The 124933-nt window shown below is 52.5% G+C and overlaps 1 protein-coding gene across 6 annotated transcripts; it reads right to left on the bottom strand.

Annotated features, from left to right (window-relative positions):
* Positions 1-4813: 4813 nt before the first annotated feature.
* SYT7 (synaptotagmin 7) lies at positions 4814-95361 on the bottom strand. 6 transcript variants are annotated; one of them, XM_043971741.1, is made up of 13 exons: positions 94736-95361; positions 59892-59995; positions 51083-51162; positions 46422-46553; positions 45286-45510; positions 40673-41047; positions 32972-33094; positions 26101-26236; positions 19592-19862; positions 14670-14839; positions 13849-13963; positions 13046-13245; positions 4814-10862 (listed from the first exon to the last, which is right to left on the bottom strand). In XM_043971741.1, the coding sequence occupies exons 1-13, from the start codon at positions 94767-94769 to the stop codon at positions 10758-10760; spliced, it is 2070 nt and encodes a 689-aa protein (XP_043827676.1). In that variant the 5' UTR covers positions 94770-95361; the 3' UTR covers positions 4814-10757. The 6 variants fall into 6 exon arrangements, with proteins under 6 accessions (XP_043827676.1, XP_043827677.1, XP_043827679.1 ...); XM_043971742.1 differs by lacking the exon at positions 46422-46553; XM_043971744.1 differs by lacking the exon at positions 45286-45510 and having other exon boundaries at positions 94736-95360.
* Positions 95362-124933: the final 29572 nt, after the last annotated feature.

The following is a 124933-nucleotide window of genomic DNA, read 5'->3' as shown; positions in this document are numbered from 1 at the left end:
CTAACCCCGAGCTGCTTCTCTGGCACTCGGGTCTGGCGTCACCAACCCATAGCCCATGTCAAGATGGATGTTCCAGAGACATCTCTAATGCAACATACCAAAAACAGAATTCACGATCTTTGTCCTCAGAACCTCCCTTCCTCCAAACTCCCCATTTCTGTTGAGGGTTGTCCTAGGCAGGAAAACATAAGGGGTTCTCAGCTGGGGTACCCTCATGTTTTTCAGCATAAGCTGGGACCTTAGACGTTGAGGATGCACTGAAGGAGCAGAGGGGGAAAGGAGAGTCAAAGGAGCTTCTGCCTCACCTAAAAAGGAAGGTACCGGCAGCGAAGCCTCTGCCTGTGTCCCAGCTGCCAGCAGGCAGGGGATTGTGGGGAGACAGTTGCTTCTGGCAGCTTCCCTTGGCTTCCTATGGGTCCAGTCCTCAGCATCTGGAGATTGCTCACTGGAGTGGTTGGCTGTCCTTGGACCCATGTCCTTATCTAGGAATAAGGCCCTAGAGACAGAAGCAATGGTGTGGGGAGCTGGGAGGATGGGCAAGTCTGTGTTGGCAGAATCATGGCTAACATTTATAGAGTGCTGTAAGTTTTGCTAAGCACTTTAGAATATCTCATTTTAGCCTCACAACAACCTTAGGAGGTATTTTAAACCCCTTTTTAGTGCTGAGAAAACTGAGGTTAAGTGAGGGTCATACATTTCATAAGTGAGGCAGTTCAAGTCCAGTGCACTATCTTCTGTGCCACCTAGCTTCCTCTTAATGATTCTCCTCTTGAGGTCTGGGCCAACCAGATGGATCTTCTCCTGACTGGCCATATGACCTTGGGCGCATGCTCCAGTGTCTCTGAGGCTCTGTTTCCCCAACAATAAAACAGAGTTTAGACTCAATGACTCCAAGGTATTTTCTAGTTCTGAAATAGATTTATCATCTCTATGCATCTGCACATCCAGGGCCAGGCTCCCCCCTGAATCCAACATCACCAGCTACCCACTGGACATTTCAAACTGGATATCCTAGAGACATCACAAACTCAACATGTCTAAAACAGGCCTCACCATCTTTTCACTGGACCCATCCCTCTTCCAGACTTTCTAGTCAGGGTGATAACCTCAGGGTTACCCGACTCTTCACTCTCCCCTCTCCTACATGAGGTTGCCTACTCTTGTAATATCTGTGTCAACAATCTATCTTGTGCTGACTTCTCCGTTCATCTAGCTACTCACTACTTTCATTCCGACCCTCATCCCCTTTCCACGGGCTGTGGCAACATCATCGTCGTGAGCCTCCCTAACCTGACTCTCTCCCCACTCCAACCCATCTTCCGCTCAGCTGCCAAGGCGATTATTCTTTTTAAAAAAATTTTTTTAAAATTTTTTAAAATTATTTTTATTTTTGTGGGGCAATGAGGGTTAAGTGACTTGCCCAGGGTCACACAGCTAGTAAGTAAGTTACAAGTGTCTGAAGTCGGATTTGAACTCAGTTCCTCCTGAATCCAGGGCTGGTGCGTTATCCACTGCGCCACCTAGCTGCCCCCCAAGGCGATTATTCTTAAGCACAGTCTGACCCCATCATTTCCCTTACTTAATAAACTCCAGTGGTTCCTTTTGACTGGAGGAGTAAAGATCAAGTCCTTTCAGGGCCAATTCGTCCCCAACCTGTCTTTCTAGCTGCATTAGACCTTAGTCCCCTTCCCGCAAAGGTCCATTTGAACTGGGCTGGTCTCTCTTCCTCGGACACTGCCCTCCGTCCTGTGCCGTTGCCCCGCTCATCCTCCATGCCTGGCATGCACTCCCTCCTTACTTCCACCTCAGAGAGTCCCTCATTTCCTTTAAGACTCAGCTCAGACATTACCTTTTCACAGGTAACTTTTCCAACCATGAGCCTCCCCCCCCCCCAACTGCCCTGTGTATACCTGTGTGTCCTGCTCTCTACATTTCTCTATGCACGTCTTTTCCCCTGCACCCGCTCCCCAAAGTAAGCTCCCTGAGGCCAGGGGCCCTGGCCCGTGGTAAGGCTTCAGTCCATGCGTGGGTCCCCCCATTGCAAATACAACCCTCATTCCATTGTACAGGCCTGGTCTTCCTGAATATTCTAAGGTTCCTCCCAACTCCCAGGGCGCCTCCCAGCTCTGACCTTCCCGGTTCTCGGTTCTCAGGCCCCTCCTTGATCTAGCGGTACTCTCTGTTCCAGTAATGTTGGCCTACCAGCTATTTCCCAAACACATTTCTTGCCTCCATTCCCCCTCCCATGCCGGGAATGCCCTCCCTCACTTTTGCCCATCGGTCTTACTGTGTGTACCCCATCTCCCCGACTGACGCTCTACCCCATATTTGTGTTCTTGCAGTGTCCCCTCCCACTAATGTTCTTGGAGGACAGGGATCCTGTCAGTTTTTCAGCTTTGTCTCCCAGATGGAGCAGATGCTCCCCCCTCCCCCTCAAGCCTGGTGGCACCCTGGGCTATTCAAGGAGCTTAATAAATGTTTATTGAATATCACTGAGAATGTACCTCCTGGATACTTTCCTTGGGCAGAGAATGATCCCCCCATCTCTCCCTCCAGCCCCCATCCCAGGATTCTTTTGGGTCAGTAAAGACGTTTAGTTTATACCTGGGGCTGTGGGGAAGGGTAGCTGTGAGTAGTTCTCAGGCTGGCTGAGCTGGGGCGGGGGGACAGATTTTATGCCCCTTTTCTTGGCTCTCAAAGTCTGTGACTAGCTGGGTTTGGGGCGGGGGTGGGGTGCCTCCTGGTGATAGGATGTACCGGCTATTTGGGTGGTACCACAGTAGGGCTTTCTTTAGGGGGGACCCAGAGGGTTAGGAGTGGCCCTCTGCCTGCTCCCACCCACCCTGATAACACACCCCCTTGGGGTTATTGGGAAGGAAAGGGCAGGCTAGGATCAGGTCAGAAGCTCCATCTCCCCTTCCTTCCCTGCCTCCCCAGGTTAGCCCACCTGTCCCACAACCTGCTTCCCCAAGATGACCTGGGCACTTTTGGATCCATGGATTAACATTTATTCACGCACCTGCAGGTGCTGCACAGAACATTGAGTCAGACAGGGGTCCCTGCCCCTGGGGTTCACAATCTACACAAGACAGAGACACACAGGACACAGATGAAGGGGAAGGGATGGAGGCAGGGACATAGTGGAGAGGGACAGATGACTCCAGAGAGCCAACATCCAGGACACAGAGGTGGATTCAGTCCCATCCCCTTGATTTTGGGTGGGGGTTGGAGGAATTGGAATGGGGAATTGTCCGGGATAAGTTTCCAGAGATTAGGGAATATAGATAGAGGAAGGACATGAAGGAAGACAAGGGAAGGAAGGAGGAATAACCCGTGGGGGAAGCGAGCTGGGCCTGCAGAGTGGGATCGAGCACAAGGGAAGATTGGCTGCATGAAAACAGGAGATCCAAGTTCTAGGAGGGCACTGGCGACCGGGGCAGGGAAATCCCCCTGCCTTCAGATCCCATGATGGGTTCTGGACTCACTGAGGTGGAGCTTGGAGGGTTCAGAGCTGGGAAGGACCTCAGAACAGAAGGGGTGGGGTGGGGGGAAGGGCCTCCGAATCCCGCTGGTCCTACTCGCTCAGGCGACAGAAGCAGGACCTGGGGGCCCCCCAGGGAAAGCGTCTTGCCCAAGACCCCGCAGCCTTTAAGTGGCCAGGCCTGGCACCTCCAGGCCTTTGAATGGGCAATACCTGAGCACCAGAGCTGGGTGTTTTTTTTGTGGCGTTTTTCTATTTTCCATGGGAAAAACTCAAGGCCCTGGGCCTTCCCTCACTTTGCTCAGGGCTGAGCTATTTGGTGGCTGCCCCCCCTCCCCCCCCCCCCCCGCCCCGTGGCTCTTCCTGACTCAGTGAGAAGGGGGAGTCACGGGGGCGGGGCAGGAAGGGGGCACCAAGCTAGGTACCGCAGTGGGATGGACTTGGACTAGACAGTTCCCAAGGTCCCTTCTGCTGTTGCTTCCCTGACTAGGGGTCAGCTTCCAGAGAGAAAAACAATGAAGTCTGAAGGGACTTTTAAACCCAGCCTGTGTGCCGGCCAGGGACAAAACAAAAGGTGTTCGATTCCGGGGGAATCCATAATCAGGGCAGGGGGGAGAAGGAGGGTGGAGTGGGCAGAAAACTAGACTGGAATTTCCTTTTTGTGCTCGTGAGGAAAGCTGATTTAGCACCTTCTTCCTAGGAAACCCTGAGCACGGCTCAGACCTCAGTTCCTCCTTGGGAGGGACAGGGGCTGGGGTGCTTATTGCCCTTTTAGTGGTGGGGAACTGAGGCCCAGAGATTGGAAGTGACTTGCCTAAGGTCACACAGCCAGTGAGGGGGAGGAGTCAGGACTGGAACCCAGTTTTTGCAGGCTTGGGGCCAGTGCTCCTTCTCAGGCTGCTCCCCAGAGCTGGGGCAGAGGAGACAATGCTTGTTTGGCTATTGCTGTTTCTAAGGGGTTCGGGCCCAGCAGGCCCAGACCCCTGCCTAATTCCTCCTTCCTTTCCCCCAACATCTGGGGAAGAGGAGGTGGCTAGCTATAACCGAGCAGGGCCCTCCCCTTTAGGGTAGTTTGAGTGGAGACCACCATAAAATACCACCCCCTGCCCCTGTCCAGGCTGGTTGGCTCTGCCCCAGATGTGGATCAAGGGGGGGTGTCTGTCTCTGTTCTTCCTGGGATGGGGTGGGGGGGTGGAGAGGATAGTGGTGGACTAGGGCTGCAGGGAAATAGCAGGAGGTCCCAGGGTGCTAATAATCCCCCTTGGGGAGCCAGAAAATGGATCTTGGAGGATGCGCTAGGGCTGAGGCCAGAGACAAGATGTGTGTGGTGGAGGGAAGCCCCAGCCTGTCCCCCCATCTCCTTCACCTCCTTCTCCTGGGGGGAGTGCTAAGGAACGGCGGAGGAAGGAGTCAAGCCCCTACTTTTTCACTATCATTTATTAATCAGAAGGGCCCCACTCCACAAAAAGCAGGGGCCATTCCCACAAAAATATGAATCTGCAAAGAGGAAATCTCGCTGGCTTAGAGGGTGTGTGTGGTGGAAACATGTTTATGGTTTTTTTTCCCATTAGTTTTTCTTCCTTTCTCTTCGTTGAGAATGTTGAGGTTTGTGGTTTGGTTTTTTTTGTTGTTGTTTTGTTTTGTGGTGGTGATTTTTTTTCTTTTTTTCTTTTCTTTTTTTTTTTTTTAATAAAACACTTGCTGGAAGAGGGCTGAACAGAATAGAAACAGCAGAGTCCCCACCCCTGTGCCCCACTTGGGCTGGGGGTTGGAGGCCACCTGAGCCTTTAGGCTGTTGTCTCTCCTGTCCCCTCCCTCAGGTGTGTTGCTGGGTGAAGGGCTGGGGTTGGGGGGAGGTGGGCGGGGAGAAACTTTGTACAGCAGTTTACAGGAGGATGGTCACAAGAAAGAAGACATACCTGAAAAAGGTGATAGCTAAGAGCTCTAGCATCCCTAAAGAGACCACAGATGACTCTCCCATCCTAATGGGGACGGGAGGGACTCAGGGCACTGGGGCAGGGAGGGATAGGCTTTTATCCTTGACCTCAGCAATTTGAGGAGGCCCCCTTAGGAAGGGGAAAGTGGGCTTCACTCTCAGGGGAGACATAATAACACTTTGCCCTTGGGTAGCCCCTTCAAAATCCAAGGGCATCCAGGGCACCCCTAAACACAGGTCAGGCGACCACAACCTAACAACCTCCCCTGTGAGGTAGGTGAAGCATTCATTATTACCACCCTTTTACAAGTGGAGAAAATAAGCCACAGGGTATATGGCTGACTTTCCCAAGGTCCCTGGGGCGGTGATGGGGCTGCTTCTGCTGTGTCCTGTCACACCTACCTCTGACCAGCCCCTTCCACCATGACCCACTGGGCTTTCAGCCGGTTGGGCACCCACTGGTCTGAGGATGGGCTGGGTGCCCCATGCATGGTCTCATTAAGCAGCTACGCCTCAATCCTATGGAGACCAGAGGCGGGCCTTGGAGCAGGGAACTTTCCCCTTCACTCTTCCTTCTTTCCTTCCTCCCTCACTTGGCTGTAAGGGGCATGAAGTGCTTCAGCAAGGACAGGAAGGCTCAACAGTCCAGCCCAAGATGCAAGGTAAGGGGCCAGGTTTGGGAAGGACATGGGAATAGGAGGTAGAGGAAGCAGGGGGTTCCCATCCCGAATGTGCACCTGATCCATTTGGAAAAAAAGAAAAAGACACCACCCAGAGAGCATCTTTGCATCTGATTGGCTAAGAGCTGCATGGGCCAGGCACCGAAACAAAGAGATGCTGGCCATGTCCACTCTAATACGATTTGGTTTGACCCCAGCTGGGAATCGCTAGCTAAGAATGGCGAGATTGGGGGCTGGCTGACTGGCTGGTCCCTCCCCGCCCCACCACGAGGAGGGGGAGGAGGGAAGAAAGGGGGAGACACAAGAAACACCCAGAGGCAGAGAGCCAGAGCCCATCAACCCTTCTCCCTCCCTCCCTAAAACTGCTCCTCACCTCCTCCTCCCTCCCCAGACTACAGACTCCCAGACTCCCACCCATCAGGATTTAGAGCCAGCAGAGACCTTAGAGGCCAACTGCCCCAAACCCCTCATTTTACAGAGGAGGAAACTGAGGCTCCGAGAGGGGAAGAATCTCTCCTAATCGATCACACCACGTCATCCTCTTGCTCTTCTCTGAACTTCCTCACCCACAATCTCCCCTTCCCTGCTGTGCCTGGCTGTGGCCGGCTCTGCCTTCCACTCTTGCTTCCCTTGAGGGGCACCACCCATTCTGTTCCATTGCTCCCCTCCACACAAGCCCGAGCCTTTGTGCTGTTTATTGGATCACAGAATTTAGATCTGAAAGGGCCTGAGGGATCCCCTTCTAGACCACTCCCCACCCCCATTTCACCAATAAGGAAACAGATGAAGTAATCTGCCCAATGTCACACAGCTAGTTATGAACCAACAGAGCTGGGGAGAGAATTCAGATTGGAGGAGCCCAGATTTTTCATTCATTCATTCATTCATTCATTCATTCATTCATTCATTCATTCATTCATAGGATGAGAGAATCCTATATTGAGCACTGGGAGGGACCCTTAGGCCACCTTGCCCAATCCCTGTATTTTTCTGATCCAGAGAAATTAAGTGATTTGTCTAAGGTGACACAGAGTGAGAAGGAGAGAGGGCAGAGTCTTTAAGACCCAACAAGGCTGGGCCTCAGAGCTCCTGGGAGTTATTATCTGTGATGGAAAGTGGTTCAGCACTGAAGCCCACTGAGACAGGCTGGGGTAGTGGTAAGTATTTATTCGGTATGGAGCCTGAAAAAATGGATTCAGATCCTGCTCTGTCTCTAATTCAGGTGTAACCTCAGCAAACGACTTCTGCCTCATTGAGATACTCTATGTTCTAAGACCCCTCTCTGCTCAGAAGGTCCTGCTGGGTGCACCATTCAATGCTCCGAGTTCTAGGGTCTTTCCAGTCCTGCCATTCTCTGTTCTGTTGTCTCTCTGCACCTGCAAGCTAGGTGGCTGGACTGGATGCGTTCTCCTGCTTATCCCGACTCTAGGACTCTCTATTCTAAGCAGAGGGCAAACCCCAAGCCTCCTAGAAGACACCCCCGAATCCAAAGATGCCTGCCCCCTTCAGACCTAGGGGATGGGTCTCTGGGGATAACCTTTGGCCTCTCCTGGGGTGCCCGTTCCCCTTACTCCCACCCCACCCCACCCCACACATGGGAGGGCGTCTGCTTTGTCTTCTCCGTCCCAGGTCAACTTTTCTTCCAGAGCCTGGGCAGGGAGTCAGCCCATGATGTCTATTTGCCATCTGGTGGCCAGTGTTGTGAACTGCAGGCCCACACCTGCTCCTGGGGCACCGGCTTTGTGGGCCATCCAACCAGGCTGCTAGGGTGGGGATGAGCTGACTATCAGCTGGGATCACCCAGAAGTCGGCACGCAGTCAACAGCAGGGAGCAGGGTGGGGGGAGGGCAGAGCAACTAGCCACGACTCTATGGGTCTAGGCAGGGGCCATCTCAGGGACTCTTCCCATGCTCCCATCCCATCTCTCTTGGCAAGGAGTGGGCAGAGGAAAAGGGGCAAGGCCCTCCCTGAACCTCACTCATGCTGGTCTGTTGGGGGCTCAGAAACACTCTGGGGGTAAATTGGTGGTCACCCCAAGTTCCAGAATCCAGAACGAGGAGGGAGTGGTCCTAGCTGAATGGGGTCCTCCTCTGGGTTAGCAGAGTTGAATGGAGTGGCTGGGCTCAGGCAGGGAGAGGGAAGAGAGGCTGGGACATCATGGGCGTGCACCAGACAATCTCTGGGCTCTCTTATAGCTCGGACCTTGCAGGTTCCAAGGTCAGCTCAGACATATTATGCTCTGAGGACCCTTCTAGCTCCAACCTTTGATGATCTAATGTCTAACGGACACCGCATGTCCTGTACCCTAAACTCCCCCCTGGCTCTGACCTGCTGCACTTCTATTCTAAGACAAGGCCCTCCAGCCACAGTTCTGATGTTCCAGATTTTCCTTCGGCTCTGATGACAAGCCTTCCAAAGGCTATTCTAGCTCTGGGGATCTACCGTCTAAAGTAGATCCTATTCTCCAATGTGACATTCAAGGGTCCCTTCTAGTACTGCCCATCTGTGTGCTAACATTCCTTCCTACCACCGAAGGTGCCAACATTCCATGTCCTAAAGTTCCTTTTGCTCTTACGAATCTCCATTCAAAGTTCCAAGGGCTCGTGCAGAGCTCTCATAGGCTACATTTCAAAGGTCCTTCCGAATCCTAAAGTCCTTCCCTCTCAGCTCTGAGGTTACCTGCAATTCTGGCAGTCTGGGAGGGAGGTGAGGAGTTGGGGCGGCACCTGGGGAGGGTCTGGAAATGAGGAATAAAGGGTCTGAAGGAACGGGGGAATCTAGAAGGCTAGGAGAGGTACCTGACAGCGTCGGGGGGACCACTTTTCCAAGTGAGAACGAGGACGATGGGATCTTTGAAGCTGGAGGACAACGTGGGACCGCTTAGTGGGGAAAAGCTTCAGGGCTGGAACGAGGCCCACTTGGGCACTGCGCATCCATGCCAGGGGCAGTGGCTGGGCTCAGCCTACTTAACAATTCTCAGCAATGGGGTCATCCAGCAAGGGAGGTGGCCCTGGGGTCGTTCGGTCGACTATTTAATGAAAGAGCCTCTGAGGCTTAGCTCACACGGAGATGAGGTACTAAGTTGTCCATGGAGCACTTGAAGCCTTGAACTATGGTTTTAGGAAGTGATAAATATTGGCCTGGGCTTCTCTTGGGGAGAACGAGGGGCTGAGACATATAGAAGCAAAACAGAAGGGGGGAGTATGATGCAGGAGAACCAGGACTGGATTTGCACAAGTGAAAGAACTCGGGTTCATCTCTCAGCTCTGCTCCTGCCATCATCGACCTGACCCCTCCAGGCCTCAGTTTCCCAATTTCAACCATGAGAGGGTTGGACTAAGATGGCCTTAGAAGGGCCCTTTGAGCTCTAATGCCTATGATCCTACGCCTAGTTTTAGACTAAAAAATGCCACGTGCTCTATTTTCCACACATACAGAACGTCATACTTCACGTTTTAGAAGGGAAATGGGAGCCCATCTGTGCATGCTCTGCAGAAGCCCCGTTCCGTGGCAGGGAGAGCCAGAAACACACTTTGGAAAACCCAGGCCCTGGGTTCCTTCAGACACAGACCCTCCCCCCCCCCCCCCCCCCCGGGCTCAGACTCGGAGGCAGAGAGAACAGGAAACAGGTTCTCCTGGTTCTCAAGCCAGCGGGAGGCCCGTCTCTGAGTGGGAACCCCACTGGGCTCCGCCCTCCGAGGACGAGGTTCGTATTTGGGTTCTGCTACTTACGACTCTGGGCAAGTCTGGGAGTCTGTTTCCTTATTCGAAAAACGAGGGGCTTGGAAAACCACCTCCTCAGGCCCCTTCCAGCTTGGAATTCCAAGCTACGATGGGATAGTGTGTGTGGGGGGGACACAAAGGAGTCTCTCCTCCCTTCTCACCATCTTGTCTTTCGCCCCTCGAGCCTTCTCTCCACTCCCCCTTCCCCTCTCCAGCCATCTCCTCTTTCTTCCTTCTCCTTTCTCTGCACTCCTCACCCTTCCCAAACCCCCACCCTCAGCACAAGCTCAGGACCAGGCCAGCGAGTCATCTGGAGCCCCCGTGGGCTCCCCACATACTCGCACGCGCACACACAGACACGCAAATAGGTTGAACACAGCACAGGTACACAGGACCTCGGCTCCGAAGCCAGGCTATTTATACCCCCTTGGCACACAAGGGCCCCCAGGGGAGGAGGGCCATCCCAGCCAGGCCAATCGCTGTGGCCTCAGCATGCCCTTGCCCCCTTCCACCGGGGGCTGGCTGAGGCTGGGCCAGCCCACAGCTCCAGAGGCCACCTTAAAGAAAATGGCGGCCACATCAAGCTCCGCCAGGCGGGGCCTCTGGAGGGATCTCTCTGTCCTGCCGTCTGTCCATCTCTCTGTCCATCCATCTTTCTTGCTCTCTCTCTCTCCCCCCTCCTGTTTCTTTAGTGTCGGCGAGTTGAAGAAAAGGGGCAAGCAGGAAAATGGCTCCCAAAGGCCCCCCCAATGGGGGGGCTGGCGCTTCCTAGAAACATGGCCATACTGAGTCCTGGGCCCCCTCCCTGGCTGAGCCCATGGGGGTCCTTCCCCCCACCCAGCGGGGGCCACGCCCGGGGCATTGTGCATAAAGTGTGAAGGCGCGACCCCCAAACCATGGGCCCACAGCCCCACCCCCGGGCCTCCCCAGGCCCCACTCAGGCCTTCAGTTGGTGCCACTGAGCCACGGGCTGCCGAGGGCGGGCAATCATGTCTTTCCAGTGCTTCACCTCCCCAGGCCCGCTCTTCCAGGACAGGTAGATCTGGAGGGAGGAGAGCGAAAGGGGGTATCAGTCATTCAGTCATCAAGCATGGCAGCAGCGCTGCTGGGCGAGCCTCTAGTCAATCCTGGGGGATAGCAAATCCTTATGAAGGCATAAGTCCACAAAGTAAAAGCAAAGCTATTTCTGAAGGGAGGCACTGACTGCTGGGAGTGTTGGGGCTGTTGTATAGGGGAGGCTGTGGTGAGGACAGAGGGCATCCCAGACATGGGCACCAGCCTGGGCAAAGGCCTGGAAATGGGAGATGGACTGTTCGACAGGAATGGCAAGAAGCCCACTGGGGCCGATGGTCAAGTGTGTGAAGGGGAGGGATGCATACAAAAGCTGGGAAGAGAGGAAGGGGCCAGGTCACAAAGAGCTTCGAATGTCAAACTAGGGAGTTGATGGTTGAGTCTAGAAGCAAGACATTTAGGGCTGTGACGGTCAGAGCTAATTTTAGGAGGATCATGTGGGCAGCTGGATGTGTGGAGGGTGTACTGAAGGGGAAAGATGAAGGAGGGAGACGCATTGGGAAGTGCCAGGCTCTGACCCTCTGAGACGGTGACCTTTCTGAGCGGCCATATTTTAAATAGGGGGGAATAGTCTTTATGGGCGGGAATAAGAAAAAATGCTTTGAAAACCTTGTGTGCCTCTAGAAGTGTGAGGAATGACTGCCAAGATCATAGAATCACAGATTCTGAGCAGGGAGCTCAGCTGGCATCTGCCGGCCCTACCCCCTGGCTTGACGGATGAGGCCAGAGAGGCTCAAGTGACTTGTCCACAGTCACCCCTGCAGGGAGCTAGCTCGGGAGAAGCCAGGCATCCAGGAGAAAGGATGCTCCAGAGGGAGGCGACCTAACCAGGAGGGATCTTCATACAATGTAAAGGAAAGCAACAGAGAGAGGCTGCAGGGGTCTGCCCAAGGCAACGGTCAACCAAGGAGGAAAAGGGCTGCCCGTCCTCGGTGCAAAACAGGCCAGATGTTTCCAGGCAGGACTGTGACAATGCACATTTGCTCGGTTCTGATGATACGTTACAAAGAGCAGGGGTGGGAAGGAGCGGTAGAAGCAGCGCAGAAAAGGTGGGGAGGGGGCGGGGAACAATGAAATATCAATGAAACATTAAAAGGTGTGCAGAGTAGAGGTTCTGAGCGATGTGGGCGAGCAGGACCACGGGAATCCTCCCTCCCTCCCCTTCCTCCTTCCCCCTCTCCTTCCTTCCTTCCCTCTCCCTCCCTCCCTCCCCTCCTTCCTTCCTTCCTCCCTCCCCTCCTTCCTTCCTTCCCTCTCTCCTTCCTTCTTTCCTTCCATCCTTTCCTTCCCTCTCTCCTTCCTTCCTTCCCTCTCCCTCCCTCCTCCCTCTCTCCCTTCTTTCCTTCCCTCTCTCCTTCCTTCCTTCCCTCCCCCTCCCTCCTCCCTCCCTCCTTTCCTTCCTTCATTCCCTCTTTCCTTCCTCCCCTCCTTCCTTCCCTCTCCCTCCCTCTCTCCTTCCTTCCTTCCCTCTCCCTCCCTCTCTCCTTCCTTCCTTTCCTCTCCCTCCCTCTCTCCTTCCTTCCTTCCCTCTCCCTCCCTCCTCCCTCCCTCCCTCCCTCCCTTCCTTCCTTCTTTCCTTCCGTCCTTCTTTCCTTCCCTCTCTCCTTCCTTCCCTCCCTCCCTCTCTCCTTCTTTCCTTCCTTCCTTCCTTCCTTCCTTCCTTCCTTCCTTCCTTCCTTCCTTCCTTCCTTCCTTCCCTCCCTCTCTCCTTCCTTCCTTCCTTCCTTCCTTCCCTCTCCCTCCCTCCTCCCTCCCTTCCTTCTTTCCCTCTCTCCTTCCTTCTTTCCTTCCATCCTTCTTTCCTTCCCTCTCTCCTTCCTTCCTTCCCTCTCCCTCCCTCCTCCCTCCCTTCTTTCCTTCCTCCCTCCCTCCCCTCCTTCCTTCCTTCCTTCCCTCTCTTTCCTTCCCTCTCTCCTTCCTTCCTCCCCTCCTTCCTTCCTTCCTTCCCTCTCTCCTTCCTTCCTTCCCTCTCTCCCTCCTCCCTCCCTCTCTCCTTCCTCCTGCGTCACTGCCCTCATTTGTGCATATATTTAGCAAATATTGATTGAATTCCTACAGCCCACAGAGCCGTGGCTTAGGTGCTGCTCTCCCGCCCGCCCTCCCTTGGATGCTCCTGCCAGCGTCAGCAGGTTGCCCGGTGCCGGTGACACCCACCTTGCCGATGACGTCATTCCGGCTAAGCTTATCCTTGTCCATGACAGTGATGATGATTGTTGTCTCCCGAAGCTTCTCCGTGGGGATGTCAAAGATGAAGGACTCATTGAAGACAGGGTTCAGGTTCCTCTTCATGGTCACCGTCTTCTTCTTCTCCACTCGCTTGTCCTTGTACATCAACCACACCTTCACGTAGGGGTCTGTGGAGTGACAGGCGGGAGTCAGTGGGGGCAGGGCTTCTCTAGCCCGGACCCATCCCACCAAGGGAGGACTTGGAGGCGGCAGATGTGCAGAAAAGAGGGGCCATTTCTTTTGAGGGTACAGCATTCAAAGAGGGATCCATGAAAGGATAAAGGGGTCCTTGGGACGTATTAAGTTATAGAATGTCAGGTAGGAGAGGCCTTGGAACAGGGGATGTCAGAGCTGGGAGGGGCCTTGGAACAGGAGATGTCAGAGCTGGGAGGGGGCTTAGAACAGGGGATGTCAGAGCTGGGAGGGGCCTTGGAACAGGGGATGTCAGAGCTGGGAGGGGCCTTGGAACAGGGGATGTCAGAGCTGGGAGGGGCCTTGGAACAGGGGATGTCAGAGCTGGGAGGGGCCTTGGAACAGGGGATGTCAGAGCTGGGAGGGGCCTTAGGGAGCATTTGGTTCAATGACCTCATTTTACAGATGGGAAAACTTGGGTCTAGAAAGGGGTGATGACTGGCTCAGGGTCACCAAGACAGTTACCAGAATTAGGAGCAGACCCCAGGCCTCTTGACCCCCCCCTTGCATTCTCCCACTGCACCCAAAGCCCAGAGTACCAGATGTGCCCCCGATGTCCATGGCTTTGAGGTTCCGTGCTTTGATGATGTTCACGATGATGGAGTTGGCAGAGGGGTTATAGCACAAGGACAGGAGCAGTTCCCCTCGACTTCCCTGGAGAAGACAAAAGGAGGGGCTGGGCTGGGTCTGGCGGGGGACTTTCTTAGCTGGCTCTACCTCTAAGGGCCCCAGTGGAGACCACTGTGAGGAAGGCCTGCAGACCTGGTGGCAGAAACTCACAGCCCCAGCTCCTCACCCTGAGCTTGACCCACATATTCTCCGATTCCCACCTCGTTCCTGGGGCATCACAAGCTGCTTAGTTGTGGGCCATCGGGTGTCTCTTACAAGGTAGGGCTCCCCACTACCTGGGGGTGGTAATAATAACAACAACAACGATGATGATAATGATAGCATTTATATAGTGCCTTGTGGTTTGTGAAGCACTTCACAAATATCTCATTTTATCATCACAGCAATTCTGGGAGTTGGGTATAGATGAGGAAACAGGTCGACAGAGGTTAAGTGACTTGCCCAGGGTCTCCTAGCCAGGATGTATCTAAGGCAGAAACTAAATTTCGATCCCCCTGGCTCAGGGTCCAGCGCTCTGTGCATTTTGGCGCCTCTAATAACACCCTCGCGCTTCCTTCCCCCCCTCACCCCCCAACCATTGCACCTCCCCTGGATCACTGAGCCCAGCTCCGGGGAGGGCCCCCTGCCCACAGAATGAGGGGAAGCCTCCCTCTGTGGTGGGGGGTCCTTCCCTCGAGGCTGAGAGGCTAAGCCCCAAGCTCAGGGAGCGATAGGAAGGAAAGGGCCTTACGCTCCCGTCGCTACATGGCTTCAGCTCCTTCCAGAATGTCTGCATCTGGGTCAGGTCCACTTTGTTGAGAGGGATGGACACCTCCCCAATGGGGTCGTTACGACTGAAGCGGTCATAGTCCAGGACCTGGAGGTACAGCACCCGCTGCACTACCTTCTCATAGGGGAAGCCTGGGGGAGCAAGAGCAAAGTCAGGATTGTGGGCCCCAAGCCCCCATCCCAGACACTCTCCCTTCTGCAGATGGAAGAATTCCAGAGGAGGGCTCCCCCGCTGCGACACCTCTGCCCGGAGACTGCTCACCAAGGGCTCTGACCTCTGGGCACTCCCATTTTTAAGAACTGTGTGGTCCTGAATCTATTTCTTTTCGACTTCCACCCACTGCCTCTTTTCTCTTTTTCAGCCAAATGTCAAGAAGGGGTCTGCTTCCTCTCTTCTAAACCCTCTGCAGTCCTGCTGCTGACCTCATCACTCAACTGAAACTGTCTTCTCCAGTCCCCCCAGTGATCTCTTAGGCACCAAACCCAGTGGCATCCTCTCTGGCCCATCCCTTTGGACCTCTTTGCAGCCTGTGACCATCCTCTCCCCCTAAACACTCCACTCTGGGGTTTTGTGATGGTGTGTGCGCTCTCTCTCTCTCTCTCTCTCTCTCTCTCTCTCTCTCTCTCTCTCTCTCTCTCTCTCTCTCCCTCTCTCCCTCTCCCTCTCCCTCTCCCTCTCCCTCTCCTTCTCCCTCTCCCTCTCCCTCTCCCTCTCCCTCTCTCTCTCTCCCTCTCCCTCCCTCCCTCCCTCTCTCTCTGTCTCTCTGTCTCTGTCTCTTGCTCTCTGTCTCTGTCTCTCCCTCTCCCTCCCTCCCTCCCTCTCTCTCTGTCTCTCTGTCTGTCTCTTGCTCTCTGTCTCTCTCTCTCTGTCTCTGTCTCTCTCCCTCTCCCTCTCTCTCTCTCCCTCTCTCTTTCTCCCTCTCCCTCTCCCTCCCTCCCTCCCTCTCTCTCTGTCTCTGTCTCTTGCTCTCTGTCTCTGTCTCTGTCTCTGTCTCTCTCCCATCTCCCTCCCTCCCTGCCTCTGACCACTCTATATGGATGATTCCCAAATCCCCAACCTCTGCCCTGAGTTACAGCCCCACATCACCAATATTCCTCACTGGATATCCTGTCAACATCCCAGACTCAACCTGTCAGAACCGCCCCCCAACTTCCCTATTTCTTCCCCCCCCCATTTTTTAGGCAACCAGGGGTTAAGTGACTTGGCCAGGGTTACACACTAGTAAGTATCTGAGGTCAGATTTGAACTCAAGCCCTCCTGACTTCAGGGCAGATGTGAACTTCCCTGTTTCTGATGAAGGGTACACCATCCTTCCAGTTAGTTACCTAGATCCACAAATTCATTGTCCGCATCACCTCTTCCCATTCCCTCCACACACCAATCAGTTGCCCCATCTCACCCAGATGTTCACTTCTCCCCACCCTTACAGCCACCGCACTAGCTCTGGACCTCCCCACCTCCAGCCTGGGGTACTCCAACAGCCCCCTGGTGACCTCCCTGGCCCAGCCCTCTCCCTGTTCCATCTGTCCACTACACAGCTCCCCCCCACCCCGTGAATTTCCTAGAGGGTAGTTCTGACCATGCCACCCCCTGTGCAATAGACGTCACTCCATGCAATAGACGCCACTGGCTTCCAGCCTTCCCTCACATTGTAGGCTTCATACATGCCCGGGCCGTGCACTCCACCCAGCTTGCTTTTCCTCCTCTTCCTGGCCTCTGCAGGAGGCCTGTTCTGGTCCCACCAGGCACCACTCCCTTTCAGCCTCCCCACTGCTGCCAGCTATCTGTCGATATGTCCCCACGTGTGCATGGGGTCTCACTCATTAGAATGTAAGCTGCTGGAGGGCAGGGGCCCCTTTGCCTTTGTCTTTCTATCTCTGGCATCTAGCACAGTGCCTGACATACAGTAGGTGCCTAATAAATGCCAACGTCTCCGAGTTCTGCCCTCTGGGGCCAATGGGAGCGAATCTAAGCCAAGACACTGAGGGGCGTCTCCTTTATGGAGGGCTCCATAAATGACTCAGGATCTCAGAGCTGGGAGGGGCCTCCGACAAACCTGACAAGGGTCAGTCCCCTCCAGGGACGTGGAGCTCATCCCCTTTTTGGGGAGGAGGCTGCTCAGATCTGTCTCGCTTCCCTGCCCCCACCTTACCCCCTCTTTGCTCCTGGCTCTGAATGAAAGGAATCAGATCCTTTCATTACACGGCTTTGCTACCCTGGAGTCGGGGAAGCACGTGCGCCCCGAGCCCTGGTCTCCTCTCCCCTTTGTTTCCCTTCCCACTTAGCTGAGGCCTTTTCAAAACCCACAATAGGCTGGATGGTCTCCTAGATGCAGGGGAGGGGAGAGTGAAGAGTCAGGACACGCCGAGGAGAGAGCCAGATGAGGACACAGAACAGGGACCCAAGATGACGGGACCGAGGCCTCCTCTACTGACTCCCAATCCGGGAATCTCTGCTCTGCGCCCCCACAGCCTTCCTTGGGAGAGCGCCCAGAGTGTTGTGGGGAAGGAGGGAGAGGCTCCGCCCTTGTAGCAGCGGGAGCCAACAAGCAGCCCCCTATCCACCCTCCCCAAACTAGGCCAGGTGGGCGTAATGGGTGAATGGGCTGTGCCAACAGCAGCCCCGGCATTCCCCCTCCTCCCCTTCCCTGCCCGGGATCCTCCAGTCGAGTCCAACTTGAGGCCCAGAGACGTGCAGTCTGCCTAAGGTCACTCAGCTAGTGAGTGGCAACGGCAAGACTCGGCCCTCTCGGTCCAGTTGCCAGGGTGTGTCCTGAAGTCTCAACTCCCCAGCATGGGACCGTTTCTCTAGCTCCCCATACCTCTCCCCTGAGCTGTCCTTAACTGAATGAATGTGTCTTAAGACCGTGAGCCTAGGATGTATTTCACACTGCCTGCCCGGGGCTGCTTGTGCCAGCTCTCATCAATGCCTCCTCTCCCCCCAAGCCTGACTCAGGTCACAGGGGTGCTCTCTCTGGGCTCAGCACCAAGAGGTCCCAGAAGCCTCTGCCTGTGCTAGAGCAAAGGCCAGGCTCTTGAGGGGTCTTTAGGTGTGACTTGGGACCAAGTCTAGACTCCCTCCCTCAGACCAGCTCCAAAGCACACTGGCCTCTGCTGGGGGGCAGCTAGCCCAAAGTCAAAGGGGGATCTGACCTCTGCACTGGTCACACCCTCCACTAGTTCAGGGATCAATAACTAAGGCTGGATTCTAGCTCGTCCTCTTCCTCTAAGAGTCCCTGACCCCAGTTGCCAGGCAGCACCTCCTGGTCCCATCACCCAGTTCACCATCCAGTCTTTGCTGAGGGTTTCCAGGGTGGCTACATGTGTGGGGGGAGGGGAGGGCTCAAAGAATAACAATGACCTCCCTTCTATTGTCCCCTAAGGTTTTCAGGGTACTTTCAGCACATCCATTCCCCGCCCCCCATCTCTGTGCCTTGGAATTGACTCTCCCTCTTGTCCCAGCTCCATGGGTTGGAATCTCTTGCTTCCTTCAAGGCCTAACACAGGTGCCACCTACACCAGGAAGTCCTTCCTGCCCTTGAGGAAACATGGGCTACTCCTCCTTGCAGCATTTTGCATCTCCTTTGCCCTTAGGTCTTGTACAGCAGAGGGTCACACACTAATTGAAATGGGGGCCTCAAAACCGGATATCCCACGGGGGCCACAGATCCACATGACCCACGTTCTGTGGAATCTGTATATATCTTGTGAGATATTTCCCAATTACATTTGACTCTGGTTGGGGCCACACTTGGGAGGGCTGAGAATGCCCACAGGTCACACGAATGACACTTGGCCAGGTGGGATGGAATCCTCTCACTCTCCCTGGTATCAAACTTACAGATGAATATGCCTTCTCAACACCACCAGCCCCTGAAAAGTAGAGCCAGGGCCTTCTCTAGGCCCATGTCACTGGAGATGACACAAATCTAGGGCCCTCTACACAGTTGGCACTTGATGAATGAGGACTAACTGAAATCACCTGAAACATCTGAGCAGGGAGTGCAACCACGGCTGTACTGTACCCCAGTACAATCCTGGCACAGGGACTATCCATCTATCTAGTTCTCTGTCTCTGTCTGTCTCTCTGTCTGTCTGTCTCTCTCTCACCACATTATAAGCTCCATGATAACAGAGACCATGTCTTATTCATTCTTTATATCTCCCTGTTTACTATTATGTACATAGCTGGTGCTTAATAAATGGCTTATTTCCTTATTAGCCTGTGAGCTTCATGATCACATCATCTCAAACTCTAACACATACAGCAAGGAGTTCTGCACACAGTAGGTATTTAATAAATTGGGGGAGGTCTTCTTCCTTACTACATCATGAGCTTCCTGAGAGAAATGATCAATCACCTCATCAAATGCTGTGCTTTATCCAGCAAGGTGTTCTGCACACAGTAGGTATTTGCTAATTTTTTTGAGGGGGTCTTATCCTGTGTTATATCCAGCAAGCTGTTCTGCACACAAGAGGAGCTTAATAAATGGGTTTTCCCCTGTAGCAGACTATGAGCTTCATGAGTGGAGCTACTAGTTCTTTACAAACTTTGTAATCACCTGCCAAAGTAATCTGCAAACAGCAAGTGCTTAATATATGCTTTCCCCTTTCTTATCCCTTTCCCTTATCCCTTATTCCCATTCTTATCAGAGCTCTAAGAAGGAGCTTGCCTACACTCATCACAGTGTTCCATACACAGAAGGTACTTAGTCAGTGTTTCCGTTCAGATGGGAATCATTTCCCATCACACAGATTCCCATCTGAGGAAGCCGGTAAGTGTCTGGGCCCTCCTCCCTGTCACTTCCCAAAGGTGAAGGCTACTTTCCCGCCTCTCAGAAGGGGGCTGGGGGTGGGGTGGGGCAGGGGAGGGCGTGGCCTCACCTTCGAAGAGGAAGGTTTCGTTCCAGTGGGGGTTCAGGTTCTTCCTCTTGACCTTGGTCTCCAGCTTGTGCTTCTTGTCGGGGAGCAGGTAGATCTTGACGAAGGGGTCGCTGGTGCCGCTGAAGTCCTTGGCGGGCAGCTCCTGGGCTTTCATGATCTTCACGGTGAGGGTGGACTCTTGGAAGTTGTAGCCCACGCTGAACTGGATCCGGCCCAGGTTCTCCTGGCTGCAGCCTTCATGAGCCTCGTCATCCTCCGAGCCTGGGGACAGCTGGGGCAGGAGAGACAGACCCCCCCCAGGGGGCATCAGGGTGAGTCCCTGCCTACCCCGACTCCTCTCCTCTTTCTAGGGGAAGGTACCCGTGGCTTCCACTGTGGGGGCCAGGGCAGCAAACGGCAGGCATTTGGTAAGGACTTACAGACTTGATTTGACAAGGACCCTTCGAAGTATTATCCCCATTCTACAGATAAGGAGACTGAGGCTGGAGAAGCTGTGTTTCTGGCCCAGGCCAGAGCTTGGACCCTGGTCTCCTCACTCCAAGCCCGGGCCCTTCCCTCCTCCCCCAGAAGCCTCCAATGGGCAAAGGACTTGTGAAGTCAATTGGGGAATAAAGGCTGGAGTAGATCCCGCCATCTTGAGTCTCCCGATGCCAGATCCAGTTATGACAGCTGCTCCTCCTGGACTGGGAGTTGGGAGTGCCAAGTAAACAGCCCAACATGGTAGGCTCGGGTGGAGCCCGGGAGAGGAGACCAGCCGGGTCTCACTCGGGTAGGGACGACCTGAGGTGCTGACTGGGCCATGGGCTAGAGGCCTTCAGGGGACCCCAAGAGCAGGGGATCCTGGGAAAGCCTGTGGACCCCCCTCAGAATCATGTCTGCAAATGCCTAAGACACCCAGGATTACAAGTCAGCCAAGGCTGTCGGAATATGGGCATCCTGAGTTGCCTGTTGGGACCCAACAGAACAAGACTTGCCCCTTCTCCACGAGAGCCCTTCATGTCCCTGAAACTCCTAGCCCAGAGCCTGGCACATCGTAGGCTCTTGTTGATTCGATGGCCTTGGTAGCAGGTGGCAGAGTTGGGATCTCCTCCTCTTTTCCCTGATCCTGCCCCGCCCCCCCCAAATGACAGATCTCAGAGTGAGAAGCAGCTCAGAACCCATCCAGCCACCGAGTCCCTAAAACAGAAATGCCCTCTACAGCACCCCTGGGCATCTCGCCTCGTCTTGCATATTCCCAGCCCTGAGAGACGCGCGACCTTAGTCTCTGGCCCTAAACTGTCCCTTCGCTTCACCCGTCTCTCCTCATGTTCTGCTTCTCGCTCCTGCTTCATCCCCGTGGGGCCGAGCAGAATAAAGCGAATCCTGCTGCTAAGGGACCATCCTCGGATACTGGAACTTGGCAGTCCTGTTTTTCCCTCCCCACCCCCTTAAGCCTCTTCTTTTCCAGGCTAAACACTCCTCCCCCTCCCCCTCCTCCTGCTTCTGCTTTCCTCTCCCTCCCAGTTGTAGTCATTCGCATACGCTCCGGCTCATCAATGTACTTCCTAAAATAGGGCGCCCAGAGCCAAGGGCTCGGCTGCCCCTTTTTTGGTGCGTGCGTGCGGGGGTGGCGCCCGGCCAGGACCAGCGCCTTCAGAGCTCCTGGGCCTCTGAATGCACCACCACAGCCCCGAGCCCTAATTAACCAGATCTGGGATGGCACAGGAGAACTGTAACCATGGCAACCTGGTTGGGCAGCCCCCACTGGAGCCCCGGGGGGACAGGCAGCCTGAGACCCTTCTCCTTCAGAAGGCATCATCAAACAAATATCAAAGGCAACCTGTCCTCTCAACTCCATCTGAAGCGAGGCTGACCCTCGAGAGGGGGTGTGGCCAGGCTCCCCCCTCTTCGGCTCCAGCCCGGCAGCCTCACTTTCTGCGTCTGGCTTCTCAGAACTTGAAGCTAACACCGACATAGGAAGGGTTTTAGGTAGGTTATCTCACTGAAGCCTGGCCGAACCCCGAAAAGGCAGGTGCTGGGATTGTCCCCATTGGACAGAAACGCAGACGGGGCATGTCTGAGGCAGGAGGAGGCAAAGCCGGGGCTCCCTCTCTCCAAGACTAGCACAGCATCTGGGAGCAATCTTTAGAGATCGTCTGGGTTAGGGGTCCTTCATCTTTTTGGGGTCCTGCAGTCTGGGGAAGCCTTCCTCAGAATAACGTTTGTAAGTAAAATAAAATACGCAGGATGACAAAAGAAACCAATGACACTGAGATACGGGGGTCCAAATACTAAAGAAAACAACCCCCACCCCTCACAGGTTCGCAGACCTCAGGTCAGGAACCCTGATTTAGTCTAACCTCATACTAAAGAAGAGGAATCTGGTTCTGAGGTTTTGGAGAGAAGCAACTTTCGGGGACGGGGGAGGAATGTCACATTAGAAGTCAGGAGATCTGGACTTGAATCCTGGTTCCCATATTTAATTAGCTATAGGGTAATTTTCTTAGCCACCCGGTGCCTCAGTTTCCCCATCTGTAAAATCGGGGTGATAACACTTGTACTGTCTCTCATCACTGGGCTGCTGCCAAGAGAGTCCTTTGTAAGCTATCACAGTCACAGGCTTAGTAAATGTCTTAGGTACTAGAGCTGCAGGGGACCTTAGAAATAATCCAGTCCACCCATCTATAGATGGAGAAACTGAGGCCCAGAGATAAGGAAACGGAAGCACAAAGAGGTTAAGTGAATGACTTGACCAAGGTCACACACTCAATCCTGGACCTGTAGGATCACAGAACTTGGAGGCCAGAGTCCATTTTTGCAGATATGGAAACTGAGGCAGACAGAGGTTAAGGGACTTTCTCAGGGTCAGGCAACTAGTAAGTGTCTGAGGCAGGATTTGACTCTCAGTCCAGTGTCCTAGTCACAATGTCACTCTGCCTCTGGAGAGCTGGTAAGCAGCAAAGTCCTGATTTATACCTGGGTCCTCTGACTCTGACCGCTGAGCGGCAGATTGGAGCAATTATCCCTCTCCTGGTTGTTGCCTTGAACCTTGTTATTAGTGCTAATGACCTGGTCTATCTCTGGCTAATTCCACTCCGCTCTCCGGAAACCAGGAGCCAGGGAGCCGGGCCGGCCGACCCCCCTCCAGCTGCCTTTATCGCCTCCATTGGGTAGCTGCATGTCGGGGCTGGGCCTCCAAGAGCCCAGCCTTCTGGGAACCCTGCTATCAGCAGACGATTAAGAGGGCATTCAGGGATGTGTGGGGAGGGCGCAGCACGGCCCGGCTTACTAGGAAAGATCCTGGCAATTAGATCTGTCTGAGCAGACATAGAGATGAGGAGAGATCAGGAGACAAAGTCCCCGAGAGATACGGAATTCCAGACAGCCTTGGAATCGGGTTAGGCATCCGAAAGGATTCGCCAAATAGATGGAGATGGAGAAGCCAAGGGGGAAGGTGGGCACCCCAAAGCTCGACCTAGGAGTCAGGCTTGGGGAGCCTGGGAGGGAGAGGAGAGCAGGAACAAGAGACAACCCCAGTGGGGCTGCGTCTGATCTACAAAGACAAGAAAGACTGCCAAGGGCAGCAGGAGCCGAGGAGCCTAGACGTGGCCCTCTCTGGCTTCCGGGGCCACCTCCCTTCCATGCGGGGCTCAGGTCACGCATGAAGAGCCTCAGTTTCCCCCAGAGCCTCTGGCTGGCTGTCGAGGTTTCCAGAAATGGCCTTGGCCTTCCTTCCCCAAAAAGATTGTTGGAAAGGGAGGCTGCTGTGTCATTCTACCCAGGAACACCTGGGAAAATTCATGCTGGACTGGGAGGCTGGAAGACTTGAGTTCAAATGTGTCTTAGACGCTACCTGTGTGACCCTAGATATTCAGTTTCAGTTCCTTCACCTGTAAAATGATTATAATAATAGCACCTACCTCATAGGGATGTTGTGAAGATATAATGAGATTACATTTCTAAAGGCTTTGCAAACCTCATTATTCCTTCCCAGCACTTAAGTGACTTCCCCAATACCCTGGAAGAGGAATTCAGTTCAATCCCAGAATCATATTCTGCTCCCCCTTCCCCCCCCCATTTCATCTCTGCATAGACACACTTCACAGTGCAATGGCTACTGGGCTTGGAACTGCCCTGTTTCAGGTTTTTTTTTTTGTTTTGTTTTGGTTTGGTTTGTGTTTTTTTTGGTGAGGCATTTGGGGTTAAGTGACTTGCCCACGGTCACACAGCTAGTAAGTGTTAAGTGTCTGAGGTCGGATTTGAACTCAGGTCCTCCTGAGTCCAGGGCTGGTGCTCTATCCACTGCGCCACCTAGCTGCCCCTGTTTCAGGTATTTTGGAGCTCTGTGACCTCAAGAAAGTAATTTCCCCTTTCTCAGCCTCAGTTTTCCCAAGTGTAAAATGGGGGAAATAGTCATTATCACCCTGAACTCCCTACCTCTGATGATCAAGGCAAGAGAGTTTCATCAAGCCTAAAGCACCAGACAAATGTGAGCTAGGATTATGATGCCTGCCCCTGCAGGGGCCCCCATTTCTGGGGGTCTCTGGAGTCACAGGAGTTGATGAAAGAGGGCCCCGATGAACCATCATGGCACATTTATACCACCAGGGGGAGCCACGTGATACTACAGAGACCTCAGAATAGAGAACAGGGAAGGTCAGAGTTGAAAGAAACCTTAGAACTCCTCTGGTCTGGGGGCAGCTAGGAGCTGCTGCAGTGGATAAAGCACCAGCCCTGGATTCAGGAGGTCCTGTGTCCAAATCCGGCTTCAGACACTTGACACTTACTAGCTGTGTGACCCTAGACAAGTCACTTAACCCTCACTGCCCTGTGGGGGTGGGGGTGGGGGTGGGGAAGAACTCCTCTGGTCCAAACTTTGTATTTCCCACATGAGGAAACCAAGGCTCAAAGAGTGCTCCTTGCCTCAAATCACTTGGCTAACAATGTGGCGGAGCTAGGGTTTAAGGCCCTGTCCTGGCAACAGCACAGTGGAGAGAGTTGGATTTGGGAGCTGGAAGACCTGTGTTCAAATCTCAGATGTCCCGTGCTATCTGTGCAAACTTAGGAAGTCACTGCTCCTCTTTGGGCCTCAGTTTCTTCATCTGTAAAGTGATGGAGTCAGACTAGATGAACTTTGAGGTCCCACCCAGCTCTGGGGCAAGATTCTACTGTCTTCTGCTACCCAGTGCTTTCCCCACCATGGTAGGCCACAACCTCCCATCCCACAATGGCCCATTGCGGCATTCCTTTGGAGGTGTGGTTCAGTCAAAGCTGGACTCAGATCCCCCAGATGGGCTCATCTTAGGGAGAAGATCAGGTCAAATGGCCCCCAACTCTACGCTAGCTCAGCCTCAGGAGAGGTCAGGTACCTTAGGACCCCTCTCCCCAACAGTAGCACTTGGCTCCTCTTAGTTGTAAGAGGAAAGGACAACTACAAACAAAATGAGAGACCCAAGATGATCCTGGGTAACTGGGGGACTTTCTCTGACCTCAGTTCCTCCTACCTCATCAGCCTTTTCTGTGATAATGGGAATCTCTTCTCTTTGATCTTTGATTAAATGATTGATTTGAGAGAACTTTCGCACTCTCTGGTCTCATTTGATCTTCACAAGGACCCTGCTAGGTTGGAAGGGAGGGTAGGCACTATCATCTCTACTTGACAGAAGAGAAAACTGAGTCCCAGAGAGGTGGAGCAACTCACTCAATGCCACTCAGCTAGTTTGGTGGCACTGATGGGCCGAGAAGTCAAATCTCATCTAATCACTGAACAAATACCGGTTTAGCCTCTACTATAGGTAACTTCTGCCATCTCCTACCCATCCTCTCCAACCTTGACCACTGCCAGCCTTGTAAGGACCTATACAGCAGAACTAGAGCTGGAAAAGATCTGAGAAGGCATGGACCCAAACAGCCTCATTTTACATAGGAGGAAACTGAGACATAGAGAAATTAAATGACTTGCTCAAGATCAAGTGAGGCATAGTGGGCATAGCGCCAGACCCAAGAGTCAGGAAGACCTGAATTCAAATCCTACTCCAGACACTTGGTTGTTGTTAACTTCAGTCAAGTCAATCTCTCTCTGTCTCAGTTTCCTCATCTGTAGAATGGGAAGAGTCACAGCACCTACCTCAGAGGGCTTGTGGTGAGGGTCAGATAAGATGGTGTTTGTGAAGTGTGCTGCACACGGTAACTTGTCATACTCGCTGTCATGATTATCATGATTAGATTGGAGATTCTAACCCAGGACCTCTGACACCAAACCCAGCACTTTTCCCAGACTCCACACTGTCTCCCAAAGGATCGAGGGCACGCACGAAGTAGGTGCTTTCTACATGGTCCTTCAGCCTGTCTTTAGGACTTTCCCACAACTCAAGTGTCTGACTGATGGTACCCTGGGCCTTCTTTCCAGATACCCCAGTTCCCAACATCATGGAGCTGTCCTCTCTGACCTGCATTATAGTGAAGGGAGCGGGGTATGGCTCTCCTTCTGCCTTTTCACCTCCCAGACAGACCCACCCCGTCCTCCTCACCATGAGCATCTCGCTGGTGAGGGAGTTGACAAGGTCTGAGACAGAAGATCGAGGCTCGGTCCGGCGGTCAGACTCATCGTGGGGGGTTTGGCCCGGGACGGGAGTTGTATTCACTGCCTTCCCACCTGCTGGCAACCTATGGAAAAAGTCTGAATGAGCATCTGGCCAGAGGGTAACTGGGGCCAAGGAACCAGCTGGGCCCTCATGACCTGGGCCACAGTCCCCCACCCTTGATGGCTGTCCACTCAGGGGCAGCACCCTCAACCTCCTGGCGCTCGCTCTAGGCCTCTCTCACTGTCTCCTGACCAGGCGCCCATCCACGGGCCATCTGTATCCTCCTCACAGGCACCCACTGGCTTCCTGCCTGTCCCCACTCCACTGGGGTGAGTCTCACCTGTCACTTTGTCCCTTGGGCCTAAACCTGAAGGCTCAGTTAATCAGCTCCCTCTACTCTGTCCAATGGGCCACATGGATTCTTTGAGGACTCCTTAGAGATGGGCTGTCCCTGGCTTTATTTCTCCATCTCCCAGCTACTGTCCTCCCTAGCCCTTCCTTCTGGGAGTGTCCATGTTCTCCATGGCCTTCTCCTACAATAGAGGTGACCCTTCCCAAGCATGACCCACTTCCTTCCTTCTTCCCCCTCCCAGGACCCTCCCCATCCATTAGTTTCCCTGCCCCCCCCAGGTGACAGGAGGCCCAGCCGGGAGCTCCTGGGTCACATCTACACCTCATTACCCTCTACAAACAGGGCCCAACCGTCTGTCACTCAGAGGCCCCCACCTGTGTTTGCTCAGGCTTGAGGGAGGAGATTCAGATAGGACACAGCTGCCAGGGCATTAGGCTTGGCGCCGACACAGCCCTCCGGGGGCAGGGAAGGATGGACTGATGTTGTGGGAGTGAGGAGACTCTAATGTGCTGAGGAGACCCTTCCTCCCTCTCCCCCACCCCCACCCCCAACTGATGTAGCCATTGACTGAGTCAGGGATTCTACATTCCAGGGTCTCTTAACCCCTCCCTTGCTCCCCAGTGTGAAATACCCACACTCTTGTGAGGCTGTCTTGGGGATCAGAAAGCCCCTTTCTTGTTACCTCCCATCCATGGGAAAGGTGTCTCAAGGCAGATGCTCCTGGGGGTTCTACGAGAGGCCCCGAGTCTGGCTCGCCTGCCTCCTCAGGCCCCGTTGTTCTCCACCAGCCTAGGGCGGGGGAGACCACATCCTTTCGGGAGGCTCCCTGGCTACAACCGGGGAGGGGTTCTTACGGCCGCCTGGTGGCTGAACCTGGGCCCCCTTCACCCCTCAGAGGAGAGGGAAAGTGAATGGTTGGGGACCAGGCTGGAACATCCCAGGAAGAGGAGGTGGGAGCAGGCAGAGAGGACATTGGTGAAGGTGCAGAGGACACGCAGACCGGTAGCATGAAGCTGAGGACAAGCTTGAATAGAATGGCACTGAGAGCGCCCGGGCCATGGGTCCATCTCTGGAGACACACAGGACCGGACATAAGCCAGGGCACACCAGCAGAGACCAGCAGCAAGCACACACGGGGGGCCCGATCAGACATGCAGTCAGGCATGCCAAGGCCCGGGGAAGAAGACACCCCAGTCAGACAGTGGGAGGAAGGGGCCCACACACACACGCATGTACGCAGGCATAAACACATGTAAATACACCCCCTTCCCCCAGGACAGGCAGGGACTGGCAGGGGCCTTTGGCCTTCCCACCACAAGAGCAGCAATGGGTACACTTGGATTCGGAGAGGAAGGATACCCAGGGAAACCTGGGCACGTCGAGGTTTGTGTGTGGATTGGTACACACTGAAATAGGGCAGGGGGTGGGTTGGGGAAGCAAGGGAGGATCCGGGGCACACACACACACACACACACACACACACACACACACACCTGGTCTCTCTCAGCTCAGCAAACACAGCATGACAACCTACCTTCCAACCTCTTCTCCCAACCAGGACCCCTCCTCAGACTATGCCCACCCTGCTTCCAGTGCCCCTCCCGGAGAGGAGATGGACACACACACACACACACACACACACACACACACACACATGCACGCACACACAGGACATGTGCTCATGCAGACACAGGCACAGGGAGGAAGGAGAAGACTGAAATAGCTGGAGAGGTAAAGTCAGGTTAAAAATAGAGTGGGACAGGAGAGAGAGAGAGAAAGAGAGATATTGACGGCTGAAGGTATGGAAAAACGTGGAGGTCTTTTGGCAACACCAGAGCAGCAGCGCAGCTGCAAAGCAGCCTGGGAGAGAGAGAGATGGAGCCACGGAAGCTGCCCCGGTCACAGGACAGAGAGAGACAGAGACAGAGAGAGAGGTGGGGACAGAGAGAGAGAGAGAGAGAGAGAGAGAGAGAGAGAGAGAGAGAGAGAGAGAGAGAGAGAGAGAGGAGTCAGCGGAAAGGCCTCAGTCACTGGCTGAGGGTCGGTCCCCTGTGAGGAGCAGATGGGAAGGAGAAGAAAAGAGACAGAGAGAGGTTAGTCAGAGAAAAAGCAGGCACAAGACGTTTGGGGGCGGGGGGCCGCCAGGGTGGACAAGGTGGAGCGGCGATGGCCAGGAGGAGAGGCAGAGAGGAGGGTGGGAACACACACCGAGGGCAGGAGAAACATGGCAGAATCTTGAGCAAGGAGAGCGATGGGAGCAGCCCCCTCCCCCTTTCCCCCAAACAGGGGGTTATGGCTGAAACCATCTGGATCCCCAGGGGATGATCATGAAAAAGGCGGCTGAAGGGGCGTGGGGTTGAAATGGAGACCAAGAGATGGTGGGTGGAGTGAGTGGTGAGGCTGGAATGGGCACAGCCAGAGAGATGGGGGTGCAGAAGTCAGGAGATGGAGGGGGTTGGGGGCCCGGGGCAGGAATAGGGATGGGGTAAGGGCTAAGGACATTTTAAAGGCCATTAAAGTCTCCTGGAGCTCTGGTTTCGGGAAGGAAGGCTCCCCCAGAGTGAGGCTATTGGAGAGCACCAGGGTTGGTCACTGACCCCATCCAGAGACCTGGATGAAGACTTTGGGGGTCACTGGGTCCAGCCCCCTCATTTTGTGGAGAGTGGGCCAGCCCTTTCTCCCAAGCCAGCCCCACCATTCCCCCCGACTTCCTTTCCTCTGGTGTGACTGTCTTCCCTACCCCAGGCTACCCCAGGGGCTCTGGATTGAGGGTGGCAGGGACCCCAGGACAGCCCTCCTCCCACCCTCCCATGGCCCTCCTGGTCTCCAGGGAGATCGACTTTATGAGCCTGTTATCATCCCGAGCAGGTTAATTGTTTTCCCCAACAATGATGGGAGACAGATGCTGGGGCCCAGGCATCTGCGCAGGTGCCGCCCCACCCTGAGGGACAGAGACACCTGTCCCAAGAGCCCAGAGCTGGGCCAGATGGGAAGGAGGGGAACGAGGGAGCCCCCTGGGCTCTCAGATGCAGATCTCAAAGAGCCCTTGGGGACCATCCCGTGCGCCCTCCCTGGTCAGCACAATAGGCTTCCTCTGCAGCCCTGCTGACCTCACACTCAGGACAAGTTCTAAGTCCTCCTGGACTCTCAGCTTTCACTTCTGGAAAGTTCCGGACAATTACATTATTGGAGCTTTTCTTGGTGAGGACCAAAGGGAAGTTTTTCAGTCTCTTGTCTGGGCAGGACCTCAGAGGTCACTTAGGCCCAACGCCCTTATTTGTCATAAACTGGAGGCCGGGGAGTGATCACACAGAATCATATGGATTTAGGGCTGATGTGGGGGCTAGAAGTCTTTGGGTCCACTCCCCACCCATCAGCTTACACGTAAAGAAACTGAAGCCCCAAACCCAAGGGAGCTTTGGGTTCCCCAAATTCATGCATAGAGTGAGTGATAGAGCTAGGATTAGAACCCAGGCCCTCTGGTTCCAGTGCGGCATACTTTTCACCATACTGTGCAAAGTGCTTTGTGAGTCTTAAAAGTCCAAATGTAAGCCAGCATTTTACAGATTGGGAAACTGAGGCCCCCAAACGTCAAGGGTCACATGGGTCATAACAAAAGCAGCATTAGAACCCAGGTCAGCCCCATATCTAGTCTACCATCCTGCCTCTTATGGGGCTGTAGATTAAAAGGGAATGACCAGAGTGGAAGGGGCTTGAGACCCCATAGTTACCATCCCTGGTGTGCCACCCTCTGGGTCCTGATCTCACACAGGGAAAGGTGGAGCTCTCTGCCCACCTCCACCCCAACCCCAGTACTGCCCCAGGGGCATCAGGGCAGCTGATGCCCCTTGAGCTCATGCTCCAACCCTCCCCATAGGCTCAGAGGCCTAGCTTGGGGTCCATGGGGACAGAGGGAGGCAAGGAGCTGTTCTCCATGTTGAGGGCCTTTAAGGCAGCTTGGGTAGGTGGGCTGGTGGCAGCTCCAAATTGGGAGGAAGGCAATCCTTAATGTCTTCTGGCTCACCCCTTGGACCTGTCCTAAGGGCAGGAGCAGGGGCCTGTGGAGGACCCCAAAGGAAGGAGCAGAGATGAATGCCCACTGGAGGGGAATGGGGGGGTCACACTAGCCAGGTTGGGAGAAATGGGATGGAGGAGGATGGACACAGGGTGGCCTCCTAGGATCTCAGATTAGAACCGGAGGCAACCCTGGAGACCATCCAGGAGGTGGAGGGCTCTGACCCATGGTCTGCCTTTCCCAGTGTCTGGTGGAAAGGACAGGGGGCCGAGCTGATGTAAGGATCAGATGGGATGCGTTCGAGTATGGTGCGAAAGCCAAGTAACAGGAAGGTAAAAATAGGCTGTGGGTGAAGATGGTGCCAGCTAATTAGCACATGGGTAATGTGAAATCTTGTTTCCAGCCTACATCTGCTCCCTCACGCTTCACACCTTGTTTTTCCGCGGCTCCCGGAAGGGTTCCAGCCTTCTCTGCACCCCCCCTCCCCTCCCTGCCCCGATGGCTCTCTCACCTCCCGGTTCCAAGGCTCTAGCCGGGAAGGACAATGGGGCATCTCTGGCAGGGGCCACAGGAGGTGGGAGGGATGCCCATGGGCATGAGGGGAGCCAGGGTCCCGGAGTCTGGTCAGGCATGCTGGGATGGTGCCGAGGCATGCCAGGAACCCCTCCCTCCCCTGTCCCAGGCTCTGACTTGGCTCACCCCAGACATGCAGCCACTGCTGGGTGGGGGTGGCCCAGATGATGCAGCCTCCAGGTCTGGCAGGGAAGCCAGTGAGACAGCTTGTTTCCAGGGGAAACCAGGGGCCAGAAGCCTCAGCACCCCAGCTCGAGGGATCTGGAGCCCCGGGCCTGGCAGAGAGCAAGGTCCCCCTCCTTTCCCCCTCCACAAGGTCACACAGTCTCTTCCTATCCCTCAAGAACCTTTTCCTAAGCTTTATGGTCTCCCTTGGAAACAACCCCCATTCCCCACCTACTTGGTGTATGAGATGTGACAAGCTCTCAGTCCAGGGCCCCAGGCCCTGCATTTCTCATTAGTGTGACAAGAAATGGGATTAGCCAAGGTCACCAACACTCTGCTGAGGGCCTTCCTTATCTGAGAATCACAGACTGGTTGGAAAGGACTTTAACGATCTTAGCCTGACTCCCTCATTTTACAGAGGAGGAAATAGACCCAGGGCTGGCAAGCATACATTATATTCTCCCACTAGAATGTAGGCTCACTCAGGGCAGGGACTGCCTTTGTATCTGCCAGCCACAGGTAGGATGCTTGGCACGTAGTAGGCCCCTAAGGCTTGCTCCCTTCCTCATGGATAGATGTTGACGGAATTGAATGGGAGAAGGTTGTCTGGGGAAGAAGTGGCAAGAGATCTGATCTGAACTTGGAGCTGGCCCTTGACAAAGAATCCCACCATCTTTCCGCCAGGCCTTGTCCACGTCCCCGCTTCTGGTAAGAAGCTGGGCCCAGAAGCAAACCAGGTGGCTGAGCCTGGGCAGGGGAGGCCGGCCCCAGGCTTAGGGGGCCTTCGGACCTGGGCCTGGCTCTACTCCTGCACCTTGCCCCTCCTCTCTCCCAGACTCTGGCCCCCAGAGGCACTGGGTCCCAGATGCCCCTTGGACTGCTTTCCACAGGGTTCTCTGGGGATCCAGTGTGCAAAGCTCAGTTGTACCCTTCATACTTAGCCTCTAGCTATAACCATACTGACTAACCTCTGGACCCAGCCATGGCCTCTTTTCACAAGCCCTGCCTTGTCCTCACCCTGACCTGGGGCCTGGAACGGGCCATGGGTCCTGGGGCTCTGACCACTGGGATTCGTCCATCTCTACCCACCCTGGCTAGTCTTCCCCATTGCCTTTGGATCCCTCCTGACTGTAGTCTCTTCTTCTAGGCTTGGTTCCACCTTGGCGTTCCCCCGGAGTAGGAGGAGGGTGAAGCCCCCTGAACTCAGGGACCCCAGAGGCCAAAAGGAGGTTGGGGTGGGGGATGAGGGAGTTCAGGGTCCTATGCCCTTCCCTAGCATCTCCCTATCCCCCAACCACCAGAGAAACAGGGATTTCCAAGGAGTGGCAGGCAGAGATGAAAGATGTAGGCAGCAGGAGGGATATGGAAGGGGGCGGAGCTGGGGGTCGCTCCCTTCACAGAGGAGTGGGAGGCGGGGGCGGGGGGGGGAGCCTGGGGGAGCAGGTGTGATCCAGATTGGTCCCAGGATGGTCTGAGTGACCTCAGGCCCAAGAGAGCATCACCGGGGTGGTGATGAGATCGAAAGGCGTCTACCTGGGGTGGGGGGAGGGAGGGGCCTCCTCCACCCCCCTCCCCAAGCTGACAGTGGGAGACCCCAGCGGGTGGGGCCTCCTCCTCCTCTTCCTCCAGCCCTGGGCCGGGCTGGGGTCGGGGGACCCTCTCTGTGCCTCCTCCTCCTGCTGTGGCCGGAGAGGCCTCGCCTTTGCTCATACCTCTTGTCCCCCTGAGCGCTCTGGTTCTGTTGAGTTCCTGGGTTTTGCAGGTCAGGGATATTGGCAAAGTCATCCTGTTCCGAGAGCCCTAAGACCAAGGATAGCACCACCATCCGGCCTTCCCTGCCCAGGAGGGGGGCAGCCCGCCAGCCAGCCAGGCAGCGAGACGAGGAGGCCCCAGAGGCAGCGAGCGAGTGAGCAAGAAGGGGAAGGAAGGAGAGAAGGGAGAGAAAAGAGAGAGGAAAAGCATAAGAAACCAACTTTGGAGGGAGAAAACCCCACACCCAGCATTGTCAATAGCCGTGGGAGGAGAGAATGGGAGGGAGAGGAGAGGAGGTGTCCGTGGTCCTGCCCCAGGACCATCCTCATGGGGCAGAGGCCAAAGCTGCAGTCTGGGACGGGGTGGGGGGGGGAAGGGAGGAAGAGCACCCAGTGGGAGCTTTGGGGACCAGGGGACCATGGGGCCATTGGGCTTGGGAGTGATTCTGGCCTCTGGGCCTTGCTCAGGGTTTCTATTTGGGAAGCTGCCCCCTAGCTGGGGAGGGTTACAGCCCCTGAACGGTGGCCCAGGTGATAAGGGGACCAAAGAGGGCATCTAGTCCAGCCTGGACTCAAACTGCATCATCCTCTAGAACATACCTAACACACGGTCTTCCAGCTCATTTGAAGGACTCCAGTGAGGGGGGCAGGAATTGCACTTTTGGACAGTTTTCATTGCTAGGAATTAGGCTGAATTTGGCCTCTGTAACTTCCATCAGATCATATTTAAAGCTAGAGAGGACCTCGGAGGTCATGTAGTCCAATCCCTTCATTTTACAGAGAAGGAAACTGAGGCCCACACAGGCAGAACAATTTGCCCAAGGTTACACAGAGAGCCAGTATTCAAACTCAGGACTCAGGACGCCAACTCCAACATCTTTCCCCTGTACCACCATGTTGTCTCCTCCTCATTGCTTTGGCCTAGAGGACTAAGAAGAACAGGCCCAATTGATTCTTCTTCCATGGAACAGACCTTTTGGATACTTGAAGATAGAGAGAGATCACATCTTTTCCACTTTAGACTTAACATTCTTAGTTTCTTCATTCCATCCTCAAATAGCATGGTGTCCAGTGCCCTCAAAATCCTGGTCACCCTCCTATGTATTTATTCATTTGTTTTAATGTCCTAAGACCTGAACATGGTGCTTCAGATGTGATCCGCCTAGGGCAGCATGCAGGGGGATCATCAACTCAGTTTGCCAACTGACCAATTCGACTACTTGCTGAATCCAACTGAATTGGCTACAATTTCACTATGGAAGATAGTGTACTCATACATTATGACTGTGTATGTGTCTAGCTTTTTGTTTTATTTTGGTAATCGAAATACCACCTTCACTCCAGGCTTTGTGGCAATGCTCATGTAGTCTCTCTGAGCCACCACCAAGTAACTTGGGCTGGATGCGAGGAAAGACTGAGCATCAAATTGATTCTCCCTCTTTTTCTCTTTTTCCAGCCCCAGAGACACAAGATCCTCTGAGCTAAGCAACTTCTCCAGATCAGGACCATCCAGATGCTTCTTGTGTTAGATCCTTGAGATCTCCAGTTTGGCCGAGGGACTCCTCCAAAACAGACAGGAAATCTCTTCTAGCAAGATTCCACTCAATAACTTCTCTCCAAGAGGGAGATGAGTTAAAGGGACCCTTCACTAAAACATGGTCCAAGAAGGTCTTGGGCTGTGAAGGAGAAGACTTGGAGAGAGTGAAAGTTGTAACGGATGTAGGAAAGCAGGAAAGTCAGTGCTTGGCTCAGGAAGTCCTCAAAGGACGTCAGAAGAGAAAAGAGGACTGACAGGTCCAATGGATGATGTAGACAACAAGGCAATTTGGGAGGAAGGGAGTCATTGAAAGGTAGAAACAAAAACTAGGAAGGAGATGCAAAGCTATTGGAAGAAGGGAGAGCTCAAAGGTGATGTCGAGGCCTCTAGGAGCCTGATCAGATGCTGGCCAAGGAGCCCATAGGAGAAAGCTAGCAGCTACCTCTTCCAAAAATTGGCTAGGGTTGCTTTGTGGAAGACAAACAACCTTGTTGATCCTCTGAGAAGGCAAGGGATGGAGGGAGTCTAAAAGGAAATGAGCAAAAGGGGAAATGGGGAGGTGTCTTAGAAGGTGGATCTGGTGGGCATGAGGATGTGCGGGGGAAGGGAGACTTGTGTAGTGGAGCCAGCTCCAACACTGTGACCATGGACAAGAACTGGTTTCTTATCCATAAAAAGGGAGGTCACCTGTACTTGATACCTCAAAGAGTGGTTTAAAGCATTTTGTAAACCTCAGAGCACTAGTGCAGGGTTTCTTAACTTGACCTGAGAGTCAGTGAACTTGTTTTTTGCTTTTTTTGCAGGGCAATGAGGGTTAAGTGACTTACCCAAGGTCACAGAGCTAGTAAGTGTCAGGTGTCTGAGGCCGGATTTGAACTCAGCTACTCCTGAATCCAGGGCCAGTGTTTTATCCACTAGGCCACCTAGCTGCCCCCTGAACTTGTTTTTAAAATATTTTGATGACAATATTTCCTTTCTTTCTTCTTTTTGGTGAGGCAATTGGGGTTAAGTGACTTGCCCAGGGTTATACAGCTAGTGCCAAGTGTCTAAGGCTGGATTTGAACTCAGGTCTTCCTGAATCCAGGGCCAGTGCTCTATCCACTGTGCAACCTAGCTGCCCCAGACAACAATATTTCCAAGTTGACAAACATTTATTGATCACTTACTGTGTGCCAGGTGCTGTGCCAATTTCAATATAATTGGGTTCCTGTGTCTTCCTCTGTTATTTTATGAATTTTTAAACAGGATCATGAGAAAGCTTCACCACACTGCCCAAAAGGTCCAGGGCATAATAAAAGGTTAAGAACCCCTGCCCTAAAGAAGTGTGAATTACCACCACCGAAAACAAGATCACTGAAGCACTTCAAATGGTACAAGATGCTACAGGTAGTTGCAGTGTGATGATAATAATAATACTTCTTATGTTTTGCATGATTAGACATATATAATTGATAACAAATTGCTTGCTTTCTTAAGGTTCGAGGGAAGGAGAGAATTTGGAACTCAAAAATGTTTTAAAATGAATGTTAAAAATTGTTTTTATGTAAAATCAGAAAAATAAAATATAAAACTTTAAAACAAAAAATAATTTAAAAATAAAAATATTCTTTAAAAAAAAATGCTTATTTCTTAGAGGAGAGGTGGAAAAGATTTGAAAAGGGCCAGAAGGAGTAGGGATGGAGGCCAACAGCCTCAGGAGTGAAAGGGTATGGCAATGAAGAAAGGTGGAGGACTACTGGCCCCAGAGGGGTTGGTCACGATGGATGCCACCCGAGGGGCAGAAATGCATCATCCCTGCCTAGCAGAGAGGGACAGCCAACTGAGCTGACATTTTTGCTAACTCCAGGGAAATAACATCCCCCTACACTCTTCCCTGCCTTGAAATCTCCTCCCCTTTGTTCTTTGCCCCTTTTGACTTGGTAAAATTCCACCCGGCTTCCAGAAACAAAACACCACCACGTTTCTCTTCTAATTAATGCATTTTCTGGTGCTCCTTTGGCCCTCAGTGAACTCCAAATGGCTCTTCTCTGTAAGTGTCAACCTTCCACAGGCCTGGACGCAACAACCTTCAGGAACCAGGATATTGTGGCTGAAATTCCTTCCCTTTTTTCCCAGAATTGAGGAGGAAGGAAAAAGTTTGGTACTGGACTTCACGATTTGCTTGGATGCCTCTAATATCCTTGTCAGGTAATGTTATGTACATCTGTGTTGGGGTTTTGTCCACTTATGAGACTGGGAGAGCCTGCAGGGCAGCAGGGACTATTTCTTATGGAAACTTTGTATTCCCTGTGGTATTCAGGACAAGGCTCTGAATGTAGCAAATGCTTAATAAATGTTTCTGGAATGAAAGGAGAGCAGCCCATGTTGGAGGATGTGGGTTCCACCATTCTGCTAGACTAAAGAGTTACCAATCTCCCCATGGAAGGGGAAGGATTCTGGGAAGGGATGGGCAAACCACAGGTGGGACCTCAGAGGTCAGATAATTCACCCCCCCCCCATCTAAACTGTAAGCTCCTCAAAAGCAGGGACAATTTTATTTATCTTTGTATTCCCAGCACCTAGCATAGTAATAGCACATAGTAGGTGCTTAATACATGCTTGTCAATGGGTTGATAGGATCTCAGTGGATCTGTGATCCAATCAAACAACAGTCTCCCTCTCTTAATCTTTGGTTAAATTAATGAGCCAGGTCATAATGATAACAGTAACTCAAATTTCTACACTGTCCTAAGGGTTATAACAACTTCATAAGGTAACCAGATAGAGCTATTAGACCCATTTTTTTTGGATGAAGAAACTGAGGCTCAGGGAGTTAGTGTGATTTGCCAACAGTCACACAGCCAGCATGACAGCAGAGCCAGGGTCCAAGCACCAGGTCTCTTGATTCTAAGTCTACCATTTCTGCCACTAACAACAACAACAATAATATTGGAAACTGGCATTGGATTGTAAGGTTTGCAAACTGGTTTTTCCTACATGACCTTGCTTGGGGCTCACAATAAACTCTGGGTGTAAATACCAAAGGCAAAGCCATAGAGCTGGAGCTGGAAAGGACAATGGACCGTCTTGTGTGAGCCTTCATTTTAAAGATGATGGAACTGAGGCACAGATGAAGAGTCAAGATTGGCCCCCAGGTCTTTTGTTTCCAAGTATCCCCCCCCAACCACACTGCCTCTGAAGGTCAGGCATGGAGGATCATGGGGTCTGGGAAGGCTCTAGAGCTGAAGGGCATTAGGGAGAACACAGGAGGAACAGTCGATAAGTCTTTGGTGTTTCCTTGCTCACCAAGCCCCTTCCTCCCAACGGTGCTGGGGGGCAACATGTACAAGGACCTTATCCTCATTTTACAGATGAGGAGAGTCAGGTTCAGAGAGGCAAGGTTCTTGCTCACAATCCCAAAGCCGAGACTGGAATCCTGGTCTTTCAATCCAAGTCAGGGCTTTTTGCCATGATGCGCTGAGGGGGAGGGGAGGGAATGCAGAGCTGTGGGATGGTGAGGACAGCAGTGAGGTGGGGAGTGAGGCCACAAAACAGATCCTCAAGGAGGATTTGCTGGTGGAGGTGGAGAAACTCTCGGTTTATTTAGCTTTTGAACACAGATGAGATTTGAGGACCCAGATGGGTTGTGATCTTCACTGGTGAATGGCGTCATCTCTGCATGGATGAGCTGATGGGGCCTTCAAAGCATCTGAGTAGGGACATGGGGGTGGCAGATATAACTGGGTTTGAGGGGTTGCTTGGTAGCTGGAGAATGGGTGTCAGGAGCTTGCCAGGAGGTGGTGGACTTGGCTTTGTGATGAGATGAGAGTTAGAGGAGGGGGGCTTTAAGACAACGTGGATTCATGGGCTCTGGGTGTTTCCAGTGGTAAATTAGGGTAGCTGAAGCATGGTGGGCATGTGAACTAGAGGTTAGCCTGGAAAGGGAGTGGGTTTGTGGCTCAGAATCACTTACTAACTTGAAGAGGTCCTACCCTGCAGAGTCCCACTTTCAAACCTTCCTTGACCATTAGAATTTTCAGCCTATTAAAATGAACTCTATGGAAGGCTATCCATCCCATTGGGTATCGGTGCTCTGAATAGCCAGGGGTAGTTGAGGGGGAGCAAGCTGTACCCAGTGGAACTGGATATTTACGAGCTGAAGGAAATAACATACAAACATCAGGGGGTTCAGCAAAAGTGGGACTTGGAGGTGGAACATGGTGTGTGAGCCTCATGAATGAACATAAGTTCTCTGAGGGCAGGGACTGTTTCCAGTTTTGTATTAGTATTACCAGGTCCTGGCACACAGCAGGCACTTAATAAATGTCTACTGGATGAAATTAAGTTGGTTCTTCTCTTTATTCTATGATTCTGTTGGCTTGATCCCCATCAGCAGGTAGCCGGGACAGCTCCAGGTGAGCTTGAGAGGCTGGGGTGAGGTCCCCAGGTGGACTCTCAAACAGGTTGGGGGTGGACCTCTATGTTTGGCATTCTATATAATATGCCCCCAAATCTTCTCCTCGGGAATCAGCAGGTCTGTTGGAGCCCTCCTTACCCCTTGTTTGCTTGGCCATCTTGCTCCCGGTCAGGGGTGGGGGGCAAGTTGGATTCATTAGTGCCCTTGGAGGATCCCGGGGTGATGTCATCCCTATCTTTGTGAGCAACTTGGGGTTGCCCTTTTCCAGTGGTGCAAGACACTGAACTAAATGCTTGAACTCAGCCTCTTGGGAAACTGACTCATGAATTAAGTCCTGCTTTGGCGTCTGGGCCCGGAGAAACAGGCGGTGTGAGGGCTCCGAGGCAGGAACACTCTATACACATATGCTTGTGTTCTTTTCCGAGAGAGTGGGCACCTTCCCTGGGTACCAAGGCCTTGTGTCTGATTCTCCCAGAACAAGTTGCTGCCTTCTTCCTTTGCCATGGGAAGATGGCATCAGTAGCTCACTTGGAAGTTGGAGGTCAGGCAGCTTGGGATCCTATGTTCTCCATCATAAGGGTTTGGGTCCCCCCAGTTACTAGGTTCTCTTGATCCCTGAGGAGGCCCCTTCTTCTGGCTTGGGCCAACTCCTCTTGCTCTATGCCCAGAATTGGATACTGGAGAGAGGATGCTTGCCCCAGAGTGGAGAAGTTCAGTGAGTTGGGACAGGGCAGGGGGTGCTGCAAGCAAGGCTCTGTCCCTCCACCCTGAGCTCAGGACACCCAAGGGGCTTCTTACCTGGGATAGGGCCGTGTGGCATGCCCCTCAAAGAAGAATAGGGAAGGAGTGGGCAGGCCTGCAGAGGGATACTGGCAGAGGTCTAGACTTCCTGAGGGAAGACAGTGAGGGTGGCTACCAAGGGAGAAAGTTCTTCCCCACAGTTAAATAGGTAGATGAGTCTCAGGGAAGCAGGAAAGGAGATGGGCTGGGGTGGGGAAGAGGGAGCTCAGAGAGGGAGAGAAAAGCCTATAAGGGGACCACAGGGACAGGCAAATGATAGGGAGAAGGAATAGGAGGAGGAAGGAGAGATGGGCTTGGGTTACTGGGAGACAGCGGGGACAAGAAAATGATGGGGGCGAGGTTGGTTGAGACTGAGAAAGGGAGGAGCAGATCAGAGGAGGTAGAAGGTGGGAAGAGGGAGGAAGGGACATCCAGAGGAGGTCGAAAGGGATCAGGGCGAGGGAAAAGGAGCCTTGGTAACAGGCCGGGGTGGGGCAAGGAGGGAGGTCCCAGCAATGAGACAGAGATGAGTCAGAGAGGGCAGGAGGGGATGGGGTGGAGGACTGTTTTCTGGGGTCTTAGGCAGGATTGTTAAAGTTCTCTGCCCAGTCCTGGGGCCCTCACAATGACTGAGAGGGGACAGAGGCCATCAGGTGCAGAGTCTGGCTGGAGAGAAGGCAGGGCAGAGCAGCCAGAATCCTGCCACTGAAGAAAACGCCCATATAGGGCTTGGGAGTTAGCCCACCTAAACTGAGGGTGGGAAATATGGCTGAATGCGGGAGTTGGCCTCTCCCAAGGGACCGGAGAGGAGAGGAGGAGAGCAGGAGAAGGGGCGGGGGCGGGGGGCTGGTCAGAGCCAACAGGATTTGGGGAAGGAAGGCAGATGGGACGGGGGAGGATGTGAGATTCGAGGGTACGAGGTGGGATGCAGGCCATGAGAAGGACTTACAGGAAGGACTTCATGTCCAAGCCTCGGTTTCGAATCTGCCCCACAACGTGGTCCCAGCTGCCCGGGTTGGAGCGGCTGCGGCCCCCAGCTGCTGCCCGGTACTTGGAACCGGCTGCAGCGCCCTGGCGGGCCTGGCCCCGGCCCTGAGCTCGGGGGTTGGCGGCAGCCGGGGCCGAGCCCGTATGGGCCTGGAGGTGCCCCAAGCTCTGGCTGGTAGTAGGCTGGCTGGGCTGCCGGCCCCTCTGGTGCTGACTCAGCGGCTGCTGGAGACTCTGCTGCCGTAGCAGGGTGCGGGGTCGCTGGCATTTCGGGTCTCCCGCCGAGCTGGGGATATACTCTAGGGTAGTGGCCGTGGACAAGGTGGAGTCCTCGAAACTTGGGGCCGGCAGCGGCAGAGGAGGAGGAGGAGAGGAGAGAAAGGAGAAGCAGATGAAGGGATCAAAGTGGAGGAGAAAAAAGGCGAAGGTCACGACCAGGAGGCCCCAGGGCAGGGCGTGCTCCGCTGGACCTCTCGGTGCTTCCATCCTGGGTCACCGCTGGCCGGCCACAGGCTGCTGCAAAGCTGCACTCCGAGGCCACCTCCACCCCCCACAGCATCCCCCCAACCCTGTTCGGCTCCCCTCCCTCCCCCCAGGCTGGCCCCCTTCTTAGCCCAACTCTGGTTTCCCTGGGCAACAGCGGCTGCCTGGGCCCACCTCCTTCCCTGGCTAATGGAGATGCCTCGGCAGCTGTGTGGTGAAGGGGGGGACCTCTGGGGTGTCCTGCTGCTGCCTATCACACTGAGACTTTGCCCACAGAGTGTAGGGGAAGTGGGTGACCTCAGCCACTCCCTGGCATGGAAGGACTGATTTGATGTCCCTAATACAGGTCCGCCAGAGACTGAACTATAGGCAGGGGGCAACTTACAATTTCTGTATTTCTCACAGGATCACAGTGGGAAGGGACCTTATATAACCGTCCTGTCCAATACGCTCGTTTGACATAAAGAGGAAACTGAGGCCCAGAGACTTGCTCAAGACGACACAGGTAGTCAGGGGTAGAGGGAAATTTGACTCTTTGGAGACAATTCCTTTCCACTGTCGACATTGCCTCCTTTACAGGAGAAGCTTTCACCCCAGGGCCTCAGCTGAGCCTCCTGGGGCACGGGCCACTCTGGATTCAGGCCCAGTCTGAGCTCTGGAACTGACCTCTGAACGCCCTTCTTTCTTAGATTCCAGAACCCTCTACCTGGCTTCCTGAAAAGTGAGGCAGTCTCTCTCTGCCCTATGGGGGCTGGTCACTTGGTAAAACAGCTGGGAGATACCTAGCTACTTCCCCTCATTTTTGATGAAGGGAAGAGGTCAGAGAATTAGACTTATTTCTGGGAAGGACCCTGGAGATCAACTAGTCCAATCTCCCCATTTTCCAAAGGGTGAAACAGAGTTGCATGTCTGGTTACAAGGTCTAAGTCTAAGTCTTTGTGATTCTAAGCCTAGAGCTTGATACATGTTTAAGCCTCAAGAGAACTTGGGGAGAGCATCTCATTCAGCTTCCTTAGCTTACAGATGAAGACACTGAAGCTCATCAAGGGGAAATGATTTGCCCAAGGTCACATAAAAAGTTCAGTAGGAGAATCAGGTCCATTCACTCCAAATCTGGTGTTATTACGGTTATACCATATACTCTGTGCTAGAGCATCTCAAGGTCTTTAAATTTTTTTTAAAAAGCTTCCCTCACTATAAACTTGTTAGCTATGTGGTATGAGGGGGATCACCCCCATTATAGATGTGAGGTCACTAAGGGTGCGGCCCCACTCTTCCTCCATATTGAAGGCACTGAAATCCAACCATCTCCACAAGATGATGTACAGACCTCCTTCAAGAACACCAAGATGGTCTTGTTACCATCGTAGGTGAGAAAGGAGGCAGAGAGAAGCCCAGGTGATGAAGGAGCTGGTGTGTGTGTGTGTGTGCGCGCGCGTGTGCGCGCACGCGGGGCAGGGTCCAGAAGGGGGATTTGTACTGGTGCTCTTCCTATAGGGGGTAGGAAGGCTGTCCTGGTTCTCTGGACACTTCCCAGGGCCCTGAAGAGGTCGTGCCTGCCTTGGTGGAGGCCCTCAACAAGCTTAGACAGTTGAGAGATGAGTGACCTAGCCCTGTGATCTAGGGCAAAGCCCTTAATCTCCCTGGGTCTGTTTCCACCAAGTTGATTGAGGGGATTGGACTAGATGCCCTCAGCTCTGGTACATTCCATATATTATCTGAGAGTCTCTCCCAGCTCCAACCTATGTTCTGATGGAGTCAGAATGCCGGCTCTTCACGCTACGTGTTCTCCATATCCCTTCTCAGCTCTGATGTTCTGTGCTCTGTGGTTCTTTCCTGATATTCTAGGGACCCTTGTGGTTCTGCCATCCCATGTTATAAGGGCTCTCCCAGCTCTGCCACCCCATGTCATGGGTTTCTATGAGAACAGAGCCTCCCACTTCCCAATCACCCTGAGTATAAGGGTATGTCTAGGAAGTTTCTGAGAACTTTGGTCCCTTAGTCTTTTCTTCAGTTTTAATATCCCTGGGCTGAGTGGCATCCCTGCCAGACCTCAGACCTGCCCCAGGGAAGCCTCCCCCTCCCCCAAGGGCCCTAAGGGATCCCCATTCACCAGCCAGCTGCCATGGCTCCCCCTCTCCCTGCTCCACTCCCAACCTGGGCCAACTACTAATGCTGGAAGGCAATGGTTAAGCTGCCCCTCTGGGCGAGAGAGAGAGAGAGAGAGAGAGAGAGAGAGAGAGAGAGAGAGAGAGAGAGAGAGAGAGAGAGAGAGAGAGAGAGAGAAGAGAGAACAAGAACAAAAGAAAAGATAAATAGAATGAGAGAGAAGAAAGCAAAACACAGTCTCAGCAGAGAGCCTGCTGCCCTCGGGGACCCAGGGGCTGTCAGCAACAGGCTGGTGCCAGCTCGGACACGGCACTCAGCTCTCCAGCCAGTGGCAATAGGGAGGCACAGTGCCAGCCCAGGTAGGTCCGGCAGTTTCCTGGGGCAGGACAAGGCAGAGGCCTGACATTACAGCCTCCTCCTCCTCCTTCTCCCTGACCTCGTTTTGGGTTTCCTATCACATCCTAAATTAGTCCAATTTACAACCTCTCAGTCACAGGAGACTAAAAGTGGTACTTCTAGGCCCTGAGCCAGTGGGGAGTATCCAGACCTGGCTGCAGGAATTGCAAATCGCTGGGCCTGAGTTGATCTCCCGGAGAGCTGGGCCGGGGCTGGCCAGTAGCTCAGGCTGCCTGACTATGGGAGGGCAGGGGATGGGACCTGCTCAAAGGCCTGGCTTCCTCTGGGCCAGCCTGTGGGGAGACATCAAGGAAAAACGGCCTGTCATCTGGTCTGATAACCAAAGTTGCTCCAGGCTCAGTCTTTTGCTCGAGAGGGGACAAAGGCAGAGGGTAAACTCTGGGGGCGGGGTGGGGTGGGGTGTGGAGAAGACCATCACAGGAGAGTGAGGTGTCCCCACTGCTGGGGCGAGTGCAGCTACTGGATGGCCAAAGGGCCAAGAAAGGGGAAGCCCAACTGTTAAGAACTGGGGAGAGGCGTTTCCATCTATGGAGAGTGAGGCTTTCCCACCTGCTGAGAACGAGGCCATTCCAACAGTTAAAGATGCAACTTACATCCTAACAGCTGAGAATGGGACGTTCAGCCGCTCTGAATGGGAACAGTCCAATTGCAGAGGATTGGAGGGTCCCATCTGCTGAAGTGAGGCTGTCTCAGCCACCAGGGAGCAAGGCTGTCCCAAATACTGAGAAGGGGACAGCCTCTCTGGCAGCCGTGAGTGGTCAACATCCGTTCTATGAGTGCTATCAGGACTGTCCACTTAGGTGGGGCCTGAGGGAGTTGGGATGCCAATAAAGGGAGAGCTGAGACCAGAGCGACCCAACCCCCAAGAGCAGAATCATTTTAATTGAACAAAAGGAGAGCTCACTGACCAAGACTGAGACAGCCAATGGGAATGGCTGACATGAGAATGAACCAACCGATGGGGACAGCCCATCTGCTGATCTTAGACAAGCTTTGGAGGCAGACAGTATGATGGTACAATCAAGAATGGGGACGAGCTCATGGAATTAACCCAATGGTAGAACCACCGAGAGGAAGAAGAGGATGGCCTCACAGGAGAAGGCTTGGGTGCAGATGGACATGGGATCAAACGATGGCAGAGAATGGGGCAGCCCAGCCACCAGATATGGGATGGTCCAATGGATAAGGCCGGCAGGCCAGATACCCAGACTACAATGAGCCGATGGCTGGAATGGAGAGCTCTGAGGGCTGCATGGAGGCCGCCCTAAGGCCAGAGATGGATGGACTGGCAAAGAAAGAGACCAGTGTCTGATGGGGACAGGAAGGAAGGGTGTCAGCCAGATGCCAGAATGGGACAGAGTGGGCGTGTGCCAGGAAATGTCCGGTGGCTGAGGATGGAAGGGCCTGGTCGTGAACGACAATGGGACAGCCCCATGGCTGAGGATGGAATGACCCAAGAGCCAAGGGTGGGGGCCAACACCGGGTGCCCCTCACACCACCATGTTCACCCCGAGCATGGACAGGTGCCAAGCTCACTGGCTCTGGCCGAGGTGCGCTCTCACTCACTTGGACCGGCTGAGCTTCCCCGTGGCAAGGTGGCTCTGCACTGTGTGCCATCGGCCTCTCCCCGCCTTCCCATTGCTGGGCTCGCTGTGGGCAGACACGCTGCTCCTCATGGTGTCCTCTCTGGGCAGTGGCGGAGGTAGCGCCTGTTTCTCCCCTGGCCGGCCTTCCCGGTCCACCGCCAGCCCCGCCGCGGCGGCCACTTTGGCGCCTGCTAGGAGGGTACCACTGAAGCACGGGCGGCCGGGCCGGAGGAGTGCCAGGCAGTGCCAGGGGGAGGGGAGAGCAGACCATACACAGGGAGAGGGGAGGAGGAGGAGAACAAAAACAGATAAAAGGAAGAGAGAGACAGAGAGAGAGGAGGAGGAGGAGAGAGACGGACAGACAAGAGACAGACAGAGAGAGAGAGAAACATCAGCACTGCAAATGGATCAACTGAGCCTGCAGAGAGGAGAAGAGGGCATGGAGTGTGGGGGGAAGAGAACAACGCACCACGACAACGAGGGGGGCCCTCCCCACCGCCTGGTGCGGGGGCCTCGGGGGTGGGGGGAGGGCAGCCGCCTCAAACTCTATCCCACAGGACAACGAAGGGTTAACGACGGAGGAGCGGGCTGTCCGGAGAGGAGGCCCCAAGGCAGGGAGAAAGAGAGAGCCAAGTTAGTGAGAGAGCTTCACCATCAATCACCACCGCCACCAGCCACCAACCACCGACCTCTGACCACCGACCACCGACCACCAACCAGCAGCAGCAGCGGCAGCAGCAGCAGCAGCAGCGGCAGCAGCAGCAGCGGCAACGACAACAACACACCAGCAGGGAGAGAAACAAAGGCAGAGCCACAACGCCGAGAGGGGAGAGGCCAAAACGGGCAACCCCGTCCTGACTTTGGAGAAAGGGGCGGAGGTGGGCCACAGGGACAGAGGGACTGCAGGTCTCCTGAGTAAACTGGCCCTGGGGGGAGGGGGGAGGCAGGCGGGGGAGGCTGGGAGAGGGGTTGCTCGTCTCCATGGTCAGTCTGTCCATGGGGTGGATGGGGAGGGGCTGGGGTGAGGAAGGGGAAGAAAAGGAGAAGGGAAGGAGGAGTGGGGACAGGGGGTGCGCATAATACTTAGTACATATCAAATCAGGTAAAGAAACTCACTTGAGGGACAGTCGCGGATCGCCATAAGGGGCGTAGGGTGAAATGTTTAGAATAAACTCCTTGGGAGGGTAGGAGCTCCATTTCTGCTGCACTGTGCTCTCATTGTTATTCCAAAATTCTCTGTCTACATCACTAGAGGGGCAAAGAGAGAGGGAAGAAAACAGGGAGATACAAGAAGCAAAAATCCGTAGTCCTGCTAGGGAAGGAGTGAAGAGGAGCCGAGCCCCTGGTGGCCTGGGGAGGGGCCAGGTGGGCGGGATGGGCAGGGTGGGCAAGGGCCCTCCTAGGCCGGGGGCTGGGTAGGGAGGGGGCTCCTGTGGAAGAAAGGCCACCACCCGCACACTCGGCACACAACACGCGTACACACAGTCAGGCACACACGCACACACAGGCGTACGGAGAGGAGGGAGGTGCTGGGCAAAAGAGCCACAGCCGGGCAGGTAGGCAGGCGGGCAGCTCGATAGGCAGACAGGTGCCCCACACCTTTGGAAGCTGGTGGGAGAGAGAGAAAGAGAGAAAGAGACAGTAGAGAGCCCTGGACAGCAGGTTCATCTCTTGGCTGGGTGCCAAACTAGAGGGGCTGGGACCACAAGAGGACTCCCCTGCCATAAGGTCAGCTTCTACCTGGAGCGAGCTGCTCTCGTCCTCTCCTCAGAGGGAGCCCCTGTGTCCTCCCTTCCTCCTCAGGGAGTACAAATGGCTCAGGATCGTGGCCTTAGGGCCAGAAGGGCCCTCAGAAGCCATCTAGTCCCCTCATTTTACAGGGTCATACAGATTGTAAGTTAGAGGCAGGATTTGAATCCAGGCCTTCTGATTTCAAGTCCAAGACTTCTCCCAGTACACCATGCTACCTCAAACTGGTCAATTCTCTTCTTCCCAAGGATCCCCCTTTTTCTTTTTCCCTAGGAAAGAATTCCTCTTCCTCCCTTTGTCTCTTCCAGGATGGGTTCATCTCTTCCCCAAGTGGGGAACACCCTTCATCCTTTGGGCTCTTCCCCCCAGCATTTTGCATACAGGAGGCGCTTAATAAGTATTTGTTAATAAATGTTATTCTTGGAGACCCCAGTCCTGCTCTGGTCTCTTCTTAATTGACTAAAGCCACTCCTGGTGCCCAGTAACTTCCCTATCTCCTCAGGATTTGGGGGGGGGACACTTTTTTGGGATTCAAAGAAGCTAAGAACCAAAGGTGCCTTGAAGTCCTGGCCCACACCAGTCTTCCTCTCCCCACCCCAACCCAGGAAACAGGGCAGGAAGTTATCCCACTAGCAGCTTTCTGGAAAAAGGCGATGGGAGGTTGGGTGCTCTAGCACCCATTAGAGCTTTGCCAGAGAAAGATTCAGAGGGAAGTTGTCCCCCTACCCCCACCCCAAGGGTCAGGTACTGAACAGACCACTCATGCCAACCTCAGTATGGGACTGGACCAGAGGAGCCCGCCTCTCATGCCCAGCAAGAGCAGAATGCTGGGCAGGGGCTGGGGGTGGGGAGCTTGGATCCCCACTCAGGCTCAGGGTCACACATGGTCAGGAAGTTCCATTGAAAAGGGAGGGAAGAAAGCTGGCCTAGGCAGGGGTAGAGGAGTGAGCCCAAGCCCTGGTGTGGGGGGAGGGGCACCATGATGCTGGAGTAGGATTTGGGGCCAGGCAGCTGTGCTCCCCACAAGGGATCAGTGTGGCTGAGGCAGTCCACCTTTGACTCCCCTGGGGAATCAGGAAAGCCAGCTCCCTCCTCTCAGGTTTGTGAAAACTGAAAGAGGAATCCAGCTGACCTGAGGTGGGACAGGCCAGATAGGATTTAGGGGGCAAGGGTCACATGAGGGTGGGCAATGGGGAAGAGAAACATGAGACCTGGCATCAGTCCATTGGGGTGTAAGCCCACACCCAAGCTCCTGTGGCCCAAGAGGCAAAGGAGCCAGAGTCCAGTAAAGGACCGAGAACTCCCTTGGGGTGGGATGAAGCCAGTGCATCTTTCTGGGCAGAGTTGGGAAAGGGAGGACTGGCCACAGTGAAGGCCCTTCTAGATGGACACTCCCAACCACTTCCCCCCCCCCCCCCCCCCCGTCCCCTTACAGACCCTGGTATATTGAAGTACATCCCTCTAGGTCTCCAATCTTAGGGCAGACTCCCTCCTCCACCCAGCACAGGCTGCCATGGGACTGTCCATGGTGCTGAACTGTCAGCTCAGTCCCACCCCCACCCCCACTGACCACCACTGGCCAGCGACATAGCTCTTGGTGACATGAATCAGATCTTGGACCTTGGGTTCCCAAGGGTTAGCTACAGCAAGCGGGGAATGGGGCACAGACCCGGAGTAAGCCAGTCCTGACGGGGGAAAAATCTAACCCAGGATTTTCTCAAAGGAGGAATCTTCCCCAACATGAACCTCTTTGGAAAAGAACCCAACCCCATCATCTCCCTGAGAGTTGGGGGACCCCATAAGGCTCCCCTTCTGCTGCACAGCCTCCTTCTTCCCCACCCTAGTCTCCTTAGCATGAACACTCACAATTTACTCCCCTCCTCCCTGAACCCCTTGGACTGAGCCTTGGGCCCCACTGCCGGGGATCAGGCAGCTGGGGTCTCAGAATCACAAAATGGGAAGCAGTGCTTAGACACCAAGAAAAGGAGAGTGGGCTAGCTTCGAGAATGATCTTCAAAACCTGCTGGGGGTTGGTGAGGATGGAGTTTGGGGGCCAAAATTACAAAGGCCTCCAAGATGGGTTGTTAGGGAGGTCCTACAAGCCTGAGAAGGGAGACCCAGGCCACATGGGTGCAGGATAAGCCATAGCTGATTCATGCCTGGGTTCAGGGGACCCTTGAAGACATCAGTTCCAGGCTACTATCATCAGAATTGCTTTTCTTTACCCCAATTCATGGGCAACAAAGCCATCCTTCCTAGAGCTTAGGGCCTCTGCCAGACCCTAGCCCTGGTTCCTGGGAAATGGATTCTGATCACCCCAGAGATGGGGACTCTTGCCTGTAGCTCTCTGATAGGTTTGGGGGCTGGGCAATGGGAGGGTAAGTCCAAAAGTCTGCCCAGGGACACCTGGGCCCAGCCAGTCCCACATCAGAAAGCCCAGGGCTTCTCGGCTCACTGTCTTAGCTTTGGATACCCAAGCTCCCAGCTCTGAATCTAAGAGGAAGCCCAGCAGAGCAAAGGGTGGCTTCAAAGGTGACCTGAGGCCACTCCTGGGGGGCTATGGACTCCTTTTCTCCTCTTATCCCTCACCCTGCTCCTCCCTGGTTTTAGGTGATGTCTAGGTATGGAGCAAGGTATACATGTGGAAGGAGAGGGAAGGGGCAGGAGGAGGAGAAAAGGGGTCCAGAGAAGGGTGACAAGGGATAGTGGAAGGCAGAGGAGAAAGCAGTGGGAAGGAAGAGAGAAAAGAGGGAGAAGGGAGGGAGGAGGGAAAGGAAGTAGAGAAGATAGAGAAGAGGGGATGAGGGGGAGAAGGAGAGGGGGGAGATGGTTTAGGGAAGGAAGAAAGAGGGGGAAATGAAGGAGGGGGAGACATAGTAAATAGAGGATAAGGTGATGTGGAAAGTTATGTGGGTAGGGAGGAGTAGAGGGAATTCACCAGTGATCAGATCCAGCTCTGGCCTCTTGGTGGGAAGTGGGCTCTCCCAGCCCTCCCCTCTAGCCCGGGGCCCCCACTGGGTCCCCTAACTGGCAGCTTCTCTGGGGAGGACAGAGTGGAAGGAAGCCAGCCAGGGGAGGGAGAGGGCACCCTTGTTACCCTGCCCAAGAACCTCTGGCGCTGACATAGGGAAGGGACAGAGTTCTCTGATCCTCTTGTCTCCCAGCCAAGCTGGGGTGAGCTACTGGGTTCCCACCCAGGGGCACCAGGCTCCTCTCCTACGGGTAAGGTTGGAGGATGGACATGCTCCTCAATCCAGGAAGAGGAAATTGTAGTTCTGGGCTGGGTCTGGGGGCTCTGCAGGGTAAGGTCTGGGAACCAAAGAAAACCTGCCGACTTCTGAGAGATGGGAGAGGAATGCAGGAGGGAGTCTTGGGGAGGTAGGAAGAAATACTGAATCGATTCTCATCCCACCCCCTCCAGTAGAACCAGGCCAGCCACAGGGAGGGAAAGGTCTCCCCCAGGTTTTGCTGGATGCCACAGCATCCAACAAGACTGTGCAATGCATGGTGAAGATAAGGAGGTAATGTCGTGCCCACTTTGTAGATGAGTAAATCAAGGCCCAGCCCAGTTAGTAAGTCACAACAGGGTTTCAGGGATAAGATTTGACCCCAGGCCCCTTGACTTTAAATCCTCTTTTCTTTCTTGTGTCGTTGGGGCTTGCGGCAGCATGTGTGTGTACAGGAAGCTTGGGGGTGCTGTGGATGCTGGAGGAGGGTGGGCAGACAGCTTAACTCTAGAAGAAGCATCGAGGAAAGGGCAGAGGTGTCTGAGGGAGGTGGGCTCAGGGGAGAGAGAAGAGAGGAGGAGGGGTGTGTCAGGGCAAGGTTTATGGAGATGAAGGCCTCCTCATGGGGGCATGGATGTAGGTATGGGGGAAGGGCCCATTCATAGAGGGGAAGTCTGTGTGTGGCAGGGAGATGTACAAGGATAGGCTGGGGGGGGACCCTTCTCACCTCAGTGGAAGCTGCCTCGATGCCCCTGCCCCACAAGCCGATTTGGCCCACCCGACACTCCCCCAGGCACCTACTTGATAGCTTTCTTCTCACTGCGCCCACGCCCCGAGTCCGGGGTGCCCACGGTCTCTAGGGAATTCTTGTAGCGTTTGCCCTGTGGAGAGAACACCAGGGTCACTCAGGCAGGCATCCTCGGGGCCTCAGAGGCCATCACGGCCTCTTCTTACAAATGGGGAAACTGAGGCAAAGAGCGGTTCAGTGACTTGCCCACGGTCACATAGGCAGTAAATGTCTGGAAGAGTGAGATTTGAACCCAGGCCTTCCTGACTCCCAGTCTTGCTCTCTGCCCGCTGTGCTACACGGCCCCTCAAGGCAGGAAGCACCACATCCTTCAGGCACCCTCAGCTTCTGTGTCCAGGAGATTCTGGTTTCGCCGACAGGCTACTGAACACAGCCATTTCTGTGCCCCAGCGAAGTACGATGGGGCAGAACGATGCCAACGAGCTGGGAAGATGAGCTCAAATTCCCCCTTCGCTGGGGTCTTTGTGACCTTGGGGTAGTCACTTCACTCCTTGGGCCCCAGACAATGGGCTAGGACAGATCTACTAAGCCCCAGACAGGCTGAGGTCCTAGCGGAGGGAGGAAGTCCCCGGTCCAGTCTGACCAAAGCCACAGTGCATTTCCTGCGCACCTACTACGTGACAGTCTCTCAAAAGGCAGGGAGGAGGGAGATGGGAGTTTTTCAATAAGGCAAAGTCCCTGGTGCTTTGGGAATCTGAGGCCCGCTGCCACCTCAAAATTTAAAGCCAGATCCTCCCGGCCAGATCGAAATGCAAGGGGAGTGAAGGGAGAAGGGCAGAAGGCTCTTCTGCACAGCTCATTAGGAAACAGGCCTTTCCCCAGGAACAAGGAATGGGGGAGGCACTGTGATACAGGAGGAAGAGGGCCAGGGAGACCTGGGTTCAAATCCTACCTCTGATCCTCCCTGAGTGACCTTGAAAACATGTAACCTGTGTGGGCCTCAGTTTCCACATCTGTAAAGTCTCTTACAACTCTAAGTCTATACTCTTGTGAGCCCATGAATCAGGACCAAAATGGTCCAAACTCCCAGTTTTACAGATGAAGAAAGTGAGACCCAGAAGTTTTTCTTAACAATTAGTTATTGAGAGGGCAGCTAGGTGGCGCAGTGGATAAAGCACCAGCCCTGGATTCCAGAGGACCTGAGTTCAAATCTGACCTCAGACACTTGACACTTACTAGCTGTGTGACCCTGGGCAAGTCACTTAACCCTCATTGCCCCACAAACAAACAAACAAACAAACAAACCCAATTAGTTATTGAAAAGTAGATTAGCCTCCCTTGGGGTAGTGAGTTCCCTGTTGCTGGAGGTGTTCAAGTAAAGGCTAGATGATCACTTATTAGATGGGTTCTTCTTCAGAGAGAGATTAGTCCAGATGACATGAGGTCCCTCCAAGCTCCAGGACTCCCTGATTAGGACTCATCCCCCCACTGTGGTCCCAATGCTAGAATGTGGTTCAGGCACTCGAACTCGGGTCCTCTACCATGAAATCCTGTGCTCTTTTGCATGGCAGCTTGGCTCTACTCCCAGGCCCAGGCCTGTTCTCCCATCCCCCAGGGTCCTGGCCAGGCTCCCAGATGCACAGCTCCACTCTCCATGGACAGACGGCTCTCCAGTGCCCAGCCCAGACACGTCACGCTGCCCACGTCACCGCCCCCGCATGGCGTGGGCAGCAGCCCCACAGGGCTGGCAGGGGCCCGGTGACGTGGGCAGCTGGGGCCGTTTGCTTTGGACTAGCTCTGGGCTGACCAACCGCTGCCTGGTCTCTGCTCTGGCAAAGAGAAGGGAAGGGAAGTGGGATGGGAAAGGGGAAGGGAAGGGGGGGTAAGGGAGGGAAGGACAGGGGAGGGGAGGGAAAGGGAAAGGGAAGCAACTACTGCTTCTCGCTAAGGAAATTGAAGTTTTATCTAGTCCAGCTCCTTCATTTTACAGACCAACAATCAGGCCCAGAAAGCATCATGGTTTTAGACCTGGAAGAGATCTTTGCGGCCCTTGGCAAATCCCTTAACCTCACTATGCCTCAGTTTCCCTTTCTGTGAAATGAGAAGGCTGGACTTGGTGACCTCTGAGGTCATCTTTGGCTCTGTCTGTCATCCTATAACACACAGTCCAACACTGTTCAGGAACCTGAAGCCCAGAGAAGTCAGGTGATTTCAAGAAGTAGCTTGTCCAAGGTGATACAGAGAGCAAGTGGCAGGGACAGGACTTGGGTCTTCTGACCACTATAACACGGGAGCTATTGGGGAAAAGAGGAGGGTACATATCTTAGCCTCAACTCCCTCTTTGTGGGTGTCATCCATAGGGAGGAAGGGTGCCAAGGACCCTCCCATGTATACAGAGAAGACCATCTGCTCAGAGGATTGGCAACTGGCAACTTTGAATCCCATCTAGTCCAATCTCATTTTACAGATGGGGAAACTGAGGCCCAAGGTCACAGAGATAAGCAAGTCAGCAGATCCAGGGTTCTGATCCATGTTCTGTGACTCCAAGCCCATCTTCCTTGTCTTTATAACACCCCCAGCAGGCAGGGGTGTGGGGGGGGAGAGATGAGGGAGCAGGCCTCCACAGTGGACAGGCCCCAGCCAGGCTGGGTGGGGAGGGGGAGCTTGCACCAGGGCTGCTGCTGCAGCAATGGAGGAGGGACCTGCATCAGAGGAAGGTGAGTTCTGTTCACCTTCTCAGTTTGGGTTTCTAAATATAGCCTCCTGCGGAGCCCAGTGCCATTAACATTCCTCTTGGCCACCCAGCACCCCACATGCATACCGATGACAACCGTGGGCTGATCCAGGCCACCCTTGGGCCCAGAGCCAGCCACGGTCACTCTCCTCTTCTCCCACCTGCTTAGACTGAGGCCTAGAACCCAGACTGAGAACCTCGCTGCAGGATCAGAGGGGGTGGCTGATGGCCAGACTGGGGGGGCTGGAGTCCCGCTGACCAGGAGGTAGCTGGGGTCCCTCTGCCGCTCCAGGAGATTTCTGCGTCGGCCGCCATGCTTCTGCCACTGCCCAGAACTCACCAATCCTCAGAATACCATCGGCTGGTTCTACACACCCTGGCCCCCCAGCACCCAAGCATGCACTCATGCACACACATACATGTGCACACGCATACACGCACACATGCGCACACAAACACACTCTCAACATCCCATAATGTGCACTGACACTGGCCCCACAACACCCAATTATCCCATCCTTCCCAAAGCAAAACAAAAGACGCTGCTCCCACACATGCTTCCTTCAGCTGCATCCCCTAGACAGGCAGAGGCCGCAGCTGGGAGGGACACCTGAAATGTGTGTGAGGAGGGAGGAGGCAGGAGCATTAGCTCCTCATGGGGACCCTTTGGACCCTGGGCCCATCTCTGCCCTCAGTAGGCCTGATCTGAAGTGAGTCACCTCCCCTGTAGGTCTCAGGAAGTCCACTGGATGTTCTGAGCTTCCTCCCAGGACTTCTATCCTGTGTTCTAAGGGTCATCCTATGGCAGATGTTCTCCATTCTAAGGGTCCTTTCGGTTCTTCCCTAGACCTTATAGAACCAAGACTTTGGTAACTCAGCCTGAGCTAGGCCTAGACCTAGAATACCTGACCTCCTGGCCAGCTAGAGAGGCCTGGAGATGCCTCAAGACATCAGAGGCCATCTTGGCCAATCTCTACCTGAACACAAGGGCCCTCGCCAAGACCCCCAAGAGCACAGGCCATGAGATTTCTAGGCCTGGGGGATCCAGCCCCCTCAGAGGCAGACTGATCAACTTGGGAAACAGCTCTAAGGATTAAGAATTTACTTCAATCTGGCTGGTCTTTCTCAGTTCCTTCCTTTTCTTCCCATGAATCTGGGACTCACGTGACCAAACTGCTACCAAGCCTTTAGGGAAGACTATGTCTTGCCCAGAGTCACAGAGGTATCAAGGGAAAGAGCCAGGATTTGAATCCAGCACTTCTGCTTTCAAGTCTAGCAGACTTCCAATCATGTCATGTTGTTTCTCAATATCCAGGCCCAACTTTTGGGGTTGGCCAGCACATCCCCGTCAAAGGTGAACTTTCATTTTTGTTTGTTTGTTTGTTTGTTTGTTTTTGGTTTTTTAGTGAGGCAGTTGGGGTTAAGTGACTTGCCCAGGGTCACACAGCTAGTAAGTGTTCAGTGTCTGAAGCCGGATTTGAACTCAGGTACTCCTGACTCCAGGGCCAGTGCTCTATTCACTGCACCACCTAACTGCCCCAAAGGTGAACTTTCAAGGACCATTTGCCACTGATGTCATAGGTCAGGGTGGGGAGAGATTCCTGTTCAGATACAGGTTAGACTCACCAAATGAATGGAAAAAGATTAATTAAGGGCTTGTTATGGACTCGGCAAGTTGACCTCAGAAGTCCCAATCAGCTCTGAGATAATGACATTCCAAAATGGCAGCCTAGCTGCCCTGTGCTAACTGGCACCACAGACCCTGTAGCCAAAGAAAGCACTGACACCTAAAGACTCCTTGGACCTCATACTTGGCACCCCTGAGCCATCAGCCAACACCCCGCCCCAACCACATGGAGGCTGTCAGCACTGCCACCTCCCGGGTCCATAGGAACTTCTGGGCTGGGAACTATCAACATGATCCTCCCGTGGTCAGTCAACACACATGTGGTGCAGAGAAAGGGCACTGGCCCCAGGTAGGTATTACCCATGTAACCTTGGGCAAGCCACTTCTCCCTGGGCCTCCTTGGACCCTGGCCTAGAAAATGATGGGCTCTGAGGTCCCCTGCTGATCTAAATGGAGGGTCCCATTGACTCCTAATGGTCACTTAGCCTCCCCCTCCCCACAAGGGCCATGAGCATCCTCCCCTTGTCATTCAGAGTCTTCCTAGGAATCTCTTTACCTCAAAAAGTTGGTGACTTCTGTCTAGGCCACCCCAGGGTCACACAACTGTGCTCTCCTCTGAAGGTATTCTTCCCACCCACCAGCTCCTATGGCTGGGGCAAGGACATGATGGGGGAAGAAGATGGCTCAAGGAATGGTCTGGGGAGAAGCAGGGAAGGGGAGGGGGGGCAAAACTGGGAGGAAAACACCAAGGGGACCCCAGCCTGGCCCAGCTGACATCAGAGAGCTCAGAAGCAGCTCACCATCCCCTCCCCTTACACCCCCGCCTGCTTCCAAGAGAAAGTCAGCAAGGGGGGTCGGCTGAGCTGAGCTGGAAAAAGCTGGCTAGAGATTAAGGAAGTTATTAATGTTTGGAAATGGGATCTGCAAGCACGGGGTTGTCACGTCATTCCTGCTGAGGGGATGGGCAACCCAGTAGTCTTGTGGCTGGGAGCTGAAGGCCCCTTAGGGAAAGGAGGCAGACAGATGCAGCCCAAGGGCTCCCTAGCCAGAGTGGAACAGAGGAGAGGTTTGGGGGGGTCTGATGAGAGGAAAGTAAGGGCTAGGGAAGGAATGCCTGGTCCATATATAGTGGGGAGGGGGTGGGGGGCAGAACACAATGAAACACAGTGGTTTCCAAGTTTCCCAGGAGGGAAGGAAGGAGCATCCTTGGCCAGAGACCCTGAGCTCTGCTCTGTGGTCTGGCATCCCATGATACCCACTTAAGTAGCCCAGGCTCCTGGCCCACTACCGCCCAGCCATCCGGCCTGCAGTCCCCAGACGGATGGGAAGGGCTGCCTGTCCTTCTCACCTTCCCTGTCCACCAGGCGCCAGCCTGTCCTGCTTGTCACCTCTGCCTCTGGGGACCCAGCCAGCTTTGAGGTCTGCACTGACAGCCAAGGCCTGGCCCCAGGCAAAACCTGCAGGCTTCAGCCCAGCCTAGGGGCACCTTGTTTGCCCATCCTGCTCTGTGCCTGCAGGGAGAACAGCATCAGCCCCCTCCTCAATTCACAGCAAGACAGAGGCCCCAACAGCAACATGCAGAGTCACAGAGACACATTTCTCTCTCTCTCTTTCTCTGTCTCTCTCTCTCCCTCTCTCTCTCTCTCTCTCTCTCTCACACACACACACACACACACACCACACACACACACAGAGTCAATCCCATAGATGACAATGCTTCCAAACATTCAGGGGGGCTCTCTACTGACCTGCAGCTGCCCAGGAAATGTACAGCTCTCTGCTTTTTTGCTGACGGGCTCCCCACACTGGGGAGAAGTTTCCCAACTTAGGTTAATGATAATTTATTAAGCACCTACTATGTGCCAGGTCCTGTGTTAAGTGAGTGGCACTTCTGCTTGCCTGGCTGACCATGGGAGGTAGTGGGGTGAGAGCTCAGTGGACAGAACAATGGATTTTCGGTCAAAACTCCCATGACTTCTCCCTAGATCCACCCTGCCCCTGCCGCTGCCCTGCTCCATCCAGAGGCTTCTCTCTGTCTGGCACTTTCTCCGTCCCAGCCAAACTAACTGACTCGCTATTCCCTACCCATGACATTCCATCTCCCTCCTGCAAGCCTTTGCACAGGCTGTGCCCCATGCTGGGTGTGCTCTTCCTCCTTCTCTTAGCCTCTTGTAATCGTCAGCTTCTTTTAAAGCTCAGCTGACCCACCAGAGGCCTTGCTCTTGCCTCTGGATGTTCCTGCTCCGCGCCTCCCCCCATCATGTTGCATTTGCTGATCTGCGTGCCCAGCAAAATGTAAACTCCTTGAGGGCAGGAACTATTTAGTGCTGGGTTTTCACATCCCCAAAGCCCCACCCAGCACATAGCAGATACTTTCAGAGGTAATTTCACAGGTGTAGGGAACTCCCAATGATTCAATTTAAGAATTAAATTCCGTAAACATTTAATAAGAACCTACTATGTGCCAGGGGCTGAGGTAAGCTAAGGTAAGAACTCCATCTGCCAGTGCTGACCCGTCCTCGTCCTGCAACTTTTTTTAAAAAATTACTTTTCCCCAATTACATGTAAAGGCAATTATTTCATTTAAAACTTTTTTTTTGAGTTCCAAATTTTCTTTCTCCCTCCCTCAGACAGTAAGCAATTTATATATGTTCAATCATGTAAAACCCATTTCCATATTAGTCATGTTGTAAAAGAAGACACAGACCCAAAGGGGAGGAGGACACGAAAAAAAATACAGAAAATGAAAAAGCATCTGCTTCAATCGTCCTGCAACTTATTTAAGAAGAATCGCTAACATTTATGTTGTAGCTTTAAGATTTGTAAACCACTTTACATACATTTTCTCACTTTGTCCTTGCAGCGGCTCTATGAGTTGGGGGCCAGTATTCTCCCCATTTGAAGATGAGGAAACTGAGGTTACATGGGAGTGGTTAAGGGATTACTCAGGGTCCCACAGCTAGTATGCATCGTAGGCAGGATTTGCACTCGTCTTTCTGCCTTTCATTTTGTTGTATTGACTATAAGAAGGCACCTCTCAGTGAGTGCCCCCCAAATAAACAAACAGATAGATAAACGAATGAATGAATAAAATAACTGTGAAGTGAGCTGAGCACTCTTCCCGTTGGGGCTGGGTGTGGGAAGGAGAGCGCCTTCAAATCCAGGGCAATGGAGGGCAAGCTTCTCCCCAGCTCGGTGAACAGAGAACCCAGGCTTGGGTTAAGAAAGTCATCAGGGAGGGATCACCACATCCCCAAGTGGAGACCAGAAGCTGCTCCTTGTCCAGAAATCCTCCTCCCCCCCCAATCACCCAGGACCGTTCCCAGGGCCGGGGCCCAGGCTGGGGGAGGTTTCTGGAGGAGGGATGGGCGCTGGGCCTGTGGGTGAGGCGGGGCTGGCTGCCTGGCGCTCTGCACCCCCTCCTCCCCTCTCCCTCTTTCTGGTCTCCTGTCTCTTCTCTTCTCCTGGGGTGATTAATGCCTCTCCTGACAGGCTTCGTTACTTATTGATGGCCTAATCCCGCTCATTAATTCCCCAGCCCTCGTTAAAAATGAAAAGAAGCCGCTTGTGCTTGTACAAACCCCAGAACAGGATGGATGTGTCGGGGGCTCTGGCGGGTGGAGGTTCCTGGCTGGACCAATGGCAGGTCGGGTCTGAGAATTCCTCCTCCCCGCACCCCGGCTCAAGGCTCAGCAGTTCGAAGCCCCGCCCCCCGCCCCATCAGCCCTGGAGTGTGATGTGGCCTGAATTCGCTGCCAGAAAAGTATGCTTTCCTGCTCATTCGGGCCAAGAGGCCCAGGTTCAAATCTTACCTCTGACTCTTTTTTATTAGCTGGGTGATACTATATCCAAGTCATTTTTTTTTCAAGTCATTTTATTTCTGAGTCTCCATTTCCTCATCTGAAAAATAGGGACAAACCTCACAGGGCTACTGGGAGTTTCAAATGAGATAAATACTTTGCATCATCTCCTCAGGGCCTCGATGGCTTCCTTCAAGTCCAGCCAAAATCCTACCTTGGGCTGGAAGCTGTTTCCAATCCTCTTAATGCTAGCACTTTCCCTGTGCTAATCATCTCCAATTTATCTCTCCCCCCCCTTTCTCTCTCTCCCTCTCTCTCCCCCTTTCTCTTTCTCTGTCTCTATCTTTCTTCCCTTTCTCTCTCTCTGTCTCTGACTCTATGTCTCTACGTGTTTTAATGTACACATATATGTACATATGCATATGTAGAGTAGATTATAGTAGGTGCTTAATAAATGTTATCGAGTCACCAACTGCAATGTCCTATCACCATCATCATCATACTCGTCATTGGTGACAAGTGTGAGCGGGTCTTTATGAACATATCTTGATATAAGATTGTTGGTGCCAGGAGACCCCGGGGAAGACTGAGCAGGGATGCAGTTAGGAGGGGGCTCCAATTTGGTGATCCAGGATGAGGCTCGGAGATAGAGGGCTTGAAAACGGATGAAGGAGCCCACCTGGACTCCCCACCCAACTCACCAGTTTTCGCTGACACCACTGACAGATCCCACACAGGACGATGGTGACACTAAGGCTGATGGTGATGATGGCCGACACGAGCAGGACGTCCCGGGAGGGTGCCCCTAGAGGAGGGAAGATGGAAGGGCAACATCAGATTTGATCAGTGCAAACGATCCAAAAGAAAAGGCCTTGACATCCGATGAACTGCTGCACCCTGAGGACCAGGGAAACTTTTCCATCTGACTTTTGGCTGAAAGCTTCCATATGTGTCATCGCCCCCATTAGAAGTGGAGCTCATTGAGAGGATAGATAGCCTGCCATTCTTTTTTTGTTTGGTTTTTTGCGGGGCAATGGGGGTTAAGCGACTTGCCCAGGGTCACACAGCTAGTAAGTGTCAAGTGTCTGAGGCCAAATTTGAACTCAGGTCCTCCTGAATCCAGGGCCGGTGCTTTATCCACTGTACCACCTAGCCACTCCAATAGCCTGCCATTCTTTTTTTTTTTTTTTTTAGTGAGGTAATTGGGGTTAAGTGACTTGCCCAGGATCACACAGCTAGTAAGTGTTAAGTGTCTGAGGCTGGATTTGAACTCAGGTACTCCTGACTCCAGGGCCAGTGCTCTATCCACTGCGCCACCTAGCTGCCCCAATAGCCTGCCATTCTAAGGACAAATCAGGAAAGGACACAGGCTCCCCTTGGCCAGGGGGATCTTTAGAGACAGACCTCCACGGCTCAGATCTCAGATCCAAACTTATGGAAAGAGCAATGATATGGGTCCGGTTTTCAGACAAGCTGTAACAGTCATGGGAAAGTAATTTAATTTCTCTAGGCATCAGTTTCTTCATTTACGTAATGATAATAAGAGCTAGCATCTACATAGTGCTTTACCTGATACCTCAAGTGATCCTCACAACAATCCCCCCATTCTACAGATGAGGAAAGAGACCAAAGTCACACAACTGGTACTAGTGAGAGGTAGATTGGAGCTCAGGTCCAGCCCTCTCAGCACCTCAGTGCCCAGCTATTTCACTGATAATTTATATGATGAGTCAGTGGGACAGGGTGATCTCTAAGATGCCTCCCAGCTCTACCCTCTACAGCCTTGAGTTCAAATGTGGGCGTTTTCTTGAGTTTGGGACCACCAGCTCCAATGGGTGATAGAGTTAAATGCATCTGCTCTGGCCCCAACAATTCCTGATCACTTCCTGTGGTTGTAACCCCAGCTTTCTGTCTCTCTCTCTCACCCCTTTCTCTTCTCTGATAAATATGGAAAGTGGGAGGGAGGAATAGAGAGACCTTAGATATGCAGAGGGGAGAATGAGGGAAGGACTTCTCAAGGAGGTGGCGGCAGAAGTGGGCCCTGAAGGAAAAGAAGACTCAGGAGATCGGATTTAGAACAAAAACGGACCTTACAGACTAAGACCAATGCCATTTTTACGGGGAGGAAACTGAGACCAAGATCACACAGGGAGTGAGTGGCAGAACCAAGGTCCTAACCCCAAGACCTGACCTCTAAATGTAGCACTCTTTCCACACCTCCCCCCCAGGTCAATTGGCTGAGAAGGGCAGGTGAGAGGGAGGCAGGAAGGGGAGGGGAGGGAGATGGGGAGGAGGCAAGGGGAATCTATTGCCTGCACATCCCTGTATATTTCATCCATCAATCCATAAAGCATCTACTATGTTCAAAGTACCTCTTCTCTTTAGTCTTTCCCAAAAGGATGACTATTAATTTCAAGGCTTTCTGTGCCTTTCAGGATTCTATACCTACTGCAAGCCAAGCTGGCTTTCTGGCATGATAAATAATAATAATAATAATAGCAATAATAATCAATAGCGTTTATACAGCACATGAAGGGTTGCAAAATATTTTATATGCTATCTTACTTGACCTCAGAACAATCTTTGGGAAGTAGGTGCTATTGTTATCCTGATTTTACAAGAAATGAAGTGAAGTGACTTACCCAGAGTCACACAGCTAGCATCTGAGGCAGGATTGGAACTCGGTTTCCCCAGAGCACGTTATTGATACTCAACTCTGAATGAACTAAATTCCTCTCAATGGGGAAGGGGCCATGTGCTGGAAAGACCACTGGATTGGGAGTTGAAGGAGGAACATTTGAACGTGCCTTGGTTACTTCCAACCTTAAGGGCTTGGCTGGGCAGGTGACTTCGATTGGCCTGGTTCCCTCTCTGCACCATGAGGGAGCTGGCCTAAGCTTTGTGGGAGCATGTGTTCTAAAGCCCATGATCTTATGACCTCCATGGCATGGGAGATCACCCCAGGGACCACTGGGGACCAAGGAAGTGAGGGATTCCAAGAGGCAGAGCCAGTGAGGTGGCAGCCTGTTCAAAGCACAGAAGTAGGAGATGGAATAGCCTGGTCCCTTGGCTCGGTGTCAGCCCTGTCCACCCCCAAGAGAAATAGGGGACGCACCACCATGCAGTCACTACTGCTATCCAGCAGCACGGTTGAGTTAGGGCAAGCCCAGCTGTGGGAGAATCAGGCAATGGGCATTTAGACTGAAGAAAAGCTGTTTTTCCAGCTCCCCACATGGCCCCAAGTTCTCCCAATTGTGAGCAGGGGAACAGGCACCCCCACCGGGGAGGGTTGCAGAACATTGTGTGGGTTGCCTGAGCCTTGGCCTGGGTATTCCACCTTAGAAACCTCTGGAAACAAGGTGACTTCTAGTTACTCAACAAGCTTCCAGACAGCCGCCACCCCCCACCCTCTCACTGTGACCTAGCTGTCGCCCTCGTCTATCTTACTCCTTCCCCCCCCTCTTCCTTTTGCACCTCAAACTCTTCCTCTTCCTTTCCCTCTCCAGGCGCCAGTCTCGTCTGCCCGCCCCCCCATGCCCAAGGCAAAGAGAGCTCTCTTCTCTTCCCTTCCTGGTACTCCTACTTACTATCCTGTGTTAAAAGGCACCTCCCCCTCCCTCCAATCCTGCCTTGGCTCCCTCTACCTCCAGCAGGTCTCTCTGGAAAGTCTTTCTGGAGTTCTGTCTGGGACATGCCCACCTCCCCACTCTTGTCTGCTTCAGTTTATGAGTCAGCCCTGGAGGCCAGGGCTGGGGACCGGATGCCTGCTAGCTCCGCCCACACTTTCTTTCTCTCTCTGATTCAGAGATAATGCCTTTTAACTTTCCCCAAAGAACAAAATGTGCCCTTTCCCCGGCTGCTTCCACTGGGGCCTCTGGCCATCCCTCTGTTACCTTCTGTGATGATCAAACTATTAATGAACATTTATGTAGCACTTACTGTATGTTGGGCCCTGGGGATACAAAGACAATATTGAAACAGAAACGCACTTAAAAGACCTTACTTTCTAAGAAGGGAGACAACACGCACTTGTTTTTTCTCTCTCTCTCTCCCTCCACCCCTCCCCCCTCTCTTACACACACACTCTCAAAGCCAATGAGAGGTAGCCCTGGAGGAGGAATTAGCAACATGGGGAAGAGGGGAACCAGTCAAGATTTAATGAAGTGGCACTTGAGCTGAACCTTGAACCAAAGCATAGCTGCCCAGAGATGGAGGAGAGAGGGTGGAGCATTTCAAGCTCATGGCATGGCATGGCACCTGGGTGGCAAACCTTCAAGAATCCAGGAGTTTGTTTTTTCTGAATAGATACTCCCTCATGGTCATCGAATCATAAGTTTTGGTCAGGAGGTGACTGCAAAGATCAAGTCTTTCCACAGAAGAGGAAGCTGACTCCCAGAGAGGGGAAGAGTCCCCCTCCCAAGGTCATACAAGTATTAAGGGGCAGAACGAGGGTATAGACCCAGGCCATCTGATGCTGAAGCCAGCCCTTATTCCATGACAGTCTGTGATGCCACACTACCTCATCACAACTCTCTCCACCTTGGGGATCTAGTTTTTCATGAGTGGCTGTGGCCAAGAAAGGTGGGTGCCTGATGGCCAACTCGACAAAATCGACAAATCTCCCTCCACTGGTCCATGGATGACAAGAACAGTACACGTCACCAGAATGCCATGTAGTACCTGCCAAAGCTGAAACCTTCTTAGCAGAGTCAGAGAGAACCAGGCTCACCTCCTTAGTCTTCAGTGGAAGAACTAGCAAACAGGTGATGACTAATAAATGCTTACAATCACCTCAGTGACAACCTCTCTGGGCCTTAGGTTCCTCATCTTTAAAAAGAGGGGTTGAATGGGATGACCTCTAAAGTCCTTTCTGGACTCTGACCCACTGGAATAACCCACTGGAATAACCCACTGGAATAACCTCCCAAATGGTCTCCCTGCATTCAGCCTCTCCCCCTTTCCAATACATCCTACACCAAGCTGCCAAAGTGATGTTCCTGACATCCAGGTCAGACTATGGCCTCCCCTTGCTCAAAAAGCTTCAAGGACTGGCTTCTCATTACCTCTAGGACAGGCTTCTTAAGCTGGTGTCCATGAACCCAGCTGGTTTTCTTGGTTTTTGTTTTTTGGGTTTTTTTTGTTTGGGTTTTTGGTGGGGCAATGAGGGTTAAGTGACTTGCCCAGGGTCACAGTACAAGTCAAGTGTCTAAGGCCAGATTTGAACTCAGGTCCTCCTGAATCCAGGGCTGGTGCTTTATCCATTGCACCACCTAGCTGCCCCCTGGTTTTCTTATTAAAAAAAAAACATTTGATAACTTTATTTCAATATAATTGGTTTTCTTTGAAATCACACATGTTTTCTTTTATGCAATTAAAATGTTTTCTGAGAAGGTGTCCATGGGCTTTATCAAACTGTCCAAGGGATCCAGGACACCAAAAATGTGTTTTAAAAAACCCCATGGTGAGGATGAAATATAAACTGCACTCATTGGCACAACTAGGCTCCAACCTTGATTTCCAAGGTGATCGTGTGTCACCACTGGTCTGGAGAATGGGTGCCAATTAACATTTAAATGCCCCTTTGAGGTTTCCAAAGCACTTCATACATATGAACTGACTGTAGCTGTGTCCCAGCAGCCTTTTCAGGTAGTGCCATCATTATCCTCATCTGGGGATGAGGCTCAGTGGGGTTCAATTCTTCTCTAGCATCACAGACAAAAAGTGTCTACAGCAGGGTTAGAATCCAGGTCTTCCTGGTTTCAAGTCTAGCCTACTCCAGATCTCTTTTTGCCTAAATGACAAAAAGAAGGTGGAACTCCTTGAGAGTAGGGATAGGTTTGTTCTTTTACCTGTGGTAGAAGTATACTAGGTGCTTAATAATTGCTGTTGATTGATTGATTGAGGCAATGAAGCATAGGTAAAGGCCTCCTGGAAGCTGATAGAGTTCAGGAGAGATGAAAGGAGAGGACAGGACAGGACAGGAGAGGACAGAAGAAGAGAGGAGAGGAAAGGAGAGGAGAGAAGAGAGAGAGGAGAAGAGAGGGGAGGAAGAAAGGACAGGATAGGACAGGAGACAGGAGAGGAGAGGAGGTGTCTTGGGCCTGCTAGATAGGACTCTTGTGAATTGTGGTGTGACTTCACTCGAGTCGCTGCCCCTTTTCTCTGGGCCATGGCTGTTGGCTCAGCTGATGGAAGCTAATGAGGCCACCTGAGTTCATGGGTTCCATCCCATGGTCCAGTTAGCACTAAGCTGTTCCACAGCCACAGACAGGGCCAGCTGATAGCCCAGGCTGACACAATAAGTCACAGCCATAGGGAAGAGGCAGGGCCTCTGAATGAGAGGGTAGAAGGATCACTACAAACCCTTACCATTGTCTTGGAGAAACAACTCAAGAACTTTATGCAGTGGAAAGAGCCTTACTAAAAGCCAGAATACCCAGGTTCCAGACTTTGTCACTGGCTTGCTGTGTGACATTGGTCAAATTATCTTCCCTCTTTGGGCCTCAGTAAAAGGAAGGAGCTGTTCACCTCTTTGGTTCTTTGTAAATGCATGGCAGCCTACAAGTGTTATCAATAGTGTCTGCCTGACCTTGGACCAAATCATTTAACCTCTTTGGACCTCAGTTTCCTCATCTCTATAATGGGGGTGGTGGTGGTGGATGACATAGCCTGTGAAGTTCCTTTTAGCTCTAAATCTATAATCCCATAATCCATGGAGGATAAATCCCGAACATGCAGAGATGGCACAAGTAAGGAGAGCAGGGAGAGCAGAGTGCTGAGTCCAAGAAAAGGAATGATGTTTACAAGTGCAGGCACCTCAGGGCTCATGGGTGATAGTGAGGGGGGAGGGTGCAAGTGGTAGTCCTGGGTGTCCATAGTCCTGGGGAGAGGCTCACCTCAGGGGAGAGCCCTTGCCAGGGCAGTGCTTCTGCTCCTGGACTCCCTCTCATCTCCTCTGCATTGCTATGATTTATAGATGAAGAGAATCAAACAAGGGCAGACGGCTGCAGAGGGGCCCTGGGGGAGAGCTGCAGGAGACAGGCAATGGACTTCTGAGGACACACTCTGGGACTACTCTGGGACTGGGAGACAGAGGGGGAGAAGGCTGAAATGGGTATGTGTACACGAATGCACACGCATGCGCACGCGCGCGCGCGCGCGCACACACACACACACACACACACACACACACACACACACCCCTTTCATGGAGATACCCATGTGATCCCAGCTTCTCACACACAGCTGTACATGAAGACATAGACTCATCCATATGCCCATGAGGCTATGGGTATATGGACAAAGGCAGACTCCTGAGCATGCCCTGCCAGGAATACCCTCCCCCTCTCTTGCCCAAGTCTCCTTTTTACTTTAAAGTCTGGCTTTCACAGCACTTCCACCCAAAAGTCCTTCCTGATAACTGAGCTGCTGCTGTTCTCTCTCTTCCTTTACTTTGATATCCATTCCACCTGACACTGTAGTGTAGTCAGAGCTTGAAGACCTGAGAGATTGCCTATTCCATTCCCACCTCCCCAAAGTGGAAAGAAAGATTAGGAAGCCAAAGGCAGATAGTTTAAGTGACTTGTCCAGGGTCACACATACAATAAGTAGCAGAATCAGGATTTGAACTTTTGTTCAGATCCAGAGCTCTTCCCACATCAACACAGCTTCCTCTTCCTCCTTAGTCATCTTCCTACTTTGCTTATTTGTTCAGGGGTTATATTCCTTGACTCACTTTCATCCTATGTGGAAAGTAAGTTTCTTGAGGGCAGGGTTGAGGGTTGTTTCTATCTTTATATTAATATTATTGATATCTATCTTGATATCTTTATGTCTTTTCTATCTTTAGATTAACCCCTAACACAGGGTATTATGCATAGTAAGTACTCAACAGCTGCTGCTGAATTGAACTGATTCACTTCAGGGTCTAGACCACATCATTGGCACCTTACAAATACACTTATGTTTTTAGAAATGCCTTGTTGCAGAATTGCTCCCCACCTAGATGGGGGAGCTATTCTACCGTCCCAGGCATAGCTTCTAGCACAAGGGAGAGAGCTCCTAGTAAGGAGCCCCTACCTGAGTGATCCAAGAAAGAGCTGTAGAGTAAGTGAAAATGTCCCTTAACGTGGTTAATAGTTTACTCAGTATTTTGCATACATTCTCTCCTAATATTATTCCCATATTACAGAGGAGGAAACTGAGGCTAAGAGAGCTCAGTCTTAGAACTAATGAGTAGTGGAGGCAGGGGCCTTATGAGTGTTCTTTCCACCACGCTATAAAGTGTATGTAGACCCAACAGCCACAGAATATGCACATCCTGCTTAAGAAGTGACCGAAAGACATGCCCAGACTTCCTTCCTTCTTTCCACAACTCCCTGGAGGGAACACAGCCTGGGTTTCTTCAGGTTATGCTCCTGTCCCTTTTGCCCACCCACATCCTTCTGCCCATGAGCCCCCTCCACGAGATGACCACAGAGTAAGGGGAATGCAGCTCCACGGTCGGTGCATAGCAGAGGTTTCTACAGAGACCCCCCTTCCCTCCCTCCCCCAGGAATGGCCACATTCCTGCTGTCTTTTTGAGAATCCCTCACCCACTTAGACAGAAGCCAGCCAGATCCAGATATCACTGAAGGGGGCAGGGCTTCAGTTTATGGGAGCATAATCCAGGGCCTGAAAAGAGCTCAAATAGGAACATTATGTAAAACAAAAGGTATCAATAAAAGTAAAAAGAAAGAGGCAGTTGTGGGGTAGGGCTGAGGTTGGTGGAGCACATATTTTATTCTGAGTCGACTGGAGCTCTCCATTGTACTGATCATTGCTGCTATCCCTGTTTGCCACCACTGTCTTCCTAAAGGTTTCTAGGAGCCCCTACTCCAGGAAAGGGGTAGGTGTTAGGGGCCAGAGAATGCATGCCTGGCCCAAAGGGATTGACCTCCCTCAAAGCAAAGTGGCTTCCTTGGTAGCCCCACCCAGCTCCTCCTGCTGACAACTTGATTGTTTTAAGTCTCATAATCTAGATACCCCCCAAAGGGGTGATGTAGGAGGCAGAAAGGACCCCTTGGGTAGCTGCTGTTGAGTGATTTATAATCTTGGCAGAGGGAGTGGGTAGTCATATAGGGCTGGGAGAAAGAAGAGAAGAATAAGGGACATTCTGGACCCAGGAGCTGCTGGGGATGGGGGGTGGGGAAGGACTGTCTCTCTTCCAGGATCCATCTTTGGCCTTTTTAAATGTTCCTCTATTCATTCCTCTACTGGAAATCTGTGAGGAGGTGGGTACTCAGCCAGGATCCAGGGCCCAGGGAGGGGCAGGCAGGAGAGAGGAGGGAGCAGGACAGAGGCGGAGGCTGGGGGCGGAAACCTGAGTGGAGCTAAACCCAGGGCTAAGGCTGCCAGGCAAAGGCCTCAGCTCCACTTTCCTTTGGAATTTCCTGATTCCTCTCCAATTAAAACCTCCTCCTCCTCCTGACCACCCACCTGGGAAATTGGAGGGGGGGGCACCAAGCTTTCCTGTGTGAAGAAAGTAAATGAAAAGGAAAAAGGAGAGAGACATAAAGAAGTGGGGGACAGGGGAAGGAAGGAAGGAGAGAGAGGGAGGAGGGAGGGGGAAAGAGAAAGAGAGCAGGGAAGGGAGGAAAAAGAGAGAGGAGAGAGAGATGAGGGGAGGAGGCAAAGGGGAGGGAGGGAGAGAGAGAGAGAGAGAGAGAGAGAGAGAGAGAGAGAGAGAGAGAGAGAGAGAGAGGAGTGTGCTTGGGTTTCCATAAAGCCCCTGCCCCTCCCCCAGCCCCTCAAGCCACTTTTTCCTGGTGTCCTTCAAAACGGATGGCTTGGAGCCTCCGATTCAGGGCTAAGAATGAGCCTGGGGAAAGTCTAGGCCCAGGGGGAATTGTTTTGGAAAGTTACAAGCAGCTGAAAATAGGGGCTTAGCAAAAGAAAGCCTCCTCAGCCTTGACTGAAATAAAAACAGATATAATGTGTGAGTGAGAGAGGGAGGGAAGGAGGGAGGGAGGCAGGGCTGGCAGAGCTGGATGCAGACAGTTTAGCATTCACAAGAGAAGCCAAGTGAGTAAACAGCAAATGAAGGATTATCCTGATCGGTGAGGGATCTGTTCCAGCAAGAAATTGGACTGGGCCATCTCGAGATTCACATGCGCCTGGATTCCTCACCAGGCAGCAGGTGATTCTGCTCTGTCCCCCACACTGTCCACAGTAATTGAAAACAGACCCAGGAGTAGCATTCCTTGCCTTTCGTCACCGCCCTCCCTTTTCAAGAAGGGATCCAGGCCTGCCAGGCTCTGCTGCACTGCAGCCCCTTCTAGATCCCCCACCCCCAGTCACATGCAGTCTGGCTGTGCATCTCCACCCGAAGGGTGGCCCAAGGCCACCTACCTGAGTGGATGAGGGTCTGGAGGAAACGAAACTCAATCCAATCAACATTTATTAAGTGCCTACTACATGGAAGGCCCTGTGCTAGGTGCTCGGGGTACAGAGATGAAAAATGACATAGTCTCTACCCTCAAGGAATTTACAGTCTAATAATGGAATACAGCATGTACACAAGTCTGATGCAAGGCAGAATTTGATGGAGGCAAAAAAGAGATACAGGCAAAATGCTGTGAGAAAACCCAAAGAGGGAGAAATCAGTAATATTTTGGGGGGAGGGGGGGTCAAGGAAAGATTCAAGGGCTATGGATGTTGCATCATAGTTCTGCCTTGAAGGAAGGGAAGATTTCAACAGGTAGAGATGGAGGATGACAGGAGGCTAAGACAGTTTGGATGGAAGCTAGAGAAATATCAAATGAGTCTGGAGGCAAACTGTGGGAGATCTTGAATACAGGGTCTGGAGTTTAAATTTTATTGAGTAGACAATGGGGAGCCACTGAGTATTTGGGGGTAGAGAAGTGTGATTATGGCAGCAGCAGTAGGAAAATTATTTGGGAAATGGTGTGAAGGATGGATTGGAGAGGAAAGAGAACAGAGGCAGGAACACTTGCTAAGAGGGTATTACCATAATCTGGAGAAGAAGAGATGAGGTTGATTACAGTGAGAATGAGAAGGAGGGGCCAGATATGAGAGATATTGCAGAGGTAGAGAAAGACAGGACTTAGCAACTGATTTCCCAGGGAGGGCAGTGACATACAGGGGAAAGTCAAAGATGACTCCAAGGTTATGAGCTTGGGTGCATGAGAGAATGGTAGTGCCATTAGGAGAGATAGAGAGGTAAAGAGGCCGCCTGTGGATTGGGGGCAGCTTTGCAGAGCAATGATCATTGGTGCCTGCACTCTCTTTAGGAGGGACATGGACAGGCTGTCAGCTCTGAGGAATGAGCTGAGGGCCTGATGGGCGGCCAGAAAGAAGACAGGCCTGAACCCACTCACCCCCTGCCTGGGAACCTGATGAGATGCCTGGGCAGCCGTGAAAATGATCACGTCCAACATAACAGCAGGGGATCTGGGGGAGAATGAATCCAGATGGAGGGCAGCTCTTGTCAGGCCAGTGGGGTGTGACAAGATCAAGAGAAGTGTTGTGATTAAGTACAAGCCTTGACCACTAGTTACTCCCATTAATAATGCATTGCTATGCCAAGTTCTAAACTATCATCTATTGTTATTAATAATACACAGGGTATGAAGCAGCTCTAGTCCGAATTATTCAGTGTTTTGCATCCTAGGATCTCAGAGCATTTTTTAATATTTCCTCATGCTGACCTCACAGTCAAACTCTTAATGGACAAGGGCATCTGCCTCTCCTTGGGGCCTCCCACCTGATGCACTATACATTTGAATATCACATGGTTTGGTGATATTTGGCTCTGACACCAGGGCCTTTGGTCTGAGCTCAGAAGTGGGGCAGCTCATGCAGAAAGAGGTATCAGCTTTTCCAGAACAAAAGCTCCCAGGACTATAATGAAGCATGAGATTTTTGAGCCTCAGAGAGAATGAGGGGTGGGAGGAGCAGAGTGATTATTGCTGAAACAGAGAGGTTCTCAGGGCAGTGCCCTTAGAGGACACTCGAGGGTACTCAAACAGCAGGTGCCTCTGAGCTCTCCGTGGTTCTGAAATCTGCGCTTTCCCTAGCTGCGTAATGCTGTCCGTGGTTCTGAAACAGAGCTCAGCAGCCGGGTGGCTTCCCACCCAGGAATAAGTGTTGATTCAAGCCACTATTTAAGAATAACCGCAGAGGTTTTTTCTTGTTTGTTTGTGTTTTCCCCAAGATGAAACCGAGGTAATTTGTTCCTTCTTCCCCCAACATATTATCATCATTACCAACATTGCAGCTCAAATTTCTATAGTGCTTTAAGGTTTGCAAAATACTCATGACAACCTTGTAGGGTGGTTAGATAATGCAAGTACCATTATTCCTATTTCTCCAACAGGTCGTTCCTGAGAAAAGGATGGGACCTGACAGAGTAGCAAATATGTCCCCAAATCCACTTCCTTTTTTACCTTCCCAGATGCGGATCCTTTTTAAAAGCTGACCTGTAAGATCTTGGACATTCAGCCTCTTGAGTGATATTAGTGTCAGCCAACCTTTTAATGGTGATCCAGAGGGTATCTGTGCACCGACTTGATACCCATGCAATAGATTCTAATTAATGGATATTACCTAAATGCCTGAGACTCAGGATAAGAAAGAGCTTCACATTTCTTCCAGGGTCCACCAACTGATTTTGCCAGATTTCAAATTCCTTACCCACCTACCCACCAGTAGGTAGAAGGAGGACTGTTCTATATTTAATACTTACTCATTTTGTGGTCTTAAACAATGAATTTAACCTTCTCTGGGTCCCAATTTCCTCATGTATAGAAAAAGAACTGAATTAAATGATCGTTAAGCATCTATCTCAGTTTAAAAATCAAATGATTGTATATTTAGACCTGGAAGGGGTCTTCAAGGTCATCAAGGCAAATTTCTTAATTGTACAGGTCAGGAAACTGAGGCCCAGAGAAATGAAGTAATTTGCACAGTATCACACAGTTAAGAAGTGTCTAAAGTAGGATTTGAACCCAAGTCCTATGACCAATGAGAGGGATGGACAGGGTAGCAAGTTTCAACTGAAATAAACGACATTCTAACAATTAGACTTATCAAATAATGTAACTGACAGCCTCTGGAGGTAGGATTATTGGATCCGGAGAAGGAAGGGGCCTCAGAGATCATTTAGGCCAACCCTCTCATTTTGTAGAGGAGGAAACTAATAAATGTCTCTTCTCCAAAGAGGTTGACAGAGGCTAAATGAGTCCTTGTCAGCATGTGGCAGGACAACTTCATGCCTTTTCTAGAGACCCTAAAGGGAGACCGCTGTTCCCCTCTACAGACTAGAAATCTCTTGAAGGCAGGGACTCAGCCATTTTATATCCTTGTATCTCTACACTGAGTGCAGGGCTTTCCACAGAGTGTATGTTTATCAGTGTCTATGGAACTGAATGGAATGCTGGGGGCTGGTTCTCAGGGAAGAATACTGACTTGGGAGTCATCTGAATCCTGGCTCAGTCCAAGTGAGGAAGCATTTATTAAGCATGACCTATGTGCCAGGTGCTGTCCTAGGCAGTGGGGAGGTAAAGAAAATAAGCAGGGCGGGGAGGGGGGACAGCTCTGCTCTCAAGCAGCTTACAGTCTACTTGGGTAAAACAACATGGGCCCCAAACACCAAATGTTAAAATAGATACAAGATAAATACCATGCTCTGTAGGAAAGAGAAAGCACTGGGAACTGGGAAGTGGGGGCAGGGGGAGGGTCAGGAAGGGCTTTGTATTGGAGGTGCCACTTAAGATTCCAAGAGATGGGCAGGTTGTGGCCTTCTCTCAGAGCTAGAAGTGGGAGCTGGAATGGATCTCACCCTTACAAGCTGGGTGTCCCTGGACAAGTCATTTCTCCTCCTCTGAGAGCTCAGTTTACTCACTATCAATGGGGATTATGAAGGAGGCTCTTTGCAAACTCTAATGCTCTAGAGAAATGAGGGCTCTTGGAGCCTCTTGACTCTAACATTCCAGGAGATTCAGACCCTTTTCATACTGAGCAGCCAAAGGAGACTTAAACCTTGTCTCCCAGCAGCTGATGGAGGACTCACACCTTGGTATGTGGAAGAGATCAGTCCGTCCATCCATCACCAAGTGTTTATTTTGCATCTGCTAGGAACTGTACTAGGTGCTGGTGATACAAATACTGGCCCAGCATGCCTCGGGGAGGGTGAAGAAGTGAGAGGCAGCTAGCCAATGACTCTTTCATCATGCCCACCTCACAAGCGGCAGAAACTCTGGCGTCTCCCGGACCCCAGCGAAAGGCAAAGGATGGGGGTGGGGTGGAGCTGAGTGCAAAGGCACTAGTCCCAACAGTGGCTCTGACCCTGACCCTGAGCATAGCTCGCCTGGGTTCAGGTCCCGGGAAGGCACCCAGCCCAGGAGGGAGGACAGGAGCAGTAGACAGCCCTTGCTCCACCCCGCCCTCCCTGGTGGGCCATCTGGCCCGCTGATCTGAAGCGTCTCTGCTCTTAGGCATAACCGCTCCAGACCCCCAACCCAGCACAAGGAGCCGAGCCAGCCCGGCCCAGCCTCGGCCCTCCCTTACTCCGCCACCTGCAGAAATCAAGCTGTCACTGTCAGGGTATGCTGAGCCTCAGCCCCCCAAGCCCCCCAAGGAAAGGGAGGGGGTGCAGAGAGCAGGAAAGGGAAGAGAAAGGAGAGTGCAGCAAAGAGAAGGAAAGAAGAAAGGAGTCAGAGAGAGTAAGAAGAAAGAGGAAGGCAGGAAAAAAAGAGGAGAAAGGAGAAGAGGGAGAAGGGGGAGGGGGCAAGAAAGAGAAGGAGAAAGGGGAGACAAGAAAGAAGAAAAGAAGAGACAAGGAGGGGAAGTAAGAAGGGAAAAGAGGATGAAGAAGAGAAGGGAAGCAAGGGAGGAAGATGAGACAAAAACAAGGAAGAGAGGATGGGAGGAAGAAGAGGAAGAAAAGGGGAGGAGGGAAAGGAAAGAGGAGAGGGAAGAGGAGGACGAGGTAAAAGCAGGGTTAGGGGATGGAGAAGGAAAAGGGGAGGACAGGGAAGAAGGAGAAGAGTGGATGGGGAGGAGGGGAAGGGAAGGGAGGGGAGGGAGGGGAGGGAGGGGAGAAGTCGAGGTGACCGCAAAGGAAGAGGTAGAAGAGAAGGGAGAGGAGGGGACCAGGAGGAGGAATTCTCTTGGCCACAAACCTGGCTTCCTCACCAACTACCACAGACACAAAACCACCCTCCCCTTCTGAACATAGAGTCCCAGTCCCCCCCCCCCATAACCATCCCACTGGTTCCACTCTTTGAAGCCTCCTGTGGGTCAGCAGGTTCTCTGGATCCCCCCCCCCCCGCCCAAGTCCTAACTCCTTTCCATAGACACACTCAGAGTCACAAACATTCACAAAGAACCCCATCCCTTGCTCTATCTACCTCCTCCCAATACACTGAATTGGAGAGGGGGGTGATCCCAGGGGAGAAATTAGTGATTCTGTGAGAAGCCCACTACCCTGGGGCATTTTTCCAACTACAGTTACAAGGTATCCTGGAGAAACTGATCTCATGAGGAGACTAGGTATCATAGTAGATAGAGCACATACCTGGAATTGGGGAGACCTGGGTTCAAATCTATCTTCTGACCCTTAACTGAAATTGTAGGATCCTGAGTAAGTCACCTAAACTGTCAGCCTCACTTTTACATCTTTAAAGTGGGGATAGCAACACTCACCTTCCAGGGTTGTTGGGAGGGTAAAATGAAATCACTGGAGAGTGCTTTGCCATATAAACAAGAGTGATCAGGAGACTGGAAATTCTAGAGGCACCATCATGTTTTGTAACTGCTTGGTCTCTGAACCTTTAACCCAACATGTTTCTTCTAGGGAGAGCAAGGAGGCTGAAGGTCAATCACTACCCTTCCCCTCCTCCAACCAGCTCCTCAAAAGAGGCTCTGGACACCCACAGACACAGAGAAATTCCTCTCCCAAGGCCTCTCAGCTCAGTCAGGAAAGAAGAGGGGCCCTTGGCTGTCTGTGGGGTGGCAGGAGTACTGGCAAGGGAACTGAGCCCCCAGTAACCAAAGGAAACCCAGCTCTAAGAGATGGAGGAAGGATGGGGGCATATTTTGGCTCTGACCTCAGCTGACCCCTTCTCCCCCATGTGCCCTTTCCTGGAATTTCTTTGGGCATCTCCAACTCAGTCTCATTCTAAATAATTTTTTCCAGGCAATTACTTTCTGCTAATTAGCTGGAGAAGCTGCCAGTCCCTGGGCCTCAGGCTGACCCCCTTTTCTGGCTCACTGTGGGGGTTGGGAAGGAGGTGGAAGCCTGGTGTTCTGGGCAGCAGCGGAAAGAGAGGTGGGGCCCTGCCCCTAGGAGAAAGATGGCAGCACCATGGGCACCAGAGCCCATGGGGACCCTCTGGATTCTGCCAGCAGCCCCTCGCCAGCCTTCCCTGAGTGAGGAGTTCATCTACCCAGCCAACTGCACAGCTGGTCTCCCCCCGGGTATCCGGAAGCGGGCCAGCACAGGGTGTGATCCTGAGGGTGGGCAGGGGGCCAGAACCAGAGGGGCCGGGGACATGGATAGGGTAACAAGGGAGAGACAAGAGGCAATCAGACAATGGCAGTGAGCCTAGAAGAGAGAGGAAAAGGAGAAGGAAAGTGGAAGAAAGGTCGGGAGAATGAGCATGACCTAGACAGAGGGGAGATGTTCCCCTCTGGGTGGGGGAGAGAGAAGGAAATGGAGCATGATGGAGCAGAGGAATATGGAGAGAGAGACAAAGGGGAAGAGAAGCCAGACACAGAGAGAAGCTGGGGGGGGGGCATTAATGGGGAATAAAAAGACCTGCAGGGAGAAGGGAGATGAAGGAAGGACAGGGGAGGAAGGAGAGGAAGTAGGTAGAGACAGAGTGAGTGGAAGGAGGAAATTGTGGCAGGAAAATCCGGGGAGAAGGGGAGGAGGGAGAACTCAAAGCAAGGAGGAAGGGAGGGAGGAGGAAGGGAGGCTGGAGTGACAGCTTCCCACGGCCTGGCCCACGCCATGAGAAGGGCTCTCTCCACGTCAGTCCCCCACTTCACGTCAGCGTCCTTGAGCCTTCCCTAATGTCAATGCCCAGGCAGCCCGGCCTGTCCTCCCCTCTGCCAGCCATGGCCACAGGTAGAGAGCAGCCGGGGAGAGCTGTGCAGGGCAATGGGCCAGCTCCCGGCCTGAACCAAACTGGCTGGATTGGGCCTTCCTAACTGGGAAGGGCAGGGTAGGGACGGGCAGCCTGGGCCCCTCACCCGTTCTGCTGAGGCCTCCAGAAGGGCAGCAAGCACACCGCTGGCCCATCCTCACCAGCCCGGCCATCGGCCGGGATGTCCTCCCACCTCATCGTCCACCAGTCCCCCTGGCTTCCTCCCTTCTGCAGGAGGCCTTTCCTGGTGCCCCCCGCCCGGCCCCGCCGACTAGGCCTCCCCTCTGTAGTTACCTTCACCTACTCTGTATCTGGCTAGTTTGCACAGAATTATTCACAGCTCTTCCTCATTAGAGTGCGAGCTCGCTGAGGGTCGAGACTTTGGGGCCTTTCTCTGTATCCCCAGCAGTTCACACAGTGTCTGCCACAAAGGGCCTGCAAGCTGCTTGTTAACTGACTGATTCTACAGAGCGACCCAGCTCCTCCCCAGAGCAGGCCGGGCACAGCTCCGAGCTCCAAAGAGCAGAGCATCCAAGGGTCTCAGCTACAATGTCCGGTCTAGAAACAGGACAAATGGGCCTCACACTCCCACCCCTGCCTAGAGCACTAGCATGCCTCATGAGGCCCTGATTCCGGGGCCCGTCCACCTGTGGAGAGCCTGGGTTGAGCTGGTAATGAAGCCAACATCAACTGGGCATTGGGGATGAATAAAGCCAAGAAGACGGGGGCGAGGCATTCCTGGCTGCCCCATGGCACCCCATACCCGAAGCAGAAATCACCAGCAAGAAGAGGCCAGGCTGGGAGTGGTGAGAGAGGGAGGGATTTCTGGGCCACCAGAGCTTTTCTTAGTCTAAACAGTCTTGGAGAACCAGAGACATTGGATGGGAGAGAAGAACAGAAGAACCTGGATGAGAATGAGGAAAAACACCCAGCCGCTGTGTCTGCACCTGAAGCCAGGAACCTTCAGGGCCTGGACCAGCCCTTTTGGACCCCTCAGGTCCCATGGGAGACATCAGACCTGTGGGGATCACAGAGCTGACCATCCATCGTATGAGTGGCCAGTCTGCATTTATTAAGCACCTACTGTATGTCAGGGCCTGTGCTAAGTACTAGAGATACAAAGAAAGCCAAAAACCAGTTCCTGCCCTGGATGGGGAGCTGAAAGACCTGGATTCTAGTCCTGGATTTACCATACTTAATTAATTATGGTAATTAATTAATTATTAATTAATGACCTTGGGAAGTCACGTCCTCGCCCCCTTCCCAAGCCTTTGTTTCTTCTGGGATCTGATGGAACAGCGAGGAAAGCGCCCTGGATTTGGCACCAGACAACTTGGATTCAAATCTTGTCTCTGCCACTTGTTCCCTGTGTGACTTGGAGGAAGTTACTTGACCTCTCTGGCATTCATCTTCCAACTTTCCAGCTGGGCTCTTCTGGGCCTGCCCAGCCCTTCTGAATGACCCCATTTCCTGTGCCAGAAGTGAAGATGGCACCTGCTCCAAGAGCATCCCCTTCCCCTTGTGCATGGAAGCATGGCCATGTTAATGAAGGCTCCCCATGCTGGTCAGGATTCTACACGTCCTCACACACATTTGCTGTCACGTTCCCCATGGGGGGGCACCATTGTGCAAACATTAAGCCCCAAGTCAGAAGTGAGTGGTCCCTCAGAAAGATCACTGGCTCCTGGGGCAGAAAGCTTGGGTTCGAATCTCACCTCCTACCTTGGGTTAGTCCCTTAACCTCTCTGAGCCTTGGTTTCTTCATCTGTAAAATAGGAGGGCTGGACCACGTGACCTTCGAGGTCTCCTCCAGCTCTAGGTGCAGGGGCTTATGAAAGTTCTGGGGCCTCAGTTTCCTCGTGTGCAAGTTAAGAACAGTAGTATCTGACATGACTAGACTTGTAACTCTGTTAATTCAGCAGGAATATTTAAGGCAGGGTTATTATTGTTAGGAGAGTGTTTTACAAGCTTCAAAAACACCAGAGAAATGGGAATTCTAAGGCTTTCAAGTGTGTCCCTATGCACAAGCGGGCCAGGAGGGGCAGGATCCATGTTCCTACCCACGGGAGGGGACGTGTTTAGGCCCCTTCCCCTTGACACATGTGCACCTGGGTGTGAGAAAATTTCAAAACATGCAACCCCTCCTGGGCAAGCTCACCTGCCTACGGATGCTTCCCATCAGAACGGGAGTTCCTGTGTGCCTGGTGCCTAGCACTGTGCCAGACTCATAGTGAAGGCTGGTTAACGGATGGATGATGCACAAGGATGCTTGCTGGCTGGCACCTCCCTGCCAGCCTGTCCTGGGTGCAAGCTGGGTCCCTCTCACTCCCCTCTCCTCATGGGCGCCCCGTTCTTCCACTCAGCTGTCTCCTCCCTGGGCCCACACAGCCCCATGAGTCCAGGCGCTGGCATGAGAGATCAGAAAGAGCCCTGGATTTGTAAGCACAGGATCTGGGTTCAAAATCTAACCTAAGAAGCCTTGAACATAATGCTTCACATCTCTAAGGCTCTGTTTCCCCATCGGTAAATTATAGGCACTGCTCTAGGAAGGAGTCTTAGGATATGAGTTCAAATCTCACCTCTGCCACAGACTACCAATATGACCTTGAAAAAGAAACAATAATAATAACATCTATGGAGCACTTTAAACATAGTATCTCATTTGGTCTCACAACATCCCTTTGGGGAGAGGCGCTATTGTCATTCCCATGTTCTGGATGAAGAAACTGAGGAGGAAAAATGAAGAGATTTGCCCAGGGTCGCAAGGCTAGTGAATGTCTAAAATTTGAACATAGGTCATCCAGACGCCAAGTCCAGCTCTCTACCCACTGTTCCACCTAAATTCATGAAAGCCGGTTCCTTTCTCTGTGCCTTGATTTCCTTACCTGTTAAACAGGGGGCTGTGCTGGGTGGCCGCCAAGGTCCCTCCCAGCGTTAAGCCTATGGCCCTGTAGCTAGCTCTTTCAGATTGAAAGCCAATGATCTGTGAGCCCGTGATAGGGCCAGGGGCTGGAAGGATGCCAAGGATGGAAGACAGGAAGCTCAGGGGCTGCCTCAGGCATGTTCCCACATCCGGGCCTACTCATGTCAACAGGTACAGCCAACACACGCCCATGCCCACCCGACCAGGCGGGGAGGGCCGGGGGAGGCTCCTGGCCAGGGCTGATCTCAGGAGCCAAGTCTGGGACCAGGCGGCTGCACAGAGAGCCGAGGCTGGGTTCTGAGGGCTCACAGGCCCACGCAACCTACTTGCCAAGCTGGAGTCTCAGAGCTGAGCCTGGGGAGAGGTGGGAACTTAAGGGCGGTGGTTTGGAAGAGGGAGTGGGGCTAGACAGTGGCAGAGGGAGGGCAGAGGTTGGGCAGTGGAGTGGCCCTCCCCTCTCCCTTCTGACACCCACCCCGCCCTGTCCCCCTGTTCTCTTCTCCTCCCTGCCCAAGCAGCTTGGGAGCTTGGGGTATTTTTAGGCCTCAGCTGACAGGCTGTGAAATCACTCCCTTCGCACTTCCCCAGTCAGGAGAGGGATGGGGGGGAGGGGGAAGAAGGGATAGGGGCTTAGGGGGGCCACACACAGTTTATTCTCCAGGCCTGCAGTACTGGGGAGGGTGGTAAAAGGAGGCAATGTTAGAAGAAGACTTCTTCAACACCACGCCTCCTCCTTCTGGTGAGAAGCCCCATCCCCAGAAAGAGGGAAACTGAGGCACCACCCCTCCAGGGATGTCCAATGCTCCAAGTCCTCTGGATCAGGGACAGAGGGCCCAGGATGAGGGCTGTGGGTTAGAGTGATGCCACCAGGCAACAGAGCCACAGAACGGACCACTCTCCATGAGCCCAACTTTGGGGGACCCGTTCTCTCAAGGAGGACTTGGATGACCTTCCTGCCCTGAGACCTCCAGGGCTCATGCCTAGCAGCCCCCCACCCTCTGGCCAAGATGTTTCTGGAGAAAAGGCACAGGGGCTGGATTAAGGGAGTCCCTTGGCCCTTGGCCAAGAGCTAGCCAGCTGTAGGGTCAGCGCCTGCACGTGCACATGGGTCAAGATGGAATGACAGCAGTCACTATGGGATGGCAGTGGTGACGAAGCATGAGGAACACCCACGTGGCTGAGAACACAGGGCTTAGAATCCAAGAAAATCCCTGGAGGGGCATTGCTGCCTCTCCCAGCCAAGAAACACAGAACACCAAAGTAGGAACAGGAAAACATGGGGATTGAGAATGTCAGGGCGGGAGGGGCTTTAGAGCAGGGGATGTTAGAGCGGGGGAAGGGGGCCCTGGCACACAGAGCATTGGAATGAACGGATGAACAAAGGAATGAACAAATGAATGAATGAACGAACAAATGGATGAACAAATGAACGAACAAATGACCGACTAAATGAATGAACCAATGAATGAATGCTTGATTCCCCTTTGGACGGTGGCTCTTTGTCATGGAAAGGACCCTGGGATCAGAGACAGACAAACAGGGTGATGGTCTTGTTTCTGCCATTTACTAGCTTTATGACCTTAAGTAAGTCATTTTTTGAAACCGTTTCCTTCCTTTATCGATGAATGAATGAATGAATGAATGAAAAAGCATTTATTAAGTTCTTACTATGTATGTGCAGAGTACTGTTTCTTTTTTTTGCAGGACAATGAGGGTTTAAGTGACTTGTCCAGGGTCACACAGCTAGTAAGTGACAAGTGTCTAAGGCTGGATTTGAACTCAGGTCCTCCTGAATCCAGGGCCAGTACTCTATCCACTGCACCAACTAGCTTCACCCTAGAGTACTGTTTCAAGAGCTAGAGATACAAAAAGAAAAGGAAGACAGTCCCAAGCTGGAGAGACAATCCAGGGACTCCAGCTGAAAGTTTGATAGTAAAATCCCATATTCCTCAGGGTGAGCATCAAAGCAGGTGACAATGACCATAGGAGGGCTCTTAAAACATGAAACATGACTTCAGAACACAGGCCTAGACATGCAAGGCAGTTACACCCAATGGGGCCTCCTCTTTTTACAGACTGGGAAACTGAGACCTAGAGGTGACAAGCAACTCTGGGAAAGTCCCACAGGTAGTAAGTGGTAGAGTTGAACCCAGGTCTTCCTCTAAATCCAACGTTCCTTCCTTGGCACCATGCCTGCCAATGTAGGAAGGGGCCTCAGAGACCCTTTGATGTTATAAGGGAGGAAAAGTGAGGCAGAGAAAATGTAGTCACCTGCCTAGGGCCACATGGCTAGTTAGTGATAGAGATGAGACCTGAACTTGAGTCTCCTGATGGGCGCGGAAGGATCTGCCTCTCTCCTCCGGATGGAGGTGAAGTCTCCCTTGCTATTGCTCCCCTGGGCAGGGGCCTACATCTCGTTTTGGCATCAGGCCCTTGGACCCTCACCTACAGAGGGTATCCCCGTAGGTACAAGCTCTCCTAGGGAAGATGGGTACCTTGAGGGGAGGTACAGACAATTCAATTCAATCAACACTGACTAAGCACCCACTGTGTGCTAGACTCTGTGAAGCCACATGTTTCCTTGTTGGGGGGATGTCGTGTGTACCTACAACCCCAAATTCTGATACACATATGTGCATTCCAGAGGCTGGGGGGCAGGCACATGGCCTCGGGTGATGCTGGGAAAAGGTGGGAAGATCTCTTTGGCCCAGCTGTGAAAGCTGGTCCTTGTGCCAGAGGCTGTGGGCACAGAGAAGGGGGTGGCACTCCGAGTTGCCCTGGAGACAAGCCTGGCATTCATGGGTACTCAAGCTCAGCCTTAGCAGCCAGGGGACATGCCATGTGGCGCCCTGAAGGTTCTGTTCTGTTGCCCATGGGCCCAATCTAGAACCTCTGGGGCATGGCAGCCTCATGCGCTCCTGACAGGAACGTGGAAGTGGTGTTCCCTTAAGAGAAGGATGTTCCCAGCCTGGATCTGTGCCCCTGGGACACCACCCCCTCTGCCAAATCAGGACCTCATGCCTGGAACTGTCTGCCCCATCCCCATTGACCCAGGTCAGCGTGGCTCAAACTCCATACCCAAGAAACCTTCCCCACTTAGCCTGGAACCCCCCCCCCATCCCAAAGCCCCTTATCGTCACAGACCGATGGCTTCTATACAGTCCTGTAGGAACTTGGCTGGGGCCCAGTTTGTCTCCCACTTAGATGGAGGCTCCTGGGAGTGGAAACAATCTAGAGACCATAGACGGAGGAACAGGGTCCCTGTTGTGCCACTTCCTTGCTCTGTGACCTTGGGTAAGTCAATCCTTGTCTTTGAGCCTGCTCTTCTTCCTTTATTGAATGGGGGTGGGGGGCTGGACCATAGGATTCACTCTTCCTATGAGCATTTATCTAGGAAAGGAGCTGGCTGTGGGCTCAAAGGAAACAGGTTCAAATCCCTCCTTGGGCATTTACCACCAATGGGTCTCAAGTTTCTTCATCTGTAAAATGAGTGGATTGGTCAAGACCTCTAAGGTCCTTTTCAACTTTAAATCTTTGACCCCTTCTCACAGATGTGAGAAGGCCTCTGGTAGATCCAAAGAGAAATATTGAAAAACACAGTCAGTCCACAGTCCCTGTCCCGAAGAAGCTTCCAATCTAGGAGGGAGGCATGTCCAAAGCCAACTTGGAAAAAGGGCATGAGTGGCACAAAGTGCTATGAGATCCCAGCTGGAGGCCTTCCTGGAGAGACACTGCAAATGGGCCTCTGGAGCCACCTCCTGCTGCTAATGTCTATGGTTCTAGATCAGAAGCTCTTTGAGGGGTGCGACCCATACCCAGCCTACAGTGCCCGAGGCACATCGCATCATACACTCTGAGCAGAGCAAGACCTAAGAGATGAGGAAATGGAAGGGAAGGGACTGGTCCAAAGTCACACAGTCAGTAGACAATGGAAGGTAAACCATCTGCCATTGCAAAGCCTTGCAGCTAAGTCACAGAACTGTAGCATTCTAGAGCAGGCTAGGGGAAGGGAATAAGAATGTGCAGAGTGCTTACTGTGCACCCAGCACTGTACTATGTGCTCATTCGGTCCTCACAACAACCTTGCGAGGCAGGTGTCAGTATCATCCCCATCTTACAATTGAGGAAACTGAGGCAAACAGAAGTTATGTGACTTGCCCAGGACCACACGGCTGGAAGCTAGATCTGTCCTCAGGTCTTCCTGACTCCAGGTCTCAGTTATTTTTGTGTCATGTCCCCCTGGGATAAGTCTGGTGGAGCTGCAGACCCCTTCTCAAAATGCTGTCTTAAAATGCATTAAATTACAAAAGGAAACCAATTCTACTGAAATCAAGTTATCAGTTTTTCTAAATGTCCAGACCCCTGGCTAAGAACCCCTGCTCTAGAGCACGGCTTCTACTTTTTCTACTTGAGACCCCTTTTTGCCTGAGATGTTTACACTGGGTTTATAGGTATATAAATAGGCATAGAAATCAAACATTTATTGCCCAATTTCCCCTGCCCCTATATGGGGTCGAGACCCAGAGTTTAAGAAGCTTTGCTCCATAGGAATCCCCCCTACAACATATGTGGCAAGTTCCTGGTAGACAATAAGTGCTTAATAAATGCCCCCTTACTGACAGGTCTTTCAGTTTCTGCTTGAAGGCCTCCAAAGGGGGGGGGGGCTTCTCCTTCCCATGATTCCCTCCAGGAGTCAGGGCTCCTTCTACTCCACGTGCCACCATGCTTTGGTGGCTATGACAAAGGCTGAGGTGGGCACCACCTACATATACAGGACATCTATGCTAAGGCACAGATCCTATGGCTGTGGGCAGAGGAGGGGCCCATAACCACTGGGCTGGGGGTAGGGAAGGGAGGGGGAGAAGAGAAATCACCTGTCAAGTCAAACCCTGACTGGCTCCCAGGCCCAGAGGCCTGGTCTCAGAAGCTGCCTCTTGAGCTGATAGCCAATAACTAGGTTTCCCCCAGAAGTGGCCCATGGAGGGACAGACCCCCACACTTTCCTAAACTGGATGTCAGCTGGTAGGGAGAACCTTAGGATAGGGATTGGGGCAGTGTAAAGGTGGAGATGGTGGTTGGGTCTAGGCCAGCCCCTCCTCAGAACACAGATCCTTCCGCTCCCTCCCCCACCCCCAGCCCAGAGGGAAAACCAGAAAAGTGGCTTAATATTAATGATAATCCTCTGTTTTATTACACAGGCTGCTAGGGTCTAACGGGAGGAAGGCCAAAGAGGGACACCCTCCCCACCATGGTCAGCAAGGAGCTGATGAAAGGCCAGGGAGCCGTTGGGAAGGACCCTGAGGCCACTGGGAGAGGGGAAAGTGGACAGTGAGAGCCCAAGCAGTGGTCCTAGGGGCAGAGGTGGACATCGAGAGCCTAGGCAGCGGTCCTAGGGGCAGAGGTTCAAGCAGCCGGAGAAGGCCTGGCCTGAGTGATGGCCATCCATCCCCCCACCCCCTGCCCAGCTTCCATGGACCTGTGGTAATGAGACGGATCCAATTTGTACTCAGGGCCCCGCCGGGAGCAGCTGCCGAGGCAAGGTTTAAAGTAATTTAATTGGACACATTAGCTACACAGTTCTCTTCTCTGCTTCCCCCTTGAGCTCCCTCCCATCGGTGCCACCCCCAACTCCTCCAAGCCTGTTCCCAGGAGCCTGAGCTAGGGCCTCCCCCACACATAGGCCTTCTCTCCCCCTGTCTTGAGTCCTCTGGATGCCTTCTATGGCCTGACTCAGAACCCTTGGCCTGAAGAGTATCCTAGAACTCTAATCTCTATCCTATGGTAGAGAATGTTCTACACTTCCAGAGTTCTAGATCACTAGCCTAGCCCATCGTTTCATCATTTTCCATGCTCTGGACCACCATCCTGTCAAATATTCATTCTTTCGGATATATCGCCTCTAGAATTCCCTTCTCTCCCACTCTATTTCCATCCCAGCCTGGAAACAGCATCTTCGATTTGGGAGGGACCTTTAGGACAATATAGGCCAGGCCACTCATGATACAGAAGTGGACAAAGACACCCAGACGGAAAGTGTGGCCCAAGGTTCCACAGCTGGTGAATGACAAAACAAAGGCTTCCGGTCAATCTTTGCCATTTACTACCTACTGGACAGTGGACAGGTCATTTAAAGTCTCTGGTCCCCCAGCTCCTCTCCTGGGAAATGAGGGGTTTCTAGGATGAGATTATTTCTTAGGGAGATAGTAGTCACTACAGTGGCTCTGGATTTGAATCCTGACTCTGCTGCTGCTGAACAGCTCGTGTGACTCTGGGCAAGTCACTACCCCAATATGGGCCACAGCTTCCTCAACTATAAAATGACCCAATTGAACTAGATGGTCTCTCCCGGCATCAGTGTTGTAGAGTCAGAAGTACCACCTTGATCCGTTGGTGTGGGCTGAATACCTAGGACAGGACCAGTGTCCATCTCTGCAGCTCAAAGGTCACAACAATCTTCCTTCCCAGCTTTTTAGCTGAGCCAGAAATTCCCACCTGTTATTTCACATTAGTGCTCTCTCGTCCCTCCCTCTCTCTATGATTCTTCTTCTTCTTCTTCTTCTTCTTCTTCTTCTTCTTCTTCTTCTTCTTCTTCTTCTTCTTCTTCTTCTTCTTCTTCTTCTTCTTCTTCTCCTCCTCCTCCTCCTCCTCCTCCTCCTTCTCCTTCTCCTTCTCCTTCTCCTCCTCCTCCTTCTCCTTCTTCTTCTCCTTCTCCTTCTTCCTCTTCTTCTCTCTTCTCTGTATCTCTGTGTCTGTGTCTGTCTGTCTGTCTGTCTGTCTCTGTCTCTCTCTGTCTCTCTCTGTCTCTGTCTCTGTCTCTCTCTCTCTCTCTCTCTCTCTCTCTCTCTCTCACACACACACACACACACACACACACACACACACACACACACACACACACACATGTTCCAGCAGCAGTTGATTTGATTTGTCTCTGTTAGGCAGTTATCATATAAATGAGTAGATGTGTAGACTGACAACACAAGTACTATGGGAGATGGCCAGGAGGAGACCAAGCCACAGGATGATCAGTTTATAAAGCTTGGGATGGCTGATTCAGAAAATAGCAGATGGGGATGGGGGCTAGGGAGACACACAGCAACAGCCTAGACACCTCTGAAAGAGGGATCCCACTTGTTCTGCTTGGCCCCAAAGGACAGGACCAGAAACAATAGGCCCAAGTTTTAGGTGGTGTAGTCCAGCTTAGCAATTATGAACTGTCCAAGACTGAAATGGGCTACCACATGGTGAAGAGGTTGGTCCTTATTGGAAACCTTCAAGCAGAGGCTAAATGTCTACTTATATTAAGTATGTAGTAGGGCAGCTAGGTGGCCCAGTGGATAAAGCACCTGCCCTGGATTCAGGAGGACCTGAGTTCAGATCCAGACTCAGACACTTGACACTCACTAGCTGTGTGACCCTGGTCAAGTCACTTAACTCCCATTGCCCTGCAAAATAAATAATTTTTTTTTAAAGTATGTAGTAGAAGAGTTTTATGGTAAGGGTCAGGTGCAACAAGATGACCTCAGAGGTCCTATCATTATGACATTCTATGTCTGAAGGCCCCTCCCAGCTCTGACATGCCCTGCTCTAAGGCCCCTCCCAGCTCTGACATCCCCTGTTCTAAGGCCCCTCCCAGCTCTGACATCCCCTGTTCTAAGGCCCCTCCCAGCTCTGATATTCCCTGCTCTAAGGCCCCTCCCAGCTCTGACATTCTAGATTCTATATTCCAAGATCTCTCAGCTCAGAGCTTTTACAATCTTGTGTTTCTCCTTTCTACCCCCAGCTCTGATGCCACTGTTAGCTTTGGGCCTGGCTTTTTTTGGCCTGCTGGGGGCCCAAAATGCCGGAGGCCAGTGAGCAAAGGCATGGCAGGACCCTCGGGGCTCCAGGGGCTGGGGATAGGGGGAGGGGGAGGCCTGGAAGGAATGGCTAGCTCCTAAATACCATCCTGGAAGCCACTGTTGGGGCCAGAATGGAAAAAGGCCCAAGGCCTCATGGCCAGCCCGGCCTTTTAGCCTAATCCTGGCCTGGATCCCTCTGGCAAAACCTCTGGCCCCTCCCTCAGGATAATGCTTTTAGTGCAAAAGAGAAAATATTTGGAATTACCAAGGAAACCAATTGTTTTGAAAGAAAGATGTGACATTTTCCCTTCTGAGTTCAGGGACCCCACGCACCCCAACTGAAGAACCCCGATCTAGTCCAACACCCTCATTTGATGGAAGGAGAAACCAGAGCCCAGAAAGAAGTGACTTCCCCAAGGTGACACATTTATGCTTCAGGTCAAAAAGTAGGAAGCCTAGAATGCCAACCCCGGCCCCCGAGTTCCAAGGACCCTATGATACCCTGCTACCTCTGGCTGTCACTGCCGTCTCAATGCATTGCCACCTGCCCTTCCCCGGAGCATCGTGGCGGGGGGGGGGGGGGCGGCGGGTGCAGCTGTACGAAAGGAGGGAGAGAGCGGGTGCCAGGCCTCCATGGGGTGGGAGGGCCCCCTGGAGGGCTGCTTCCCCCAGCCCCGGGATCTCTCCTGGGCACAGCTCCCAGCTCCCCTGGCACACCTAGAAGTACCTCACTACAAATAAACTCATTAAGTGCTGTTTACAGCTTGCCTGGCTACTCAGATTAGTGCAGTTATTATAGCAGCCCAGCTGCTGCACGAGTCTGGAGCCTCCCCCTCCCACCTCCTCAGGGCAGCACGTGCCCCTCCCTTCCCAGAGCGTGCACCTCACAGTTCTGTGGGGCCCGGATCACACTCTTCACCCCTCTCTGGAGAGAAACTCACCCCTGCGGGGAGCAGTGCCCAGCCCCAATCGCCCTCATCCCAACCCGGGCTGGCTGGTCCTTCCTCTCACCAATTCAGAGTGGGTAGCATCATTCTACCCTCATGTGTACCCAGAACCCGCTGCTAGCTACCCAGCACAGCCCCCTGGTCTCTAGGTCTGGATCACCCCCATTTTACAGATGTGGAAACTGAGACTCAGGCCCCAAACTCAAGCAGATGACAGTCTGTGATGCCATCATGCCCCTCGACACGCAGTTCTCACCCCTAAGGGACACCAGTTTGCATTGATCACAGCCAGGGCCCAGTCATGTGGCAGACAGAGACCACATCAGCCCTCTGGTGCCAGTGGCCGAATATGGTTCCTTCCATTGTGCCCTGATAGTAGCTACACTCAACAAGTATAGCCAGACACACAACAAACTTCTCCACGGCCCCAGGATGCAGGGAGGCCCCCAGGGATCTCCTTAAGACACCTCCTGAGTTCACTGTTATGGGGCTGGCACTTGGCCTTTCCAAAGGCTCCATGCCTTCTGCCAACTACACTCTAACCACTGGTGAATTAGAGATGGAGGTTTCTACCCCTTAGCCAGAGGTTGGCCCCAACCCAGCAGGGTTCCCCCAGATTCCTTGGCAGGTCAAAGACCTTTCCCCATGAATCTGGCATTACCCGCCCTGGACTTGGCACAGGCTGGCCTTGGCACTGGTGACTCAGGCACCTGGCCAAGGCCAGAGACCTACCTAATAGAGGCCTGACCTTACCCAGCACTGTTTTCCACCTTCCTGCCCCCCAAGTACTGTCCCAGAGGAGGTCGAAGCCAACATCCTATCCCACCCTGGCATCTCCCAAGAAGGGGCGACCCTCGCTCAGCTAGCTCTAGATCCCCTTCTGTGTATGTGCCTTTGTCTGCTTGTCTGTCTACTTCCAGCCTGGCTCCCCTGGGGAAAGGCAGTGTTGTTGAAGATTTCATATCAGCTTCTAAAGCAATTTGGGGGCCCCAGGGAGGCTGGTCAGAGCAATCGGGGAAAAGAAGAGGGGTACATGGGGGTGATCTCTAGAACCTCAGCTCCCTCAGCACCCTTTCATGATGGCCCCTGGCAACAGTGCCCCCCCCCCAGCCCAATCCTCCAGCCTCAGCCTCCTGGCAACCTCGAGGCATCCTGGCGTGTACGTGTGATCAAGTATGTGTAAGGGGACACAGCAGAGCAGGGAGCCATGCTCAGGTATGGGCACAACCCACCTGTTCCCTTCCAGGCCATCATTTCCACCTGTTAGCACATGGGTTTCCAGTTGCCTCCCACCTGCCCTTTCCTCACTTAGCTCCTCCCTCTCCCCTCCCCTTCTCAGCCCACTCTGATGCCTAGATTGGGGAGGGCTGATGGGGACAGGCTCGGGATGCTTCCTTGCTGTCTCTGATCCCTTAGCCCCAGCTCAAAGGCAGGAGGGTTCCCTATGACCAGATCCTCTTATTCCTCTCTCAGTGGCCTTGAACACCAGCTGAGCCAGCCAGGGCCACCTCCACAGAGCCTCACAAACAGGGAGTTCATGGGGCCGTTTCCACAGTGACAGCTCTGGAACTAATTCCAGGGTTGGGGGCCTAGTGGAACCCCGAGTCTGTAGCCCCAGAGCCACAGGCTTCCCTCCATCCCATTCTGGGGGATGCCCGGCCTCAGGTCACCGGCTTGACCCTAGATCAAGGGCCAGAATCACTTGGCCCAAGAAAGTGCAGAGGACATGTATGGCAAGCAGGAGCCAAGATCCTGGAGAAGATGGAGATGGGGACACAGATGAGGGGCTCAGAAAGGGTCTTGTCCTCAGCCTCCACTTAGCTCCTTTCACTAAGGATACTCAGGGATTCCAGCCTGACTCTGCCCGCTGCCCACTGCCCACTGCCCACTGCCCACTGCCCACTGCCCACACCACTGCTTTTGCTGCTCCACCCCTCAAGCAGAGTCCTCCCCTACACAAGCTGAGCACCTGACCAGGCCCCCTCCTAATACTGATACATACCAGTCCTCCTACTCCCCCCCCAAACCCCAACCCCTCTTCCTTCCGTATCCTTGAGCCAGTAGTGCAGGTGCTCATCTTAAAGCTGAATGAACAGGGAGGTGAACACTGCTGTGCCTGGGCTGCCTTAATTACAAAATGAGGGCGCTGACCGTGGTACCTATGATCCTTTGCTGCCCTGACTTTCTCTGATCTCTGCCAGCCAGGACATTCCGTCTCCCCTTCCAGCTTCCTTCTATGTACTAAGGATCTTCCCAGCTTTCTAGGTTTCATGTTCTAAGGTTCCTCCCAGCTCTGACATTCTAGGTTCTGAGGTTCTTCCCAACTCTGATATTTTAGGTTCTAAAGTTCTTCCCAGCTCTGACATTTTAGGTTCTAAGGTTCTTCCCAGCTCTGACATTTTAGTTTCTAAGGTTCTTCCCAGCTCTGACATTCTAGGTTCTAAAGTTCTTCCCAGCTCTGACATTCTAGATTCTAAGGTTCTTCCCATCCCAGCTCTGACATTCTAGGTTCTCTTTCTTTCTTTCGTGGGGCAATGAGACTTAAGTGTCACACAGCTAGAAGTGTCAAGTGTCTCAGACCATATTTGAACTCAGGTCCTCCTGAATTCAGGGACGGTGCTTTATCCACTGAGCCACCTAGCTGCTCCCGACATTCTAGGTTCTAAGATACTATCTAGCTCTAACATTTTAGGTTAAAGGCCGTTCCCATTCATGATAGTCTGTGTTCTAAAGTTCCTCTCAGCTCTGACAGTCTAGGTTCTAAAGTTCTTCCCAGCTCTGATGTTCCATGTTCTAATGTTTTTCCACCTTTAACATTCTAGGTTCTAAGATACTGTCTAGCTCTAACATTCTAGGTTAAAGGCCCTTCCCAGTCATGACAGTCTGTGTTCTAAAGTTCCTTTGAGCTCTGACTTTCTAGGTTCTAAGGCTCTTTCCATCTCTCATGGTATGTTGCTTTAATATTTGTACCAGCTCTAACATTCTAGGTTCTAAGGTCCTATTCAGCTCTAACATTCTAGGTTCCAAGGTTCCTCCCAGCTCTGACAGTCTATGTTCTAAGGTTCCTTTCAGCTCTGATATTTTAGGTTCTGAGGTCTTGTCCAGCTCTGACATTCTAGGTTCTAAGGTTTTGTTCAGCTCTGATTCTAGTTAGGTTCTGAGGTTCTGTCAAGCTATGACATTCTGTGTTCTAAGGTGCCTCTCAGTTTTGACATTCTTTAAGTCAATGCCTCTAGGTTCCGGGCAGCCCAGGAGCTCCTATGCCCAGGCTCCAGAGCCAGGAGGGCAGGCAAAGGTCTCCCAACTCCCCTGGCTGGCGGGTTGGCTTCCTCTCCCTGTCCCCAGCTCATTCACTCACCACAAGGTCACCTCTCCCTTTCTCCTGGCTGCCTCAGCACTGCCCGAGCCTGCCCACTGCAACACTGGCCCCTACAGGCCAGCTGAGGCCCTGCCCAGCCTCAGGGAGGGAGGGCTGGAGGGAGTATGAGCCAGGAGGAAGGAGGGCAGAGGAGAGGAAGCTTAGGAAAGAAGAGAAGAGGGGGAATGTCAGTGGAAGGATGCAGAGGACAAGGGGAGATCTGTGGCAAGGGGGAAGATGGTTCTAGGCTGTGAAGTGAGGAAATGAGAGATGGAGAAGGCATGGGGTATTGTTTAAGATGCTAGCCTAGGGCTGGTCAAGGGATCCACTGGGCCTTTTCCCCAGAGTTCTTTGCTCTACACCTTCTGCAGAGGACCTACGGCTGGACAGGACACCTTATCTAAGCCTAGTCTTCCTCTGGTGGGTGGGTCAGCATGGAGGAAAGGGACTGTTTTCTCTTCTGTTCCCTACATCTGAAACAGCTCTGAGGTTCACCCCCTGACACTTCCAACCCTGCCTGCTGTGCGACCCACAAGGGGAATACAGGGGATCACCATGGGGTAGGGGCTCAGCCCTGGCCAGAGGGTGAGGGGCTCCCTCCTGGGATGTTTTCCTGGGGTATACAAGGGAATGATTCTAAAAACAAACCAAAACTAACCTGGTAGAGTTGAGATGGGGGAGAAGCTAATGGCGCTCCTGGGCTGGGGAGATGGCATGCAGCCACAGGTCCTCAGGGAGGATTGGGTGGGAAAGGGGCCCAGGCCACACAGAGGATGAGTTTGCAGGTATCAGTGATGCTTGATGCCCCTGCTGGGGGGCAGATCAGCAGTGAGGGAAGGCAGACTAGGGGGCTGGGAGCCAAGATTAGAGGGGGTCTTCAGGTGAGGGGTGTTAGCAGGACGAGCAGCAGAAAAGCCAGCTCCTCTGCAAAGAGGCAGTGACAGCAAGATTTGTGCCAAGGGGGAGAGGAAGTCTGTGAGAGAGCCAGCACTAGTCTGGAAGGGGGTGAGAGTGATCTATGGAGCCCAGAGCCTGAGGCCCAGCAAGAAGTGTTTCCATCCTGCTTTAGTGTGCCAGTCAGCCCGATTCCCTCCATGGTGGGTGGGGAACATCCCCCTCCCCTCACCCTGTTCTCTGCTGGGATGGTTGGCCCACCAAGCAGGGCAGAGGGACTCGGTTCTGAGTAAGTCCCGCAGCTGCCTGGAGATTCTGGGAGCTCTCGGCAGGATAGGCACATGCCTTGACACCAGCACAGAGAAGCCACCAGGGAGAAATAGGGGCTGGTGGAAGCTTTGCATTCCTAGTTCTTTCACCTCCTGCCCAGAAGAACCTTATGCATCAGTCTGGGCTCCCTCTGGACACAGTGGTAGATACTAGGAGAGGAGAAGCTGCCTGGGCACAAGTGACATCATCAAACTGAGGTATAGGAGGGGCAAGGAGACCTCTCTGCTCCTACTGGGGTGGAAGAAGGTCAGTTCTCTCCTACTAGATTTGTTTTCTCTCTTCCTGAACCACACAGGTGGTCTCAGAACCAAGTGAAGTGACATCTTGGGGGGTGTACTATCCATCCAAGTAGGGATCCTGTCCCCTCTACTAGAACTAGAGCAGGCTAGGGTTGAGGGAAGGGTGGGCTTGCTACAGTAGTTATCCCTGCCCTGCCCTGGGATATGGGCATAGGAATACAAGAATGGGATCTTGGGGACAGGGCAGACACCAGGGGGCTAGAGATAACAGAGTTAGGCACTGTCCCCCTTCTGCCACTAAATCCCAACTGAGCTGCCCTTTAGAAAAGCTTTGAGATCTTTCAGTCTCTACTTAAGAGGGGCCTCTTGAGCTTTCTATAGCCCCGGGGGGATGGGACTGTTCCAGCTCCTGCTCCCCTCCTCATCCTCTGGGGTGGTCACTCCCATCAGGTCTGGAAGGAAATGTAAAAGGAACCACTTCTCAAGGAAGGTGCCTAGAGCCCCTGGGGGCTGCTATTGCCAGCAAGAGTAGCAGTACTTGAGGATTGGAGGAGCATGAAGGGAAGTGGCCATTTCCTCTGCCACGGGACGGGGTGTGTGTGTGGGGGGGTGTCAGCTCTTGGGGAGGGGATGGAGGCACCAAGAGGGTAGCCACAGGTAGGAAGCAGGAACCAAGAAAGAGATGCGACTTCTCTGCTGTTGGGATGCCAGCTAGGTAGGGCATGTGAAGCTTCCTCTGGGGCAATGATCAGGCAGGGAGAACATCCCTCCCCAAACCACACACGCACACATACATACACACATGAGTGTAGTGAGCCTCTCAGTCCTAGACTGGCAAAAGGCCAGGAGGATATTTCTTTGATAAGGATCAAAAGCTAATCTACATAAAGCACCAGTTATTGTTATTAGTGCTGGCACCATCTCAGCTCACCCCAGTGCCCTCACCAGCCTCCAGGCCACCTTCTTCCTCCTTTATGTTGCTTCCCTGCGCACAACCCCCCCCCCATCATACCCCCTGTTCCATCACCTCTTCCCCTCCCCCATATACTCACAAAAATTCACTGCACAGCCCCCCCCCTCCGTGATACAGAAGCCAGTGCCCTCTGCTCTCTCACAGACACCCTTCCTATCTCCTATCACGAGCCCCAGTAGCTGGTTGCCGGTGCCAGCTTCGGCCAGTTTCCCACCAGGGAGCTGGGTGCCACTGAGAGTAGCAGCTGGCCTCCCAGGGAGCCCCTGGTCTCGAGAAGGCAGCTGCTCTTCGCACTGCCACACACGCTGTCCTTGGACCACTGGCAGGGAGGTCCTTTCGGGAGACCGCGAGGCTGGCATGGGCTAGCGAGACTACCAGGAACCTTTGGCGGGGGGTTGGTAGGAAAAGAGAGCGAAGAGGGGAACGAGGGGGAAAACTGAGGTCAGGGCTGCTCCGGTCAGGTGTCCAGCTCCAGCTCCCACGTCCCTCTGAAGGCTGGGGCAGCCTCCCTCCCCAAGAGTAACCCTCAGGGAATCAAGTCCCAGCAGAACACCCAGCCGCTGGCTAGCCCGCAGCAGCCCGGGGAGCTGGAGCCCGCGAGGCAGCTGGCTCGGGACTTTGTGGCCGAACAGGCGGGCACGGAGATCGAGGGCTGAGATCTGAGCCCTCCAAGCGGACACCAGTGGGGCACGAGAAGGATGGGGGGGGGCAGCGGGAAGGGTAGAAAGGGGGCGCGGAAAGGGAGGAGAGGGGCGCACGGGAAAGGTGTAAAGGGAGCTCCGCAAGCCCCCCCCCCCCAACCTCCGCAAACGCCGGCACCCTCTCGCCGCCTCCCCGCTACTGCGGGACACAGCCCTGGTCCCCGCCCGTCTTCCCAGTGCCCAGCTTACCTGGGCCGCCAGCTGTCTCCGAGTCCCGGTACATGGTCCCGTCCTGGGCGCTCTCCCCCTCCCCGCCCCCCGGGGTTCAGTGCAGCCCCCGGCCCCGGCTCGCTGCCTCGCCCGTGGCGCTCCACCGGCTCATGAGGCGCCGCCGCCGCCGCCGCCGCTGTCCTCGCTGTGCCCGCTGCCTCTGCTGTCCCCGTTGTCCCCGCCGCCGCCGCTACCGCCGCTGCTGCGGGGCATGGGCTGGGGGCGAGCCCGGGCCCGGCGGGGCGGGGGCCGCCCGCTGAGCGCTGGGCTGACCTCGGGGCGGGCGGGACCGTCCGTGGGCGGGGGCCACCCGGAGCTGAGCGCAGAGCGCGGAGCACGCCGCCGCCGCTGCCTCCCAGGGCCAGTGCGTGCGTGGGGCTGGGGGAGTGAGCGCGCGGGTGTGTGTGTGTGTGTGTGTGTATGTGTGTGTGTGTGTGAGTGTGAGTGTGTGTGTGCGCCCGCGCGCGCACGGGTGTGAGCGTGTGTGTGTGCGCGTGTGTGCGCGCGCGGTGTGTGTGGACGGCAGGCAGGCTGCTGGCTGTAAGGGAGGGGGAGCAGGCAGTGTGCGCGCGCCCTGGGTCCCACCACCGCGGCCACCACCGCCACCGCCACGGCCGCCGGCCCTCACTGCCCTCCCGCGGCTCCCGAGCCTGGGCTCTCCGCTGCCCACTGCCGGCCGCCCGAGGCACTGCAGCCTGTGCCCGCTGCCTGGGGACCGGGGGCACCCCGAGGGCAACGCCCGCAGCCCCGCCCCGCGCCCCCCGCCCCATCCTATGCCTCCGCCCCAAGGAGGGAGGGCCCCCAGGGCAGCACGCCCCTGACCCCACCGGCTTGGGGCCCCTCTTGATCTCCCCCGCACAGCCCCGGGGTAGGGGCCCCTCCAGCGAGCCGAGTGGCCGGGTCGGAGAGGGCAGCCGCCTAGCTCCAGGGTGCCCCTTGATTCCTTGGGGTGGGACGGTCAGGAATCCAGGCCAGGTTTTCCACATAGTAGCGGCGCGGAGCGCGTCAGCTCCAGGCTTGCCACCGCCGTGGTCCCGAGAGCCAAGCCGGTGCTTGGAGAAACCAGGAGTGGATCTGGGGCAGGATGGAGCCAGAACTCTGGCCTGGGCTGGGGGGCCATTCCCTAATCTTTGGGTCCACGGAGGTCATCTCCTGTTTCAGCCCAGCCCCCAGGGGGATGGAACATTTGTCGCTGGGCGGTGCTGGCTCTGGTGCCAGAGGATCTGGCTTCAACCGTGCCTCTGACGCTACCTGTGTGACCTTGGCAAGTCGTTTTATCCTCTCTGGGCCTCAGTTTCCTCGTCTGTAAAATGATCGCCTCTGAGGTCCCTTACAGACTCATCAATGAGCTTATGAGAGTGCCAAGGCAGAGCCCCCTTCCCCAACTGAGGGAGGCAGACGGGATGGAAAGAATCCAGACTTAGAAACAGAATCTCGATTCGAATCCAGGCCCCGCTGCCACTTACTAGTCAGTGACCTTGGGCAAGCCGTTTTCCACACCTGTAAAATGAAGGGATTGGACTTCCAGACGGAATCAGTGGATGTTCTGTAAGGTCTGCCCCTCAGGACACCCAATTCTGAGGTCTTTAAGAGTTCAAGAGCTCCCTTTCTGCCCCTCCATTCTCCCCAGCCTCTGGTCTCTAAAAGCCCCAACCAGGGCCCTGGGAGTTCCACAGGACAACTCCACCTCTCTCTTACCCCGTCCCCCAGACACAGCCCAGGCTCTACTGCCCTCCCTCCCTCCCTCCCTCCTGCTGTCTTTCTAGCTTCCCCCACACTTCTAGCAGCACTTGGGTCTGCATGATGGGGAGGGGGTGGAAAACAGCGATTGGGAAGGATGGGGCTAACAGGTCCTAGGAAGTCCTCAGAAACACCCACCAGCCTACCTACACACACAGTCACACACTGGTTCTTGCCTTTCCTTGTATTCCCAGCAGCTGCCACAATGCCTGGCACATAGTAGGCCCTTAACAAATGCTTATTGACTAGTTCTACATTTGACTTATTTCCAGATAGGCACCAAAGCCCCTCCCACTGGCAGAAGGGACCCCCTCCCAACCCTAGAATTTCCACCGCCCCCCCCCATCACATACACGTACAATTGCTCTTCCCCTTACCCATATACACAACACCTCCAGAGGGTGGAAATGAGAGCAAAATCACAGACACACAACTCCCAGCCCTGCTACAGGCATGATGGCTATGCAATCCAGCGTGAAAGATTTCCCTTCCCACCCCTGGATATACACCTTCCTTTATATTGCCCACCCACCCTGAGCCACACCTCCACACAAACAGCCTCACAGTGGGACACACCTCCACACTTCCAACTCTATTACCCCCCATACAGATTCTCCCAGCTCCATTCCCCCACCCCCATCCCCACCCCCCACAAACACAGACACATACATATCCACCCACAGCTTTTCCGGTTGAGCAACAGATAAGGAAGTCAAGGAAATTCCCCAAGCATATCTCTGGGAAGATTGCATCTGCAGAGGACATATTTCCTTGGGTGGAACGTTCTAATGAAGTAATAAGAAAGGAAGAGTGGAGATCTGCCCCACTGGGGACCCCAGTTCCCAAACATCTAAACTTCTCATACCTCTTGAAAAGTCACGAGATCGTCATATCAGCTCTGGAAGGGACCCCAGGGGTTACTGACTCCAACCCCTTCATTATGCAGAGAAATGATGTGACTTGGCCGACTCACACAGGAGCAATCTGGGGGTCTCTGCACCTGCAGTCTATCCAATCCACTCTAAGAACTCCCCTGACCTCCCCCCACCCCCCAGGTCCACCTCCCAAAGTAAATTCTCAGGAAGCCATATCAACAGGCAGCACTTCCAAGGACTCCCATGAACGGATGGTTTATGCCTCTGTCCAAGGTCCTTCGCTAGATAACCTAGAGGGAGGGGGTGGGACACCAAGAGGGATGATGTCCTGGCTTCCAGGAAGCCTTCCCCTGTCAGGGTCCCCAGGTGAAAGAGATATCTCTTTCCTCAAATTTCCCATAGCACTTTTCCCTGGCTCCTCACTCCTATCACATTCTACCTTGTATCATATTTATTCGTGTACCCCACCCCCCAACTACAAGTATCCCGAGGACAGAGACCAGATTGTTGTTGGGTTTTTTTTTTTCCATCTTTTCAGCCCCAGTACCAAGCACAAGGCCTTCCTCAGATTCGATAATAATAATAAATAAGAATGATTGATGATAATCTTTACTTATATATAATTAAGATTTTCAAAGTGTCTTACATATATGGGTTCCTTTGGTTCTCACAACACCCATTATATAATTATAGATCTAGTGTTAGAAAGGACTTTGGAGAGCATCTGGCCCAGCCTTCTCACTTTACAGATGAAGAATCTGAGACTCAGAATAGTACGGTCACTTGCCTGTGGCCACAATGAACTGAGGTAAGTTCTACAAGCACTCTCCCCTTTCTACAAATGGGGAAACTGAGGCTAAAGAGGTGAAGTGACTTGCTCAGGGGCTCATAATTGTCTGAGGCAGAATGTAGACCTAGCCTAGCCATTCCAATCTCCCAGCCTGTGGCTCTCATCCCCTTACTGCCTCTTGATAACTCATGTTTGATGAACTGAACCACTTAAATCCTGCTCCATGCTCTCACCCAGCTCACCATCTAGCAAAGATGATCAGACCGGGATGCAAATTAGTGCCCAATAAGTGCAGAGGAGAAATCCAAGGAGAGACTTCTGGCCAGCAGTGGGAGACAAGAGAAGAGGGGACTGTCGGGGGCTTTGGGGACCCTGTAGCATTCCCAAAGAAAGAGGCCCCGGATTTGGAGGGCTTGTGTTCCAATTCTGCCACTCTCCTCTAGTGGGTTGCTTCACCCCATGTGCCTCAGTTTCCTTCTCTTTAGAATGAGGGGGTTGGACTAGATGGCATCTGAAGGCCCTTCCACCTCTAGATCTAGGAATCCATTGGATGATAAGCTCCTGAAGGGCAGAGAAGATCCCCGGTGCTTAGCACATAATAATAAATGCTTAATAAATATTTCTTGGCTGACTGATTGACTGATCCCCTTCACCTGAAGGGGCAGAAAGACTTCAGCATCTAAATGTGGCGGCTGTGAGATCTTTCCCAGGATCTCAGGGCAGATCTGCCTTGTCTCTCTTCTCACCCCCAGGTACCTTTCCATCTTCTTGAGAGCCAGGGGACCTAAGAGGCCAGATCTGAATTCTGCTTACCACTTTGACCTCTCTGGCATTCAATTTCCACATTTGTTAAATGAGAAGAGTCAGACTCAACAACCTTCCAGGTCCCATCAAGCACTACTTCTGTGATCTTGGAAGCTACTTCTCATCTCTGGACCTCAGTTTCCCCATCTGTAAAATGAGGAAATAGGACAAGATGAATTCTAAAGTGTCTTTCATTTCAGCCATCCCACGAGTCAATGGGTAGAAATTGAAGACAAGAAGATGTGGGCTTGATGATAAGAAAATTCTAGGAATCACAGCTATCCAAAAATGGAATGAGCTGCCACAGTGGAGGTATTTGGGCAAAGACTGGATAAACCCTTCTTGGGGGTGGCAGATTCCCAGATTTCAGTGCCAAAGAAGTTCCTCCTTCTGTCTAATCTCCAGCCTTCCTGACAAAGGCTTACTTTAAATCAATTAATCAGTCTCCTTGAGGGCGAAGTCTGTTTTGGCTTTGTCTGTGCATCTCCAGTGCCTAGCCCACTGCCTGGCACATAGTAAGGGTTTAATGGATGCTTGCTGATTGGTCTGTTAAGCACCTACTGTGTGCCAAGAACATTCCTAGGCACCTCAGATATAAAAACAAAAATCCCTTTCCATAAGGAATTTTCATTCTATCAGGAAGACAATGTGTGCTCATGGACATATGTATGTAAATAAAATACATGTATGCAACTTGCTAATTGGTTAATAACCATGGGAAAGCACCCATGGCTATTTTCTGCCATGCTTTCTGCTCTGTTCAGTGGGCAGCAGAACTCCTGCTGGGCGGAGCACAGAGGCCTGATGGGATCTGTCCTGAACCAGTCAGTTCATCACTTGGTGCTTCAGTCCCCCCCATCTTGAAAATTGGAAAAACAACCTCCCTGATAGGGTTCCTTGTGGAGACAGAACCAGAGGAAAGAGGATTGTCATTATGACCAATATCTCATTAGGGGCAGCCTCCTTCCAGACTGGCCCTTTCTCCAGATTCCTGGCAAGCTGAGGTGGCTTCCCCTGGAGGCAGGCATTTTTCCATGATGCCAGCAGCTCTCTCCTCACTAACAGCCTCTACGACACAGCTACCAAGGCTAGATACCTGGGGGAGGCCCCTGACCCCAATCTGAGGTGCCACAGTTTCCGATTCAGTCCTGTCAACTGGGCCCTGGTGTGATCCATTCTCTGGAGGCATCAGGAAGGAGGCATCGGGAAGAAGGGCTGTTTCCTCTCTTGAGGACCAGGAATCCGGCCGGCACTTTCCAAACTGGGGACCTGGGAGGCAGTGTGGTTTGGTTGCTAGGCCACAGACTAGAAGACAGGACTCCTGGGTTCTCATTCATTCAGCTGCTGTCAGCCTTTGAGACCTTGGTACTCACTGTTTCCCTGCTTGGATCTGTCCCCAACCCCCAGCCCTGGTGCAGGACTGAACTATTAACAAAAACTCTAAGGAAGCAACTCGGTCTTGTCCCTTGCTAAGTGGTACTTATCATTAGTCATGTGTGCAGATGAGCAAACAAGACTCCTCAACCACCTTGGCTCTTGCCAGGGTGGGGCCACCCCGAAGCAAAGAATCACTGCCCTAGTTGGTTCTTGGGATAATTCATTGGGATAATTCATGGGCAAGGAGCCTTGGAAAAGCTTTCCCCAGGGCATCAAACTGCCATCCATCAGAACAAACATTTATTACATACCCACCATGTACAGGCCCCTGGGCTGAGCTCCTGGCCGTACAAGGACAAAGGTGAAAGTCCCTGCCTTCAGGAAGCTTCCATTCCACCAAGAGCAGTGGATGGAGATCGGCTTCATCCCCTCTTGCCTCCTCCTGGGGTAGGAACTGAGTTCCAGTCTATGATTGACTAAGCAGCTTCTTGAGAGCAGGCACAGTCTTGCCTATTTGTATGACCAGCACTTTGTACACAGTGGTGCTTAATCCATGCTTTTTCTTCCCTTTCCCTCCTTCCCTCCCTTCCTTTCCTTCCTTCTCTTCCTTGCTCCCTTTTTTCTTCCTCCTTCCCTCCCTCCCTTCCTCCCCCATTTCCAATCTTCCTCACTGTGCACGTCCCAGCTCATCAAACTTCCAGTCTCTCTGTCCCTCATAGTCTTCCATAACCTAGTCAATACCAACCCCCCTCCCCCCTGGGTCTCTTCCCTCTCTTCAGCATATTGTCTTTCCCCACTGTGTCCAGTGGGCCTCTCTTTTCACTGTTCTCCCCCCTCCTCTCTCTTTTTTCTCACTCTTCCCTTCTTGTCTTTCTTTCCCTTGTTCTCCCCTTTTTATTTTCCCCGTTCTCCCTCACCAGCTCTCTTTTCAATTTACAGGTGAAGGAGGGTTTTTTTGTTGTTGTTGTTTTGTTGTTGTTGTTGTTGTTGTTTTTTAGTGAGGCAATTGGGGTTAAGTGACTTGCCCAGGGTCACACAGCTAGTAAGTGTTAAGTGTCTGAGGCCGGATTTGAACTCAGGTCCTCCTGAATCCAGGGCCGGTGCTCTATCCACTGCGCCACCTAGCTGCCCCAGGTGAAGGAGTTTTTTTAAAAGGCCAAGGACTTCAGTCTCTCCTTCTACTCTAATGATTCCAGCCATACTTAACTGTCTGGTCCACTTGTCTCCAATCCCCATACTATTCCCTGGTCAGCCTCCAGCCCCCACAACTCCTTCTGTCTGCCAATGCTTAGAGCCAGCCATTCTAGTCATAGTCATTGACAAAAGTAGAACCAAAGATGTAGACCTGGGAAGGAGCTCAGGGGTCATCCAATCCAATAACCTTGTTCCACAGAGGAGAAAACTGAGGCCCAAGAAGGTCGAATGACTTCTTCAAAGGTCACTTAGGTATTACATTTCAAAGGGGAGATTCAAACTCAAGACCTCTGGCTCTTCTGCCATCCATATTTCTAGTGCAACTCCATCAATGACTGGATGAAGAAACTGAATCCCAGAGAGGCTGAAGTGACTTCCCAAAGTCACACAGTAAGTAAGTGACCCAGGTCCTAGGACCCAGGTATTCCTCCTAGGAACATATCCCTGCAGGTCCTACCCAAGAGCTACAGATGCTGGGAAACACCATCATGTCTCGTATGTCTATAACACATTTAGAGCTATGAAATACTCTCTCCACAACTTTGTGAGATGAGTAATGAAAGAATGAAGATGCTCTTTGTACGGATGAGAAAACTGAGGCTCAAAGTGAAGGTAACATGATATGGGGGAGAAAGGACAGGATTTGAAGTCAAAAGACCTGGGGTGCAATTTCTGTTCCACTACTTATGCTCTGTGTGAATTTGAGCAAGTCACTTATCGTTCTCCTGCCTTGTTTTCCACATCTGTACGTTGAGGGACATGACTTTGCCCGGCATCATACAGCTTGAGGGGATCATAGGTTCATAGATAGATCATGAGTTGTACAGGACCTTATCAGATCACAGCTGGCATCTTCTTTTCTTTTCTTTTTTTTTTTTTTGCAGGACAATGAGGGTTAAGTGACTTGCCCAGGGTCACACAGCTAGCAAGTGTCAAGTGTCAGGACAGCTAGGTGGTGCAGTGGATAGAGCACCAGTCCTGGATTCAGGAGTAGCTGAGTTCAAATCCAGCCTCAGACACTTGACACTAGTTGTGTGATCCTGGTCAAGTCACTTAACCCCAATTGCCTCACCGAAAAAAAGAAAAAAATAAGTGTCAAGTATCTGAGTACAGATTTGAACTCAGGTCCTCCTGAATCCAGGGCCAGTGCTTTATTTACTGCACCACCTAGCTGCCTCATAGTTGGTATCTTTCTGTGCCCTCCTACATTCCCCCACCCCACCCTCCAGCCCCCTTGAAGCATCCCTTCCCCTCTGCTTCCCAGCTCCTCTGCTCCAGCCGTTTTTCTTCTACCAGAGCCTTGGGACCCCATTCTCCAGATCCTGTCCCTAACCATGACCCCGCTCCCCTCCATACTGGTCCCATCCCCCCACTGCCCCCTCCCACTTGGTCCAGCGTCTCTCAAACTAAAGACCGATCGGTGGTTTTTTAATTGTTTTTTTCCCCAGCTCGAGACAGTTTTTTTCAAATGAAACTCAATCCTTTCTCTCAGGCCATTGAACTCAGCGTCACCTGGTTTTCAAGGTATTTAAAGGCTCTTTGCCCAGACGCTTTTGATCCAGGGCTGATGGGAACTGAGCCCTCCTGGGCCCAGCCCCCCCTCTTTTCCCCTGAATCTCCTCAGCTTCTAACGTTCTTTTGATAGGATGAAACCGTCTGTGCTTTCGTTCCAAGCCCCCAGCGTGCCGCTGCTGAGCTGGCCGCGTCTTCTGTTGGCTTTGTCCGAGCTTTGAGGCCCTGCCCAGCCCGATCCCCCAAGCCCGACACCACCCCGAATTGACCTAGTTAACATGCATCCCTGAGCCAGCCCCTTCTCGGACAGGCTGGGAACCCACGCACGGTGAGCTGCGGGAACGACTGGCTGAGCTCAGTGGACGTGGTTTCAATACTGCCTATGGCTCCTCGAGTCGGTGTGACCTTGGGCAAGTCTCTGCGCATCTCTGGCCCTTAGTTTCCGCCTCTGTAAAATTGAGTGGTTGTACTTACTAGAGGATAGTCAATATCCCTCTAAGCTCTAAGCCTCAAAACTTTGGGAGATATGGAGTGGTCAGTCTGCCCCCTGGAGACCATACCCTGGCTCACGAACTGGGCTTTGCTGAGTTGGACTGGATCAGTTGCAGCCAATCCTTCTCGGACCCTTCTCCTATTTGACAGAGCTGACTGAGGGTGGGATGGGAATCACCCCGTCTCCTTGGGGTAATCTAGGTTAGGGCTCAAGGTTACTTCCCAGTTCACGAACTTAGAGGAAAGGGACCGACCACTAGTCTCTTATAACAGCCAGAGAGGAAAAGTTAAGTCTCCCTTGAAGAAAGGGATGGGCTTGGAGCCTCACTTTCTGCCCCTGTATAATTGAGATAAGTTCCTGCAGTACCCAGCTCCCGGGAATTTGTCAAGTGAGACCCTACACGCATCTCTTTACCTGTCTCTAATGTGCATTTTCTTTATCTGTATTATCCCCTCCAAGACTGGAAGCTCCACGGGCAGGAATTAACTTTGTGTTTAGCCAGCTCCTACCCAGGGGGGTCTCGAAGGGCAGGGGCCAAGATCCTTTGGGGAAGGGGAGGGGGCTGGTCCAATGTAAAACTTCCTCAGACTGGTCCAAACCCTTCGGATCAGGACAGGGAGGACCGAGCTGGGCTGGTTTCCCGTTTGAAGGTCGCCAGCCGCCCCAGGCCCAGCGCTCAATACTCCTACCAGCTATTGCAGCCCCATCCCTGGCTCCAAGCAGTGGGCGGTGCCCGGAGATTTACACGTGTGTGTGTGTGTGTGTGTGTGTGTGTGTGTGTGTGTGTGCGCGCGCGCGTGTGCATGAAGTACTGCACATGCCCGGGTGTGCATGCCCCCGCGCGCCGCAGAGCCCCGAGTGAGCCTAGCTTCGGTGCCAGCCCAGGCTAGCGGGAGGGAGCACAAGTGGCAGAGGGGAGGGGCTGAGCCCACGAGCCCGCAAGGGAGGGGGGGCCTCCAGCCTCTGAAGCCCACTCTCCTCCCGTCCTCTCCCAGTGCACGTGCGCGCACGTGAACCCCACCCTATTTGGGGAGCTGCTAGAATGGAGTGTGAGCAGAAAGCCTAGGGGAGCGAAGGGAAAAGGGAAGGAAGGGCGGGGCCCAAGGAAGAGCACGACCTCCCCCCCCCCTCCACGCCCCTTTCCCCCACACTTCAGCTTTGATGATGGTTCCTTTGCTTCCCGGGAAAGGGTCTCTGCCCACCCTCCTCAGAACCCAGGGTCTGATTCTTCACTCCCTCTGCTCTCTTCCCCGTACTCTTCAGCTCCCCATCCCCTCCCCCTTTGTGCTTCTCCACCCTCTCACCCCTTCTGCTCCTCGTCCCCCTCACCCCTTCTGCTCCCCATCCCCCTCACCCCTTCTGCTCCCCAACCCCCTCACCCTTTCTGCTTCTCCACCCCATCACTCCTTCTGCTCCCCATCCCCCTCACTCCTTCTGCTCGTCATCCCCCTCACCCTTTCTTCTCCTCAGCCCCTCTGCCCCTCGCTCCCTCCTCCCCCAGCCCACATTCTCAAATGTACATTTTGATCTCAGACCCTCATCTTCTCATTCCTCCCCGCCCCCAGCCTCCCTCATCCCCAAATCCTGAGTGTGTGTTGGAAGGTGGAAACTTCCACATGTTGCATAGTGGATGCTGCACTGAACTAGGAATCAGGAAGATCTGGATTCAGATACTACCTCTGACCCACCTTGGCTGTGTGACCCTGGGAAAGTCACTTCTTGAACTCCGTGGGCCCCCAACAACTCTAAGTTGGAGAAAAATCAGTACTGGGAGAGACAGCTCCTCACTGGGAGCTTCCTTACAAAGAGGAAATCCCAAGCCTGGGGTGATGCTTCTGGGGGCGGTTGGCAGCGAAGAGCTTGGCCTGAAGAAGGGGAGAAGACCGTGATCTGTCCATGTTAAGCCCTGTGGCCCTGGGAGAATGGCTAGTGTTGGCGGGGACTGGGACTGGACCCCCAGGCAGGCCCCCTTGATCTCTGGAAGCCTGGGTGCTGAGGGCAGCTTCTGAGCAGTGTCTTCCTCTTTGTAAATCCTGGTGTTAAATCATATGTGTTCACCTTTGTCCAGCCTTTCTAGGGTCCTCTGGTCTCTTTGTTTTGTAGGTAAAGAAACTGAGGCCCAGAGATGCTTTAGGCTAGTGCCCCAGCTAGGCAGTGGAGCTGAGACACAAATCGAACCTTACTTCCAAACTGGGAGCTGTCCAACCCTTCATCCTTAGGACTATGCAAACCCATCCCTGTGTGAATGCAGTTGGGCAGCCCTGACTCTCAGCTCAATGACTTGGGTTCCAGGTCAGTCACCTAGAGAGTCCTAGGGAATAACTGGAATGGAGATCTCAGTTGGGGGGAGAAGGGAGATGTAAGGAAGGAGGATCAGGTCAGCTCACTGCTTTGGCTGAGGAGGAAGGCTGTCTACACAGGATTGAGCCCAACTAGGCATTTTTCTCTCTATCTGGCCCCAAGAATGCCTGGGAACCCAAGGGGAGAAGGAGGAAAGGCTTGATTGAGCACAGGGAGGGAAGGCACTGTAATTGGGGATGATGTGTATTAAGCCAAGCCCAATCTCACAAGGGCACAGGAGGAGAGAGGCACCCAGAGTGGGCTTTGAGATGGTTGCCCATGTGCAGGACAGGTTTTCTGAGAACTCTTCTCAGCAGCTGGACCCTCAGTGTCCTATCTGGGCATGCTGAGAGCATAACTCGCATCTGTCTGCTAAGTCAATGTTGGCCGAGGTCTTTCCTCCTGGCCGGATGGCTGCCAACTGGAATCTATGAGTCCAGATTTCCATTCTCCTAGGAACTCAGCCCCTTATTTGGTCCTGGAATCTGTCAGCTTTTGGTTTGCTCCTTCAGGATATTTGTGGGTGGGGTGGGAGTGGTAACAAAAGGCAGGAATCATAATAATGCAAAAGAGCACAAAAAGGTCAAATTTGGTCTCAGACACTCACTGTGTAACCTTGGACAAGTCCCTTGGCTTTCCTAGATCTCAACTGTAAAATGAGATGACCTATGAGGTCCCTGGCAGCTGTTGGGGCTTTGATCCCAGGTGTGACATTGAATGAGTGTCTTAGCCTCCAAAGGCCTCAGTTTCCCCCATCTATACAGTGAGGGAGCTGTCTTACAGAGAGTCCTTGCAGCTCAGAGTCTGTGATTCATAAAGAAGGACAGAGCAGGCAAGAGGAGCTGGCCTGTCTCCTCCAGTAACAGGAATTGACATCTTCAAAGCACGTGACCTACATTAGCTCTTGATCCTCTCCTGGTGGGTGGAGCACCAGGACTAGAAGATTTGTATTCTAATCCCACATCTCCCTCTGTGCTGAGGATCAAATGAGATTATGAAAAGGAATTTGCACACATTCAAACTCTATTATTGGGAAGGAGGAACTGGGGAGAAGATAGAACTCCGAGAGATCCGGGGACTTGTCCATACTCACACAGCTAGGAGGAGTCAGAGGCTGGATTTGAACCTTGGTCTCTACTGACTCTAAATCTGGCATTCAATCAACAAACATTTATAATGCGCCCATGATCTGCCAGGGCTTTGTGCTGAGGATACAAAGACTGAAATGGAGCAGGTTTTGCCCTATAGAAACTTGCATTCTATCCAAGAGACAGCCTATCCAAATACAATTTGGGGGGGGCAGCTAGATGGTACCGTGGATAAAGCACTGGCCCTGGATTCAGGAGAACCTGAGTTCAAATCCAGCCTCAGACACTCGACACTAGCTGTGTGACCCTGGACAAGTCACTTAACCCTCATTGTCCTGGAAAAAAAGAGATAAAAAACCCCAACAAAATTACAGGGTTAGGGACTGAAGTTGTGATAAGGAAACTCCCTTTACCAACGTACCTGCTTTGCAACTTTGTCTTAGAGAGAGCTGCCTGGGGCACTGGGAGGTGAGGGCACTTGGCCAAGGTCACACAGTCAGGATGTGTCAAAGGTGGGATTTGAACCCAAGTCCTCTTGGCCCTGAGGTTGGTTCTCTAGTGACTCTGCCTTTTGTACATACAGAATAAACACAAAGGTAGATGGGAGAAAGGTGAAGAATCAGGAAAAACTGGCTTCTTAGTCCTTGGAAGTGGAGGATTGGAAGGGGGAGATGCCTGGAGGAAGGGAGAACAGGAAGAAGGATGATGATGGGGGAGAGGTCTAATGAAAGGGGAGATAATGAAGGAGCTGAGAGTGCAGGGCTCTTGCCATCTGCAAAGGGGGGGGCAATTGCTTCCCCACTCTCCTGTCCTTCTCTTCCCTGTGACTCCCCCCTCACACTCCCATCACCACCAGCACCTCTCAGGGAGGTTGTGAGGACAAATGAGATCATGGAGCTTATCTGAGCTCTCTGGAAGAAAGGTGCTATATATAACTGTGGTATTATTAGTCCTCTCCCCAAAGGGCCAGGTAACTCCCTTTTCCACACAGCACCTTAGCTTTCCACTCTTGAAAAATGGGTCCGGCACTCAGAGCGAGTTAACAGCTCCTCCCTTCTGGGTCGGGGAAAGGGGAAATCATTTCTTCTTGGGAGCAGGAAGCTGACCATGCCCTGCCCTCTAACCTCCCCTACCTGGGCATGGGAAGAGCCATCCCAAGGGCTGTTCCCAGGAATCTTCTCTGATGTCACCCAGTCCACACCCTGCTGGCCCATTTGTCTTTCTAAATAAACAATACCACAGGGCAGCCGTGCCCATGTGTAGAAAGGGCGAGGCCAGCTTGGGGGTGCCCACTTCGGAGATTATGAGTGGCATCTCTCCTACATGATCAGGGAAGCTGACCAGAGCAGAGGGCCTTGAAGGCCAGGCTAAGGGGTCTGGACTTGGTTCAGTAGGGAGAGTGGGCTGAGGGGTCGAGGTTGGCTTTAGAAAGTCAGTCCTATTTAGGAATACCTAGGCTGTTTTTCTTCACCTCTGCAAAGTGAGCCAGCCCCCTGAGGTCGCCTCCTGCTCTGAATCGAAAATCCTAGAATGGGCCATTAAGCTCCCCTTTCCCTGCCCCTGATGGTGCTGGCCCCAGCCCAACAGACCCAGGTTGCTGCTTCTGCCTCTCACCATTTATTGATCCTGCACGTGCCTAATGGAGCCCCAGTCCCAGAGAGCCCAGGAGAGCCAAGATACAGCCTCAGGTTTTCTTCCTCCTTTCCAGTGGCCTCCTGTTAAAAGTGGCCCCCATGCCCCAGGACTCTGAGGCCCTGTTCCATCCCTTTTGGGATTCCCCAAATCTGCCTCAGGGTCTTCAGCTGGGGCCCCTTACCTCCCACCTAGCCCCTCTCATCTCTCCTCTCGCCCTACCACCCGACCTCCTCATTTCCTTCCTTAAAACACCAAGGTGGGGGAATGACCAGTGGGCTACAGGTGGGTTACTGCAGACAGCTTTAAGGAAAATCAGCCCAGGGCCCGGGTGTATCTAGAACAGGTGGCTGAGTAGCCAAAGCTAGTCCCTCTTCCCAAGCTCAGTGGTGCCTCTGCCTTTCACAGTGAGCTCAGATCAGGACCTCAGATGATGTCATCTCTATGTCTTCCCTCTTGGACCAGCAGAAGCTCTGCTCCTCAAAGTTCTAGTTTGGGGAAACTCCACCCCAGATGCCATCTCATGCTAGTGATTAAAATTCAAGCCAAGGTTATCATAGTGTTCTGCCTTATAATAATAAACAAAATGAAAGTGAGGGTTTTTTTGTGTGTTTTTTGTGTTTTTTGGGTCCACTGTGACCCCTGGATCTTTCTCTACAAAGCCCAAGGATTGAGTAATAATTTTCTTCCATGGAAATTTTCCTGTAATTGCCCCCTTTTGAACTAGATATTTCAAAGGAACTTTTGAATTTTGCTCTTCAGAAGGGGCTGGCCCCAAGGGAGTTAGCAAAAAATCCTAGCTAACGGGACCCAGGAAATGTGCATCTTATTTCATCATCAAAGTCCATCTACCAGATTCTGGCCTATCAGGGCTAGGCTAGGACAAGTCACTGAGCTGGCCTGCTCCTTCCTGGAGAGGGAGGGAAAAGTACTCCCCTTTTCCTCCCACCCTTAGGGCCAGGCTGCGGCCTGGAAGCTGGGATGCCTGAATTCTAGTTCTAGATATTAGATTGGACAGCAGGGGAACCTTCTCTGCATCCTTCTCCTCTGCTACAAAGCCAGGAGGTCAGACTAGATGATCCCTCAGGTGTCTCCCAGCTCTAACATTTGATGCTCCAAGACCCCCTGCAGACAGTACAATCCATGGCACAAGGTCCCTTCGGGCCTTGGCATTCTATGTTCTCAGCTCCCTCCCAACTCCCACATTCTGTTTCGATTATTGGTCCATTGTGGAGTCTTCTTCTCTCCCTCCCCAAACCATGGGGCTCAGGATTTCTGAGGAGGGGTGTGTGTGTGTGTGTGTGTGTGTGTGTGTGTGTGTGTGTGTGTGTGTGTTTGTGTTGGAGGAAGGGGCTTTCTCCTGCTCTCAGAGGCCCACATGCCTGCCCAGTGCAGACTGGAGGGTAGATGATGTAGACACTTCAAACTACTGTTTGCCTCTTCTGTCCCCAACAGAACCTGGCAGCCATGCATGCCCATGTCCCATCCAGGTTCTCAAACTGGACCGCTGCCCAGAGCCCAGCCCAGCCCAGATCCTTTCCTGCTATTGTCCACAGGTCCTTAGAGAATTGGGGGAATGTCAAGTGCTCTGGCTCTGACCCCACCCTCCCAATTCTCTTCCTCCTACTCTACCCCCTCTCATTTGGGCCTTGTGATCTCTGGAGTCTTTTGGCTAAACCAGAGACTTTCCCTGGGATTGTTACATAGACTGGGTGGGGTGGGATGGGGAGCTGCAAGCCAGAACCACAGAACCTCCGCTCTCTCCCAGGAGGCATGGGGAGGGAGGGTGATCCCCAGGACGCTGGAGCTGGGGTGTGTTGGGAAAAAGCTGAATTTTTCCTTGGGATATAGCATATTAAGGCAATGTGGAGGCCATGGTGACTCAGGAGGACACTCAGAGACTGGACAGCAACACCAACGAGGAAGTGGCTCCTAAATGCTATTCAGATAATCATCTCCTGATTGGGCTGAGCTGGGGTCATGGAGAAGAAGGCAGCCTAGGCCTCCCACAGCTCCCAAATTGGGCTAAGTGTACCCTCTTGTATACCTGGGACAACAGGGGCCCTGGACTGCCTTCCAGCGACTGCTATTTTATGCTCAGGAGGCAACTTCCTAAATCCACCAGAGTACAGTCAGTCATTCATGCAACAATCAACAAATTTATTAAGCACCTACTATGTGTGTTCAGGAAGATAGAAAATGTCAAGAAGACATAGCCCCTACCTTCATGGTGCTTACTGTTTCATTAGAGATGGTTTTATTTTTGTTTTTGTAACCCCACTAGGACCTGACACATAGTAGGTGCTTAATGGATATTGATTGGGATGGAAGGATGAATAAGACCCCCCCACACCCAGAGTCATCATAATTGCACAGTGCCTGGCACACAGTAGGCCCCTTAATAAATACTAATTCAATTGAACGATTATTTTTTTTTTCTGCCTATTTATTTATTTACTTTTCAGGGCAATGAGGGTTAAGTGACTTGCCCAGGGTCACACAGCTAATAAGTGTCAAGTGTCTGAGACCAGATTTGACCTCAGGTCCTCCTGAATCCAGGGCCAGTGCTCTATCCACTGTGCCACCTAGCTGCCCCTGAACAATTATTTATTAAGGGGCCTACTATGTGACAGGCGCTGTGGTAAGCACTGGGAGATACAAAGACATAAATGGATTCCATTCTCCCAAGAAGAGGAACAAGCCCCCAGGCTCTGACTTGGACACAAGTTGTGGAGCCACTGGGCAGGTCTGTTAACCCGAATTTCCTCATCTGCAAGATGGTAATGATAATGAATGGAGCACTTATCCCTCGGCTTCTTTCGAGAACATAGGTAATGATGTTTGTAAAGTGCTTTGCAAACCTTAAATGGGAGAGATGATTATTGCATGACTTACTCCGGGCATTAGAGAAGTGAGATGGGGGGGGTGCATCTTTGCTGACCCAGGGGAATCAGGGAAGACTTTGCAGAGTTTTGTTTTAAAAGATGAATAAGACTTCAACTGGGGAAGAATAGACAGGAGGGCGCATCAGATGCAGGAAACAGCATGAGCAAAGGCAAGGAGGGTGGGGAATTGACTCTCAACTTGCCCAGCATTTCAGAAGGGCAGCTTGAATACTCCAAAGTCAGTCAGCAAACATTTATCAAATACCTACTATGTGCTGGCCGCTGTGCTAAGCACCAGGGCATACAGAGAAAGGCAAAAACAGTGCCTGCCCTCGGTGAACCACTAGTCTAATAAAGGAGGCAACGTGCAAATGACTGTGTACAAACTAAATTATACACAGCGAAAATTAGAGGAAATCTCAGAGGAAAGACTGGAATGAAAGAGAATGAAGAACCGAAGGAGGAAGGCTTCTTGCAGAAGGTGAGATTTTAGCCAGGGCTTGAAATAAACCAGGGGGAGAGGGGAAGAGCTAGGTGGCACAGTGGATAAAGCACTGGCCCTGGATTCAGGAGGACCTGAGTTCAAATCCGGCCTCAGACACTTGACACTTACTAGCTGTGTGACCCTGGGCAAGTCACTTAACCTTCATTGCCCCACAAAAACAAAAAGGGAGAGAGGAAGGGAATAATTATTTATATTGTATAATTTGTGGCCCCATTTGGGGTTTTCTTGGCAAAGATACTGGAGGGGTTTACCATTTCCTTCTCCAGATCACTTTACAGAGGAGGAAACTGAGACAAACAGGGGGAAGTGACTTGCCCAGGGTCACACTGCTAGGAAGTGTCTGAGGCTGGATTTGAACTCAGGAAGAGGAGTCTTCCTGATTCCAAGCCGGATGCTCCATCTTCAATTATTTATTTAGCTCCTTCTATATGATTCAGACACCTGCTAAGAACTTTATAAATATTATATTACTTGAGCCTCACAATGAACTTATTATGGTCCCATTTTACAGTTGAGGAAACTGAGGCAATCAGCAGTTAAGTGACTTGCCCAACTAGTAAGTATCTAAGGTCAGATTTGAACTCAGGTCTCCCTGACTCCAGGTCCAGTGTTCTATTCTCTGTGTCACCTAGCTACTTCTAAATAAAAATGATATCTTTCTTTCAATATAATCCATTTGCTTTGTCATCCTTTGTATCTTACAACATATTTTGAGAAGGGGTCCTAAGAGGCCAAAGGGGTCCATGACACCAAAAGGGCTAAGGACCTCTGATCTTGGCTTGGCCTCATATGTATATTTGTGGCAGAGGGACTGGGGAGGGTGAGAATTTGGAACTGAAAATATTTTTTAATCTAATTGTTAGAACATTTCCCCCTTACATTGACCCTAAATCTTTCTCTTAGTGGCTTTGGGAAAACCAGCACTCTTCATGCTGTGCTTGGAGACCAAGCTGATCAAGGAGAGGCTGTGGGAGCCAAGTGGAGAGAGCCCTAACTTTGAAGTTGGTGGATCTGGGTTCAAGCCTTGTGTTGGGCACTTAACCCTTATGTGATCCCGGGTGAGCTGCTTCACCTCTCCTGCCTGTTTCCTGACTATACAATGAGGCCCTCACACTGCATCATCTGGAAGCTCTGGGATCCCTTCTACTATCTGAAAATAGGGACCACAAATCTTCTCCAGGCTAAACATTTCCTAGGCCAGCCTTCCCCAACCTGACCATCCCCATCTGGACCATTTCCTGCTTTCTAAAAAAAGGGCATCCAGAACAGGGCCCAGATACGCCCTCCCTTTGAAGGCCAATCACTTAGGGGAGCCCTTGACTTTCCTGTCCGCCATGTTGTACTGTTGACTCAGAGCCCTATTGAAGCTCAGTGCTCTGTGGGGGCGGCTCTCCACCAGCCCTGCCCTTTGATCCTGGCCTGCTATCGTCTGGGAGGTTGGACTACTCCTCACCGGGCTTGGTTGGAGATTAAACCCTTCCTTGGCTGCCTTCTGGTGGAGCTGCCCACTGTCTTGCAGGGATGCTTTCCTCTGCCTTCAGAACCAATTGATTAACTCGAGATTGTTTGGACCCCAGGCTCCTTATATGGACAGATGATGAAACCTTCTCCTGTTGTTGGCATCAACAGCACCAATAATGGTAATCATTGTGGAGTCCTGTAAGATGTGCAGAGCACTTTAATTAGCTCATTGGAGCCTAACAGCAACCCTGGGACGTCGGTGCCACAAGTATAATTTCACTTTGCATTTTGTTTTGAACAAGGACCGTGGTTTCACTGGAGGAGGAAACTGCCCAAGAGGAAGGCCCCTGTACAGAGGGCAACTTCTCAGAGCAGAGTTCCTTACCCTGGGACCCACAGACCCCCAAGGGATGGATGAATAGACTTCAGGAGGTCTCCCCTCCATGTGGTCCCCAAGGTGGAGTCCTCTGCCCAACAGAGGAGGCACAAAACCACAGGAGGTCAGAGTTGGCTGGGACCTCAGTGGCAGCTACTGCAACCCATCCCAGAAGAAGGCTCTTTTGTCATCGCTCAACAAGTGGCCATCCAGTCTCTGTTGGAGGGAAGAGGGCCGGGGAGGGAGTTGCTACCTCACCAGGCTGCCCATTGCTCTTCTCTGATTGGTGCCCAGACAAAACCCATCTCTTCATTACTTCCACCCATCACTCACAGTTCTTCCCCAAGGAGCTGACCAGAACAAGGTTCTTCCAGTGATTCTAGACCATGTGACCTGGACTTGAGGGCCCTTTTACCACCCTTGATGTCCTGATTGATGGGATTCCCAGCTTACCTCTGTCCACAATGACTCCCACCCCCAACCACAGTCACCCCTTCCTTACCCTTGAATTGGCTGAGGCTGAGGGCAGGTAGAACAGGTCTCTCTCAACCTTTCCAGCTCATGCTGGGCTTGGATTCAGAAAGGATTTGAACTCAGATATTCCTGAGGGGTAGGAGAAGAGAAAACATAGAGGGAGCCTATGGTTGTCTTCAAATATTGTCTTCCAATGAAGTGCTGTCCAGTGGAGAAGTTAGATTAACCTTGTTCTGGTCTGTTCCTCTCTCCCTTTCTGTCTTCTCTCCCCCTGGTCCCTACCTCTGTCTCTGTCTCTGTCTCTATCTGTATCTCTCCCCACCCCTTCCTTTCCACTATTTCCTTCTCTAACAAAAGAAAGCAGTTAAACCAAACCAACCAATGTGACATTCCCATCACAGAATGGATTTTCATCAGATACTGTGAATCAGAGCTATGTTTAGAATGGGATGGCCAGAGCTTTGTCCCAGGTAAAAATTTAGAGTTGACACTTGCCCTCCTTTGGCAAGCAGAAACAACTGATCCTAGCACTTGGTTACCAAGAAAAATTGGCTAAAATAGAAAGGCAACAGAGGGTAGGATTCCTTCCCCACCCCACCCCCCAGCCCCTGGCAAGCCCTAGCCTAGTTGAACTCCCTAGCCAGGTGCCTGCATGTCCTAAGGATTTGGTGAAACCTCTGGGTCTCTTCTTGCTCCACATCCCCCCAAAGGTAGGAGACATTCTATTTGTGTATGTGTGTGTGTGTGTGTGTGTGTGGCAATTGGGGTTAAGTGACTTGCCCAGGGTCACACAGCTAGTAAGTGCTAAGTGTCTGAGGTCAGATTTGAACTCAGGTCCTCCTGAATCCAGGGCTGGTGCTCTATCCACTGCGCCACCTAGCTGCCCCGAGACATTCTATTTTAAGGTCCCAACTGAAATTCTGGGAAGCAGCCAATTTGGGGGAAGTTCCCGGGCTTCTTGTCCCAGAGTGTGCTTTGTGACATTGCCTTGGGTCGCAGAACTGCTGGGGTTTGTTCTTTCTTCTATTCTGCTGGTATTTGTATGCCCAGAGCTGTCACACAACTGACACGTACTTGTCAACTGGCTGTGTTTTCCATTTAGGCAGTAGCCTGCAAGACTCAATGAAAAGATTTGTGCTAATACAGGGGATCTGTTGTGTCTTCTTCTTCCTACCTCAGCTGGGGCAGGTCCAATATTGGCTCCAGCATGTTGAGGGCCCAAGAGGGCATGCTTGCAGGACCCTGTGAGCAGGGGTGTGCCCGGCCTGCCATATAGGACTACCACGCCCTGGTTGTGTGACTTCTGAGTTGGTAGAGTTGTTGCAGAGCTGGGGCTCTGTGCCTTGACTGTGATTTCCTGGGAGGATGAGCATTTCTTGGAAGCCTACACAGTCATCTTGATCTATCTGTGGACAGTTGGAGGGAAGTCCTCATGTGAGCCAGTCAGATAAGGAGAGGGGCTGCCAAGGACAAAGCTCGCCTCTGAGCACAGAGGTGTCACTCATGTCTATCCTCTGACTTAATATCCAGGGAAGAGGGAAGATGAATCAAATCTGGCTCCTTCCCCGCAACAGGAGAATGGTCAAACATTGGCTCCCTCCTTCACCAAGATGACAGTCAACCTCCCAAGCCGCTAGACAAACACGGGCACTTGTTGAGAGTTCCCCTTGCCCCTTGGCACCTTCTTCAGCCCTTCTTCTATCCCTCCACCCCCTCCATGTAGTCACTGGGCCTCAGGGCCCCCAGCCCACATTGGGAGTGGTAGGAACATCAGGGAGTGAACCCAGCATCTCTACTTCAATATACCTAGTAGCAGGAGGAGGTTTGAGGTGTGGGGGTTTGTCAGGTCACGATGAAGTGAGCCTGGAGCAGGCGGGGGCTTAGTGGGGACCATGATCTCAGCTGGAAATGGCAAACAGCAGTCATCATCCTGGCAAGGTTGCCAGCCAGTGCCAGTGGGAGGATCGGTTCTTTCTTTCTTTCTTTGTGTGTGTGTTATTATCCTTAAGCAGAGGAGAGGGGGCAGTGAGAGAGCTGAGAAAAGGAGTCTCCAGAGGCTGGGGCTGGGGCTGAGGGCCCAGAGCTACTGCCAAGGATGGAAGGAGGGAATGGGGGAGGTACAAAGACTCTGAGGCCCTGGGTGGAGGAGAGAGAACCAGTTGGAATTTGATAAATGTTCCCCTCCCCACAAAAAAAAAAAAATAAACAACCCTCTTTCCTTTCAAAAGCTGGAGTCCTGGTCTTTCCATGCCTGGGGGCAGTGCAGGGAGAGCCGGCCCAGCCCAGCTGTTTCTGTCAAAAGAGATGGATCAGGGGGAGGCCTCTCCCCAAAGGCAAGGCCAGCCAGGTGGAGGGCTGGGCTGCCTTCCAGCTGCCCTGGGCTACAGCAGGAGGGGCAGGGCTGCCAGGCCTGCTGGGCTGTCCAGCTGTCAATAGCTCGGGCCCCACCTTATCCTCTCACTGAGGATCCTGTTGCAGGGATAGCGGTGGTGGTGGTGGTGGTGGTAGGGGAGCCCTCTGCTGGGGGCCCCAGATGCCCTAGCAGTGCCTGCTGCTGATACTGGCACACCTCTCTTGACTCAGGGGTCCTCAGTGAGGCCTGAGGGGCCTGGCAGGGAATGGGGTGGGGTGAAAGGAGTTTGACCAAGCTGCTCTGAGGAGGGAGGCCCGTCCATAAGGAGTGATGCTTGGTCCTAAGTCACCAAGGTGGGGCAGAGAGAGGGAGGGAGGGAAGATCAGGAACCACAGGGCAAACAATGCCAGGGCAGCTGGAAACTGAAACAGCTGGGAGGGAGCTTAGAACAGAGAACGTCGGAGCTCAGAAGAGCCCTAGAATGTCTTGTAGAATATGAGAACTGGAGAGGACCTCAGAATACAGAACACAGAATTCTCATGTGGAAAGGACCTTAGAACACAGTAGCAATGAGGCTGTGGAGTCAGCAAGACACGAGTTCAAATCCTGCCCTGGATGCTCACTAACTGTGCTATTACAGACAAGTGATTTAACCTGGGACTCAGTTTCTTTGTCTGTAAAAGGAGGGGATTGGATGCAATGATTTCTATGGTCTCTTCCAGCCCTAAATCTATTATCTTATAGACCATCAGAGCTTGAAAGGGCTTACCTGGAGGCCTTCCTAATCTGACCCCTTCATTTTATAGGTTGGGAAACTGAGAAAAGAGAGACAGTGAGACAGAGACAGAGAGACACAGAGACAGAGACAGACAGAGGCAGAGAGGCAGAGACAGAGACAGAAACAGAGACAGAGAGAGACAGGAAGAGAGAAACAGAGAGACAGAGACAGAGTGAGAAACAGAGACAGAGAAACAGAGAAACAGAGATAGAGACAGACACAGAGACACAGAGAGACAGAAAGAGAGACAGAGAGAAAGAGACAGAGACAGAGACACTTGGCCAAAGGCACTCAGTGATGGCAAAGTCAGGATCTGAAGCCAGGTCTCTCGGTGGAGGGTCTGGCTCTTTCCACCCCAGCACTGAGATGGAGAAAAGGATCCCTGCTCTCCCTATCTGCCATCCCTTCCTCACCCACCCCAGCCCCCATTGCCTTCCCTGACTTGCTGACCTTTCCACGCCGCCCCTCTCCACTCCTGTGAGCTGCACCAGGGGGAGGTAATGGTTTTAAAAGCTTATCCAACAGCGAGAAGGAGGAGGAGGAGGCTGTGGTAACACATTTCCTCAGCAAAGTAATCTGGGGCTAATGTTCACTCGGCAGAGCACGGGCTCTGAGTGGAGTTGGAGCGTGGCTCTGTGGAGGGCTGGGGGGGGGGCGGGCAGGGCTGGCTACAGGAGAGTTTTTGAGCCCAGGAAACGGCTGTAAAATGAGCCCCTGCCAGGAAACAGGGTGCCAGGCCTCTGGGTCAGTGGTCCAGGGGCTCAGGCCAGGGTGACCACCCTCTCTCCCATTCCCTGTCAAAGGGACCACAGACCACCCAACAACCCACGGGAATGGAAAGAGTCCAGTCATCAGTTCCTGGGATGACCTTGTCTGAGGAGCTAGTCCTCTCTGTGCCTGTGTTCCCCCTTCTCTTAAAGGATAGAGCTGGGCCTAACTAGGCACGGTGGGAGGTAGAAGAGGAACAGAATGTGGGATCCCAGGACCTGGGTTCAAATCCTGACTCGGCTGCTTATTCCCCATGCCCTGGGCCTGGGCTTCAGTTTTTCCAACTGCTGAAAGAGGTTGTTGGACTCAGGGCCACCTTCCAGTTTTCAGTCGGTGATCCCACGGCTCCCTGCAGCTCGGGCCTAGGTCCCTCTCCACCTCAGAGCTGACTGCTCCAGTTTGGCCCCTTGGCAGAGGGGGACAGGACACACAGGCAAAGGAAGGGAGGTATAGAACAGGCCGTCATGCACGGCAGAGGCAGACGAGGCCGGCATGGCAGGCACCCTCTCCAGCCTTGGCTTCTCACCAGTCTGTCTGTCTTCCATAAGAGCCCCTTGCTGCCTCCCCTTGTGATGGAGGAAAAAGAGTACTGGTTTAGGAGTCTGAAAACTTGGGGTCTGGGCCAGGCTCTGCCAGTGACTCACTGCGTGACCCGATTGGACAAGTCATCTTCTCTGGGCCTCAGTTTCCCCATTTGTAAAATAAGGGGTTGAGGTGGTCTATGTCGATTAGGTGGTCTCTAAGGTTGCTACCAGTTCTGACATTCCTTGTTCTAAGGACCTGCCCAGCTCTGACATTTTCTGTTCTAAGGTCTGTTCCAGCTCTGACATTCCCTGTTCTAAGGATCTTCCCAGCTCTGACATTCTCTGTTCTAAGATCTGTTCCAGCTCTGACATTGCCTGTTCTAAGGTCTCTCCTAGCTCTGACATTCTTTGTTCTAAGGTCTGTTCCAGCTCTGACATTCCATGTACTAAGGCCTCTCCCAGCTCTGACATTCTCTGTTCTAAGGTTCCTTCCAGCTCTGACATTCCATGTTCTAAGAGCCCTCCCAGCTCTGACATTCCCTGTTCTAAGGACCTTCCCAGCTCTGACATTCCATGTTCTAAGGTCTCTCCCAGCTCTGACATTCCATGTTCTAAGGCCTCTCCCAGCTCTGACATTCCCTGTTCTAGGGACCTTCCCAGCTCTGACATTCCCTGCTCTAAGGCCTCTCCCAGCTCTGACATTCCTTCTTCTAAGGACCTTCCCAGTTCTGACATTCTCTGTTCTAAGATCTGTTCCAGCTCTGACATTCCCTGTTCTAAGGCCTCTCCCAGCTCTGACATTTTATGTTCTGAGTTCTGTTCCCACTCTGACATTCTAAGATTGTATGAATTTGAAGGACTTTCCAGGCCACTCTTCTTTATGGCTCCACTCTGGACAATCCCAGCTATCTCTTCTTGGCTCTTCTGCTAGTTTGTGCTGTGTACGCAGACACATCCAGGCTTGTCAGCTCTCTTCCTGAGTTGTCATCCCATCTTCCCTATTAGGTCATGATCAGGGATGCTGTCTCCTCTTGGGTCCCCCCAGAGTGCCTAGTACAAGCACTGGTGCTCAGTACAGTGAGTACCCAGTAAAATGTTGTTTACCAAGTGACTGACTCACCAGCCGGGGGTAACGTCTGCCCGGCCCTCAGCCTCCCAGGAACGGTTATGAAAGCAAGAGAATGTTTGCCTCCCCGCAAGCAGTGATGCACAAAGCAAGGTCAGCCAGTCCAAGGACCCTCTCGAATGCTAAGCGCTCAGAGTACCGGAGGGCAGGACTGGGGCTTTGACAGACTTTGCAGCTAGCTGGTCCCGGCTCAGGGCGACAAGCCCAAACCAGATGCAAAGGCCGACCCGGGCTCCAGACTCAGGAAGGCCTCTTTAGGCTCATCTGGTCCATTGAGCTCAAGGCATCAAATGAGGACATAAACAGAAGCCCGGAGGTGCGAAGGGGCTTCCCTATGGCCATAGAGACAGTGAAGGTCAGAGCTGGGATTCTGACCCAGGGCCTCTGAGTCTTAACTGGTGTTCTCACCACTGACCTTCTCTGCCTCCTGGGCTAATGAAATATCAGATTTGAAGGAATGAAAAAAATCATTGATTAAGTCCTTACCCCGAGCTAAGCACTGTGCTCAATGCTGGACATGTCCATGTGAAAATGGGCACAGGCCGGCTCCTCCCAAAGATTACATTGTAATAGGGGGAGAGAGCCCATAGAGATGCGCGTTGTAGAAGGTGTATCTTGGATGGTGGTGTAGCCTTTGAAGAGGAAATTGACCTCCCGTCTTCAGGATCAATGGCCAGTATTGATTTGAGATTATGGTTCCAGAAGTATGAGTGAGTGAGTGAGTGAGTGAGTGTGTGTGTGTGTGTGTAGGGGAGGAGGCGGGGCTACCTAGATACAGTGACCTGCACTCACTTAACATCATGAGAGGAATTTTCACTCTATTCTTGGGAACAGGATGGAGAGAAGTAAGCTAGACAACACCACAGGTAGACCAATTTTTTAAAGGGTGTGACCAAGGAGTAGTTAGTGATAGTTCAATGCCATCGGGAAGTGTCTGGTGTCTAGTGGCTAGAGCCACAGGGCTCTGTGCTTGGAATCAGGGATTTGAAAAAAAAGTCAAGACATGTTTTTCAAATTTACAGCTGTCACAAAACCGAGAGGGATCATTATCATGTTAGATGACAGACTATAGTAAGATCTAAACAGGGGAGAAAGTTGGACTGAATCTAATAAGATTGGATTTAATAGGGAGAAATGTAAAGACCTAGAGAGGACCGTAGCTTGAAAGGAACTCAGAGGTGATTGAGTCTCATCTTCATTTTCAGATGAGGAAACACAGAGATTTAAAGTGACTTACCCAGGGTCACACAGTTATAGTCCACTGTCCTATCCAAGCCATACTCTAGTACTTGGATCAATTACACAAAACCAGGAAGGTGCAGCTAGAGAGAAGTTCTTCTGAAAAGGATTTGGAGTTCTTAGTGGACTACAAGCTCAATACATCAGTGGCCTTGGGTGGTGATCTCAGGGAGAGTGGTTAACTTCAATTGGTCAGGCACAGCTACATTATCTCCTTCATCCAGCTCAGCTTAAAGATTTCAAAGCTTTAGTGACTTCAATACAAACATTTTTTAAGTGCTTACTATGTAAACAGCCTGGGGCTGTGGATATAAAGGTTTTTGTTTGTTTGTTTGTTTGTTTGTTTGTTTGAAAAAAAAGGACAAGGCCCCTATCTATCCTCAAGGAACTGACTCCTGTGGTCTACTGGGGAACATCCAGCCTGTTCAGTCATGCTTATTTGACTAGCATGGGATGGGAACAAAAGAGAGATCTGGGCTCTCTCTGGTAACATTTGAGGATGGGCAGATCTGAAAGCCCAGGGGCTGGGAGGAAGAGGGGGATTCCATCAGGGGGCGACGAGGAGGGTTGAGGCTGAGGGGATGACTCTTCCAATGGACAGGACTGGGCTGGAGGAGACTAGAGGATGGGGAGGCTGGAAAGGTAAACCAGATCCTCGAATGCCAAGAGAAGGAATTGGAAATCAACTCACTTCTTCTGGCAAAAAGTTGGAGAGTTCCTTTCCAGGCATCTTCAATAGGTATAACACAATTGTGGGCAGTTTGGTTGCTAGGATGGGGCCCTCCTGCTCATCAACTGAAATAATATTTGTAAAGCACTTAGCACAGGGCCTGGGACATAGTAGGTGCTTAATAAATGCTTCTTTCCCCTTCCTTCCACCCTTTTCCCTTTCCCCTCCTCTTCCCTCCCCTTCCCTCTCCTCCCCTTTCCTCCCCCTTCTTTTCTCCTCCCCTCCCCCTTGTCTCTCTCTTCTTCCCTTTTCTCTTCCCCTCCCTCTTCCTCACAGAGCTGAGCTTATGCTGACAGGCTCTGGGTTCTGATCTCAGCTTTGTCCCTTAGTACCCTGTGACCTTGGGACGCACTTTCCTTGAGTGTCCTCTGTTTGCTGAGGGAGGTTGGACTGGACGGCTTCTGGAGTCCCTGCCAGCCCCAGAGTTAGGCTCCCATCCCATCGTTGACCAAGGGAAGGGCTTCCTTATTCCAGGGCATTGCCCGGTTCCCAGAAGTCTTTCCCCAGATGCGTCCATCACAGACGTTCTGTAACCTCCTCAACTCCCCGTGGGGCCAGGCCTGGGCCAGATGGAGAAGTCAGTGAAGTCTGCAGAGCCGACTCTGCCATTCGAAAGCCCCAGAACGTGTGGAAGGAGGGAGCTTCCCCCACCCAGCCTTCTTGGTGGTGGGGCAGGACAAACAGGGGCTTGTCTGTTGAGGAAGGGAGGGGGCAGGGAACCAGGGCCCTGCCAGCCAATTAGGCCAACGTCTCTCCTGGCAAAATATTTGCCAATGGAATAAGGGAGTTGGGTGTGTCAACAGTAGGGATTGAGGTGGCTCTGAACCAACATGGGCAGGTTGTCATCCAGCAGCCGTCATAGTAAATGCTCCAGGACAGAGGCCTGGCACATATGGAGAGGCCGAACCCTCGGATCTCAGGGCACTGAACACAGGCTGATCTGCAAGGCTGCCCCCTGAGAGGCCATGAGCTCCACCCCCTGCCCCAGTCATATCTTGGATCCATTTTGTACTCGTTCATGGGATGTTGTATGTACACATGCACACGCGTGTTTTCTTCCCCATAGAAAGTAAGCTTCAGGAGGCCAGGGAACATTTTTATTTTGGGGGTTTTGTCTCCATTATCCCAACTCTCAGCACAGTTCTTGGCACATAGTAGGTCCTCAATGAATGCTTGTTTGATTGATTGATTGACTGATTGATTGATTGAGAAGGGCAGAGCCTGGGATACAGATTGGAGACAGAGCTGAGGAGAAAAACTCAGAAGTGAGTCAAAGCCCACAAGGGGAAGTTAATAGTGGGGTACGAACTCCCCCAGAAAGCAAACTCCTTGAGGGCAGGAAGGGTTTAGGTTTGTTCATATTGTTTGGACTTTGTATCTCTAGCACCTGGCACATTTGTTTTTCTTTCTTTTTTCCTTCCTTCCTTCCTTCCTTCCTTCCTTCCTTCCTTCCTTCCTTCCTTCCTTCCTTCCTTCCTTCCTTCCTTCCTTCCTTCCTTCCTTCCTTCCTTCCTTCCTTCCTTCCTTCCTTCCTTCCTTCCTTCCTTTTTGCGGGACAATGAAGGTTAAGTGACTTGCCCAGGGTCACACAGGTACTAAGTATCAAGTGTCTGAGGCTAGATTTGAATTCAAGTCCTCCTGAATCTAGGGCCAGTGCTTTATCCAGTGTGCCACCTAGCTGCCCCCCCCCCTGCCCCAGGCACATTTGTTGTTAAACCAGTACAATTTCATTGATACAAGGGACAATGCAATTCACATTAGTTATCTACTCTGCACTTCACAGTGGTAGAGTTACCTGGAGGCAACCATAGGGCTATGTGTGGCTTAGAGACGGAAGGGATCTCAGAGGCCAGCTACCAAAATCCATCAATCAATAAACATTTATTAAACACCTACTTCGTGCAAGGCACTATGCTAAGCACTGGGGATACAAAAAGGGGCAAAAGGCAGTCCCTGCCCGAGAGGAGCTTACAGTCTAATGGAAGCTACAACATGCAAACAGATATATACAAAGCAAGCTACTTTTATTGTTCTTCGGTTGCTTTCATCTATGTCCAATTCTTTAGGACCCCATTTGAGCTTTTCTTGGCAGAGATACTGGAGTGATTTGCCTTTTTTTTTTAATTTAATTTTTTTGTGTGTGGGGCAATGGGGGTTAAGTGACTTGCCCAGGGTCACACAGCTAGTAAGTGTCAAGTGTCTGAGGTTGGATTTGAATTCAGGTCCTCCTGAATCCAGGGCTGGTGCTTTATCCACTTTGCCACCTAGCTGCCCCGCCCTTGGCCTTTCTAAATGAGATAGTAGGTGAGGTCCCTTTCAGCTGTTAGGGTCAGAGATTGGCCAATCCCCCCAAGGAGGGGACAATTTTAATCCTAAAACCCCTTCACTATTACCTGTGTGACCATGGGCAAGTCTCTCGCTCTCCTGGTCTTCATGGCTTCATCTGTACAATGCCCTCCTGACCCCATAGGAGGTCATGTACTTTGAAACCTTTAAACAGCGGACAGAGATCCCCCTCTCAGCGACCTGGACATCAGCCCAGGTGGCATCACCTCTGCTTCTTCCGCTTCTGGATCAAAGCTTCTCTTGCTTCTTCTGAGCCCTGGCTCAGGTGATGCCTTCTCCAGGAAACCTTCTCTGACTCCCCTCCCTGCGCCAGTTGACAGTCAGTCATTCTTTTTCTGGAGCTCTTTGCCCACTTCCTGTATCTCCATCTCAAGCTAAACATGTACAAATAGGGGTAACCGGGCGGCTAGGTGGCGCAGTGGATAAAGCACCGGCCCTGGATTCAGGAGAACCTGAGTTCAAATCCGGCCTCAGACACTTGACACTTACTAGCTGTGTGACCTTGGGCAAGTCACTTAACCCTCATTGCCCAGCAGAGAGAGAGAGAGAGAGAGAGAGAGAGAGAGAGAGAGAGAGAGAGAGAGAAAACAAAGAGGAGTAGCCCCCCTATGCACACACATACACCTCTGGCCTGTGAGGACCAAGAGGGAAAGGAAGGCCTTCCTTGGCATTTCTCTTTCTCTTTTTTTAAATTAATTTTTTTCGATGAACAAAGATCTACCTCCCCCCAACCACAGCGGGCAGAGTTTGGGGGAAGTGAAAAGGGA

Source organism: Dromiciops gliroides, chromosome 6, assembly GCF_019393635.1.
Source record: "Dromiciops gliroides isolate mDroGli1 chromosome 6, mDroGli1.pri, whole genome shotgun sequence".
NCBI lineage: Eukaryota > Metazoa > Chordata > Mammalia > Microbiotheria > Microbiotheriidae > Dromiciops > Dromiciops gliroides.
This window is presented reverse-complemented; position numbering and strand designations above follow the sequence as displayed.

Coding starts and splice junctions, on each gene's coding strand:
- SYT7 (XM_043971741.1), bottom strand. CDS start 94,769: ATGTACCGGGACTCGGAGACAGCTGGCGGCCCAG. Junction 26,237..32,971: donor AGCGCTCAGGGGGACAAGAG/GTATGAGCAAAG, acceptor CTTTTTCCATAG/GTTGCCAGCAGGTGGGAAGG. Junction 14,840..19,591: donor CGAAACCTTCCTCTTCGAAG/GTGAGGCCACGC, acceptor TTGCTCCCCCAG/GCTTCCCCTATGAGAAGGTA.